Source organism: Bos mutus, chromosome 7 (genome assembly GCF_027580195.1).
Source record: "Bos mutus isolate GX-2022 chromosome 7, NWIPB_WYAK_1.1, whole genome shotgun sequence".
Lineage (NCBI taxonomy): Eukaryota > Metazoa > Chordata > Mammalia > Artiodactyla > Bovidae > Bos > Bos mutus.
Window position 1 is genome coordinate 102,219,627 of NC_091623.1, and position 144,179 is coordinate 102,363,805.

A 144,179-nucleotide genomic window follows, 5' to 3' on the forward strand; every position below is an offset into this window, starting at 1 on the left:
ACCACCATAGTAAATTACTACAGCTTCTCAAAGGGATCTGTGACCCCAGAAGATGAAGAAAAAACATCCCAGGATCCTGGAGTTCTATTTCTCTGCGGGACTGTGGGGAATGGGAAGAAGGGTGGAGGTGGAGGAGGAAGCCAGCCAGCCAGCCAGAGCAGGACAGCACCCACGCCAGCAAGGGCTGCTATTTAGAGCAGCCCCAGAGCCCCCAGAAAGGATGATAAGGGGCAGGGCAGGGAAGAGCAGTTGTAAGAGGAGCCCAGGGAGGGGGGGGCTCTCTCCTCCCCCGTCCCTGCTGCCTCCAGCTCACTCTGTCGCCTGATGTCTAAATAAGGCTTAGAGGCACATTCTAGGCAGCTAAAAATAAACTCCAGCTCCCCCTCCTGCCCTTGGGCTCTGGCGACCTCCCCCGTCCTGTCAGGGCTCCCCTGGTCAGGACCAGCTCTCGGAGCATGCCAGTCTCGTCTCCCTTAGGACCCCAGGGTTTTGGTGGGAATGCTTCCCAAGGCAAGATGACCTGGACCAGAAGTAGGACTCCGGGCACCAACTCTTGGCTCTGCCCTAACAAACCTGGGCAAGTCTCTCTTTTCTCTGATCCTCAGTCTCCCCACATGTCAAAAGCAAGCATTAAATGAATGATGTGAAGCCCTGGCATTTTTGAATGAATTTCAGGATCCCACGCTTTGGGGTCAACTTCAGAGTGTGCCCACTCGGGTTATTTAGGGATATCTGTCTTAAAGACTTATTTTTAACTTATACAGTTTTTTATTACGATCTGAATTCTCTGCCCATCCTTAACGATTTGAAACATTCACATAAAAATCTGGACTCCCAGCTTCTCTTGAAAAACTAGGTCTGTCCACACTGGGCCACTGTGTCAGGTAACAAGGAGCCCAAATTGGGTGGCGGTCACCCCCTGCTGGCGGCATGAATGTACTACAGGTAGTTGCTGACAGCTACTCATTTCTGACCAACCCTGCAGGGTGTGCAGAGAAGGCAATGGCACCCCACTCCAGTAGTTTTGCCTGGCAAATCCCATGGATGGAGGAGCCTGGTAGGTTGCAGTCCATGGGGTCGCGAAGAGTCGGACACGATTGAGCGACTTCCCTTTCACTTTTCACTTTCATGCATTGGAGAAGGAAATGGCAACCCACTCCAGTGTTCTTGCCTGGAGAATCCCAGGGATGGTGGAGCCTGGTGGGCTGCCGTCTCTGGGGTCACACAGAGTCGGACACGACTGACGTGACTTAGCAGCAGCAGTAGCTTCAGGGTGTGATGTGCCTGAAGCAATAGAAGTGAGCACACTGAGTGCCGGCAGATTGCATCCCAGAGTTGGGACACTGGCATTGCTCTGCCCAGCAAATGCTTGCTGAATGAATGAATGAATTAGATAGCTGATAGAAATCTTTGGAAACTGTCATTAATATTACCAAACCAACTCGGATCTGCTCCTCCAATGCGCAGGAAAGCCAATGTACTGACACAGAGTGGTAGTGAAGAAAAGAACAGCACTTACTGCAGGGTGCCACAGTAGGGAACTGGGAGACGAGCCTCAGAGATCCACTCCAGTGCAGTCACTGATTAGGGGTTTCTGTAAGGGGAGGAACAAAGAGGTTGGGAATAATTATCCTTGTGACATTTCTTAATCGTCATTTCAGGAGGTCAGGATATCTCTGGTTTATGATTCTCGAGCCAGGTGATCCATGGCTCAGGGGTCTATTAGCTCATCTTGCCCCTCAAAAAACTATCTGAGTTTGTACATTAATAATGATATCTACAATAGTAATTTTGGTACATTAACATGTTATTGACAACAGCAATTTTAGTTATCTGACTCTAGTTGATTAGTTTTCAGTTAGTACAGGCTTGAGGTCAGAGAGGACAAGAAAGAGAATAAAGTTGTGGATAGAGAGGGAGTTAGTTTTAGGGGGACTCAATTTCAATTGTAAAGGCACACATGCAGGGATTTTGACCAAGGTGCCGCTCAACTGAAATTTGTTGCATTGTGACCCTGTCCCTGAGTTCATGTCCCAAGCCCTTAGAAGGGACAAAGTTCCTAATACTCTCCCCCTCAGTTAGGCATTGCCCTCCTTCCTCATAAGTCAGTGGGGTTGTCCTTGGTTGGAAGGTTACTGGCAAAAATAGCCAAGGTCTGTTTGATTCAAACTATTTTGAGAGCCACTTTGGAGGCTAGTGAAGGAGCAGGGAAGGAGTCGGGAGAAAGGGTAGGAAAGGTTGAGGAGAGCAGTTCAAAGAACAGGCTTTAGGCCAGACTGCCTGGATCCACCCAGCTCCCCTTGGGCAGCTCACTGGAGCCAGACACTTCACAGAACCAAAGGGCGCTACATCTGCATTGACCTTCAGACATCATGGAGTCCATCCTGCCTCAACATGTAGCAGGGCAATGAGGTGTAGAGTGAGAATCTGGCAACGGCTGAGGCTTTGTCCTTTCTGCTCTGTCTCAGTAAACAGAGGAGGGGGAAGTAAGTTCACCAGACGCCTTTCTTGAGAGGAAATAGAGATTCCATCTGTATCCCACTCCTACAGCTCAGGGCTGGAGAGAGTGTCTGGACCTGACATTGCTTCCCTGTGGTCTCCTGGATAACCCTGGCCTCATCAGCAACTTCTTAGAAGCACAGATTCTTGGGCTCTACCCAGACCTGCTGAAGCATAATCTGCATTTTAATGAGATCCCAGGTATTGTGCATGTTTATTACTGTTAGAGAAAAGCTGCTTTTGTCCAGTAGTTCTCCAAATTGGCTGCACCTAGGAATCATCTGGGGGTTACTTAAAAAAAATGTTGCTGCCTGGGTCCTACCCTGGGGTGCAGCCTGGGCCTGGGCTCCTAGGTGGTTTCCTTAAGGCTCTCCTGGTGATTCCAGTGTATAGCCAGCATTGAGAATCACAGCTCTAGGCAAAGGCTGTAATGAGATGAAAATTTGGGGGAATGAAAGCAATGCAAATTTGAATGGGGCGTCCCACCCCGGGTACTCCTGCGGCACCTTCCCCAGCCCTGCCGGGCCTGCCTGAGCAGTCCAGCCTCTGCTCCCCAAGGCCCTGGCAGGCCTCCATCTGCTTTCCTGGTTCAGAAGGATGAAGTGAGAAAGGGGCTGTGCTTTGGCAATGCCACCCAGAGGTGCGAGCCTGAGCGAGAGGCCAGAAACCTGGATTATCATCCCATTTCTGCTGGGTAGCCTTGGGCAAGGTCTGTCCCTCTCTGGGCTTCAATTTCTTGATCTCTAAAATGGGCTAGCCAAAGGGGATTGAAATGACTTCCAGAGCATTCCTACCAGTTTTCTACAGGTATGTATGTATGTGTTTTTAAAAATCTATTTATTTTTAATTGAAGGATAATTGCTTTACAGTATTGTGTTGGCTTCTACCAACCATCAACATGAATCAGCCACAGGTCCACTGATGTGTATGTGTGTTTAGGTGTTCAATCAAGTCCGACTCTTTGCGACCCTTTGGACTGGACTGTAGCCCGCCAGGCTTCTCTGTCCATGAGATTTTTCAGGCAAGAACACTGGAGTGGGCCACTATTTCCTCTTCCAGAGGATCTCCCCAACCCAGGGATCAAACCTGTGTCTCCTGTACTGCAGGCAGATTCTTTACCAGCTAAGCCATTAGGGAAGCTCAATCTACATGTATAAACAGACTCTCAAAGTTGAAAGGGACCTTGGGGATCATCTAGCTTGATCTTACTTTCTAACAAATGGGGAAACTGAGGCCCAATAAAGTTAAGGGCATCAGGAAGCTTGTTTAAGCCTCTAATCCTCATCCATCAGAGGGCAGACAGAATGAAAACCATAATCACAGAAAACTAATCAAAATGATTACATGGAACATAGCTTTGTGTAATTTAATGAAACTATAAGCCATACCGTGTAGGACCACCCAAGATTGTCAGGTCATGGTGGAGAGTTCTGACAAAACGTGGTCCACTGGAAAAGGGAATGGCAAACCACTTCAGCATTCCTGCCTTGGGAACACATGAACAATAAAAAAAGGCAAAAAGATATGACACTGAAAGATTAACCCCCCAGGTCAGTAGGTGTCCCATATCTACTGGAGAAGAGTGGAGACATAGCTCCAGATGGAATGAAGAGGCTGAGCCAAAGCGGAAACAATGCCTGGTTGTGGGTGTGTCTAGTGGCAAAAGTCAAGTCGGATGCTGTAAAGAACAACACTGCATGGGAACCTGAAATGTTAGGTCCATGGATCGAAGTAAATCGGAAGTGGTCAAACAGGGGATGACAAGAGTGAACACTGGCATTTTAGGAACCAGTGAACTAAAATGGATGCGAATGGGCAGATTTAATTCAGATGACCATTATATCTACCATTGTGGGCATGAATCCCTTAGATGAAATGGAGTAGCCATCATAGTCAACAAAAGAGTCCACAATACAGTACTTTGGTGAAATCTCAAAAATGACAGAATGATCTCTGTTCGTTTCCAAGGCAAACCATTCAATATCACAGTAATCCAAGGCTATGCACCGGCCACTAATGCCGAAGAGGAAGAAGTTGAACAGTTCTGTGAACACACACAAGACCTTCTAGAACTAACACCCAAAAAAGGCGTCCTTTTCATCACTGGGAACTGGAATGCAAAAATAGGAAGTCAAGAGATACGTGGAGTAATAGGCAAGTTTGGCCTTGGAGTACAAAATGAAGCAGGGCAAAGGCTAACAGAGTTTTTCCAAGAGAAGGCACCGGTCATAGCAAACATCCTCTTCCAACAACACAAGAGAAGACTCTACACATGGACATCACCAGATGGTCAACACTGAAATCAGATTGATTATATCCTTTGCAGCCAAAGATGGAGAAGCTCTATACAGTCAGCCAAACAAGACTGGGAGCTGACTGTGGCTCAGATCATGAACTCCTTAATGCAAAATTCAGACTTAAATCGAAGAACATAGAGAAAACCACTAGGCCGTTCAGGTATGACCTAAATCAAATCCCTTATGATGATACAGTGGAAGTGACAAATAGATTCACGGGATTAGATCTGATATAATGCCTGAAGAACTATGGATGGAGGTTTATAACATTTTATAAGAGGCAGTGATCAAAACCATCCCCAAGAAAAAGAAATGCAAAAAGGCAAAGTGGTTGTCTGAGGAAGCCTTACAAATAGCTGAGAAAAGAGAAATGAAAGGCAAAGGAGAAAAGGAAAGATATCCCCATCTGAATGCAGAGTTCCAAAGAACAGCAAGGAGAGAGAAGAAAGCCTTCCTAAGTGAATAATGCAAAGAAATAGAGGAAAACAATAGAATGGGAAAGACTAGAGATCGTTTCAAGAAAATTAGAGATACCAAGGGAACATTTCACGCAAAGATGGGCTCAATAAAGGACAGAAATAGTATGGATCTAACAGAAGCAGAACATATTAAGAAGAGGTGGCAAGAATACACAGAAAAACTGTACAAAAAAGGTCTTAATGACCCAGATAACCACGATGGTGTGATCACTCACCTAGAGCCAAACATCCTGGAGTGTAAAGTCAAGTGGTCCTTAGGAAGCATCACTACAAACAGAGCTAGTGGAGGTGATGGAATTCCAGCTGTATTATTTCAAATCCTAAAGGATGATGCTGTTAAAGTGCTGCATTCAATATGCCAGCAAATTTGGAAAACTCAGCAGTGGCCACAGGACTGGAAAAGGTCAGTTTTCATTCCAATCCCAAAAAAGGGCAATGCCGAAGAAAGTTCAAAGTACCACACAAGTGCACTCATTTCACATGCTAGCAAAGTAATATTCAAAATTCTCCTAGCTAGGCTTCAACAGTACATGAACTGAGAACTTTCAGATGTACAAGCTGAATTTACGAAAGGCAGAGGAACCAGAGGTCAAATTGCCAACATTTGCTGGATCATAGAAAAAGCAAGAGAATTTCAAAAAAAATCTACTTCTTCTTCATTTATGCTAAAGCCTTTGACACTGTGGATCACAACAAGCTGTGGAAAATTCTTAAAGAGATGGGAATACCAGATCACCTTATCTGCCTTCTGAGAAACCTGTATTCAGGTCAAGAAGCAACAGTTAGAACTGGACATGGAACAACAGATTGGTTCCAGATAAGGAAAGGAGTATGTCAAGGCTGTATATTGTCACCCTGCTTATTTAACTTATATGCAGAGTACATCATGTGAAATGCCAGGGTAGGTAAAGCACAATCTGGAATCAAGATTGCTGGGAGAAATATTGATAACCTCAGATGTGCAGATGACACCACCTTTATGGCAAAAAGCAAAGAAGAATTAAAGAGCCTCTTGATGAAAGTGAAAGAGGAGAGTGAAAAAGATGGCTTAAAACTCAACATTCAAAAAATTATGATCATGGCATCTGGTCCCATCACTTCATGGCAAATAGATGGGGAAACAATGGAAACGGTGACAGACTATTTTGAGCGGGGGGGGCTCCAAAATCACTGTGGATGGTGATGGCAACCATGAAATTAAAAGACACTTGCTCCTTGGAAGAAAAACTATGACAAACTTGGACAGTGTATTAAAAAGCAGAAGCATCACTTTGCTGACAAAGGTCCATATAGTCAAATCTCTGGTTTTTCCAGTAGTCATGTATGGATGTGAGAGTTGGACCATATGGAAGGCTGAGCTCTGAAGAATTGATGCTTTCAAACGGTGGTGCTGAAGAAGACTCTTGAGAGTCCCTTGGACAGCAAGGAGATCAAAACAGTTAATCCTAAAGAAAATCAACCCTGAATATTCATTGGAAGGACTGATGCTGAAGCTGAAGCTCCAATACTTTGGCCACCTGAAGTGAAGAGCTGACTGAACATGTAGATAACCCAGAGCAATGGAAAATAATCTTCGCCTATAGACAGTCATTTTTGTCCTGTGACTTGTTAAATTGACTTCTCTCCCCCACTGTGGAAGAGACTAATTTTGCCTCCATATGTACTTTTATCTCAATTCGTGATCCATACTTATGTTTGTTCTTTGGACTCTCCTTTACACTGGCTATAACATCTCACAGGTTCGTACATTTAAGGAGTTAAAAATAAATCACTACAGCAAGCTCATTTCACATCTGTATGAGAGTTATGATTTTACCTTTTAAAAAGTTTGAAAAGAATTTAATAATAAGAATAGTCAAGATTTAAAACCAGTTCAGCTCAGTTCAGTCGCTCAGTCGTGTCTGACTCTTTGAGACCCCATGGACTGCAGCACGCCAGGTCTCCCTGTCCATCACCAACTCCAGGAGTTTACTCAAACTCATGTCCATTGAGTCGGTGATGCCATCCAACCGTCTTATCCTCTGTCGTCCCCTTCTCCTCCCACCTTCAATCTTTCCCAGCATCAGGTGGCCAAAGTATTGCAGTTTTGGCTTCAGCATCAGTCCTTCCAATGAATATTCAGAACTGATTTCCTTCAGGATAGACTGGTTGGATCTCCTTGCAGTCCAAGGGACTCTCAAGAGTCTTCTCCAACACCACAGTTCAAAAGCATCAATTCTTCAGTGCTCAGTTTCTTTATAGTCTGACTCTCACATCCATACATGACTACTGGAAAAACCACAGCTTTGACTAGATGGACCTTTGTTGGCAAAGTAATGTCTCTTCTTTTTAATATGCTTTCTAGGTTGGTCATAACTTTTCTTCCAAGGAGCAAGAATCTTTTAATTTCATGGCTGTAGTCAACCATCCGCAGTGAATTTGGAGCCCAAGAAAATAAAGTCTGACACTGTTTTCACTGTTTTCCCATCTATTTGCCATGAAGTGATGGGACCGGATGCCATGATCTTAGTTTTCTGAATGTTGAGCTTTAAGCCAACTTTTTACTCTCCTCTTTCACTTTCATCAAGAGGCTCTTGAGTTCTTCTTCACTTTCTGCCATAAGGGTGCTGTCATCTGCATATCTGAGGTTATTGATATTTCTCCCCCCAATCTTGAGTCCAGCTTGTGCTTCATCCAGTCCAGCATTTCTCATGATATATTCTGCATATAAGTTAAACAAGCAGGATGACAATATACAGCCTGACATATTCCTTTCCTGATGTGGAACCAGTCAGTTGTTCCATGTCCAGTTCTAACTGGTTTCAAACCAGAGGTCCAGGCTAAATTTGGGGTTGAAACTCACAGAGACTGAAACCATTAGGGTGTCATTTCAGGGGCTCCAAAGAGCTCCAAGAGCTCCTTTATGTCCTAGAGCAGAAAAGAGGCCCATCGAGAGGCGCAATGATAAATAAGAAGTGACTCATTAGAATAGGACCGCTGGGAGGCTTTCAAGTGCGTGGTTGTGGGGGTGCCATGCCCCAAAAGCTTATTGGGCTACAGTTTTATAATCAAAGGAAAGGTGGGGAGGGGAGAAGAATTTTGTTTTTCTTGAGTAGATATCACGTTTCCATCATCAGATCCTCCTCCAGATTGGGCGGGAGAGTTTTTTTGTCCCTACATGTCAAGCTAGGTCCACAAATTATTGTTATTTTATCTGTGCAGAGAGCATGTCCTAGGGATCATTAACTTGCTGAGTTCACCAGGAGGTATATGGGTCTCATGTCACCACTGATTTGTTGTTTGGGGGCATGTATCATGCATCTACTGTATGGCTTTGTTGCTAAGCAAGCCTGCTTGGTTTTGTGGTTAAGCAAATCTGCTTTCTTGAGTAATCATTAACTTCCAGGGGTCTCCCATATTTTTTCTACTTAAAATCCCCTAGTGCAAATAACTATTTAATCACCTACTTTGTCCCTTCACTCTGTCCCTGTCATAACCGGGTGGTAACAAAAGTGAGTCACATGGCCTGTAGGGGCTGTGGGGACTGCAGAACCCCATCAAGGACAACTCCGTTTCAGTGGACTATTACCCTGTGGGAATGCACAGGAGTGTTTTCAAATTCTGAGTCTTTCAGGAAAGCTGGAAATACATAATTTAATGAGAAACCACTGGCTTTTATTATACACTGGCAACCAAGTATACACATTACTATACCTAAAATAGGTAAATAACAAGGTCCTACTGTGTATATAGCACAGGGAACTCTATTCAGTATCTTGTAATAAATGATAAAAGAAAAGAATGGAAAATAATACAAACATGTATATGTATACACACATATGTGTGAGTGTGCATCTGAATCACTTTGCTACACACCAGAAACTAATACAACTGTTGTAGCCACGCGTTCCGGGAAACAAACTCACTCAAAAGGACAATGCAGAGAGTGGAGTGCACACTGGTGGGCCCAAGGCAGAGTCTCCTCTTAGCCAAGGACCCTGACCAGTTTTTGTGAAAACTTTATATACCCTAAGTGTACTTGCTCAAATCCACCTCCCCAAATTCCTTGAAACTAGTCTGGACAAGGTAAAAGAGAGATACGATCAAAGTTAACCCATGATTCATGTGTCGCAAGACCAGATAAGCAGTGGATATTTATCAATAGGCCTGTGGTCATATCCCGATAAACATAACGGAATTTACCACTTTGTTCTGTTACAGAGATAATTAGCATATTCTTTTAGGCAATGAAGAGTCCAAGTACAAGTCCTGAGGCTATTTTGTCCTGGGGGTCTGGTTTTCCATTGTTATGCCATTTCTATAGACACCTGGCACAAAGTTCAGAGTCCATTGGGAGAGTGACGGTGCGTGTAGCCTAATGTTTGCAGCCTGGCCCAAGATGGAGTCCAGCTCTGTCCGTTTCCTCCTGAAGGAAGCGACCTCATGGACTGTAGCCTACCAGGCTCCTCCATCCATGGGATTTTCCAGGCAAGAGTAGTGGAGTAGGGTGCCATTGCCTTCTCCAAAACCAACTATACTTCAGTTAAAAAAAAAAAAGCAAAAATTCTAAGAAACACAACATAGACAAATGATGCTTGAGGCTTGTGTTGCTGTCTGTGACCTCTTCACACTACTATGAATTTGAGGAGGTAAGCATTCCTCACTCGGAGAACGCAATGGCAACCCACTCCAGTACTTTTGCCTGGAGAATCCCATGGATGGAGGAGCCTGGTGGGCTGCAGTCCATGGGATCTCGAAGAGTCGGACACGACTGAGTGACTTCATTTTCACTTTTCACTTTCATGCATTGGAGAAGGAAATGGCAACCCACTCCAGTGTTCTTGCCTGGAGAATCCCAGGGACGGGGGAGCCTGGTGGGCTGCCGTCTATGGGGTCGCACAGAGTCGGACATGACTGCCGCGACTTAGCAGCAGCAGCAGCAGCATTCCTCGCTAAATCTGAAAATGAGCAGGACCCTCCTAGATATAAAAACCTTTCCATGTTTACCATTTCTTGTCTATAGCGAAACGTTGTTAGTGTTCTAGACCTTCCCTGAGTTCCAAAGGGCAGATTTAATCAGTTACTAATCAGGAAAGAGAGGGAATGCAACAACAAAGGAAAAACAAAGAAAAACAACAGTTCAATAAGGAAACAGAGTCCTAGCTCCGCAGGGTATGTGCACAGCAAGGTCATACATACCTTTATCAACTATAAATTGGTACTGGCCATCTACCTCAACAAGAATTAAATCATATGCCTCTGACCTTCAACACACTCTGAAAGGAGTTTAGAATGGCGATCAGGAATGAGGTGGGGTGGTGAGGGGAGGGAGAGACTGGGAGGACAGGTCGTCAGAGAGTTAAATATTTTCAGAAGCTGATTTTATGAGCCCAGTTCTTTGTTGCTGTTCAGTCACTAAGTCGTGTCTGACTCTTTGTGACCCCGATGGACTGCAGTATGCCAGGCCTCTCTGCCCCTCACTATCTCCTGGAGTGTGCCCAAATTCAAGTCCATTGAATCGGTGATGCCATCCAATCATCACATCCTCTGTCGCCCTCTTCTTCTGCCTTCAATCTTTCCCAGCATCAGAGTCTTTTCTAATGAGTCAGCTCTTTGCATCAGGTAGTCAAAGTACTGGAGCTTCAGCTTCAACATCAGTCCTTCCAATGAATATTCAGGGTTGATTTCCTTTAGTTTAACTGGTTTGATCTCCTTGCTATCCAAGGAACTCTCAAGAGTCTTCTACAGCAGCACAGTTACAAAGCATCAATTCTTCGGGTCTCTGCTTTCTTTATGGTCCAACTCTCACATCCATACATGACTACTGGAAAGACAATAATAGCTTTGACTAGACAGACCTTTGCTTTTTAATACACTGTCTAGGTTTGTCATAGCTTTCTTTCCAAGAAGCAAATGTCTTCTAATTTCATGGCTGCAGTCACCATCTGCCGTGATTTTAGAGCCCAAGAGGAGAAAATCTGTCACTGCTTCCACTTTTTCCCCTTCTATTAGCCATGACATGATGGGACCAAATGCCACAGTCTTTGTTTTTTTCAACACTGAGTTTTAAGCCAGCTTTTTCACACTCCTCTTCTTGTATCTCCTCACATCTAGAAAAGCACTAAAATCCTTCACGGCGACGACTGTTCCTTACGACTAGCAAAAAAAGCTTCAGGAGACTAGCAGAAATCTTCTGGAAAGATATGTGCATGACTGCATGTATTCCCTCTTCACCAAAATCTCATATATACTGACCTTCCCTGCTGCTTCTTTGGAGCAGTTTCTCAGAGCTGTCCTAGGTTCTGTAGCATGGGCTGCAGTCCTCATTTTGCCCCCAGTAAAGCTTCACTTGAAACGCTCACATTGTGCACATTTTCTTTTAAGTAGACACCTTGGAATTGTTCTTCAGGAAGCAAGTTTTGCTTTGTTTCCAGTCACTGTCTCTAGCCTTCCACAATTGCATCCAAAGCCCTTCAGGTGGAGATGTCAGTTACTCTAATCCCCAAGGAATGTGCCTGTTTGTTCATTGAGAGGTTCTCCTAGGTGGCCAGGAGATTTGGCCTTTAATTGCCCAAGACCCCATTGACATCTAACAAACTGTGGAAAATTCTTAAAGAGATGGAAATACCAGACCATCTTATCTGCCTCCTGAGAAATCTGTATGCAGGTCAAGAAGCAACAGTTAGAACAGGAAATGAAATAACAGACTCGTTCCAAATTGGGAAAGGAGTAAGTCAAAGCTGTATATCATCACCCAGCTTATTTAACTTATATGTGGAGTACATCATGTGAAATGCTGAGCTGGATGAAGCACAAGCTGGAATCAAGTTTGCCGGGAGAAATATCAATAACTTCAGATATGCAGGTGACACAACCCTTATGGCAGAAATCGAAGAGGAACTAAAGAGTCTCTTGAACAAAGTGAAAGAGAAGAGTGAAAAAGCTGGCTTAAAACTCAACATTCAAAAAGTTAAGATCATGGCATCTGGTCCCATCACTTCATGGCAAATAGATGGGGAAGCAATGGAAACAGTGACAGACTTTATTTCCTTGGGCTTCAAAATCACTGCAGATGGTGACTGCAGCCATGAAATGAAAAGACATTTGCACCGTGGAAGAGAAGCTATGACCAAACTAGACAGCATGTTAAAAAGCAGAGACATTACTTTGCCAAAAGAGGTCTGTCTAGTCAAAGCTATGGTTTTTCCAGTAATCATGTGTGGATGTAGGAGTTGGCCTATAAAGAAAGCTAAGCACCAAAGATTTGATGCTTTTGAACTGTGGTGGTGGAGAACACTCTTGAGAGTCCCTTGAATTGCAAGGAGATCAAACCAGTTAATCCTAAAGGACATCAGTCCTGAATATTCATTGGAAGGACTGATGCTGAAGCTGAAACTCCAGTACTTTGGCCACCCGATGTGAAGAACTGACTCACTGGAAAAGACCTTGATGCTGGGAAAGATTGAAGGTGGGAGAAGAAGGAGATGACAGAGGATGAGATGGTTGGATGGCATCCTGACTCGATGGACATGAGTTTGAGCAAGCTCCGGGAGTTGGTGATGAACAGGGAGGTCTGGCGTGCTGCAGTCCATGGGGTCGCAAAGAGTCAGACATGACTGACTGACTGAACAGAACTGATTGACATCTTGCGTGAAGGAGTGTGCCTGAGGCTGAGGGAATGGAGTCTTTAGGAGCTGGAAGGAAATGGTGTAGGGCTGCACTCTGCAGTCCTGCAATCTTTGCCATCACCTAGCTCTGATACTGAAGAAGGAACCCCGAAGGAGTCAGAGACACAGACATCAACTATTGGACAGGGAATCTTACAAATCAGAGGCAAAGGACCTGGAACGATCCCCCACAGAGTACCAATGGCAGAAGGCATGACACAGCTGCAATCTCCACTACACAGGGGAGGAGGAGGTTACTAGTTGCAGTGGGCATGACATCAAAAGGGCTCCTTGGATGCCAGGGGGACTTGTAACTCACTTCTCCCACAGCTCTTTTGGTACACAATCCTTGCAGGCAGTCACTGTTTCCCATGAATGATTGAACATGCTGGAGTTGTTCTGGTTAGAGGACTAAAAACATTATTATCTTGATCACACAGGCTTCCTAGGTGGCTCATTGGTAAAGAATCCGCCTGCCAATGCAGGAGAGGAAGGAGACATGGGTTTGAATCCACTCCAGTATCCTTGCCTGGAAAATCCCATGGACAGAGAAGCCTGGTGGGCTTCAGTCCATGGGGTTGCAAAGAGTCGGACACAACTGAGCATGAACATGCATACCAGCTGATCATGCAGGTAACTGTTGATTAAACTTTCACCTTATATATATATATATATATATATATATATATATAAGGGAATATTACTTAGCTATTAAAAAACAACCATTTGCAGCAACATAAATGAACCTAGAGATTGTCATACTGAGTGAAGTAAGTCAGACAGAAAAAGAGAAATATCTCATGATATCCATTATATGCAAAATCTAAAAAAAAATGATACAAATGAACGTATTTACCAAACAGAAACAAACTCATGACTTAGAGAAAGAACTTATTGTTACAGGGACTGGTGTGGATAGTTTGGAACTTACATGTACACATTGCTATATTTAAAATGGATAATCAACAAGGACCTACTGTACAGTACAGGGGAACTCTGCTTAATACTCTGTTATAATCTAAATGGGAAAAAAATTTGAAAAGGAGCAGATACAATATATGTAAAACTGAATTACTCTGCTTTACTCCTGAAGCTATCATAATATTGCTAATCAACTTTACTCCAAAATAAAATTAAAAACTTTTAAAATAAAATAATTTTCACTTTAGGAAGGGGAGATAATCATGCAGATAATATAAGGGTGAGGCAGGGCCAGATCGGGCAGGGGATATACAGAAGCAAGAGAGGAGCCATCGTATGGGGCCTGACCATACAAGTGGATAATAGGGTAGTGGGGCCTTGACAAGTGCAAAGAGGAAGCAGGAACGCTGCTGGAAGAGAGTTGTACAGCCCCCTTGTGGCTTCCCAGTGAGGCTCCAGGTCATCCACCACCTACATGTCCACCAAGGAGCACAGTCCCAAGGACACGTCTTATACCTCTTTGAGAACAGCTTCAGGAGAAGGGTGTTCTAGTTTTGTTCCTGCTATGTGACATTGGGAGCTTCCCCAGTGGCCCAGTGGTTAAGAATCTGCCTGCAATGCAGGAATTGCAGGAGACTCGGGTTTGATCCTTGGGTTGGGAAGATCCCCTGGAGGAGGCATGGCATGGCATGACATACCATACCTTGGCATGGCAACACACTCCAGTATTCTTGCCTGGAAAATCCCAGGGACAGAGGAGCCTGGCGGGCTACATACAGTCCACAGGGTCGCAAAAAGTCGGACGCAACTGAAGTGGCTTAGAATACATGCATGTGACATTAGACAAGGCCTCTAACTCAGGGGGCCTGAAATTGCACTTATGTATAATGAAGAGGTTGTGCTAGATGAGAGAGGGAAGGGGTTATCAGAATGGGAGGAAGATGTGCAATCACAAAAACATATTAAAAGATTAGGTGAAATCTGGAGCTTAGTTAATACATCAATGCGAGTTCTTGGTTTTTATAAAAAATACCCTTATATCTTAATGTTAACAATGGGGAAAACTAGGAGAGAGTTTTGTGGTATTTTGGCAACTTTTCTGTAACATAAATTAATTCCAAAATAAAATATTTCTTTTAAAAGATGATTGCTGCTGCTGCTGCTAAGTCACTTCAGTCGTGTCCGACTCTGTGTGACCCCACAGACAGCAGCCCACCAGGCTCCCCCATCCCTGGGATTCTCCAGGCAAGAACACTGGAGTGGGTTGCCATTTCCTTCTCCAAAAGATGATTAGGTTGTTTTAAATTCTATTCATGAGTTCATTTATTCAATAAAGATTGATTGCCTATTATGTGTCAGGCACTGGGTACACATTACTGGTGACCATAAGCCACGGTTTTACCCCCTGTGGGGTTTACAATCTAGTAGTAATTTGGCAGGAATAGTATACCCACTGCTTTTTAAAAATATCGAACCTGAACTACAAAGTGTACTAGCTTAAGGAAATCTTGGCTGATGAGACATACATAAGCAGAATCCTTGCTCTATCAGTTCTTAGTCATGTGAGCTTGGCAAAGCTAACTTACCATATCGTGTATGTTTCTTCAGTGGTAAAATGGAGCAAAAAAATAGAGTCCCTATTTTACAGTGCTTGGCATGCATTAAAGCACTTAATAAATTGTTAGTTATTATAATAATTATTAAAAAGACAGTGATTTGTAACGCGGCTATGGGGAAGCGTAGTATAGACAGGGAACAAGACATTTTTGTCAAGAAAGACTTGGATGTGAAAATATGATGGTGCTTCCAGCAGTGAGTGACGGTAACAGCGGTGAGTTCAGAAGCAACAACCCCGCCCCTCCCTCGCACTCTGGTCCATCCCAGTCAAGTTTCGTCCCTCCCTCGAGTTCCCTCCCCGGTCGCGCACTCATTCCCCGCCCCCGCCCCCGCCCCCGCCCCTTCCCTTTCTTCTTCAGGCACCGCCTTCATCCTCCGAAGGCGAGGCCTGACGCCCACGCGTGAAGCGAGGGTCTAAACGAGGAACCTCTAGGGGGTGGGGCCGGGAGAGCTCTGTCCAATCCCCGGCCCCGAAATCGCAGATCCGGAGGGGGCGGGGCACATTGGGAAGTGGCCTCATTCAGCTTTGCATAGCAATGCACAGCTTTGCATAGCAATGCACAGCTTTACATAACAAACACGGGCAGGTATTTAACAGAGTCGTCGCCTCCACGAAACTGCAGTTAACCAGGCGAGGACCCACCCTTTACGATGAGCCCCCTGTTGCAGGCTCCCTTCTTGGTCTCCCTGGGCTTGCTTCTTGCCGGCCCAGCGCTTCCTGCACGCATTCTCCAGAACCGGGTGAGTGCTCTCTCCTTTAGGAGGCTGCTGCTAGCATCCCTGCCGAGCTCGGGCTGTGCGGCTTAGGGTGGGATAAGGAGGTAGCCTCTCCGGTCTCTAGAATTACTTTTTTGCAGTAGAACTTCCCAAAGTCACTAATCGTGGGACTCTGAGTGGGTTCTTTTCTCTCGCGCGTTTCAGTTGGATTTTGGTTTCCCTATCTGGACAGAGGGCTGGCTGTAAGGCCTTGCTCTGCACCAAATTGTTTTGGAAGGATTAATCTCACTCTCTCCTGTACTCTCCTGTCCTCTTTCCAAATGTCTGAGTGAAGTTTTGTAGAATTGCAAGACCAGTTCTCTACTCCCAGGCCCAGAGACTTAGCCCCATTTACTTGTCCCCTCTTTTACCCCGTGAGAAGGCCTGGCACCCAACTGCTCCCCTCTGTACTTCTCTGAGGCGCTGCCTGTTCTGGTGGGTGGCTGGTTCTGAGAGGCTCTTCAGGCCAGAAGGTCCAGACTTGCTCCTCTGGCAACAAAGCTGCGGCCCCACTCCTGGGTGTGAGTCATGGAGAGGGTCCAACCTACAAATTTCCCCCTTGTCATCTCAGTCACTGTGCTCCAGATCCTTGGGAAAGGGAAGTTCTGTCATTCTGAGAAGTAGAGAAGCCTAATTCCCTGGCCTCTGCTGCACAGCTAGGGGTCAGACACTTGTAGATCCTTGGGAAAGGGAAGTTCTGTCATTCTGAGTAGAGAAGCCTAATTCCATGGCCTCTGCTGCACAGCTAAGGGTCAGATACTTGATACCTTTGGCAGCAAAGAGAGAGTCCTACCCTAGGTACCCTCCCGCCAACCAGCTTGCAAATGTTTGTCAGAGCCAGGAATAGGGAGGTATAGGGGAAAGAGGAATAGGACTAGGAGACTTGGCTTCTGATCCCTCCTCTGTCTCTAATCCATGGGCGTGGCGTTTGGGCTCCTTAAGCCTTGGTCTGCTCATCTGTAAAATGGGCTTGATAACACCAGCCTGCCTTTATCAGTGGTTGTGGATGAAGGGAAATGCTTCCCTGGATGGAAAAGCTCTTAAATCTTAAACTTAGGAAGTGATAGAAGCCAGTATGCTCAGTCTCACCCTCCCTAAGGGCAAAGAGTCTATTTTGCCAATTGAATGGAGGAGCAAAGAGCTCTTGGCTTTATTGTCCCAGAGAATTCACAGTTAGTCCCTGAGTGTAGGTTGCGAATGTTTCTCTGGGCTCCAGATCTGACTACTATGGGGTGGAATCTAGCTAAGGCTGGAACTTTCCCTGTGTTCCTGCTCTCCTGCATATCTTGGGTGTGGATGCCATCCCAGACCAGAGTGTCTTAGGTTGGCAGTTTTGGAGAGGCCATGAGACATCAGGGAGTTAACCCACCTTACTCAGCCCCAGGGAGAATGGTGCTCATCTGAGATTCCACAGTAATGGGTACTTCTTTCCATCCTTATCTTCTATTGTCTGGGTTTTCTCCGGGCTCATGTGATTTGGAACCCTGACCCTGAGACCCTGGGCCACAGGAAGGCTTGAGGTGACAGTGAGCAGTGAGCATGAGGAAACTAGACTGAGTTCCAGTTCCTCTTCTAGCATTAAGTGGGTCTCATGGCCCTAGGCTGTGGTGAGCCTTAGATAACAGGGGAGAATGTCTTGCCCCAGATTGGGCATACAATAGGTGCTTAATAGACACTCTGATACTGTTGATATCATTTACTGTGCACACACTATGTGCTGTGTGTTGAGCCATGTGCTTTTTTTCCCCTGATAAGCTTACTTTAGGGGAATAATTATAGACATACAGAAAAGTTGCAAAGAAAGTATAGAATTCCCACATACCCCTCACTTGGTTTACCCTGTTAGCATCTTTTTACCACCATGGGGCTTCCCCAGTGGCTCAGTGGTAAAGAAACCACCTGTCAATGCAGGAGACTCAGGTTTGATCCCTGGGTCAGGAAGGTCCTCTGGAGGAGGGCATGGCAACCCACTCCAGTATTCTTGCCTGGAGAATCCCATGGACAGAGGAGCCCGGCAGGCTACAGTCCATGGGGTCGCAGAGTCGGACACAACTGAAGCGATTTAGCACGCACGTACACATCCATTGGAATTCCCTGGTGGCTCAGACGGTAAAGAGTCTGCCTACAGTGCAGGAGACCTGGGTTCAATCCCTGGGTCGGGAAGATCCCCTGGAGAAGGAAATGGCAACCCACTCCAGTATTTTTGCCTGGAAAACCCCATGGACGGAGAAGCCTGGTAGGCTACAGTCCATGGGGTCGAAAAGAGTCAGACACGACTGCGCGACTTCACTTTCACACAAGCATTACCATGGTACATTTGTCAAGACGAGAAACCAACAGAGGTACGTTCACACTAGCTCAACTTTCAGACTTCCATTTGGATTTTACCAGTTTTCCCACTGATGTCCTCTTCCGGTTCTGGGATCCAGTCTGGGGCACCACGTTGCATGTTGTCCTGTCGCTCCAGCTTCCTCTGGTCTGTGACAGTTTCTCAGTCGTGTGTTTTCACGGCTGTGACAGTGTTGAGGAGTTGGGACCTTGAGAATCTGTATTCTTTCTGTCTACAAATGTCTCACCGTAGTAGCCCTGTGAGAAGATGTAATTATGCCCACTTATTAGATGAAAAAATAGAGCCTCAAGAAGGGTCACTGACTCCTGTTCCCAGCGGGTGTGGTTTTAATCCAGGTCTGTGACTTGCATCCATATTTCCGCATCCACAGCTGTACCTTTGCCCTCTTCCAGATGCTGCTTCTTCCCATATGTTAGCCTGGGCTGGGATGACAGATTTCTGGTGCCAGGTCTGCCCTTAGTGGGCACTGCTAAGACATCATACCTCCTTTTCCTGATGAGCCTGGACTTGGCTGCAGAATTTATTATGACAGAAGCCTCTAGTCAGTCATTGAGAAATCAGTTTGTTAAGTCTCTCCAGGGACTGGGGGAAGGAGAAGCAAGACACTTTAGACACTTCAACGTGGAATCAATCCTCACGGTGAGTCAGGCTGCCTTGGCATCTGTGAAAGCGGCTCTAGGAAATGGCCAGTCCGGCTACCCACCCTCCAGGCCAACTCTTAGTCCCAGGCACTCTTTCATTTGATATTGGCCTCCTAATTGGTCTCCCCTTACCAAACAGGACCCTCTGCAATCCATTCTCAACCATAAACCAGAGCAGGGCACTCTCCTGCAATGGCATTCCATTGCATTTATAGGAAATCCAGCCTCCTGATGATGACCTACGAGGTCTTGCATTTATTGAATGACCCTGCTACCACTCTACCCTTAACTAGGCGCCTCGTCCATTCTATCTAGCCCACTGGCCTTGTAGGGCCCAGAGCAGTTGAGTGTCTTCCCAATGCAGGGTGCATGTTCCTTTGCTCATGTTCCCTCTGCCTGAACCTTCTTTCAGTACATACATGGCTGGCTCCTCATCTTGCAGGATTATCTCTTCTCAGGACCCTATTTAAGTAAGTCCTTTGTTACTCTTAACATGACCCTCTGTTTGTTTCATTTATGGTACCCAGAGATCATAGTGGGTAATATTTATTTACATTAGACTGTAAGCTCCTCACTGCAGGGCAGGCACATCTCCAATTGTTTACCTCTATGAATAGCACTTGGCCCCAGGCCTGTGATCATTGCTCCATAAATACCTGTGGATTGAACACTGAAGGAAACATTTGTTGGTACCTACCCCCAAGGGGCTGTGGGGAACACAGGGATGAATCAGGCCTTTCTTAGTCATGGTCTGATGCTTCATTCCAAGGAACTGAAGCCCATTCCAAGAAGCTCAGGTAAAGGGAAGTTTATTTCAGGTATACAAGGAATCGCATGGAACTAATGGCAGGAAGCAGGGGCTGGGGTGTCTAATGGCTATCATTTAGGGAGCCAGCTCATGCTTTGTGTCTGGCATTGGGTTATGAGCTTTATGTATTACATGCTGTCACCCTCGCGGCGCTGTCACAGGTCTGAGAGGAAAGCAGAAATGACTCCGCTTAAAAGATGAGGAAACTGCAGCTCCAAAGGGGAAACTGGCTTACAGAATCACATGATATGGTGGTCAAGCTAGGGTTTCAAGCCATGTCTACTGACTAAAGCCTTGATATACCCCATGTCTCACTCTAAAAACATGCTCTTGGCTACTCTCCTGCACTGCCTATTTAGATAGGGGGCAGGGGAAGGGGTGACTCTATCTGTTCTCTTTTCTACAGACCAGCAGAGCCCTTAGTTCTTGACCCTTTGACTTGGTCACGAGTCTGTGTTCTGGTTCCATCTTAAAGTTTATGACCCATGACCGCTCAAAGCCCAAAATCCTCTGAGTGAATTTGCCTCTGTTTCACTTCCCAAATTGGAGGCAGAGAGACTCTGTCAGCCTAGTCTGTGTTAGGTATGGTCTTCTGGTCCACCTACCTGTGGCTGTGTTGATGATGGAGGTTGACTTGGGGATGTGGGGATTGGCAGGTTTTCCTTCTAAGATGGGATGTGCCTGGGGGAATACTGAAAGTCTCTTGTAGATGGCCTTCAGATGGGATGTGCGTGGGGGCAATACTGAAAGTCTCTCGTAGATGGCCTTCAGGGGGCTGGGAAAAGTGCGAGTGGGTGGGCAGAGCCTGCAGGGTGTGGGGAGTGTGGTCACAGACAAAGTTCCGTGGGAGTGGGGAGTCAGTGGTCATTTGTAGTTAGACATGATGGTGGAGTCAGGAATCAGGAGACTTCTTGGGAGATGTGGAGGAGGAGGAAGAGGATATGCTCAGCAGAGGGGAGGGGGATGACTTGGGGTGTGGGACCAGGCAGGGCATGAGCAGTGGGATGAGAGTAAAAATGCACTGGTTAGGGTTGGGAAGTTTGTTCACTGGGGATTGTTCATTAACAAGTGGCCCCCTGGGGATCTTTTCATGTGTGTCCTAGTCCCTTCCTGACTTAACTGTCCCTCCTTGAGGGTGCAGTGTTCCATGCTGTTATGTTCCCCATTGTTTTGTGTTCCTTATTGTTCCTGGTCCTGGACTGGGCCCGAGGTGTGACGTGAATCAGGTTCTGGGCATGGGCTGTAAAGGTGAATCCTCCAAAAACTTCCCTCTGAGAAGATGCCAAGACTAGCAGAGGAGAGGTGGGTGGAACAGGGAGGTGAGGGATCACAGAAGGTGGATATGGCTAGTCACCTAGCTAGTCACCTATTCTGAAGTTCAGGGTCTGTGATACTGTCCTCTATAGTTCATGGCACACACTTGGGAGACGGTCTTTTAAGTCTTTTAGTTGAGTCCTGCCTACAAAATGGGTAGGACCAGAGTTATCCCAGGTTTACAGATGTGGAGTTGCAGATGAAGCTCAGAGCCAGCAGGTACCTCATCCATAGGCACACGGTCAGTAACCGCTCTGTTAATTCTTCTAACCTTTTGTCAACTCTTTTCTTTCCTTGCTGCTATATGTCCTTGGCTCTCCCAGCTGGGTAGCTTTTCCTGGGATAACTGCGATGCAGGGAAGGACCCCGCGGTGATCAACAGCCTGACTGTGGAACCTGACCCCATTGCCATTCCGGGGAACTTGACCATCACTGCTGAGGCCAAGACCAGTGCTATCCTCAGTGATCCTCTGAAGGTGAGCCCAGGGTCAGGGAGGCACTGGAAGGAAGGTGCTGTGGGCCAAGGGCAGGGCCCTGAGGCATGTACACTCAGGAAACTTAATATTTTTGGAATCCTGGAATCCCAGAGCAGCAAAAACAACATAGATTTGTTTAAATGTCATTTCATAGGTTTGCCTTTGTATTTTTGTTTCAGAGTAACCAGTTCATTCCTGCCTGCTGCCTGTTTTGGGGGTGGATATTTGTTTTCATACAAAACAACAAAGGCTTTCTGTGTATCCATGGCAATTATATATATCATAGTCCTTTCCTCATTGCTACCTTTATACCATATGCTTATACGCCTTCAGCCTGTTCTGGTGCAGATCTATTCTGGCACCAGTTCCACTGGGCTCTTTAAAAAGTTTTCTGATTTGGAATCTGTGTCCCTGAAACTGCCCTTTGACTTGGTTAATCACAGCCCCTACCTCATATGTTTCTGAGCTATTATTGAATTAGTAACATGGAGAGTGCTTTGCACATGGCCTGACACTCATGACCAGCTCAGTACACATTCAGTCAGTTCAGTTTAGTCGTTCAGTCGTGTCTGACTCTGTGCAACTCCATGGACTACAGCACCTGGACAGCACGTGGACAGGTCTCCCTGTCCATCACCAACTCCCAGAGTTTACTCAAACTCATGTCCATTGAGTCAGTGATGCCATCCTACCATCTCATCCACTGTTGTCCTCTTCTCCTCCTGTCTTCAATCTTTCCCAGCATCAGGGTCTTTTCCAGTGAATCAGTACTTCACATCAGGTGGCCAAAGTATTAGAGCTTCAGTTTCAGCATCAGTCCTTCCAATGAATATTTAGGACTGATTTCCTTTAGGATGGACTGGTTGGATCTCTTTGCAGTCCAAGGGACTCTCAAGAATCTTCTCCAACACCACAGTTCAAAAGCATCAATTCTTTGCCTTTCAGCTTTCTTTATAGTCCAACTCTCACATCCATACATGATTACTGGAAAAACCATAGACTTGACTAGACGGACCTTTGTTGGCAAAGTAATGTCTTTGCTTTTTAATATGCTTTCTAGGTTGGTCATAACTTTTCTTTCAAGGAGTAAGCGTCTTTTAATTTCATGGCTGCAGTCAACCATCTGCAGTGATTTTGGAGCCCCCCAAAATAAAGTCTGCCACTGTTTCCACTGTTTCTCCATCTATTTGCCATGAAGTAATGGGACTGGATGCCATAATCTTAGTTTTCTGAATGTTGAGCTTTAAGCCAACTTTTTCACTCTCCTCTTTCACTTTCATCAAGAGGCTCTTTAGTTCTTCTTCACTTTCTGCCATAAGGGTGGTGTCATCTGCATATCTGAGGTTATTGATATTTCTCCCAGCAATCTTCATTCCAGCTTGTGCTTCTTCCAGCCCAGCGTTTCTCATGATGTACTCTGCATATAAGTTAAATAAGCAGGGTGACAATATACAGCCTTGACATACTCCTTTTCCTATTTGGAACCAGTCAGTTGTTCCATGTCCAGTTCTACCTGTTGCTTCCTGACCTGCCTACAGATTTCTCAAGAGGCAGGTCAGGTGGTCTGGTATTCCCATCTCATTAAGAATTTTCCACAGTTTATTGTGATCCACACAGTCAAAGGCTTTGGTGTAGTCCATAAAGCAGAAGTAGATGTTTTTCTGAAACTCTCTTGCTTTTTCGAAGATCTGACGTGTGTTGGCAATTTGATCTCTGGTTCCTCTGGCTTTTCTAAATCCAGCTTGAACATCTGGAAGTTCATACTTCATGTACTGTTGAAGCCTGGCTTGGAGAATTTTGAGTATTACTTTGCTAGAGTGCGAGATGAATGCAATTGTGTGGTAGTTTCAACATTCTTTGGCATCGCCTTTCTTTGGGACTGGAATGAAAACTGACTTTTTCCAGTCCTGTGCCATCGTGGTTATCTGGGTCAATAAAATCTTTTTTGTATAGTTCTTCTTTGTATTCTTGCCACCTCTTCTGAATATCTTCTGGTTTTGTTAGGTCCATTCCATTTCTGTCGTTTATTGAGCCCATCTTTGCATGAAATGGTCCCTTGGTATCTCTGATTTTCTTGAAGAGATCTCTAGTCTTTCCCATTCTATTGTTTTCCTATTTCTTTGCATTGATCACTGAGGAGGCTTTCTTATCTCTCTTTGCTATTCTTCGGAACTCTGCAATCAGATGGGTATATATTTCCTTTCTCCTTTGCCTTTCACTTCTCTTTTCTGAACTATGTGTAAGGCCTCCTCAGACAACCATTTTGCCTTTTTCATTTCCTTTTTTTGAGGATGGTTTTGATTACTGCCTCCTGTACAATGTTACTAACCTCCATCCATAGTTCTTCAGGCACTGTTAAGTCTAATCCCTTGAATCTATTTGTCACTTCCACTGTATAATCATAAGGGATTTGATGGGCCTAGTGATTTTCTCTGTGTTCTTCAATTTAAGTCTGACTTTGTAATAAGGAGTTCATGGTCTGAACCACAGTCAGCTCCTGGTCTTGTTTTTGCTGACTGTAATAGAGCAGTCCAGTGGTCATGTACGGATGTGAGAGTTGGACTGTGAAGAAAGCTGAGTGCCAAAGAATTGATGCTTTTGAACTTTGGTGTTGGAGAAGACTCTTGAGAGTCCCTTGGACTGCAAGGAGATCCAACCAGTCCATCTTCAAGAAATCAGTCCTGAATATTCATTGAAAGGACTGATGTTGAAGTTGAAACTCCAATACTTTGGCCACCTGATGCGAAGAACTGACTCACTAGAAAAGACCCTGATGCTGGGAAAGATTGAAGGCGGGAGGAGAAGGGGACGGCAGAGGATGAGATTGTTGGATGGCATCACCGACTTGATGGACATGAGTTTGAGTAAGCTCCAGGAGTTGGTGATGGACAGGGAAACCCGGCGCGCTGCAGTCCATGGGGTCGCAAAGAGTCGGACACAACTAAGCGACTGAACTAACTGACTGCAATTTTTAGAAGTTGGATGACCCAGATTCTGTGAGCCATGGGCAAGACTGGAGTCTGTCCAGGAATGCCTTTTCTTTTGATGTGTTCCATAGGGTTTGGCATAATTTAGAACTCCCTTTTTTGAGCTCTCAAGTTCCAGTGTCCGAGACCTTGGTTTCCCCATCCTCAGGAGTGGTAAATTGCCACCATGTTTGGCATGTACTTATTTCAGGCTTTTAGACACATGGTGTTTAGGCCTGATGGGTTAGCTTTCTTCTCTCTCTCAAGTACTGTACCCGCAGTGCCTCTGCCCGAGCCCTGTGTTTGAGGTATAAGTGCCTCTCCCTAGTCTCATCAAATGGCCCCCCTTCAAGTCAGTGCGTCTCTACCTACAACTACTATCCCTGAGCTAGAAGAGACCAAGAGAAAAGTCATTGTTTTCAACTTGCAAGACACTGTACTCTTAGGATGTCATATCTGGTAGGTCTCTTCAAGATTATGACATCCAAATATTCCATGGTCAAAATGGAGGAGCAGAGGCCTGAGAGGGGAAGGGACTTGCCTAAGCACCCTGGTGGGTACGGAGATCCTGATTCCATTACCTGCCAGTGGCTCTGTCTGTCCTGTGTTGCCAGGTCCTGTGATACAGGGGTTTATTTAGGTTGAGCTGTGGAAGTGCTAAGGAAGTCCTGGACTAGAGGGATTGATGGTTCCCTTGTTACTCAGCCTTGCTTGCTCTTTTTTTTTTTTGGCCACGCTGGGTGTCTTGCAAGATCTTACTTCCCCAAGCAGGGACTGAACCTGGTGCATGGCTGGAAAGCACCAAGTCCTAACCACTGGACCGTCAGGGAACTCTCCTTGCATTTTCTTCTGAGCCATATGAGCAGGTGGACTGAGAGCAAGACTGGAAAGTCAGTCATGGTTTGTAATCCCCCAGTAGCAGTAGCAGGCTTGGGCTATTGCTTAAGTTCCAGGCGCCCCTACCAAGTACCTCCTGTGCTATCTTGTCCTGGCTGGGGGACACCTAGCACCTGGTAGATGCAGCCCACAGGCTTCCACTCCTGTAGGAGCAGCCCAGGCAGGACTTGGTCTCTGGTGGTCCCCTTATCTGGGTGTTCTTGTTCAGGGCAGAACTGGCTTAACCATTTTCATTGGGATGTTGGCAAAACCAAGAGTGGTACTGGCTAAGAGGAGAGAAGTCCAATAGGAAGAATTTTTAGATTTCAGGCAGTGTGCTAGCTATTTGACAGGCCTTGTGTCACTCAGTGGGACCCTGCGAGAGTCTGACACTCTATAAAGATCTCATTTTGGAGATGAGGGAATGGAGACAGAAGAAATTCTCCAAGGGTACCATACTAGGGCTTCCCTGGTGGCTCAAATGGGAAAGAATCCACCTGCAATACGGAAGACCTGGGTTTGATCCCTGGGTTGGGAAGATCCCTTGGAGGAGGGCATGGCAACCCACCCCAGTATTCTTGCCTGGAGAATCCCATGGACAGAGAATCCCATGGACCGAGAATCCCATGGACCAAGGAGCCTGGTGGACTACAGTCCATAGGGTCGCATAGAGTCAGACACAACTGAGCGACTAAGCACACACCATACTAGGAAGTGGCTGAAGTAGCATTCACTTTCAAGCCCTCGGCTCTTCTAGGCAAAGGGTTCACTGAAGCAGGCTTGGCAGAGAGGAGAGAGTTGGGCTGAGAGGGGGCTATGTGTGACTGGGGGTGGGGGTAATATGTGGGGCAGCAGAGTGGGAGGAGGCACATTTGAGTCTGTCCACTCAGGATACACGGTGCGTGGACTGCTCTGTCCTCGACCTGGGCCCTGACATGTGGGTAGTTGGAATGCTGAATCCAGAGCCTGCAGAGCCAGCCTGAGCCCTGCAGGCTCAAGGGGAATAAATGCCTGTTCAGGACTTGCCTCTTCGAAATGGAAATACTAGATCAAGTGAGCCTGGAGGCTGGGATTCATGGAATGCTGTGATGTTACAACTGCAAGTGATTTCTTACCATAACACCCACAGAGAATCAGACTTCTGCTCTTTGCCGACAGTTTGCTCTGATACCCCGGGGGGATGCGAGAACATGGTCCCTAAGGGACAACTCATTTGGTTCTTAGGCAGCTAATACTTCGTGAATGCTTAGCCCATGCCAGGCACAACTGGTCAGCCCCAGCCTCCAGAAGGGGAGCAGAATCATGGCTGTGTGGAGGTGTGTAGCACTCAGAGGTCTCCTCACCCAGCTTCTCTCTGGGTGCAGGAAGTCCTCCAGCTTCCTCAACTGGGTCTAGGACCCCACCTCTTCCTGAAGAAGTTCCATCCCTTGTGACCTAAGATTGTTAAGATCTTCCTCATACCAACCCCCAAAGTGATCTCCCTGTAAATTCTTATTGTTTTCAGTTCTGTCTTTTATGGCTGCATGGAGGAAATAGGATCCAGGAATAGCAAATAGGTTTCATCTTGGTAAGCAACTCCAGTCAGCTGGTGGTAGCTGCCTGAGGTCCTAGGAAGGAAAAGGTTCTGAAGCCAAGACTGGGCTCGGAAGGGAAGTCTAGAAGCAATGCCATAGTTAGCCAATTAGCAGTTACATGACAAGTGCATTTCACCTTCAACCAATGGATAGTAAATACCTAAAGAATGCTAAGACAGTGTGTTCAGTGCAGGGGGGAAACGAAGTCACATTTGATTATTAATGGTCTGCTGTGGGCACAGGAAAGGCTAATATTGGGGCATGTACCACAATATTGTCATTTCTGGATCAGAGTATTGCCAAGATCCCATCCAATTAAAAACTCTGTGTTAAAAGAAACTGCTGACCTTTGAAAGAGGAATTGGAATTGTACATTTTCTGCAACTCTCTCACCAGGTGGAATTAACTGTGGAGAAGCACATAGCCGGCTTCTGGGTCAAAATCCCATGTGTGGACAACATTGGTAGCTGTACCTATGACAACTTCTGTAATTTACTTGAAATGTTAATTCCCATTGAGGAACCCTGCCCGGAACCACTGCACACCTATGGGCTTCCCTGTCACTGTCCCTTCAAAGAAGTAAGTACAGGGAGGGGAGAGCATTTCCCTGTGACTGGGGTAGAGATGTGACATTGGGAGACATTCTCTTGCAGACCTGGACATCTGTGGGTGTAAATGACCCGATCTATCTTGAATCACTTAACTTTTGGGGGCCTCGGTTTAGCCATCTGTAAAATGGGAAACTTGATGCTTGATCTGACCTCCAGTGCCCTTCTGCTATTACATTCCATGCTCTACATGACTCTTAGGAGAGTGGGAAGAGGGGCAGTTCGAAGCTGCAAACTTAGAGGTCACTCCAGGAGAGAGTCACGTCTGTAGGCTCCCACTGACACTGGCTTTCCCACAGGGCGCCTACTCACTGCCCAAGTCCGACTTCATGCTGCCCGACCTGGAGTTGCCCAGCTGGCTCAGCACGGGGAACTACCGCCTGCAGACCATCCTGAGCAACAGTGCGAAGCGGCTGGCTTGTGTCAATATCTCCGCCTCCCTTAAAGGCAAATAAGGTGGCACTTGCCACTGCAGAATGAAGAGGGTGTGAGGAAGGCATCCTCTTCCTCTGTCTTACGTTGGCCAAGGCCAGATTCTACTCTCTGTCCTTTCTCAAGCCCTTTTCTACAATGATGATGTTCCCCTGCTGAAAGTCATCTTATGCCACTTACAGAGGTTTTAACTGTGGGCCAGCAGCCCTGACCTAAGGGAGGATGAGCCTGGTGGTTTTTGACAGCCCAGGACACCTACTGGGGTGGCTGTTGCACTTGCAGCCTCACCTCCATGGCTTTCTCTCTAAAATCTTAACTCATTTTCTAAGGAGGCTAACATGTTTTATGACCCCCACTTTCAGAATGACCCAATCTTGGTCTCCTGAAGTACCTTTATGATTTTTCTCATTGACTGTTTTATCTGTGTCACTGACCTAAAAGCAGAGTGAAAGTACTAACAGTTTTCATTTACTCCCACTCCCTCTTACAAGGAAGGGTCTGAAGGAATTGATCTAAATCTATTCCTCTATTAACTTCGATCATTTAGTGTTCTTTTTCTAGACTTGCCCAGTTAACAGTGGGGCGTAGCGTATCCTGGAGAGGCAGGGCATGTGGGAGAACAATGGAGAATGTGTATTTAAGGTAGTCTGCAAATTCAGGTGCTTTCAGGGCAAAGCGCGGGGCATCCGTGAGTGATGAGGGCCACAAGAAGCATGTTGTTTCCAGGCGTATCTTGCCTTTGTACAACAGCACTGATCTAAGGCAGCTGCTGCCCCATCTCGAGCTGGGGCTCTAATCAGGGATGTGAAATCTGGGCTGAGTTAGAAAGGGTACTTGCAGTCTATAGGGGCAGTTGCTGTCCAGCTATTGCCAGTGAGTTCCACAGGAGATTGTGGGCCCAGCATTATGAAATATTCTCAACATTTTTCCCCTCAAGAGGCCAGAAATCCAGACTTTTATATGAAATCCATTTTTAAATATTGAGAGTGAATTTTTTTTTTTTTTTAACACTGCACAGGCAGAAGGGGCCAAACAGAGTTGTCAGTAGGGAAATCTGGCTCATGGGAGGCCAGTTCGTGGCCTTGGATGTAAGAACACGCATGCCTTGTCCTTTTAACCTCGGGACAACTCCAGCACTGTTTCGCCTTCTGTGGGGCCGAATCCATAGTGCCTGACCCCGTAGGCTCCTCCGATGCTGGGGGAGTGAGGTGGCCGCAGAGCTAAAAGCTCAGGGCCTCCTGCCCTGGCCCAGAGTGCTGTCAGGGTGAGGGAGGCAGCTGAAGAGGTGGCCCCACCAGCAGCCATTCTGTGGAGCAGGGATCCATGATGAGAGGTGGATTTTTATCAGGTGCCTGGGTTTATTCATCATCCTGTCCTCCTGTGACCAGCCTCAGGTTCGGGGCTCACGCGAAGCCTGGAATGGTAATAAATCTTTTTGACTTTCTGAGAATTCCTCCTTTCTTGTGGCTGCATATTTTTTCCACTGATCACATCTCAGGGTTTCCAGAGCTCGTTTGCTGGGTTGTTCCTGCTGGAAGAGTTTATAGCAGCCGGACAAGAGCTGAAGCAATGCCAGGGACTGACTCTTCTGTTTCTGGCTTGTGTGCTGCTTAGCATCTCTGCTTCATTCTGTCCCAGCACCATCCAGCTTCCGTGTGTGTTTGTTTGTTTTTGACCTTCTCCCTCACAGTATGGCCTCTCCAGCCTTTATTTCCTCTCCTGGCTCTTTGGGCATTATTCTCACAGACGTATTTTAGTTCCCATCTTTGCAGGGAAGGACGTTCAGTAGTTTGGTTAGTCTTTGTGTATGCTGTGCTTTCGGCTCAGATGCTCCTCCAAGTCTTGTTGAGAGGTGGCGAATGGTGAGAATCTCAAATCCCAGAGCAAAGTGGACTTTTTAACAAATGGTGCTGGGCCAAATGGAAAGCCATTTGGAAAAAAGTTGAAATTGGATCCATACTTAATGCCATAGGAAAGAATAAACTTCAAATGAGTCCAGGGTCTAAGTATTAAACATGAAACCATACAAAAAAGAAACATGGGTGAAATGTCCAGAGAAAATAAACACTGATAAAGTTGACTGCATAAGAAATAATGTGCTTTGCCGAGGACCAGCCCTGGCTGATCCAGGGTATTCGAAGGGGGAGACGGCGTCGGCGGCCTATTCAAATGGTAATTAGAGATATAAAGAGTAATAGCATGAGGATAGCTCAGTAGGAAAATTCAGTGGAGAAAAGAGGCTGAGTAGCTTGGTTTACGCAGAAAATCAATATAACCCGTGACACCAGGTTAGCTCTGACCACGGAGGCCGCAGGCGCCCTCTCGAATAGCGGAAGGGGCCCCACCTTAGACACCTTCTCGAGTGGGTCTTAGAAGCCCAGGCAAATAAGTGGTCGCAGAGGATATCCACGCTCCAGATGGAGACTTCAGCCGGAAGTTAAAGGAAAGAATGACATGGGGAGACCAAGCATTGGTGAGCAAGGCCTGTAGCTGTATTTTTAACAGGGGTTTATATACCCTAAGTTACACATAGAGGATAATAGGGGATGCAAAGTCAGCAGTTTTTGATCCTTATCAAAAATCAGGGTTTCTTTCCTGCAAATTTATCGTATACAAATGGTTTAGGTGATTTACATCATCTTCTGGCCAGAAGGCCTACTAACATTTTATGACTCTTGACAAGGACTTATCAACAAAGACTTATTTTCTCTAAAAGTAATTATTTTAAGGTTTGGCGCCATCTTCCAAAGATAAAATTGCATTCCTATAGGGTGGATGTGTAATGGGTTTACAACAAAGGAAAGAATTTATTACCTTAAGGGTCTAAAGTTACTAACACCAAGGCCACTACTTATTTTTTCTACATACCAACTATATTAATTAATACACATCCAAGGATACAATTCAGGGGATGTGAAAACTTGGCAACAAACATTGACTCATCAATGAAATCCTTTACTAGTTTTATTCTGACAGTTTCTAATTCTCTGAGAGGCTCTAAGCTATTTGAATATCTTAAGCTTCCCGTGCCTCTTGAGGCTGGGAGACTGTAAACAATCGTATGCATAGCTGTAGGAGTCCGGGTAAACTTGTCAGGCGAGTTAGAGAGCCATCTGAGGGGTTTGGATTTAAACACTCCTAATTGCCCAGGAACTTTATTAATTGGAGCTGTAAGTTAACTCTTTGACAGAGAGAGCGAGATGGTGGTAGGGGACAGCCCCCAGTAAAGTCAGAGGTGAGAGCACAAAGCAATAAAGTAGGCAGACTCTGGTTTTTTGGGGGGAAAATGCTCGAGAATATCCCGGCGGACTCCTGAGGCTCGATCCCGCCTTTGCGTATGCCGAGCCTCCTTCCTCATGACCTTTGTCACAAGCGGAATGCCTCACCGGCTCCCAGCAGTGCTTGGCAAGAGACACAGTCAAAAGACTGGAAGAAAATATTTATAGCACATATCATAGACAAAAGGTTAATAATATTCCTACTGTAAAGAATGAAGTATCAAGGGATCAAAAACCTGATAGGAAAGTTGGAAAAATAAATGAACAGATAAACTCTCACATAAAGATATAAAAATGACTCTTAAACATAATAAGATATGGAAACTCACTTCAAAATCAGAAAAATGTAAATTGAAACAATATTAACATAACATTTGTCAATTTCTTGGGTTGGTAAGAAAATAAGCACACTACCACAAACCACTGGGCCAGGCTGTGTGGGAAAAGGTCCCCTCAAACATAGCGGGTAGGAATACAGACTGGTCCAGTCCTGCATGAGGGGAATTTGTCAGTGTTTCTGTTCATGGAGGTTTCCCTGGTGGCTCAGAAGGTAAAGAACCCGCCTGCAATGCAGGAAAACCAGGTTCAATCGCTGGTCAGGAAAATCCCCTGGAGAAGGCAATGGTAACCCACTCCAGTATCCTTGCCTGGAGAATCCCATGAACAGAGGAGCTTGACGGGCTACAGTCCTAGGATTGCAAAGAGTTGGACATGACTGAGTGGCTAAACACACACACACTGTTCATGTAAGAAAAATACACATGTGTCTGCTCATATGTACATAAGGAAAAATAAGCTGGAAACTAATGAACTGGTTATTCACAGAGAGTGGAAAGAAGAGGGAAATGATAACAGGGTATAAAGGATGAAGAGGATGGGATGCTTCTGAGTATATCTTGATATATATCTGACTCTTAGAACCATAATAATGTTTCTGAATCCCAAATCATAAATCAAGCAGGAGATAAGGGAAATTCAACATGGAATATAAACAGTAACAAAATATATTTCAATAAATAATACAACAACACTGAAGTGGGTGGGAAAACAAAGTTACAGTATTTTGATGGAGTACTGTAAAGCAACAGAAAAAAGGAGCTGCACACAAATGCTGTATATGCTATAGTTTGTTTTTTCACAGGAATAGCGTTAGCAATCTAAAAGTATTTCCTGTGTATATTAGGACTGAGAAAATAAATGTGGATAATGAGAGCGTGGGGGCCTACTGAAAGGACACAGGAACCAACTGGAGGGAGCTCTCAGTGGCCAAGTCTTGGACAACTTGAGCAAGAAAATAAACAATGACAGTAATAGGTTATAATCCTTTGAATGAAAACAAACATCCATGAGTCTGTACACAACAGAATCTCAACTAAATGTAAAAGGAATGGTATTAATAGGAAAAAAAATCATTAGGTAAATGCTACTGTCAGAACTGTTGCAGATAAGGAACATCTATGGATGCTAAAATTATTGGATAAACATATGATGAGAAACAGGATTTTGCACAGTCTCAAGATACCTCCTCACAGGATACAATTACAAAGGGGGAAATGTAATGGTGGAGAAAACTGGCAGACAACACTTCCAAGTGATCCAAGTTAACATCACCAGTAAGTAATAAGACAAACTGACATCATGCACCTCCCAGTACGGTGTACTGATAAAGGACACTGACACTTCTCTGCTTTGCTCAAAATGTGTAATCTCAACTTTATCACAAGAAAGATCACACAAACCTATATTGAGAAACACTACAAAAGAACTGGCCAGTCCTCTTCAAAAATGTCAGGGCCACGAACAGTAAGGAAAGACTGAGGAACAGACAGATCAGAAGAGAATAGGAATTGTGAGATCTCAGATTAGATGCTGGATTAAAAAAAAGAATCAGAAATAGGATTTCACCAGGGTTAACTATTTAGGTTTAATAATTGTGTTATGTTTGGGTACGATGTTAACATTAGTGAAAGTTAGGTGATTTAAAGGCTTTCAAAATAAAAAAGCTATGACAAACCTAGACAGCATATTAAAAATCAGAGACATCACTTTGCTGACAAAGGTCCATATAGTCAAAGCTATGGTTTTTCTAGTAGTCATGTATGAATGTGAGAGTTGGATCATAAAGAAGTCTGAGGGCCGAAGAACTGATGCTTTCAAACTGTGATGCTGAAGAAGACTTTTGAGAGTCCCTGGAACAGGAAGGAGATCAAACCAGTCAATCCTATTAGAAATCAACCCTGAATATTTATTGGAAGGATTGACGCTGAAGCTGAAGCTCCAGTACTTCGGCCACCTGATGCAAAGAGCCGACTAATTGGAAAAGACCCTGATGCTGGGAAAGATTGAGGGCAAGAGAAGAGGGTGACAGAGGATGAGGTGGTGTGATGGCATCATTGACTCAGTGGACACAAGTTTGAGCAAACTCTGGGAGATAGTGAAGGACAGGGAAGCCTGGTGTGCTGCAGTTCATGGGGTCACAAAGAGACACAACTTAGTGACTGAACAACAACAACAACAATAAGAAAAAAGGTTGTAAAAGTATATTGCAGAAGTTTCTCCATGACAACGGAGAAGTGTTACAAAATAGAAGCTTATCAGGGCTTGCAGAGTCTGGGTCAGTGGGTGAAATCAGGGAGGGTTTTCCTGAGGAAGTGATAACAGATCTGACAAATGAGTAGGAGTTAAGCAGGTAGTTCAGTTCAGTTCAGTCGCTCAGTCGTGTCCGACTCTTTGCGACCCCATGAATCGCAGCACGCCAGGCCTCCCTGTCCATCACCAACTCCCGGAGTTCACTCAGACTCACGTCCATCAAGTCAGTGATGCCATCCAGCCATCTCATCTTCTGTCGTCCCCTTCTCCTCCTGCCCCCAATCCCTCCCAGCATCAGAGTCTTTTCCAATGAGTCAACTCTTCGCATGAGATGGCCAAAGTACTGGAGTTTCAGCTTTAGCATCATTCCTTCCAAAGAAATCCCAGGGCTGATCTCCTTCAGAATGGACTGGTTGGATCTCCTTGCAGTCCAAGGGACTCTCCAGAGTCTTCTCCAACACCACAGTTCAAAAGCATCAATTCTTCGGTGCTCAGCCTTCTTCACAGTCCAACCCTCACATCCATACATGACCACAGGAAAAACCAAAGCCTTGACTAGACGGACCTTTGTTGGCAAAGTAATGTCTCTGCCTTTGAGTATGCTATCTAGGTTGGACATAACTTTCCTTCCAAGGAGTAAGCGTCTTTTAATTTCATGGCTGCAGTCAGCATCTGCAGTGATCACCATAAGCAGGTAGAGATGGGAGGAAAGAGTTCCAAGTGGAGGAATCAGTATATGTGTAGGCTCTGCAGCAAGATGAAGCTGCTTTTTGGAAACTGGACAAAGGCAGGTGTGGCTGGAGGGGAAAGGTGCCAGAAGAAGTGAGAGAGGAAGGGGAAGAGCAGATCACAGGGCCTGTGGTTCACGTGTGAGTCTCCCTGACCAGCAAGTCCAACTTTCTAAGTTATGGTCCCCTTGAACATTTCTCCTTAAGAGGCTCATATCACTGTAATTTCACTTCCAAGAGGTGTCAGCATGCCAAGCAGAGGTTCTGCTCTCCCCACCGCCCCAGGTTTTTTTTAGCCTTTAATCTTAGATCAGGGAATTGCTTGAGGGGCTCCTGTGTGGGTTTGAGTTTGGCACTGTGTCTGGATGCTGTTTGCTAGTAACAAATCTCATGACTCCTTAGAGTGTTGCCTGTCAGTTTCATTCCCAGGGTCACAGTGGCTTATAAATCACTCATGTCACTTGCGTTGACTTGGGAGCCAACTCTTGATGCTCCAGTTTCTGATGGACAGCTTCCACTGCCACCCCCATGCAGGGCTCGTGTTGCTTAGCAATCTCAATCTGTGTTCTATAGCCATCTCAACCCTCTCATTCCTCTTTCTTTCAGTGGGCTTGTTGAAGATCCAAATTCAGCTTCTCCTTAAAATGGTTCTGTGTAACATTCCCCCCAAAGCCCCATCACAGTCCATCTCAGTCATGTTAAGATGAATCACATTCTTGGAGACAAGAAATGCAGTGGGAAATGATTCTGAAGGTTCTGGGGGTCAGGAATCCTCCTAGAGCCTCTGTATCCTCCCAGATATCTCTATTCCAATGACCAGGTCCCAGTTTTTGCCAAGGAAGCACATGGGAGCAGAAAATTCACTACACATTGCTGAAATTGGAAAGGCCAATTTGGGTCCTAACAGTGATCTCAGAGTGCTGGCTGCAACCAGAAACTGTTCTGTACCAGTCATATGGTGGCCTGAGTCTCGTTATCTGGTAACTTACTTCCCTAATCTGAGTTTGCATATCATTCTATTCTGCACTCAAACCTTAGTGCCAGGGTTGGCTACCCACCATCTGCAGACTGTTCAGTGCTACAAGGAGCAGAAATTCTTGCATTCATTTTTTCAGAGGTTCTTTTGCAACTTAGAGTCTATTAGTTTCATGGGGTTTGCGACGGCTCTTAAAGTTGCATGCAAAATTTAATATGTATATATGAGAGTTGTATGGAAGGGGGATCCATGGCTTTCATTAGCTTCAACAAGGTGTATGACCCCTCCAAAAGTTATAAACCACTGTCCTATTTGCATTTTATTGTTCTATATTCTATAGTAAGGCTTCTATATGTACCATAAAGCCTCACCTGCTCTAGGCTTATGGTCTGGGTCCCCAAAGAGCAAAGATTTTATTATTGGCATATATTAATAGCTTTCTTACATCTTGATAGGATGGTCCTCCCTACCTCCTCTTCCCTCATGATGCCATAGCTACTTCACATCTCCAAGAGGTTGTTCCTTGACATCTGACCATTGCTAAATGAATGAAGGCGCATTGCAGGGTGAGAACTCTGCCAACTCCAGCTGGGATTCCTGTTATTTAAGCCGTAGACCCAATCATCAAATGGAAGGCAAGGCTGAAAAGTGATGTTACCTAGAAATACTCATTATTCTGTAGATTTATGCTTTGCATACTTTTCCATATAATAATATAGTTCGCTGTAAAATGTTTTTAAGAAGTGGTGCTTCCATTAGAGTGAAACAGATCATTAAAAGTTTCCCTCACATGAAGTTTCTTTAGTTATAAAATCAACACATTATTATTAAAAATGTAACAACACAGGTAATAAAAAGGAAAAACATAGGACTCCCCTGGTGGTCCAGTGGTTAAGAATCCAACTTGCAATGCAGGGAACATGGGTTCGATCCCTGGTCCAGGAACTGAGATCCCATGTGCCACAGGGCAACGAACCCCGTGTGCCACAACTACTGAAGCCCATGTGCCCGTGCTCTGCAACGAGAAGCCACCACAGTGAGAAGCCTGCACACAGCAACTAGAGAGTGGCTCCCACTCGCCACAACTAGAGAAAGCCCATGGGCGCAGCAACGAAGACGCAGAGCAGCCAAAAATAAATACATAAAATTACACCCCCAAAACCCACCCAAAAGCAAAACCACCACCACCAACAAAAACGTATAAAACTTCACTCATAACTGAACCCACTTGGAGAAAATTCCTGTAATATTTTACTGGGTTGGCCACAAAGTTTGTTCAGGTTTTTCTATAACATCTTCAGAAAAATGGGAATGAATTATTTTGCAAACCCAATATATTGCACATATCCTTCAAAACTATTTGACTATATGCATACATGCATTTTAAAAAAGAACCAAAATGGCATCAGGTTTCACATTCTAGTTTTAACAGATATATAATGAAACTTACATATTGTACAACTGAATAAAATTTGACATATATACACACCTGGGAAACCATCCTCACAGTCAAAATAGTGAACATATTATCCATCACTTCTGCAAGTTTCCTCATGCCCATGCTCACCTCTCTCACCTTCAAGGAACCTGATTTTCTTTCTGTCGCTACAGGTTAGGTTGCTTTTTTTTTTTTTTTTTTATGAATAGAATGATACAATTTGCCACCAGCCAATGCAGGGAATACAGGTTTGATCCCTGGTCCCGTAAGATCCCACATACTGTGGACCAGCTAAGCCGTGCTCCACAACTACTGAAGCCCGTGCACTCTAGAGCCTGTGCTACACAACAAGTCACAAAAATGAGAAGCCCAAGTGCACTACAAAAAAGAGCAGCCCCTGCTCACCACAGCTAGAGAAAGCCTGCGAAGTGTGTATGAAAAAAGATTCATCCATGTTATTGTGTGAATTGATAGTTTGTTCCTATTTATCACGGAATTGTACTCCACGGCTTGGATACCCCACAGTTTATCCATTCACTTGTTGATGGACATTTGGGTTGTTTCCTTTTTGCTACTGTACATACAGTTACCACAAACATGTGGGTACGAGTCTTCTTTTTTTTTCTTGGCTGTGCCGTACAGCTTGCAGGATCCTACTCCCCAGCCAGGGATTGAACCTGTGCCTTTGGCAGTGAAAGCATGGAGTCCTAACCACTAGACTGCCATGAAATTCCTTTTATAGGTCTTTTTATAGGTAGAAAATCCCTTTCCTTTCAGGTAAATACCTTGAGGTAGAATAGTTGGATTATATGGTAGGTGTGTCGAACTTTTTAAGAAACTACCAAACTGTTTGCCAAAGTGGTTGCACCATGTCTGTCCACAATAGCGGTATATGGGAGTTCCAGTTCCTCTATATCCTTGATGAGCATGCTCAGCCTTAAAAATTTTAGTCATTCTAATGGGTATATAGTAGTACCATGTATGGTTTTAATTTGAATTTCCCTAATTATTAATGATATTGGGACATCTCTTCAATGCTTATTTACCATCCATGTATATTTTTTTGGTGAAGAATGCGTTCATATTCTTTGCCCATTAAAAAAAAAGTTGTTTCCTAATTGTTCAGCTTTAAGAGTTCTTTATGTATTCTGAATGTGAGTATCTCATTAAACACAAGCTTCTCAAAGACCTTCTCCCAGATGGTGACTTTTCCTCCTATCCTCTTAACAGCACCTTTTAAAGAAGAAAGATTTCAATTTTGATGGAGTTCACTTTAGTAATTTCTTCTTTTATGGATTGTGCTTTTGGTGTTATATCTAAGGAAGATCTTAGCCCAAGGATCATAACATTTTTCTCTCCTATATTTTCTTCTAACAATTTTTAGGTTTTACATTTACATTTAGACCTAAGGTACGTTTTAAGTTGATTTTTTTATATGTAATGTAAAGTATGGATCCAAGGTTTTTTTTTTTTGGTGGAGGGGATCATAAAGATTTCCAATTCTTGCACACAACTTTCTTGAAAAGGTGATCCTTTTTCTACTACCTTGCCTTTTCTTCTGAACCTTTGTCAAAAATAAGTTGCCCACATATGTGTAGAGTTCTGAACTCTCTATTCTTTCCACTGAACTATTTGTCAATTTTGGTGCCAACACCATGCAGTTGTTTTTTTGGTTTGTTTTTGTCCACACTGCATGGCATGTGGGAATCTCAGTTCCTTGACCAAGAATTGAACGTACGCCCCCTGCGCTGGAAGCACAGAGTCATAACCACTGGATCACCAGGGAGGTCCCAACACCATGCACTTTGGATTACAGTAGCTCTGCTATAATTTTTGAAATCAAACAGTGTTAGCTCTTCAACCTTGCTCTTTTTCAAGAAATATTTTGGCAATTCTAAATGTCTTTGCATTTCCATGTGAACTTCAGAATCAGCTGGCTAATTTATAAAAAATTAACATACCTTGCTGAATTTGATGAGAGTTGACATCTTAACTGTAACGTGTCTTCTGAGCTATGAATGAGGTGTATCTCTCCATTTTTTTGCTGTTCAGTCACTAAGTCATGTCTGACTCTTTGAGACCCCATGGAGCATGCCAAGACGCCCTGTCCTTCATCATCTCCCTGAGTTTGCTCAAACTCATCTGCATTGAGTCAATGGTGCCATCCAACCATCTCATCCTCTGTTGCCCTCTTGCCCTCAATCTTTCCCAGCATAGGGGTCTTTTGCAAGGAGTCAGCTCTTCTTGTCAGGTGGCTGAAGTACTGGAGCTTCAGCCTCAGCATCAGTCCTTCCAACAAATATTCAGGACTGATTTCCTTTAGGATTGACTGGTTGGATCTCCTTGCAGTCCAAGGGACCCTTCAAGAGTCTTCTCCAGCACCACAGTTTGAAAGCATCAATTCTTCAGCACTCAGCCTTCTTTATGGTCCAACTCTCACATCCACACATGACTACTGGAAAAACCATAGCTTTGACTATATGTATTTTTGTTGGCAAAGTGACATCTCTGCTTTTGAATATGCTGTCTAGGTTTGTCATAGCTTTTCTTCCAAGGAGCAAGCGTCTTTTAATTTTGTGGCTGCAGTCACCATCTGCAATGATTTTGGAGCCCAAGAAAATAGTCTGTCACTGTTTCCACTTTTTTCCCATCTATTTGCCATGAAGTAATGGGACTGAATGGTCTTAATTTCTTTTAGAAGTATTTTATAGATTTTAGTGTACATGTGTTTCATATCTTTCATCGGAATTAACCCAGACTATTGCATGTTTTTGGTGCTTTTGTAAGTGCAGTTTCTAATTGTTCCCAGTCACAAATTTTCAAATAATAAACCAACCCTCTATTCCTGGGATAAACCCCACTTGGTCATGATGTATTATTCTTTTAATATATTGCTGAATTTGATTTGCTAAAATTTTGTTTAGCATTTTTACATCTATGTTCATGAAGAATTTTGTTCTGTAGCTTTATCTTCTTGCAATGTCTTTGCCTAGGTTTGGTTCACATAGTGTTTTAAACCAGCTTTTAAAAACTAATAAATCACAAATATATCATATGCATTTTAATGTTGTATTTTGCAATGTTTGGGGGGCATCACAGCATTTTATTTTGGATGAATCATAGTTTAACCTAATGTTGGATATTTGTTTCCAACTCTTTACTGTTATAAACAACGCATCCAGGGACTTCCCTGGTGGTCCAGTGGTTAAGAGTAAGCCTGCTAATGCAGGGGATATGGGTTCAACCCCTGGTTCAGGAAGATTCCACATGCCATGGGGCAACTAGAGCCATGTGCCACAAATACTGAGCCTGAACTCTGGAAAACGTGAGCTGCAGCTGAGTCTGCATGCCACAACTACAGGAGCCCATGTATCTTCAGAGCCTGTGCTCTGCAATGAGAGAAGCCACTACGATCAGAAGCCTGCACACCACAACTAGAGAAAGCCCGTGTACAACAACAAAGACTCAGTGCAATTAAAAATAAAATAATAAAATTAATATAAAAAATTTTTTAATGCGTACATTTTTGAAGACATAAAAGATTCTTAAGATAAAGCCCTGGAAGTGAAATTAGTGGGTCAGAGGGCTATGCATTTTAAGATATATACTGTAAAACTTCCCTCCAGAAAAGTCATAAAAATGTGTTCTGCCATCTTCAGAATACAAGATTGTCTGTTTTTCCAAACCCTTACCAAAAGTAAGTATTATTTTTAAAAGGTCAGTAGTCCTTGCACATGATGAAATCCTTTCCGTCACACAAACTGCTCAGTCTCTTTAGCCTAAATCAGCTCTAAGTGGTCTTAAGGTATCTGAGAAGGTAGGATGGGGGCGGGAGGGAGAGGGGTGCAGAGAGAGAGAGGAAGAGGGAGAGAAAGAGCTGATATCCTTCTAAGTAGGAAAGTCATTTGTAATGAAAGATTGCTAAGAAATGTTTTTATCCCTTAAATTACTTCTGGGATCCCATATCTCCAGGGCAATAGGGTAACTTGCTGATGGAAAGCCCTTCAATTTTCACACATGTGGTTAAAGGATAAACCCATTTCTTTTCTTTTTTTTTTCTCTTTCAGAATGTCAGAGCTGGAAGAGCCCTTAATAGCCAATCAGTCCAATCCTTCATTTCAAAGAATGTGAAAATGAGATAGAGAGGGGGAGAAACTTGCTTAAGATCCCACAGGAAATCAGTGGCAGAGCCAATGGCTAGACAAAATTACTACTAAGTTCTATTTTTGTTCTGTGACTCTTCACTTAGAACCATATCTGAAACCATAGAAACTCATCTTCACCCAACATACTTTTCTAAACCTGATACTTCAAGGGCAGAATAGAGAGAATAACTGCTTTTGCATTTATATTTGTGCTTGGTCTGTTTCAAGGACATGGGCAAATGGCATCCTTTTCCCCATTAAATGAGGCAGATAATATGAGTGGTTGAATGTGGTTTTGGTTCACAGGTACAAAAGGCCTCCAGAGAAATCCACAAACCAGAAAAGACATAGCCTGAGAGGTACCAGTACTGACTAGTATCATCTACATTTCTCTTGGAAAGATAAAGAAGCCACTAATTAATATAGAGATGCTGGGGTTTGATGAATGTATATAACATCCACAACAGAAGTCAAACTGGGAATGGGAATATGGGAGAACTATCAGAATAAAAATAGATAATTATGCATAGACACCTGTGGAGTTGGCTACAGAATGGTTGATGGGTTGGGTCAACTCATAGAGGGCTTGGTATGTTCCAAATACACACCCCAAAAGGCCCAGAATGCTGATCATGATGTCCTTCACAATGGTGATACAGTTCATGTCTTCAGGGTAAAAGGTGATGAGCTCCAGGAAGGGAGGGATGATGAGGGCTAGGGCACTGCTGCTCACGGAGCCCACCAGGGAGATGACCAGGTCCAGGCGGGGGATGAGGATGGCTGAGACACCTGTGGGGGGAGAAGAGGCTTAGAATCATGGAATGTTCCTTCAGGAAGGGAGCCCAGAAACAAACCATTTGTTTGGAGCCTTATAATTCCCAGACGCCTGAGACACCATCTGGAGAGGTGGGAAAGCAGCTCATTGTGAACTTGAGCAGCAGATCAAGCACTGTGGCTCTGGACTTCCACATTTGTTTTAACACCAATTTACATGCTCTCCTTTCATGCTTTATCTATTGAGTTTTTCCACATATAATATTTATTGATAAGGATTCTCTATCACCCATCCGTAATGGTCTTCTCATTGCAGAGTTGGGGAAGTCTAGAACTCTAGAGGGAATGGGTCATGCCCAAGGTCACATAGAGCTGAGACGAGAATCCAATGAGATGGGATTCCCTCAACTGTAACAGAGTCTTGGAGACTTTAAGATGAAATTTACTCTCTCTCTTGCACAACAATCCTACAGTTGTTTGAGATACAGATACAGAGTTTACCCAAGCCTTTGTTTCTCCAGGCAAAACCTCCCTAGTTCTTTCCTTCATTCCTCACAGGCCACCATTTTAAATTTTCTTAGAGAAAGCATTTCCCAGCCCTATTCACAATGTTTCCCAAACATCTACAATGGCACCTGATATCAAATGAACTAGGAAATGAATGAATAGAAGGAAGAAAGGGAGGGATGGGGGAAGGGAGGAGAAAATGACTTCCAAGAATTTAACAAAGCAGCCCTTTGAGGTTCTTCCTATAGTTAAACACCGCCTTAAGAGGACTTCACATTAATTTTTGATAGGAAGGAATACGGCACAGTGGAAAACACAGGCTTTGGCGCCACACAACCTGCATCAAATCTCAACTGTGTCACTTGGCAGCTACATGATGTGAGCATGTTACTTCATTTTCTGGGTCACAGTTCCTTCAGCTGGTAATATTACATAGTTAGGCTGTCCTGAGTATTACATAATCTCAGTGTTGTGCCTGACATATAGGAGGCATATAGGAATGAATAAATGACACTTCTTTCTCCCACAAACCAGCCAATGTATTCTATGTGTAGATAGTAGAGATTACTGTAACATTTACTCTGTGACAGTTCTGTTAACCCATTTTTCAGCTGGAAACTTGAGGCTCAGGGAGGTAAAACATGTTGCTTGGCTGGTGGCCGAGCCAGCGATAGTGGGGTAGCTGTCAGTGTGGCTGTGAGCCACAGCACTGGGCAAAGAGAGCCCTTTCGTCCTACTCACAGGTCAGACAGACCAAGGCTGTGCGGACAGACAGGTCTGCAAACAGCGCCCAGCTCTCTGACACCTGGGAGATGATGACGGGGATGATGATCTCAGCTGGGACGTGGAACTGGAGGGCATAGGTGAAGAAGATGCCGATGGAGTACATCAGCTTGACTGACTGGTACAACCTGTAGAGAGAGAGGGACAGCACATGAAATTTGATGTGGCTCCAGGGCAGGGCCATGCAGGATTTGCTCACTGCTTGGAAGCTGGGATTGTTAAGTTATATCACTACCTAACTTCCACTGACTCAGCCTGACGTCATTAGAGACACTTGGGAAGTTTATTAAAAGTGCACATTCTTGGAGATTCTCATTTAATAGGCTTGTAGCTCAGGAATCTGTGCCTTCTTTTTCCTTCTGTTTGTTTTTTTTTAAAAGGTATATCTGCATAGAGTAAAGTTCACAGTACAAAGATTATATTCCCTCCCACCTTTGATTTCCAGTCTCCAGTGCCTCCTTCCACAAGCAACTCCTCTAACTTTTCTTGAAGGCCCTCCAGAAATACTGTAGACACAAATTTGTACAGACTGTAGGTACACATCCGGAAGCACCCTTTACGTACCACTGATTTTTGTTCATTAAATATTTCTTAGATATTGTTCCCCATCAGTACACATAGATCTGGCTCTTCTATTTAATAGCTGCTGATATTCCAATTGCATGGATATACTATGATTTGTTTAATTTTAAAGATATTTTTATTGGAGTGTAGTTGATTTACAATGTTGTTTTAGTTTCAGGTATATAGCAAAGTGGATCAGGTGTGTGTGTATATATATATATATATATATATACACACACACACATCCTCTTTTTTTAAGATTCTTTTCCCATATAGGCCATTACAGAGTACTGAATTGCGTTCTCTGTGCGATAAAGCAAGTTCTTGCTAGTTATCTATTTTTATAATCTTTAGCTGCTCCCCAATTAATAGACATTTAGATTATTCCTAGTCTTCTGTCAGTAAACAATGCAGCAAAGAATATGCTTGTACATATACCTATGCACATATAGTATACAACCCCAGATGTAAAAATGCTGAGTAAAAGTATATGTGATTTCACATTTTGATAACTCTCATTAAAGGGAACCCTCACACACTGTTGTAAATTGGTGCGGCTACTGTGGAAAACAGTATACCGGTTCCTCAAAAAACTAAAAACAGAACTACCATATGACTCAGTAATTCCACTCCTGGGTATGTAACTGAAAAAAATTAAAACTCTGATTCAAAAAGATACATGCACTCCCATGTTTGTGTGAAAGTTGCTCAGTCGTGTCCAACTCTCTGCAACCCCATGGACTATACAGGCCAGGATACTGGAGTGGGTAGCCTTTCCCTTCCCAAACCAGGGATCAAACCCAGGTCTCTTGCATTGCTGGAAGATTCTTTACCAGCTGAGCCACAAGGGAAACCCCTATGTTCATCACAGCATTATTTACAATTGCCAAGATATGGAAGCACCAGATGAAAAGATAAAGAAGACATGGTTTATGTATACAATGGAATGCTGTGCTGTGCTTAGCTGCTCAGTCGTGTCTGACTCTTTGTGACCCCATGGACTGTAGCCTGTCAGGCACCTCTGTACATGGGATTCTCCAGACAAGAATACTGGAGTGGGTTGCCATGCTCTCCTACAGTGGATCTTCCCAAACCAAGGATTGAATCCAGGTCTCTTGCACTGCAGGTGGATCTGAGGCACCAGGAAAGCCCAAAAATACTGGAGTGGGTATCTTATATGTTCTCCAGGGGATCTTCTGACCCAGGAATCCATCCAGGGCCTCCTGCATTGCAGGTGGATTCTTTACCAGCTGAGCTACCAGGGAAGCCCATAATGGAATGCTACTCAGCCATAAAGAAGAATGAAATTTTGCCATTTGCAACGGTGTGGATGAACTTGGAGGGTATTACGCTAAAGTGAAGTAAGTTAGACAAAGACAAATACTGTATAGCATCACTTATATGTGGAATAAAAAAAATAACTAGTGAATATAACAAAGAAGAAGCACATTCACAGATAGAGAGAACCAACTAGTGGTTACCAGTGAGGAGAGGGGTGGAGGGAAGGGCGAGATAGTTGTAGGGAACTAACAGGTACAAACTACTGTGTATAAAATAAGTGAGCTGCAGAATATATGGTACAACACAGGGAATATAGCCAATATTATATAATAACTATAAATGGAACATACCATTTATTAATAAAAATTGACTCACTGTGTTATACACTGGAAACCTATGTAACATTGTACATCAACTATACCTCAATAAAAAGAAATAAAAAATACAATTTTGATAGCTCTTGACATATTGCTCATTTGTTGTCCGAGTACAGTGGAGTGCTCCATCCTTGGAAAAACACAGTGTGTGACCACATGCTGGTTTGTGCCATTGTGTTTTGTAAAACTGACATTTCTATTATTAGGAGCGAGACAGAGCAATTTTTCAAATATATAAATTGTCATTTTTGTTTTAATTTGCCTGCGAACTATTTGTTCACACCCATTTCTTCTTGGTCTTTTGCTTATTCCTTCTTTAAGGCTCTTCTGGAGAATTTCATCACCAGCCAGGCTCAGAGAAGGTGTGAGGTCCTTATGGCACCTGATGCCCATTTTTTCCAGCTGATATCGCAGAAGGAAAGTGCCCTGCCCAAGGTAGTGGCAACCCGAATTCCCCAGAATAAGAACAGCATATTATGTTGATATCTTACTGGTATAAAATAAGTCACAATTTCAAGGAAATTCCACATTAATTATCTCATCTGGTCATTACAACAACACAGTGAAATGGGTAGGACTGGTGATATTTTTCTCATGGTATAGCTGTGGCTTCAAGGGAAATGAACACCCTCCTCCCCGACCTCCCCACCCTCCCTCCCCTCCAACCCGCCCCCATCCCCGCCCTCCACTGCCTCCCGCATTCTACTGACTTCCAAAAGACCAAGGCTGTGGGGGAGACTAACAACGATAATAGCTAGTACTCAGTGAGCACTTACTGCATACCAGACACTTTTCTAAGCGTTTTATGTATTTGAAGCCAATTTGCCCTCACAGTCACTCCCTAAGAGACAGTGTGGCAGTCATTTGTGCTGCTCAGCTGCTCAGCAAATACCTCCGAGTCTTCCAGACATGTGGCAGAATTTTACTTCCGTGTCCTCTGCAGTGAGCCATGGTCACTTGCTTTGATTGATGAAGTGTGAACAGAAGAGACAGGTTACTTCCTAGAGAAATTTTAGGGCCTTCATGGTGATGGGTGTGATTCAATGTGCTCTTTGCCATGGCAACCAACGAAGTTTCAGGGGTGGCTGGCTGATCAGTCTGGGTCTTGGAAGTTGGTATGGTGCAGAGCTGAGCCCCAGCCATCCCATAATGGACATGTAGCATGAGCATACAATTAAACATTTGTGTGTGTTCAGCCACTGAGATTCTGGAGTGGCTTATTTTGTTTATTACCAGAGCATAACCAATCATGACTGATACAAATAGGCAAGAGTATTATCCTTATTTTACTGAGGATGGAAATGAGGTCTGCAAGACTAGGTAGCTTGTCCAAGGTCACATGAGAACCAGGGTCAAATCCCATTGCTCAGATGCAGAATCTGTGCTCTTGGTTCTACTGGCAGCTTAGTCATTCTGCACGTACTACTGCCAGAATAAGGGCAATGGCTAATACTCGATGAACGCTATATGGCAGTGCCCCAGATGTTTCCTGGATGAATGAATGAATGAGTAAATGAATAAATGATTAATGCAAGGACTTCAGTCAAAGTTCCAGGTGGGGCACAGCGATGGCAGTCTAGGCCCATTTCTGGAACTGGGGACCTGAGTAGCTGTCCATACGCAGGACCCTCAGTCACTACTTCAGAGTTATACTTTTTGTTGTTGCTGTTTCTGTTCCCTAAGCTCTCCCAGATCATTGCTGTTTGAAAGCCTTTGAACCACAGAGTCAGACAGAATTCAGTTTCAACTTTTCATGAACAACATGAAATGGGAAAGTTACTTACAGCCTTTTCACATATCAACTTCCTCATCTAATTCAATGGAGTTGATAATAATAATGCTAACCCATAGGGCTGTTGAGAGAATTAAATGAGATGATACACAATGCCTGGATTATTAAATGTACTTGTTATTATAACACAGATACTAGCAGTCAATATTTTGTTGTTGATAATGAATCAAGGATGCCCCATTTTGCTGCTAAGGCTCAGACTCTGTGACTCCCCTCCTCTTCCCCCGAGTCCCAGATGGGCAGGGACATACCAGCAATTGGGCAAGTTGAGGGTGATGCTGGCCTGGGTGTTCGACCCAAACTTCATGTAGCCCAGTGTCCCCAGGCAGATGTAGAGGACGATGACAAGGGACATCCCCCAGTACAGAACAAAGGAAAACTGCTGTGGATGCTTCATCTGGTTTTTGAGAGGTAGAACCTGGAGGTGAAAGGAGGTTAAGAAAGAAAAGGTAGAAGGAGAGAAAGCAGGTTTCCTCTCAAGGTTGGACCTCCTTCTCCAGGTGGCCCAGAGTCAGGAAGGGTCCACATGCCCTTTCATCTCCTCCCACATTTTCTATAGCCAAGAGGGCCTCATCTTCAAGGCTTGGTGTGGTGTGCAGAGCAGGCGGCATCCTGCAAATGCGGACTGACTTTCCCTTCTTCCACGAGATCATATTCTGCACTTTTCATAAGTACTACTATTTAGATACCTGGAACAAAGACTGGCTTCCATAGAGAGAACTGAGGACTCTCAAACTCCACACCCATCTTACCATGCCGACACCTTCAAATGTGAAGATGGCTGTACCGAAGAACAATAAGAAGGTCTTCCAGCTTGCCATCAAGGGTAGGTTCCTGGGATCTGGAATCTCCTAAAAGGAAGAAGAAGGGCATTGGTTTTTTCCAAGGCATATAAGTCACCCCAAATCTGGTAGAGAGGTAGGCTTGCCTGACGTCAGCAGGGACAGTATTAGAAGCACCCATTAGACATCTAAAGCTGAGTCAGCCTTCTCAACTTTTAAAAAAGTTACTTCTTTTACACATAGCATACAATTTACCATTTTAAACATCTTGAGTGTACAATTCAGTGGCATTAAGAACATTCACATTGTTGTACAATCATCACCAATTTCATCTCCAGAACATTATCATCATTCCCAGCTGAAGCTGTGCACCCAGTAAATAATAACTCCCTGTTACCCAGCCCCCCTGGAAATGCCTATTTGACTTTCTGTCTCTATAAATTTGATTGTTCTAGGTACCTCATATAAGTGAACTCATATAATACTTCTCTTTTTGTGGTTGACTTATTTCACTAAGCATAGTGTCCTCAAGGTTCATCCATGTTGTAACATGGATCAGAATTTTATTCCTTTCCAAGGAATACATTATATATGTTTAATTTTGATTTACCACATCTTTACATGGAAAAAGGAACCCAGGGAGGAGAAGGAATTGCCCAAGGCCACTCTACTAGTCAGTGGCACAGTCCAGATATGAATTCAGGTCTTGTGTTTTCCAGTTCTCTAATACCTCTTTCCCATCACTTCTCTCAGAGCTGTGAAGTATTGGCACAGCAGCTACCACTGATCTAGAAGGAATGATTATTTTAATAAGATTCCTGTGGGCAGAATAATGTCCACATCATAATCCCTGGAACCTTGAGTATGTTACATTACTTGGCATGGGAGAATTAAGTTTCTAGACTGAATTAAGGTAGCTAATCAACTAAATTTAGTAGGAGATTACCCTGGATTATCTGGGTGGGTTTGGTGTAATCACAAGGGTCTTTTAAAGTGGAAGAGGGAATCAGGAGAGAGAACCAGAGAGATGGAAGCATGAGAAAGACACGGCCTGACACTGCTGGCTTTGAAGAGGGAAGTGGGCCATGAGCCAAGGCCTGAGGGCGGCTTCTAGAAGCTGGAAAGGGCAAAGAAACAGATTCTCCCCACAAGCTTCCAGAAAGAAATGCAGCCCTGCCCAGTGAGACCCCAAGAGTTCTGAGATAATTCTGTGTTAAGTTACTAGATTTGTGATCATTTGTCACAGCAGCAGCAGAGAACTAATACAACCCCAGAGACTTTCAAAGAAATGAAACCGTAATAGGGAATTTCAGGGCCTATAATGATAGCAAAGCATGAGGCAAAATGACTGCATTTAGGGGAAAAACTGTTTATCAGTTTCCTTGTCTGTGAACGGGGGATAAAGTAGCACTACTTCCATAACAACATCATTGTGAAGATTTAGTGAGTTAATCAACATAAAGAAATTGGCACAAAGTAAATTGAATTCCTTTATCATCCATATATCTCTTGTCAACCTATCACTATTACAATTTTCGTTGGTTACTTGGTTGAGGTTTATCTCCCCAAGTGATTGTAGCCTCCATGAGAGCAGACAGCTTGTCAGTTTTACTTATCACTGAATCCCCTGTCCCCTGTACATTGCTTGGATCACAGAAAGTGAAAGTGAAGTCACTCAGTCATGTTCAACTCTTTGCGACCCCATGGACTGCAACCTACCAGGCTCCTCTGTCCATGGGATTTTCCAGGCAATAGTACTGGAGTGGATCACAGAAGGTATCAATAACTATTTGTTAAAAGACCCATTGCTATCTAATGTGATGACGACAATGATGATGATGGTGAGTAGCTTTTATAGCCTGTGGGGCAAAAGAGTTCACAGACATCACTTGAGCAGGAGGTCACCTTTCTCGCTCTCATCTGCCCATAATGACAGTGTCTCAGAAGCCCTGGACCTTGACCCTTCTGCAGTGGTTTTGGGCACAGACCTGCATGATATACTGAAAGATCAGAGCCATGCTGCCCAGGGTGGTGATGTTGGCCAGCGTGGAGAAGATGGACAGCACCCTGAGGTTCTGGATAAACACCAGCAGGATCAGGAAGGGAAGGATCGTCAGCATGTAGAACCGAATGTCCACGTTGGGGGTCAGCACCAGGATCTTCCTGGGTTCGCAGGTTTTGGAGGTCACGTGGACTTCTTCCACCATCTGATGTGAAGCACAATGAAAGGCAGTATAATTACAGTTGCTACATTAACAAAGGAAACCCAGAGTAAGTTTCAATTTCAGATAATTAACAGATAACTTTTTAGTAAAAGTATGTCCCAAATATTATACAAAGATACACTTGTAGTATCTAAAAACAAATTGCTGCTTATCTGAAATTGAAAATTAATTGGGTTTCCTATACTTTTATTTGTTACATTTGGTAATCCTAAATTGTAGTACCCATGATTGTGACAACCGGAAACCCTTAGAATCATCAAATCTCAAGGCTGAAGCATCATTCTGTCATCTAGCCCAACCTCTTCTTATGTATCAAATAGTTCTCTTTCATATATCCAGAGAACAGGAAATGATTACACAGGAGTACCTTCTTCAACTTTAGATAGTCCTAAAAGTTAGAAAGCTAGAATTTGAGCAAAATCTGTCTGCTTGAATATTCTATCCATAACGCTTGTCATAGTTTTGACTATTTGAACGCACAAAAACAAGTATACTACTTCTGTTTCATGAAGCCAAGAAAGAATGCTATGATTGACTTGTAATGCCTGTTAGGAATGCAATGAGGGCAAGATTGCAACTTGTTTGCTTTAGTTATCTTCTACATGACAACCTTGAGATACCTAAAGAAAATCTCATCAACAATTTCAGGCTAAAAATTCTCAATTATTTCTAATTGGACATGACTGTAAGCCATCCTGGCTGCATTCCTCAGATGTTGCTTTGGCTTCCCTATGATCTGTTTAAAGAGTGATTTCCAGGACAGAAAGAACTCCCAACCAAAGCCTGATTAGGGAGTAGAAATAAAGCCTCTCCTACCATGATCCAAAAGCTTTACTTTTGCTAATGCGACCCTAGCAGCAAGAGGTCTGCTTTCCCCAACTCTGCCCAGAAGAGACCTCTTTACCTGTTGTAAATTGTCTGCCATAAACATAAAATAAACACTGCAGAAGCCCAGTTGGGTGGTGATTAATAAGAAGCTGACAGTGTACCTGAGAAAGAAAAGAAGAGGCAGACAGAGGAGAAATGAATTATTTTTAATGCATTTATTTTTATTTTTGAGACAATTATTTCTTTTGTTATTATTTTTACTATTTCCCCATTTTTTAACTTTCAAGTTTAAATTTCAAGTCCACAGTAGAAGTTGAAAGACAAGTATAATTAGCATCATATATCCTTTCACTAGAAATACTAATTCTTAACTTTTAGGTCTAACTGCATTATGTATAGATGGAAGAATGTGTTCATCCATACACACATACACACACACACGTGTGTGTGTGTGCATTTTTTCAGAACTACTTTAAAATTAACTGCACATGTTATAACATGTCAACAAAGACTGTAATACCTTCTTTAGTACTATGATATCCAACTTCAATATCCTCAAATATATAGTCTATGTTTTACTTTATTATTATTTATTTTTACTTCTTTTTTTTTTTTGCTGTGCTGCTGGGCTTGTGGGATCTTAGTTCCCTGACTAGGGACTGAACCTGGGTCCTCAGGAGTGAAAGCTCTGAATCCTAACCACCAGACTGCCAGGGAATTCCCAAATATTTCTCTCCAAAGTATCTTTTATAGCTGTTTTTAAACTTTCTTTGATTCAGGATCTAATTACATTTCATATGTTGCATTTGCCTATGTTTCTCTAGTCTTTCTTTTCAGGTAGAGCAGCCCTATACATATCTACCCTTTTTGTTTCCCGTGACATTGGCTTTTTGGGAAGAGTCTAGGCCATCTGTCTTGTAGAATGTCCCACCGTGTGGACTTACATGACTGTTTCCTCGTGATTCAGAAAAGCAAGCCTACCACACAGGTGACACTTTGTACTTATATTTCATCATATTGGGAGGCACAGGATGTCCTGTGGTTCTACTGTGATGTGAATTCTAGGCCTCTCCATTATAAGTACACATTTCCTGCTTTGCAACCTGTAGGTAAAACAATGAGACGGCATGAAGAGCCTGTCTTCCTCAAGCCAAAGGTTTTAACATTCATTGATAATCTTTGCTGAATCAGTTATTTCATTGGTTGGTTGCAAGGTGTTCTGTCATTTTATCTAAGTTGATTAGCTAGCAACTAAGAAAAATGCATTCTCTTCCTCTTTTTTATCACAATAAATTCACATTAACTATTCTTTATTTATTATATTCTGCTATTGTCATTATTCTTCTGGATTCTTAAATTGTCCTGAATTTGGAGATGTATTTATTTACTTTTTTGTGAGAACATTTTGAGAGTTCTACATTTAAAAAACTTTTTAATTGGAGGATAATTGCTTAACAATGCTGTGTTGGTTTCCGATGTGTAACATCATAAATCAACTGTAAGTATACACATATCTCCTCCCTCTTAAGCCTCCCTCCCACCAGCCTCTCTATCCCACCATTCATTTTTTTCAAAAGAACAAAAATATGTTCCTCTACTTAGGTGCTAATGTTTAGATCCGTTTTTCAAGACTGGGTTGTAGTAACCAATGCATCAGAATCATCTGAGGTTGGTGATTCCTGGCTCTCATATCAGCCCATTGAGTCAGAAGCTTGGCAGTGTCATGTGAGACTTCAGAAGGGAGATTTTTTTTTTTCTCTTTATAATGAAGATTTTTAAGCATACAAGAAAGCAATGATAATCATTCAATGACTCCTCATGAGCTCATCCCAGCCTCAACAATTAACTTTTAGGCAATCTTCTTCCATCTATTCTTCACCCTCACTGCACACAAGCTTCTTCTGTTGGAGTATTTGAAGTTAAGGGAAAAAAATAAGTAAGGTGAGGGGAATATAGCAAATTAAAGTATTTGAAGTATTCCACCTGTAAATAATTCAGTACGCAGTTCTAATGGTCAAGAATTTAAATAAAATATAACCATCATGCCCTTAATCACCCCTTACAAAATTAACAATAATTTCTTTCTTTTTAAAAATATTTACTCATTTATTTGGCTGCACCTGGTCTTAGCTGCAGCATAAGGGATCTTCGATCTTAGTCGTGGCATGTGGGAACTAGATCCCACATCTGATCTAGGGATGGAACTGACCAGGGATGGAACCTGGATCCTCTGAATGGGGAGTGTGGAGCCTAAGCTACTGGACCACCAGTGAAGTCCCACAATAATTTCTTATATCATTTAATATTCCACCATAGTCAAATTTTTCCAATTTTTTTCAAAAACATTTCAGAGTTGGTTTCTAAACAAGTCTCTACGTTGCATTGTGTTATTATGTCTCAAGTTTTTTAATCTGCTATATTCCCCTTGCCTTGTTTATTTTTTTCTCTTGGAATTTTAATTTTTTTGATTGGTGTTGAAGATGCCAGAAAATTTCCTTGTAGTATGTTTAACTTTCTAGATTCAGTGGATGAATTCATAATGTCATTTACCTTGTTCTTCTATCCCCTGTATTTCCTATAAGCTGATATTAGATCTAGTGGTTTGATAAGATTGAGGTTCTTCCTTTCTGTTTTGGGCAAGGGTATTTCAGAGGTGGCTCTCTGTACTCCCTGTTGAATCCTATTATAAGACACACTGTGTCTGGTTGTCCAGTGTCCAAACATGAGATGACTAGAAGGGGTCAGGTGATGCCTGTGTATTCTTTCTTTATCATTTTCCAATGATCTTTCACAATGAGGATAGTTGCTTACATGGAATAGATAATTTTTAATCAAACTCCCCAGGTATCTCTTAGCACACTAAAGATGACAAATTATTGATTTAAATAAAACAGTTTCCTAATTCTTTCTCAGTTACTGGCATTCTTTCTCATTGCCCCAGAGAAATGGCGTAGTGTAGTGGGTGAAAGCTGAATGTTCTAGATTTCAGTCTGTGCTCTGCCATTAGATTCCTGGGTAACTTAAACCAAACTTATGACTCTATCTGGTCTTAATTTTCTTCCATTTGAATAGATATAGATATACTGATCTTCAAGGAGCCTTCTTGCTTGAAAGTTTTATTCAGGGTGTCATCAGAAGCTGATAACTTGGTGAGAAAGGATGGACAGTTGTGAGATCTCTGTTATTACTGCCCCGTGCCTCTCCCGTCTGACAATCAGAGTGATTCCTGACATTCTCGAGAGAGGAGTTGCAGGAGGGATCTTGGCAGATGAGGGACTGACAACTCCTTGAGGGCTCTGTTGGGAAAGGCTAACATGTTAGGTGCTTGCTTGAAACTCTGCTTCTCCACTATCTGTGTCTTTGATCCTAGACATGTTATTCTATCTCTGTGAGCCTTGGTCACTGTATTTCTTCCCAATAAAGATGCACCACCTACCTCACAAGGTCATTGAAATGATCAGAGGTGATGAGATACAGGAAAGCATTTTTTATACCATAGAGTTTTTATCCAATCAGTGAACAAGCTAAATTGTAATGTTCACTATTAGGAGGAGGATTAAATAAAACCACAGGATCCATCTATATGGATGGGGAACATTGTGAGACTTACAAAACAATGAAGTTAATTTGTATGTCCCAATGTGGAAAGAAATTAGAGACATAATGTTAGATGAAAGAACAAATTTCCAATAAATACTCCAATTAATATACAAGAAAATACAAAATATATATTTCCACTTACACACATATATCCTGTTCATGCAGAGAGAAAGTCTAGAGGAATATTTATTAACTATATATCAGTGACTTCATTTTATTTATTTATTTTTGGCCACACTGCACAGCTTGTGGGATCTTACTTCCCTGACCAGGGATTGAACCTGGGCCCTTGGCAGTGAGAGCTCAGAGTCCTAACCACTGAACCTCCAGGGAAGTCCCAGAGATTACTTCTTGAATGAAGAGTAGGATGGGGGATGGAGCTATCAGAGGAGATTCTCTATATTGGTCAATAGTTTTCAATAAAAACATGTTCACTTAAAACTTTTGTTACTCAGGTGGTGTGGTGGTAAAGACTCCATCTGACAATGCAGGAGATGAAAGAGACATAGGTTTAATCCCTGGGTTGGGAAGATCCCCTGGAGAAGGGTATGGCAACACATTCCAGTATTCTTGCTGGGGAAATCCCATAGACAGAGGAGCCTGGTGGGCTACAGTCCATGGGGTCAAAAAGAAGCTGGACACAACTGAGCATGCCCATGCAATGTACTAGCAGTAAAGGAAGAACAGGTGAGCATTTTTATCACTGCTGTTGTTATTATTACTATTACTCCTGTGATATCTGGGCTTCCCTTGTGGCTCAGCTGGTAAAGAATCCGCCTGCAATGCCAGAGACCTGGGTTCGATCCCTGGGTTGGGAAGATCCCCTGGAGGAGGGAAAGTTTACCCACTCTAGTATTCTGGCCTGGAGAATTCCATGGATTGTACAGTCTATGGGGTTGCAAAGAGTCAAACGACTGAGCGACTCGCATTCATTCATTCATTTGTGATGTCTAGGACTACTACCTTCCCCACACTGAGTGTGTCCTCAGCCAGGCATTTGGGCAGGTTTCGAGACTGTACATCATGGCTTCTCCATAGTTCACAAAAGTCTTCTGCAGCCTAAAGAACGGACAAACAATGCATACCTTAATTTTTTTAAAGTACAATTTATTCCCAAAGGGAGTAATTACTATATGTTCATGTATTACTATGGAACATTTTGGTAATTTTCCAGCAATGGTATCATTGAGTTATTTTATAATGGTACACTTTTAAAAGTTTTAGAATTCTGCCTCTTATTTTTTGTAGTCGTCTTTATTAACACTAATTTTTAAGTGGATAGTATTATTATGTAGGTGGACAGTAGCTTGGAATTGATTAGGTCAGCAAACAAGGACAGTGAGGACGTGGGAGCTGTGAGGTGTGCAGACCTAGTCAGGGGGAGGGGAGAGAGGGCAATGAGGTGTAAGTGTGGCCAAGAGAGTGGGTCTACCTTTTCTGAACTGACATTCCCTTCTTCACTTCTGAGGGTGCTGGAACATTTAAGATGCTTTCCCTGGACCAGATTCCATGCAAAGGTGATTTTTAGCCTCCTGCCCAGCACCCCTGTCAGATGTGACACCCCAGTTCTAGCCCATCCCTCTTCCCCCATCCCTCCTTCTCCAGGCAGCCTTTCCAAAGGGAGGCGGAGGCCCTCTGGAGCGCTGCTGACAAAGCAAGTGGAAGCAAGTTGCCTGCGTCCCTGGAGTTAATTGCATGACTGAGGGGAGTAACTTGGAGAGAGAAAGAGACCCGGACTTGTCAGGAAACCAGAGTTTAAGTATCAACGCGTCCCTCTCAGATGGCCAGGAGACCTTGAGCAAGTCTTTTTATACTTTGGGGCTTCAGTTTTTTTTCTTCACATACAGTCTGGGTTTTGGGGAGAAGACAGTGAGAGATGGATATGGTGATGCACTGGGAACATGGCACGATGCTTCTGTTTTTATTATTATTCAATGTGTCTGGCATTTGAAATACAGATGAGGTTACATTGCATAGGACTGGCAAGTATATTAGTCTGAAGATCGCAAATTCAAAAGCAATGGGGACCAGAAAGCTATCAGTATCGTGGTGAGAATGACTGGGTGTAAGACAAAACAGGGAATCGTGGAGACAGAGTTCAAGGCTCTGGTACATGTCCTGTTCCAAAAGGGGTTGGTCAGGATGTGGCTCTAGCTGAATGATGCAGGAATAAAGTCACAGAGGTAGCAGAATGTCTAACTGGCAAGAAGGTGTAGATTTTTTTTTTAATGTGAAATCTCCAGGTTTTTAAACGTTGGCTAAAAACAAAAAGCCAAAAAAACTGTAGAAGTCCTCCATAATATATCTAAAAACTACTATGAGTCTGTAACCCTATATTAGAAAAAGAAAAGAAAAAAACAAATCAACAAAAACAAAAGTCAGGGAAAGGCTATAATAAATGACATATATTAAAAGGCTGTATGGTGGTAAAATGGTCCCAGCAGGCTTGAGGGAAGAAAAAGATTTGCAGATACGTTAAGGGGTAGAGTCAGACAGGTCTTGGAATACCAGCTCTGCCACTTCCTGGCTGTGTGACATTCAGCAAGGCATTTAACTCTCCCAAGCCTCAGTTTACTCATGTGTAAAATGGGAATAATGGTGCCTACCATAAAATTTTACTGTAAGGAATAAATAAAAGAAGGCTTGCAAAACTCTTGCTATGTACCTGGAACAATGTAAGTGTGCAATAAATTTAATTGCTAAATGCATAAATGCTCTTAACAGTGTTTCATGAGCTGGAAAGTACTACACAAGTTAGGTGTGACTGATACATACTCCAAATGCACCAATTTAGGTTATGATGATTTGACTTTATGAGGAGCTTCATTTAACAACTCTGCTTTGACTCACAAGGCCTTTCTGCACAATGAGGAGGACATACTTAGATTTGCCTGCCTTGAGAGTAGCTGAGTCCTGTGGAGAGAAAATCTCCAGGCTGTGGCTGTAAGGAATTGCTAATTACTGTGAGTTGCTAGTTTATATATACACGAAATTCTCAGCATTGTTTGCCTTCCACTGCATTTGCTTTTTTTTCTGGAATTTTGTTTTACATTAAAAGTTTTAACTATACAAACACTGTGTTGTATATATGCTTTATTAGAGATTGAAATCACTGTGAATTATTCATCTCATTGCTAACTATGTTTTTTTTTTCACTATTACTAAATTGTCCCAAAAAGGACTTACTTGGAATAAATTTCCCTTCCAAGGTGTGTGTATTGGAGCTGGGGGAGGACCAGGAGATAAGAGGTGGAGAGATTAAGAGGAAGTATCTTGAATACACATAGGTGTGTATAGAGCAAATTTGCATTTCTTATTACTTCTGATCTTTCTAGGAATGGATACTTGGGCTCATAGGAGCTTGGCAAAGTGCTCCAACTAGTCAGCAGCAGAGCTGTGCCTGGAACTTGGAGTTTCCAGTAGGATTTTAATCACTCCCTTCACTGCCTCAGAGCAGCAGGGTGGTGGCCTGGAGAAGTGGCCAGCTAATTGGGAATTGGGTCAGTGATCCCGGGAAACTTAGCACACCCTCAGTTGGAACCTGGTGCCATTTGGTGAGAGAGATGATAGAGACAGAGAAGCAGAACTCTCACCTCTGACTTAGGTGATGAGCACAATTCAACAGGATGACCATGCAATGCACGGTGAGGATCCCGATGGCCAGCAGGCTGAAAGGACCGACCTGGAGGGGAATGGAGAGGTGGGCACAGTGAATTACAAATGGATGCTCCCACACCTGGCCCTCTCCCTGCTTAGGTGCTGGGGTCCCTCTTATAATAGAGATTTTTGGATGAGAACCCTAGGATGATAGCCCCTGCCTGAATGTCCTTGTACCCCTAGATGCTCTGGCTTGAATGCTTTTCTTAGCATCACTGCAAAGTGGCTGTCCAACCTGTGCTAGAATACTTCTGATAACAAAGAGCTCATTACCTCCCAGACAGCCCATGCCTTTCCTTATCTGCCTTTAGTTCCACTTGAGAACCCTCATTCCTTTTCATATCCCAGCCCTTACCTCCTCCAAGATGCTTGAAGACCAACGTTCTTCTAAAGGATTAGTTTTCTTCTTCTAGTACGGGGTTATCAAAAGAGGCACTATTGACATTTGGGGCCAGCTGATGTTTCTGTTGCAGGGCGCTGTCCTGTACATTGTGGGTTATTTAGCAACATCTCTGGCCTCTACTCACTGGATTTCAGAAGCATTCCCCCTCTCTCTATCCCAATTTGTGACAACCAAGAGTGGCTCTAGACATTGTAAATGTCTTAGGGTATATTAGTCACTCAGTTGTGTTGAGCTCTGTGCAACCTCATGAACTGTAGCTTGCCAGGGTCCTCTGTCCATGGGATTCTCCAGGCAAGAACACTAGAGTGGGTTGCCATTTCCTTCTCCAGGAGATCTTCCTGACCCAGGGATCGAACCTGTGTCTCTTGCATATTTTTAAAGTATTTATATTTATTTGTTTATTTGGCTGCTCCGGGTCCTAGTTGTGGCATACAAACTCTCAGTTGCTGCACGTGGGATCTGGTTTCCCAAACAGGACTGAACCTGGGCCCCTGCATTGGGAGTGCAGAGTCTTAGCCAATGGACCACCAGGGAAGTCTTTCCGTTTTATTTTTTTTTTTAACTAAAAATTGTATGTACTTAAAGTGAACAACATGATTTGATATATATGTATAGCTATACACACAGAAATGATTACTAGAATCAAGCTAATGAACAAGTCTTCTCCTCACATGGTCTCCATTTTTTAAATATGTGATGAAATTATAAAGTAGGGCTTCCCTGGTGGCCCAGACACACAAGATTAAAAAGTAGGGCTCATTATTATTACATTTTGGCCATGCTGCGTGTGGGATCTTAGTTCCCTGACCAGGGATCAAACCTGTGCCCCCTACAGTGTAGAAGCATAGAGTCTTAACCACTGGATCACCAGGGAAGTCCAAGCAGGCCTCCTTATTAATCCTTATCTCCCAAGTGTGATCACAGGGCCGAGAGCAAAGAGGGACTCTCTCACCCTCTTTGTGTTGGACACCTGTGACTTTATAGATGTGACCTATACTAACAGTATCATGAGGAAACAAATGAGAGATGAAGAGCACCGCTAGAGTTCACCGGAATGTAGCCTCCATATAGCAGAAGACTGTTTTTTGGTCTTGCATACATCTATATTGCCAGAGCTTAAGAATAATAGATGCTCAATATATATTTCTCAAATGAATCATGATTAGAGGTTCTGATGGGACTTGGAGGATAAAGAAATCACCTAATAACTCTTAGGAAGCAAAAATCAAAGGATAAAGGAGTTGTCTTAAAATGCAAAGACTGCACCGGCAAAGAGAGCCTGGCTGAAGGCCATGTGCTAATAATGTTCTTCAGAAGTTCTAGAACCCTGAGAATTCTAAAGGGGGAAAGGTCCCATCTCTGTTGGAACTGATACAGATTGGAAGTCATGTCAGAAGCCAGGGTCTCAATGTGACTTTTTTAGACACGAGGGCCATTTACAGGCTTGGAGAGAAGGAGAAATTTGCTTCAACTAAATTGAAATCATCTATCTATTCAACTTTGTAGAACAAACTGGAACCTTCAGCGTGCCAGTATCTACAAGCAGGTACTGTGTAAAGGAGGGTGTAAAGATGAATCAGAGAGTTCCTGCCCTCAGAGATTTCAGGTAAGTGAGGAAGCTGGGAATGTAAAAAAATGAGCACGTTCCATCTTTGTAAGTGCTGTAAGAATTCCAGGTTATATAGCTATAAGTTCTAGAAAAACACAAGGTGAAGGAATTTTAATAGGAGACAGAGGAAGGGGATTTCAGAGGACTTCAGAAAGGGAAACAAAGAATCAGGATTTTTAAAATTTTACAGAGGAGGGGGATTTCAAAAGACAGAAATAAGGGAGATGGGAACAGCATAAGATAGAGGACGGAGGAGGGAGGGCACAGGAGGTGGCATGGGATTGGTGGAGCCTTGTTCACCCTCATCTTCCAAAATTACCTTCTCACAGTCAAATGGATGGAAACAGGAGTTACACACTGAAATGCCTGGAGGTGCCAGGCTACTGATATCAATGAACGAAATGGCAAGGATATAATCCTAGGAAGTTGGGAGAACTGTGGCAAAGTAGATTCTGAATTAGTATGTGAGTTATGGTGAGTCCTTAAGAACAGTGGTGGGGAGGGGGAACTGGATGAAGGTGGTCAAAAGTAACAAACTTCCAAATATGAGATAAATAGGTACTGGGGACTTAATGTACAACATGACAACTGCAGTAAACACTGTTATGTGGTATATTTGAAAGGTGCAAAGAGAGGAGATCCTAAAAGTTCTCATCACAAGGAAAAACAATACCTATTTCTATAATCATATGAGGAGATAGACATTAACTAAACTTATTATGGTAATCATTTTACAGTATACGCAGTATGTGTGGTAAGTCACTTTGGTTGTGTCAGACTCTGTGTGACCCTGTGGACAACCATAGAGCCAGCCAGGCTCCTCTGTCCATGGGATTTCCCAGGCAAGAATACTGTAGTGGCTTGCCATGCCCTCCTCCAGGATATGCAGTATACCTTAAATTAATATAGAGGTGGTTGTCAATTATATTTCAATAAAATTGGGGGAAATATGGCCTGTCCCCTCCAGGCACGTTCCATTTAGCTCCAGGTTGGCTCCAGAGGATTGATGCCAATAGGTTCATTTCCCATTGCAAAGAGTGCTCCCAAATTGCCAATTGATAAACAATGCTAAGGCTGTAGGAGCCTGCCAACCCTTTCCCTGAAATGGGGAGACGTGGTTCCCATTCCACAGGTCCATCTTACCAACAAGCCGGCATTTTTCATGGCCAGAGGAAGTCCCAGGAGCCCTGTGCCAATGTTGCATTTCAGTAAGTGAATCAAGGTTTGCATCATCCTGTAGGGGGAGCACAGGGCAACAAAAGGGTATGTTAGTGGAAGAAAATGTGACCCAGCGCTCTGGCTTCTTTCGTCTCTCCAGCACCCTCTGGTGGGAAGATGGACAAAATCAGATGAAATGGACTCTCCATTTTACTCTGTTCCCAGGATCTGTTCTGCAACCTCTGATCCAGAGCTGGTGCTAGTTCAGGTGACTCAACAAATATGTACCACACACTGTGCTGTGCTCTGCTTAGCTGCTCAGTTGTGTTCGACTCTTTGTGACCCCGTGGACTGCAGCCCGCCAGGCTCCTCTGTCCATGGGATTTCCCAGGCAAGAATACTGGAGTGGCTGCCATTCCCTTCTCCAGGGGATCTTCCCAACCCAGGGACTGAACCCAAGTCTCCCGCATTGCAGGTGGATTCTTTACCATATGAGCCACCAGGGAAGCCTACCACACACTAGGCTCTAAATAAAAAGTTAATAACCATTGCTATCATCCTGGATAACTCCCTGCTGCTGCTACTGCTGTGCTGTGCTCAGTTGTGTTTTACTCTTTGCGAAACCCCCTGGACTGTAGCCTGTCAGGCTCCTCTATGGAATTTCCCAGGCAAGAATACTGAGTGGGTATTTCCTCCTTCAAGGGATCTTCCTGACCCAGGAATTGAACTCAACATCTCTTGTGTCTCTTGCACTAACAGGCAGATTCTTTACCACTTGAGTCACCTGGGAATCCTGGATAACTCTGGGCTTCTGAAAAACTGTAACCTGCCAGGCTCCTCTGTCCATGTAATTTTCCAGGCAAGAATACTGGAGTGGGTTGCCATTCCCTACTCCAGGGGATCTTCCTGACCCAAGGATTGAACCTGCGTCTCTTGGGTCTCCTGTATTGGCAGGTGTATTCTTTACCACTAGCGCCACCTGGAAGGCCCCTCCAAACCCTTATGTCATCATACTTTATTTAAATAATCACTCATTGTGTCTGAACTATCAATAATGTCACAGCCAGATCTGAAGTCAAGATCTGGCTTCAATAAAATTATCATGCATACCTGTGTTATTTCATTAGGAAAAATTCCTGGAATGGTATTATTGATCAAAGGACTTTTATTTATAGTTACTTAAAAAACCCTAAGTAACACAGTATGAAGTTTAAAAGGTAAAACAAACAAAAGAAGAACCAAAAAAACCTTATATACTGAACATAAACGTCTCTTCTATCTGCCTCTCAGTCTCCCAATTCTCTTAGCCAGAAGCAACCACTAAGGCCAGTTGTGTGTGTGTGTGTGTACTTAAAAAAAAGCATACGTCAAATACTTGTATGTTTTATATAAATATGTGTTAGGACTTGACATACATCACAGCATTGCCATCTAGAAAGCTACCAGTTTAATTCTTTCCAAAATAACATGAAAGTGGGCATTTCCTGACATCCTTATCCAACACTGGGTATTGTCATTTACAATCTCTTCATGCAATGGATATTATCTGATCTGATTACTAAATAATAGTTTAATTGGCAATAAAGCCTTAAGGAAAAGAACCATGTGTCTGAGTTTAGGGCAGTAAAAGTAGGGACATAGGGCTAGGAGGTGAACTTTTATTTTCCGGATGGGTTTGTATGAGGAAGGGAGGGGGCAGTGGGGAGAGAGAGAAGAAGGGAGAGAGAATATGAATACTAGCAGTTGTTGAAGGAGTGGAAAGCAGCCAGCCTGGGGTAGAAACTGCTGAAGAAAGAGCCGTCAGCATGATATAGAAAATTGTTCCTGGAATCAACAAGTTCATGTAGGGGATGACTACCTGTTTTTTGCAAAACCTGTGAAAAAGTTTGACGTGGGTATAACTTTTCAGAGTCTAAAGGTTTCATCTTTAGTCCATGCGTGTCCTGTTCAGTGGGGTTAAATGTGGCCCAGCGCCGTGAAGGCAGCAGTGCCTGACCTCAGATGGGGAAGGGCAGTGTGGCCACTTACGACAATCCATTGGCTTCCTCTGCAGGATGGATCCTCTCTGAAGTGATACTACTACTACTCTCTGAGAGTGACTTGGACCCGTCATCCAAGGACTTGGGCTTGCTGGTGTTGTCCCTTGCAAGCAATGAGATCTTCAACATGGTGGGTGGGTGGTGACGGCTGAGGGTTAAGGCCTGTAACAGCCTTGAACCAGTCTCCCATGGGTTTTTCTCCAGAGAAACCAAGGCTGCAGGCCTGAGAAGCTGGCTCCCAATTCCTGAGCTGGTCCTGGCGCTGGTGACAGGGGGAAGCTGATGTTGACGACAGGCCTCGCCTGGCTTTGGGGACTTAAGAGAGTCTCATCTCAGGATGGTCCTCAGTGCCCCTTTCGACTGCCCGGCCACACAGGACCTGCCTGGACTTTCAGCTGCTTCCAGTTCAGCCCTCAGTGCTTTAGGGCAAAGTGAACCGTGTGGCTGGGAGGAAGAAGACACCATTGGACTGGAGGTCCTGGTGCCTGGATGTGGGGCCAGGCTCAGAACTTGTCTCTCTTTGGTAAGGGGGAAATCAGAGCTACCTCACAATGGAGGCTGCCCAGCCAACAAGGTGCTGCTTGATTGCAGGATGCAGGTGTGGCTCTACAGAGGGTCCCATCACCTTCCCAATGTGGGGATGGAGCGGCTTTGTGTTTAAATTGATGTATAGTTGATTTGCAATATTACATTAGTTTTAGGTGTACAACATAGTGATACAAAAGTTCTATAGATTATCCTCTAACTAAAGTTACTATAAAGTACTGGCTATATTCCCAGTGCTGTACAGTATGTCCTTGTAGCTTATTTATTTTCTACGTAGTAGTTTGTACCTCTTAGTCCCCTACCCCTATCTTGTCCTTCCTCCTCCCGCCATTGATATCCATTAGTTTGTTCTCTATATCTTTCTTTCCTCGGAGCTTGTTATATTCATTCCTTTGTTTCATCTTTTAGATTTCACATATAAGTGATAACGTACAGTATTTGTCTTTCTTTGTCTGACATTGCACCTTATAAGCATAATAACCTACAGGTTCATCCATGCTGCTGCAAATTTTTATCCTTTTTTATAACTAATAATTCATTGTATGTATATATATATACACACACACACATTTTCTTTATCCATTCATCTGTTGATGTACACTTAAGTTGCTTCCATATCTTGGTAATTGTAAATAATGCTGCTGTGAATATTGGGGTGCATGTATCTTTTCAAATTAGTGTTTTGTTTTCTTTGGATATATACTCAGGATTGGAACTTCTGAATCATTTGGTAGTTTTTTTTAGTTTTCTGAGGAACCTCCATACTGTCTTCCATAGCGCCTGCAACAGTTTAACATTCCCATCAACAGTGTACAAGGCTTCCCTTTCCTCCACATTGTCCCAACATTTGTTATTGGCAGTCTCTTTGATGATAGCCATTCTGACAGGTGTGAGGTGATAGATCTCATTGTGGTTTTGATCTGCATTTGTCTGCTGATTAGTGATGTTGAACATATTTTCATGTGCCTGTTGGCCGTCTGTATGTCTTCTTTGGAAAAGAAATGCATTTTTAATGGTTATTAATTTTTGCCTTTAAATATTTAATTTTTAACTCTTAATAGAATCCTGGCTTTGTCACTGACTAGCTGTGTAGCTTGGCCAAGTCACTTAACCTTTCTGTATCTTATTTTCCTCATCTATAAAGTGAGTAGACTAGTACTACCAATGTCAGAGGATTTTTAGAAAGATTAAATGAGTCAATATGTGTACAGCATTTAGAACAGTGCTTAATATTTGGTCAGCACCAAAAATTTATTACTGTTAATATTTTCAGAATGACTAGCTAGTTTTTCCAACACCATATATTGAATAATCTTTTCCCTATGTAAAAGGTTTCTCTTATCATATTAATCAAATTTCTCTGTAGTCTGATCTGTTTTTGTATTTTCATTGGTTAGTCTTTTCTAATGCTAGTACCAAATTGTTTTAATTATGTAATATATTTAACACTTGATAGAAAGGGCCACTCATTTTACCTTTTTCGTATTTTAATTCCCCACCTCTGCATTAATTCTTCTAGATAACTTTAAGAATCTTCTAACTCCCCACCCCGATGTTGAAATGCAGCTGGGCATTTTACTGAGATTAAGTTAGATTGATAGATTATATTGGGCAAAATGGTCATATTTACAATCTGAGTTTTCCAATCTAAAGCATGCATTATAACTGTCTATGCAAGTCTTAATTTATGCTTCTTAGCAGACTTTATTTTTCTTCACAGGTATAGTACATTTAAAAAGCTTGTTTCTAGGTGCTTTTGTTTCCTATTGCTGTATATAGGATTTCTAATAACCCCTTTTATTTATTATTATTATTTTTAGATTGAGGTGACATGATTTAAAACATTATATAAGTTTCATGTGTACAAGAGTGTTTCTCCTTCTCTACATACTCCAGCACGCTTACCACCAAAAGTCAGTTTTCTTCCTAACACAGTTGTAGCCGTTGATCCGTTTGGCCCTCCCCCATCCCCCACCCTGCGATTGGAAGCTACTAATCTTTTCCCTGTATCTATGCATTTGTATTTTTTGTCCATTTTGGTTTGTTCGTTTTTGTTTATTAGTTTTTTATATTCCACATATTAAGTGAAATCATAGGATATTTGTCTTTCTCTGTCTTATTTCACATAGTATAATATCCTCAAGGTCCATCTCACAAATAGCAAAATTTCATATTTTTTGGTGGGTTAGTAGTATTCCATTGTATATGCATATGTGTGTGCTAAGTTGCTTCAGTTATGTCTGATTTTTGCGACCCTATGGACTGTAGCCTGCCAGGCTCCTCTATCTGGGGGATTCTTCAGGCAAGAATACTGGAGAGGGTAGCCATTCCCTTCTCCAGGGCATCTTCCTGACCAAGGGATGTAACCACATCTCTTATATCTCCTGCACAGACAGGCAAGTTTCTTTACCACTCGCACCACCCGGGAAGCCCTCTACTGTGTATGCTGCTGCTGCTAAGTCGCTTCAGTCGTGTCCAACTCTGTGCGACTCCATGGACTGCAGCCTACCAATGTTGGGGGCCGGCGTGAGGCACTCCGCCCATGACAAAGGTCATGAGGAAGGAGGCTCGACATACGCAAAGGCGGGATCGAGCCTCAGGAGTCCCCCTGGAAATCCTCGAGCATCTACCCCCATAATCAGAGCCTGCCTACTTTACTACTTTGTGCTCTCCCCTACACCTCTGACTTTACGGGAGGCTGTCCCCCACCACCTCTTTTGGAGAAGGAGTTAACTTAGAGCTCCAGTTAATAATAATTCCTGGGCATGATAGGAGTGTTTCAACCTACAAACTCCTCTGAAGGTTCTCTAGCCTGTCTGACAGGCTTGTCCGGCCACATGTGATTGCTCACAGCCTCCCAACTGTGAGAGGCACGAGATGCTTTAAACCTTCTAAAAACAGGTCCCTTAGAAAAGTTAGAAAACCATTAGTATAAGTATAGTGGGCTGATTAGAAATTGTATTGGTGAAGGGTTTTTCATTTGTTGAGCCAATGTTTGTTGCTAAGACTCCACATCCCCTGCCCTTACACACATTAATGAATATATAGAAGAAATAAGTATTAACCTTTGATATTAATCATATTAGACCTTAGGCTAAGTAAATTCTTTCCTTACCTAAAACCCACTACACCCTCACCCTATAGGAATGTAACTTTATTTGGGTGGCGTCTGTTTTAAGTGTAATCACCCTTGGAGAAAAAAGTGTTCTGGTTGACTGACCACTGTCACAAGGAGAGGGTCATAAATTGTCAGCAGGCCCCCCTGGCCAGAAGATGATGTAACACCCCTAAGACCTCTGTATACATTTGTATGAAGCGCCTGACTTTAATAAAAGTCAGGACTGCTGTCCCCATGTGACTTTTGTATAACATCTCAGTGTATAAAAACAGACTCTGAAAAATAAAGAATTGGGATCAGTTCCTTGAAATACTGGTCTCCCCATGTCGCTCTCTCTCTCACTCTGGCTGAGTCTCCATCTGGAGCGTGGAACCCACCATGCTTACTTATTATGCCTGGGCTTCTAAGATCTGACCGGGGAGGCCTCAGTGTCTCCTCTCCTTTGGGAGAACGGAAGGACGCCTGCGGCCTACGTAAGTGGTGCAAACTTCTTGTCTTGAAGTTTTATTGGTCTCCCGCGTAAACCAAGCTACTCAGCCTCTTTTCTCCACTGAATTTTCCTACTGAGCTATCCTCATTCTATTACTCTTTATATCTTTGATGAATATTTAAATAGTCGCCGAAGCCGTCTCCCCTTCGAATACCCTGGATCAGCCAGGGCTGGACCCCAGCATACCAGGCTTCTCCGTCCATGGGATTCTCCAGGCAAGAACACTGAAGTGGGTTGCCATTTCCTTCTCCAATGCATGAAAGTGGAAAGTGAAAGTGAAATCGCTCAGTCGTGACTGACTCTTAGAGACCCCATTGACTGCAGCCTACCAGGCTCCTCCATCCATGGGATTTTCCGGGCAACAGTACTGGAGTGGTGTGCCATTGCCTTCTCCCCAGAAGACTCTGCTGCTACTGCTGCTAAGTCGTTTCAGTCGTGTCCGACTCTGTGTGACCCCATAGACAGCAGCCCACCAGGCTCCCCCATCCCTGGGATTCTCCAGGCAAGAACACTGGAGTGGGTTGCCATTTCCTTCTTCTCTACTGTGTATATATACCACTTATTCTTCATCCCAAAGGGGCTGTACCAATTTAATTCCCACCAATAGTGTACAAAGATTTCCTTTGTTCTACTTCCTTGCCAACAAGTGTTATTTCTTGTGTTTTTTTTTTAATAATATTCTTTTTTAAATCATTTTTATTTATTTATTTATTTTTGGCTATGTTGGATCTTCGTTGCTGCATGGGCTTTATTCTAGTTGCAGAGAGTGGGGGCTACTCTTGGTTGCAGTGTGGGGGCCTCTCATTGTGGTGGCTTCTCCTGCTGCAGAACATAGGCTCTAGGGCACGTGGGCTCAGTAGTTGTGGTTCTTGGGTCCTAGAACATTGGCTCAGTAGTTGTGGCCCACAGGCTTAGCTGCTCCGGGGCATGTGGGATCTTCCTGGACCAGGGATTGAACCTACGTCCCCTGCTTCGGCAGGCAGATTCTTTACCACTTAGCTACCAGAGAAACCCCTATAATAGTCATTCTGACCAGTGTGGGGATATCTCATTGTGGTTTTGATTTGCACTTTCCTAATAATTAGTGATGATGAGCATCTTTTCTTGTACCTATTGGTCACCTGTATATCTTTTTTGGAAAATATCTATCTAGCTCTTTTGGGTTGTTTGTGTTTTGTTGTTGTAGTTTCAGTCGTATGAGTTCTTTATATATTTTGGATATTAACCTCTACTGGATATATCATTTGCAAATATTTTCTCCCATTCAATTGGTTGTCTTTTCTTTTTGCTGACAGTTTCCTTTGTTGTGCACAAGTTTTTTAATATTTGCCATACCAATTATTTTTGCTTTTGTTTTCCTTGCCTGAAGTGACATATATAGAAAGATGTTGCTAAGACTGATGTCAAGAAATGTACTGCCTATGTTTTATTTTAGGAATTTTGTGGTTTCAGGTCTTATATTCAAGTCTTTAATCCACTTTGAGTTGATTTTTGTGTAAGACAAAGGTCTAGTTTTATTTCTTTGCACGCAACTGTTTATGGAACACTATTGAATGGACTATCTTTTCTCTATTGTATGTTTTTTGTTCTTTGCTATAAGTTAATTGCCTATGTATGTGTGCTGGGAGCCAGCATGGGAGTCCCCACCCATGACAAGGTCATGCGGGAGAGCTCTGATGGGCAAGGCGAGTCAGAGCTCGAGGGGCACCCCTCCCCCAGACCTGCTTGAGTGTCTACCCCTAAACTAGAATCTGTCTGTTTTACTATTTTATGACTTTCACCAACTCCTTTGACATTCACGGGGGGCTACCCCCGACCACTTTTCTCTGTAAGAAAATCAACTTAGAGCTCTAGTTAATAAGTCTTCAGGGTATAATAAGGTGTGTTCCAATTCAAATCCCTCAGAAAGCTTTCTAACCCTCTTGGCAGGTTTCCAGACTCTTACAGCTACACATGTGATACAGGAGGCTTAAGATATTCTAACAATGCAGAGCCTCTCGGGGAATTAGAAATTGTTAAAATAGAACTAATAGAGGAATTCTTTGTTGAGCTAATGCTTGCTGCCAAGTTTCCATATGCCTTACACACTGTGTCCCTGGGAGTGTATTGATTAATATAGTTGGTATACAGAAATATAAGTAGAAACCTTAATGTTAACAATAACCCTAGACCCTTGAGCTAATAAATTCTTTCCTTGATTATCCCCACTGCACCTTTGCCCTATAGGAATGCAACTCTATCTAGTGCTTTCAGGGAGTGGCACCAAACTTTAAGAAAAATCACCTCTGGAGAAAATAAGTTTTTCTGGTTGACTAACCCTTATCAGAAGAAAAATGTTAGCAGGTCTCCTGACCAGAAGATGATGTAAATCACCTAAAGCCTTTGTACCTGATAAGTTTGCAGGAAAAAAAAGCCTGGTTTCAATAAGGGTCAAGGACTGCTGACCTTGCATGACTTTGCACCCCCTATTACCTTCTATGTACAGCTTAGGGTATAAAACCTCCCTTTGAAAATAAAGCTACGGGCCTTGCTCACCAAAGCTTGGTCTCCCTGTGTCCTTCTTTCTCTTTCCTTTTCCTTTTCAGGCTGATTCCCTGGAGCACAGGGGCCCTCTGCATTCACTTTCCTGCCTGGGCTTCTAAGACCCACTCAAGAAGGTGCTTAAGGTGGAGCACCTTCAGCGATTCAAGAGGGCGCCTGCAGCCTACATGAACAGAGCAAGTCCCATGCTAGGGCTTTATTGGCTTTCTGCGTAAACCAAGGAATATCAGCCTCTTTTCTCTCCTCTATTTTCTTAACTGCAAAATTCTTTCCTTATCTCTTTCTCTCTCTCTCTCAGTCGCCAACGCCGTGCTCCCGAGGGAATCCCTGGATCCAACCGGGGCTGGACCCCAGTATATGTGTGAGTTTACTTCTGGACTCTCAATTCTGTTTCATCACTATATGTATCTGCTTTTCTGCCAATACCATACTGTTTAGATTACTATAAGTTTGACACAACATGTGAAATCAGGGAGTGTAGTATCTCTAGCTTTATTCTTTTTTTCTCAGGATTGTTTTGGCTATTCAGTGTTTTCTGGTTCCATATAAATTTTAGAATTTTTTTCTTTTTCTGTGAAAAATGTTGAAAATTTGATAGAGATTACATTGAATCTGTAGATTGCTTTAGGTAATATGGATATTTTAACAATGTTAATTCTTCCAATCCATGAGTATGGGATATTTTTCCACTTATTTGTGTTTTCAATTTAATAATGTATGATAGTTTTCAATGCACAGGTCTTTCACCTCCTTGTTTAAATTTATCCCCAGGCATTTTTTTTTTCATTTTTGTTGAGATTGTAAATGGGATTGTTTTCTTAATTTTTCTGTTAGCTTTTTTTTTAGTGTATAGAAATGCAACAGGCTTTTGTATATTGGTTTTGTATCCTTCAACTTTATTGTATTTGTTATTTCTAATAGTTTCTGGTGGAGCCTTTAGGGTTTTGTCATCTGCAAATATTGACAATTTTACTTCTTCCTTTTCAATTTGGTTGCTTTTTTTTCAATTTGATTGCTTTTTTTCTTGCCTAATTGCTCTGGCTAGGACTTCTAATTCTCTGCCGAATAAGAATGGTGCATCTAGGAATCCTTGTTTTGTTCCTGGTCTTAGAGGGGTGGTTTTCAGGTTTTTAATCATTGCGTTTTGTGTTAGCTGTGGGCTTGTCATTTATGGCTTTTGCTATATCTAGGTACATCCCTTCTCACTTTATTAAGAGGTTTTTTTTTTTTTTTCTGCATCTATTGAGATGATCATATGGTTTTTAATCCTCCATTTTGTTAATGTGATGTAGCATGCTGATTGATTTGCAGGCAATGAATCTTCCTTGCATTCCTGGAATAAATCCCACTTGATTATCGTGTATAATCCTTTTGATATATTGTTATTATGTGTCTTGGAAAAGGTCTTTTTGCATTAAAGTAAGTAGGTTTTCTCTTTACCTCATGGACTTATATATCCACCTCCTTCCCCACGTTTGGCATTGGCATTTTTTGGCATTGCCTTGCCAAAGAATGCTCAAACTACCACACAGTTGCACTCATCTCACATGCTAGCAAAGTAATGTTCAAAATTCTCCAGGCTAGGCTTCAACAATACATGAACTGTGAACTACCAGATGTTCAAGCTGGTTTTAGAAAAGGCAGAGGAACCAGAAATCAAGTCGCCAACGTCTGCTGGATCATCAGAAAAGCAACAGAGTTCCAGAAAAATATCTATTTCTGCTTTATTGACTATGCCAAAGCCTTTGACTGTGTGGATCACAATAAACTGTGGAAAGAGTTGGGAATACCAGACCACCTGACCTGCCTCTTGAGAAATCTGTATGCAGGTCAGCAAGCAACAGTTAAAACTGGACATGGAACAACAGACTGGTTCCAAATAGGAAAAGGAGTACGTCAAGGCTGAATATCGTCACCATGCTTATTTAACTTATATGCAGAGTACATCATGAGAAACGCTGGACTGGATGAACAATAAGCTGGAATCAAGGTTGCAGGGAGAAATATCAATAACCTCAGATATGCAGATGACACCAGCCTTATGGCAGAAAGTGAAGAAGAACTAAAGAGCCTCTTGATGAAAGTGAAAGAAGAGAGTGAAAAAGTTGGCTTAAAGCTCAGCATTCAGAAAATTAAGATCATGGCATTTGGCCCCATCACTTCATGGCAAGTAGATGGGGGAACAGTGGAAACAGTGTCAGACTTAATTTTTTTGGGCTCCAAAATCACTGCAGATGGTGACTGCAGCCATGAAATTAAAAGACGCTTACTCCTTGGAAGAAAAAGCTGTGATCAACCTAGACAGCATATTAAAAAGCAGAGGCGTTACTTTGCCAACAAAGATCCATCTAGTCAAGGCTATGGTTTTTCCAGTAGTCATGTATCGATGTGAGAGTTGGACTATAAAGAAATCTGAGTGCAGAAGAATTGATGCTTTTGAACTGTGGTGTTGGAGAAGACTCTTGAGAGTCCCTTGGACTGCAAGGAGATCCAACTAGTCCATCCTAAAGGAAATTAGCCCTGAATATTCATTGGAAGGACTGATGTTGAAGCTGAAACTCCAATACTTTGGGCACCTGATGCGAAGAACTAACTTATTTGAAAATACCCTGATGCTGGGAAAGATTGAAGGTGGGAGGAGAAGGGGACGACAGAGGTTGAGATGGTTGGATGGCATCACTGACTCATTGGACATGAATTTGAGTAAGCTCCGGGAGTTGGTGATGGACAGGGAGGCCTGGCATGCTGCAGTCCATGGGGTAGCAAAGAGTCAGACATGACTGAGCAACTGAACTGAACTCCCCACATTTGGGAAGTTTTCAGCTATCATTTGCTTAATAAACTCTGCTCCCTTCTCCTCCCTGGATATCTATTATCCTAATATCAACCTTCCTGAAAAGCACTGGACAGTTCTTATAGAATTGTGACTGAATTGAACTTAACTGAAATATCTTATTTCCTTTTCATCTTCTACAGATATCATTTCTAGATTTCTATCTTCAAGCTAACTTTCTCTTCTATAAGGTCTGCTCTATTACCAGTGCTTTTTAACGCATTTTCCATTTCATTTACTATGTTCTTCAGCTCCAGAATTTCTATGTGGTTCTTTTTTAGAGTTCCAATCTCTTTGGTAAAGTACTCCTTCTAAGTTCATTAAACTACCTTTTATGTGTTTTCTTGTAGCTTGTTTCTTCATGACAGCTATTTATCAACTAGATTGCAATATCCCATCACTTGTCCATGGAGAAATATCTTTCTCTTTTTTTGGTGGTATAATATTATTGTGGTTCTTCATGGTTCTTGATGAACTGTCTCTCTACCTGCACACTGAAGCTAACGTTAGAAGTTAACAGTCCTTTCTTTTGTTTTCAGGTAGGTGGCACCATAACGCAAGGTTTTGGTCTCTCTTAACAAGCTGCCCCTGGTTATATTTGAGAGTTGGTACTTTCCAGTCTTTGCTGAGAGGTGTGGCTCTCTGACTTTGTTATTATTCTTGTGGCTCTGGAGTCCTTACTGCCTTGCTTCTGTCAGAGCCACTGTTGTCACTAGGATGGTGGGCATCTTCCCTAGCATCTGTGATCCCGAGTTGCAGGTTTTGCTGCCATGGTGGCGGGCGTGGAGGAGAGCACAGTGAGCTGGGGTCTTGCAGGTGCCTCTACTGTATCTGGTGTTGTAAGGTTTGAGGGCTCCACCATTGCAGACGAAGTGGAGGGCAGGCCTCCTGACCACAGCTGTACCAGCAGCCATAGGTAACTGGGTAACAGTTACAATGGGGCCTGGGACCCTATCCTTCAAGCTACTGAGGCATGCATGACTCCAGCTCATCGCCTTCATCTGCAGATACACCTTCCCTTCTCCTACTGGGTTATCTGAAGATGTGGACTTAGCTGCCATGGTCAAAAGACTGGGATTACAGGCACCAACTCTGCTGTTCCCTTGGTTCTGCCTCTTCTTTGTGTTTCTGTCTACCCACCTTTAGGTATAAAGGTGTAGAATGTGTAGAATGTGCAGATGTGTAGAATTCTCCCTTGTCTTGTGTGTTGGGCAGAGGCACCTTTATTAAGTTGTGGGTGTTTGGTTGTTGAGAGGGTAGCTCCCCACTCATCCATGTTGCTGATATCACTCTACTCATTTCATTTTTTGATGACAATCAGTATTCAGGAAAGGTAATGATTTTGCAGATTTTGTTTCATTACTTCTATTTTACTGATTCCTTTTGTGTCTAGCAGCATTCTGTTAATTTTTCTGAGTGTTCCAGTTAATTGTACTGCAAATATTTCTTTCTTTCCAAAACTTATACCTTATATTACTTTTTTGGTGTTAATAACATAATGACATCAAACATCCTTTTCTAATTTCACTTTGCTGAAACTGCTTTTAGTGCTTCATTGGTAATTATGATGCTGCCTCAGAAATCACCTTCTTCCTCCTTCTCAGATCATGTTGTTTCTTATCTTTTTATAATATTGAGTTTTCTTTGAAAGTCAGAATTACATCATGAAATTCTATTATTTTCTCTTCCCTTATCTCTAGAGCTACCTACTGTAATAGATTTATTAATGTCAAATCATTTTTGCATTCATAGGAAAAGCTCCATGGTATACTGTTCTTTTAATATGCTGCTAGATCCTATCTGCTATTTTTAAAAGATGCTTGTATTTATGTTTATATTTGGTCATGTTTTTTTATGTGTGTTTTTTCAGATTTTGATATCAGAATCAGGGTATTTTTGTATAAAAAGCAGAGAAGACTTTCTTCTCTCTCTAGGCCCGAAAAGAGTTTAAATAGCATCAGGAAGGATTGAAGGGTGGCTGGGAAACCCTGCTTTGCTCCTGATTCACCATACTGTCTCCAGAAACCCCTCCTTAGTTCATAGCTGATTTATACTTATAAGGAGAAGCTGTGGGGTTTCTAATTTTTCAAAATGTATAGTCCACTGGACACATTTTTTCAATTTTTACTTTAACCACCATCATTCAAAGGTCTCTCCTGGGGTCTACAAAGCAGTGAGGAATATGGCGGTGCAAAGGTTTCAGGCCTGACCCATTTGTTACTACATGTTTGATCATCAGCAAGTTACTCAGTATTTCAAAATCTATTTTCATAACTAGGAAATAAGAACAATGACACTACACATCTCAGAGTTTCACTGTGAGGATTACATGAGATAATCACATGCAAAACACTTAAGACATGTTCACTGAGGGATGGAAGAATTTTCTCTGATCCTTGATTCAAAAGCAAGCTCCAAAAATTAAAGAATCAGTAGGGTGGTAGGACAGAGAAGGCAATGGCAACCCACTCCAGTACTCTTGCCTGGAAAATCCCATGGATGGAGGAGCCTGGTAGGCTGCAGTCCATGAGGTCGCTAAGAGTTGGACACGACTGAGCGACTTCACTTTGACTTTTCACTTTCATGCATTGGAGAAGGAAATGGCAACCCACTCCAGTGTTCTTGCCTGGAGAATCCCAGGGACGGCGGAGCCTGGTGGGCTGCTGTCTATGGGGTCGCACAGAGTCGGACACGACTGATGTGACTTAGCATAGCATAGGGTGGTAGGGAGGCGGAAGGCTGTGTGTATTGAACAATTTAAAACATTTAATACCCTCAACACTCACAATTCTAATAGTTGGTATCATCAGTGTTGCTGACAACTACTAAGTTTAAACAGATTGCTTTTATTGCTTATATCAGTGTCTCTAAATTTATTTTTTCTTTCCAAGATTTAATTTTAGCCAGATTTTTCTATGACAAGATTAACCTGATTCTCTTATACAGTAGGGGCTTGTCCTTGGAGAATAGGAATGACCATTTTTTAACAACAGAGAAAATAATCTTTAACCTAGCAAGGTTGGGTAGGGTAATAGTTGAGCAGAGTGGAAGAGACAAGTTCAGAGAGAAGACCACTTTGCAAAGGCTTTGAACCAATCAGTGGTAGTACTCTGGGTCTTCTACATTTCTGATGTAGATACGACACCCAGCTCTCTGGCCAGGTGGGCTGTGGACCACTGCATAGACTATGAGTGTCCATCTCCCAGCAGGTACTCTGCAGACTGTGGGATCTGGATGGGATCTTGTGTTCACGAAGCATTTTTCTGGAATTTAGCAGGTAGAAAGTAACACACAAAAAGAGGAGACCAGGACTTGGGAACTGGGGTAGACACTCCCCTCAGCCCTCCATACCTTCCCTAGACTGCAAAGGTAGGATGATGGATAAAAATAAATAGGAAAGGGCTTTTGAAAATGTTCTCTTAAATCTGAGGCTGAAATAAGCATGGGCCACTTTCCCAAACCACAGAGACTGTAATGGGAAACATTCTTACTCCTCACTGAATTACAAATCTGCCTACAACATGTCATTTATCTAGATGCCTTTCCTCAATTTTAGATTTTAGGGGGAGGGAGGGAGCAGTCACCAACAGGAAGGTTGAAGTGATGTGTTGGATTGATGGGCCCTTGGTTGCCAGCCAATGTCAGACATGAGAAAAGGCACGGGTATGTTGAGGCAGCAGGACTGAGTGGAGGAAGGGTCAGATTCAGTGCTGGGAGACTCAAGTTCTACTCAAAATCCAGCTCCAATGGTATCATTGATGGAAAGTTATGCTCAGTACTCCAGAGCAGTTAGTGTCCCCCTGCCCTTATAAGGACCTATATAGTACTAACTCACTTGATGATCTGTCATTATTCCCCAGTGTAGCGAACACTAGCTTGAGGATGCAGATTCTTCTCTCATTTATTAGTGTCTCCCCTTTAGAGTAATGTATCAGTTAGCTTTAGCTCATAAAACCTTCCACATCTTATGGCTTAAAACTAAAAACATTTATTATTTCTCATAACTCTGTGGCTCATCTGAGTAATACTTATGGTCTGGGCCAATGTGATTGGGGCTAGATATAGTCTAGGATACTTCACTCGTGTCTAGGATGTTGGCGGTCTGGCTGTTCTGGGAGATGGGGCTCAACTGGGATGATTAATTTCTGCTCCACACAGTCTCTCATCCTTCAGTAGGCTAGCCCTGGCTTCTACACCTGGTGCTCTTGGCTCCACAGAGCATGATGATGAATGTTCCAATGCATGAGCCATCACCATTCCTCTGCTTGCATCACATTCTCTAATGTCCCATTGGCCAAAGCAAGTTACAAGGCCATAACAGGATTCAAAGGGCAGAGATACAGATTTACTTCTTGATGGGAGGAGCTGCAACATGACATTGTCAAGAGGAATTTGAGGCCATTTTTGCAATCTATTAAGAACCTTGAACTTTGCTTGGTGTGTGGTGGGTAAGCAAGAATGCTTGTTGCAAGAATTAAGAGGTTAAAAATAACAAGAATCAAGAGGTAAATAATGAAATAGTGTCATTGTTTAGCTCCTGCCTACCCCCACAACCCTGCCCCCACCATTGGCACATCTACTTTCATGAGGACTGCTTTGTTGAGATCTTTGAACTGGGCCAAAACTTTATCCAGCTGTCGAGAAAGTTTATTGCCCTTGATTTAAACATGATGGCTCTTTTCTGTCTGACAGCTGCAGTTTGCACTGGACCTCTGGATCCTACCGCTTTGATGCTGGAGCTATTCACACTTTGCTGGATTATGGATTATGTCCACTGGAAAAAAGGACACCCTTTACCAAATCACCGTAGCCTTAGCAGGCTGCCCCTCCTTCTGTCAGTCGCTGCCTCTTGGATCCCCCCTGTTGGCTTCCTCTTGCATAGCCCCACTCAAGGTAAGAAATTCATCATGTGAACTGCCAAAAAGTTGGATGGAATCAAGAGCCTTCAGAGGGAGAGCTCTCAGTGTAGGGGAAAGCTAGAGATGGAAAGAAAAGAAGTAAACACACAAAAATTTTTAAATTACCACCTAGACCTTATCTTGGTAAGTCCGTGCTTGTTTCACTGTGACTTAGCCCAGAGAAAGGTAAAGCCCCAAAATACAGATAATGCACATAAAAGAGATTTGTGTCATTAAATGTCAAGGTGCTGGTGGAAAGAAGCAGTGCCATATTCACTGAATAAAAATAGTGGAGTTGGAAAAGGTGGGAGAGTCTCCTGACTGGATCAGCTCATCTAGGGCCTGGTAGGTCCCCATCACAAAGCCCACGAAGCCCAGGATGCTGATCAGGGTGTCCTTGATGATGGTGATGGGGCTCAGGCCCTCTGAGTAGTAGGTGCTGATCTCCAGGAGGGGTGGGATGATGAAGGCCAGGGCACTGCCACTCAGGGAGCCCACCAGGGAGAGGACCAGGTCCAGGCGGGGGATGAGGATAGCCAAGATGCCTGCAGGAGATGATACAGGATAGATGGAACTTTCTGGGCTTAGCCAAAGTCTTAAATTTTGCTTTAAAAATCCTCTAATTAAAACATATACCAATTGTTTCTTACACATACAGCTACATAAAGAAAAGCTGAAACTCCTATAATACCACCAACCACATTCACTAAAGGTTACACATTAAAATTATAGTGTGTCTCCTTTCAATCATCTTTCAAATACAGACATTAATATTATTGAAAAGAAAAACTTTCCCTCTTCTCATTTAGGTTCAGTGTTTGGGGGTCTTTGAATTTAACTGACAACAGGCAGATTAACAGAAGGAAAGACAAGGTTGATTTAGGGTTAGGAAGCCTTCATATGGGGTTTCCTAGGCCACGCAGTGGTAAAGAATCTTCCTGCCAATGCAGGGGATGCAAGAGATATTTGATCCCTGGGTCAGGAAGATCCCCTGGAGGAGGAAATGGCAACCCACTCCAGTATTCTTGCTTGGAAAATTCCATGGACAGAGGAGTCTGGTGGGCTGCAGTTCATGGGGTCACAAAGGGTCAGACATGACTGAGCAACTGAGCACAAACACACACAGCCTTCATATGAACTGGGTCCCTAAACAAAGATAGGGATTTACATACTCACTTCAAAAGAGGAATTAAAGTGGGGGAGAGCTTCCATGTTATTTAATTAAATTACTTAGACTGTGATGATGGTTAGTCTCTCTGACTGAAAATCTCCCAGAAAGGGGATTTATGGTGCCTGTATTTTTCAGAATATTCTGCTTAATTCACAAAGGACATTTAGATAAGGGTTTTCCCCCGAGGCTACTTGTACTAATGTTTTTAGTTTAAGATAATTTTCATGCCACAGAGGTACATTTCAAATCTCTACATGTTTAATGATTAAGCTTTTACTTAATAAATAACACTAAACAACAGTGCTGGGAACTGTCCCAGCTGTTTGGAATATATCAATGTACAAAACAGACGAAGAAACCCCTTGCCTTTGTGGAACTAACATTAATAATTAACAGGACTACAAACACCTCTTACTTGCAAACAATTAGAATGAGTAATTACTCACAGGAGAAAGGGGGTCTTCAGTGGGAATAAGATTACAGGGTTCCTTTAAAGGAGTATCTTCTCCAAGATTTACATACATGTCATAAAATGTCTAACAAAGAAACACTTAAAGCTAAAGATCCTGAAATTATATGATTTATAATATATATGTGTTTTGTATGATGTTTTATAGGCCTGGGCTTTTACATTTTTTATTTCACTTGATGGACAATTATCCTGATTACAAGCAAAACACAGAAGCTTCCCCCAGGTCTGCTACAATGGAGTGTGGTATAACAGCACAAATCAGGACTGGAAGGCAGGATTCTCCCTGTGTGGCCTTGAGTTAAGTCTCCAACTCTTTCTCAGCTTTTTCCCTCATCTGCCAAATGGGGATGGTGTCTATCCTGTTAGGTATTATTGTTCATACTGCAAATGGTTTTAAAGTCTTAAAGAAGTTAATTCATGCAAAGCACTCAGAAAAGTTATTTTTATTATTACTTCACTATTACTTTATTATTTGTTTTTCTTTTGTCTTTTGGCCATACCGTGTGGCATGCAGCATCTTAGTTCCCTGATCAGGGATCAAAATGGGCAAACTCTGGGAGGTGGTGAGGGACAGGGAGGCCTGAAGTACTGCAGTCCACGGGGTCACAGAGTCGGATACAACTTGGCGACTGAACAACAACAGGGGTTAAACCTAGGGTGGAAGCATGGATTCTTAACCATTGGACTGCCAGGGAAGTTCCTACTTTATTATTTTTACTTGTTTGCATACGTACTGATTGAAAAGAAAGTGAAAGCATTAGTCACTCAGTCGTATCGGAATCTTTGAGACCCCATGGACTGCAGCCTGCCAGGCTCCTGTGTCCATAGAATTCTCCAGACAGGAATACTGGAGTGGGTTGCCATGCCCTTCTCCAGGGGATCTTCCCAACCCAGGGATCAAACCTGGGTCTCCCACATTGCAGGCAGATTCTTTACTGTACTGATTGGGGCAAATGCAAAAGCTTAAGGAATTGTTATCTTCATATCTAAGGCAAATTCACTGATCTTTCTAGAGTCTCTAATATTCTGTATGGTGGTGTCCCTGCCTCCAAGGACAAACTGGGAATAAATGATTTCAAAGGAAGAAAATCCGTGTCCCGTGATTTATATGGGCTGGTCTAGCACAACAAGAATCACAATTAAAAGGAGCCTTAGGTACAGGGGGCCAGAGCACACACAATGCAGGAATCTCTATCATCTTCACCCCCACTAAAATACTAAAAGTGAGGGGAACCCTGGATCATAGGGCCTAGAGCACAAGGAGGGCTGCCACTGGCCACCATTTTCAACCTCTGTCCTGGAGGTAAACTGTGATGGGTCTGGACTGAGATGACTTGGGTTCAAATCCCACCTCTGGCACTTCCTGTCCAATTGCTTCTCACTCCCTCCTTCAGCTTTCTCATTTAATGTAGAGTTTATCATAGTCCTACATCATAAGAGTTCCTGCAAAGACTGAAGAAAATATTATGAAATATAGGAGAGAAAGAGCTTAGCTCAGAGGACAGCACACAGTAGGTGTTTAATGAAAGTCAATTCTTTTGTAATTATTACTTGATAAGTTGTTATTCCCTCAAGCTGGACACCAGTAAATCTATCTAATTAGGTAGATGTAAGAATGAAGTTATTCCTCAAGCTTAAATAAAATGAATTACTACTCTGAAAGCCTTAGAATGGCCCCAGAAATGCAGTTACAGTATGCAATTAATGCTGGTTATTGTGACTATCGTCTACCATCTGGCTGATTCCTGATAGCTCTCTGGAAAAACCAGGCGCTCTGCCTTCCACTCACATGTCAGGCTGACCATGGCGAGGCGAATGAACAAGTCCAGAGGCAGGGCCCAGCGCTTCGACACGCGGGAGGTGGCTAAGGGAATGATGATTTCCGCAGGGACGTAGAACTGCAGGGCGTAGGTGCACAGGATTCCAACAATGTAGAGGATCTTGACTGACTGGTACAGCCTGCAGGACAAACCAGAGCAGTGCTCTCAAGGCCAACGTGCTCTGACACCTGGAATCTTTGTACATTAACCTCTGACCTTGGAACAGTTTTGTGGGCAAATGTTTCCTTGTCTGAAAATGATGGGGAGGGACCACCTGCAAGAGGAAGTCACGGTAGAGCATGCAGTGGTAAGAGACAGAATCGTCACAGATTCAAATGGAAGCAGTTGAGAGGGTTACCTCTAAAAAGAATCTCGGGTATGGGTATAAATAACACCTTCACAAACCATTATCACTTGAGGCTGGATTTTAGATTTTAGGAAAGAGAAGTTCAGGCCAGGTACCTTGCTCAGGGAGATACAAGTGATAAGTAGTGAAGACCTGGGTCTAAAAGATCTGCTCCTTTGTAATCTCTGTGTGTTCTTAGGAATTCTCTGGATCCCTCAAAACTGTTGGCATATCAACAAATACTTCAAGTAGGCTGAAAGAACTGCAGAATCCCAAATCCTTGGGGGAAGAGGTAGTTTACAAAGAGGGATAAAAGAAGAGACAGGGTTACTTAGAGGTCTCAGGCTAGGGGCAGAGAGACCACATGATGGGGGGTGTTGAGTGTTATTGATGCCTTTTATGACCTACGGAGGTAAGGCTTTTCCCCTTTAGTTCAATAATGTGGTAGATGCATCTGGCCTGTTGAGTAAACCTGTCTGTGCATACTCAGTCCATTCCTTACAAAGGCTAACTTTCACATTTCTGGGTTTCTTGCTTACACTAGTTCTGTTGCCTGGAACACCCTCTCTACTCCCTCCATCTGTGCAGTCCCCACCTTTTTTTTGAAATTCCCAAGGAAGCACTACATGCCAGATGCCTTTAGACATATCCAACGTGATCCACATGATAACTCTGTTTTTTAGAAGAGGAAAATGAGAGTCAGAGAAGTTAAATAAACCACCCATGACCATAAGCTAAGGGTTGGTGTAACTGGGACCTGGATCCAGGGTGCTGCAGTTGTCCTTGTTTGGATGGAGCCATCTCATTGGACAGGATGATCCCCTGTACTCCCACTCCAATGTACTTTTTCTACTGGGGAGTCCTCCAGGCCTCTCCACTATTCTGGAGGGCTTCTTTTTTCATTAAGTTACATTTGTGTACATACACTATCCCTTCCCCATTTCCATTGGATCACAAGCTGAAAAGATCATGAAGCTCAAAATTATAGTCTGCTCACATCAATACCCTCCCATCACCATGTGTCTACACTTTCATCTGCATGTAATTGGGATACAATAATTGCTTGATGAATGATATTGATCAGCTTGGGAAAGGAGCACCACTTAGATAACTTAAGCCTCCAAGTGACCCTTCAAAAGACAGGTATCTTGTAATGAATGACATGCCTCAGTGTGGGAGAAAATGATGCACAATGTGATAGGGATCATCTATCTATTGAGATACTGCATTATTGAAGTCTGGGTCAGCTAACTGTTGTATGAATTGGGTCACTTAAATATAAACATTTTCCAGGTTCCAATGGTCCTCCCTCATTACTTCTTGTTTTACTACTTTTTCATCCTAGCTACTCTGCAAGACTTGGTAGTACAGCCTTAGTAAATGTAATTGGAGCTGCCCACTGGTTCCTCTCTCTGCCTCTTGGCCTCTGTGCCTCTTCCTTTCTCTCCTTAGGTGACCAAGGACTCTGACTTTCCCCCTATTTTCCTAAATCATGTCCTTCCTCGCACTAAGCTATCAAGGCCTCACTCAACATGGGAGACTGTTGTTGAAGAAGAGCTCCCTGGACAGAGAATCTAGAGCCCAGGGTTCCCGTGACAGCTCTGTTTCTCCTTGTGGATGCCCTCCAGACCTCAGTTTGCCTTCTGTGGAAGGGAGGAGAAAGTGACCTATATGTTCCTGTGCCCACTGGCTCTGAGTCCCCACCACTTGAGACCCATGGAGTTACCAGCAGTTGGGCAGGTTAAGGGTTATGCTGGCCTTGACATCATCTCCAAACCGCAGGTAGCCCAGAGACCCGACACTGACGTAGAGGGCAGTAACGATGGACATTCCCAAAGACAGGATGACTGGGAAGCGGCGGGCATCCTTCATCTTGTTCTCCAAGGGCAGAACCTAAAGAAATACCACAATGTAAGGAGAAGGCAATGGCACCCCACTCCAGTACTCTTGCCTGGAAAATCCCATGGACGGAGGGGCCTGGTGGGCTGCAGTCCGTGGGGTCGCTAGGAGTCGGGCACGACGGAGTGACTTCACTTTCACTTTTCACTTTCATGCATTGGAGAAGGAAATGCCAACCCACTCCAGTGTTCTTGCCTGGAGAATCCCAGGGATGGGGGAGCCTGGTGGGCTGCCATCTATGGGGTTGCACAGAGTCGGACATGACTGAAGCGACTTAGCAGCAGTAGCAGCAAGAAGAAAGGAGGAAAAAGAGGAACATGGGCATCAAGAGGAAGGCATGCCATTTCTGGAAGTATGTACACAAAATCAAAAGTAGGAACATGCACAGAAATTTGTACACCTACATTCACAGCAGCATTGTTCACAGTAGCCACAAGTTCGAGGCACCCCAAATGTCCACTGATGAAGGAATGGATAAACAAAGTGTGGTCCATACACACAATGGAATATTATTCAGCCTTTAAAGAAAGGAAATTCTGATATATGCCCAACATGCACAACTTTTGAAGACATAAGCTAAATGAACTAAGCCAGTCACAAAATGACAGACACTGTGTGATCCCACTCATTGAAGTAACCCAAGTAGTCAGACTCAGAGTCAGAAAGTAGACTGGTGATTCCCACAGGCCAGGGGAGGGATAAATGAGGAGTTATTGTTTAGTGGGTACACAGTTTTGGTTTTGCAAGATGAAAAGAGATGGATGGTGATGATGGTTGTACAATAATACGAATATACTTTATGTCATTGAACTGTACACTTACGGCTCAGGAAACTCAAGCAGGGGCTCTGTATCAACCTAGAGGGGTGGGATGGGGAGGGAGATGGGAGGGAGTTTCAAAAAGGATGGGATATATGTATACCTATGGCAGATTCATGTTGAGGTTTGACAGAAAACAGCAAAATTTTGTAAAGCAATTATTCTTCAATAAAAAATAAACTAATTTTAAAAAGTTAAGATGGTAAATTTTAGGTACATTTTACCACAATTAAAGGGAAAAAAGGAAAGGCAGGCCTGGAGTCACAAAATGATCCTTGGACCATTCAGAGCTGGAAGAGCTCTGCAGGTTGACCAGACCAAGGAGGTCAACTCCTGGGTGGCCCAACCTGGCCAGCAAGGGTGCTTTGTTTGGCCACTGTTTGCAGTTTCATTAAGATGCTGTAAGCATACTATGTCGTCTCTCTCTCACTGATTAAGACTAATAGCCCTGGACAGAATATATTAAGCAACTAGCCATGGACTCTGAAAAATATATAATAGAAGGTGAATTGCTCAAAACCAGTAAAAATGGCCTTTATGGCAATGAGTTTCCTGATTTTTTTTTTCTTCTTGTATCTCCTAGTTAAGGAGAGCCCAAATCCTAGAACTATGTTGTGGATGCAAATGGAAAAAAAAAATCAAGCAGAAACCCTCTTTCTGGCTGGAAGACCTAAAATAGGGGACCCTGTGGGACGGAGAGCATGGAGAGAATTCCTAGTATTCCTGCTTCCTTTTTACTCTCCAAGCCGTGCCCCCAAGGCAAGTCTCAGGCACAGAGCAACAGTCTGCTATACCAGTGATTGCAGTGGTTACAGAGGCACCTAAAAATCTGAGACACAATAATTCTCTTGGAGCAGAGGAACAGGGAAAAGGTGCTTTGAGAGTCCAAAGAGTAAGAGGGGAGTTGGATTGGCTACATAATTTGTGGGGCCCAGTGCAGAATGACAATGAAGAACCACTTGGTCAAAGGTCAAGAATTTCAGTATGATGAATGCAGGGCATTAAACCAAGAGTGGGATCCTTCTAAAAGGCAGGGCCCCATGTGACCACACAGGCTGCATGCCCATGGAAGGAATCCCTATTACCCTTTCCTCCTTTCTTTACTTTAGATACTCACCCTTGAGTGAGGTCCAGTCAAGAACTGGATAGATGGGTAGGGAGGCTGAAACCCTGACTTTCTAGCCAGAGGACCAGAAAAAGAAGCTGCTGAATGACTGTGCAGAACACTGGTGAGTGTGCAGGAAAACACAGAAAGGAGGGAGCCAGAGAAAGCGACCCTCTAAATCTGTGGATGAAATCTGGGCTCAGCCCTGAGCTGTACATGTGGAACTGATGTGAAGCATCAAAGGAAAGCTTTTGAGAACATCTGGTCTCTGGGTAGTATAAAGGCAAGGTGAAGCCAAGTATCACTTTAAAGTGATAGAAAACTAGTCTGATATTAAAACCATGGTCTAAGCTGTGATATGCTTATTGAACACTGAGGTTAATACATGGTCTGAACAAAACCAGTGTGTGAAGCAAACTGATCAAAGATTTATACTAAAGAAAGTACAGCTGAAGCTACCTCTGTTCTATACCTTGCATCCTTGTCAATCCTGCAAATAAAACTATGTATGAACAAATACATAAATAAAACCATGATCTCCTGAAGATGGATCAGGACTTGTGGTCTTAATCTAATCAGATTGATTGCTTGCTAAAATAAAAGATCAATATTCTTCAGAGGATTTTACCATGCTCCAGAGACTCATAAAATAATATTCAAAATGTATAGAATACAGTCTATAATTAATCAACATACAAAGAACCAGGAAAATCTCAGCACTTCTTAAGGGATAAGATAACAGATGTCAATCTTAATATGCTCAAATTGTGGAAATATCAAAGACTTTAAAGCAATTATTATTACCAAGTGCTCTGAAGTAAGGGAGAACACTATTGAAACAAATCAACAGACAAAAGTTCTCAGTAAAGAAGCTGAAAGAATAAGAACCAAAGAACCAAGCTGAAATTTTAGAACTGAGAACCCCTATTGAAGGGGCTTCTTTGATATATGTCCATTAAGGGGAAGAAAAAAAGATATATCACACAAATACTAATTAGGACAAAGCTGGAGCTCTAATATGACATGATTTTAAGATAAAGCTTGTGCTATCACGGTATTTTGGTATTCATGAGAGGATGGACACACTGATCAATGAATCAGTATAGAAAGTCCAGAAACTGACCCATACCCTTATACCAATTAGCTTTTTACAAAGATGCAAAGGTAATTCAAATGGAGAGCAGTCTATTCAACAAATGATGCAGGGATAATTGGGCATCCTTTAAAAACTGAACTTCAACATATAGACACTTTTAATGAAAATTAACTCAGAATGGATCATAGATCTAAATGTACAATGAAAACAAAATATTTACAAGAAATAATAGAAAAATCATTGTGACCTTGGATTAGACAAAGCATTTTAGAGAAAACATGAAAAGTAAGATCCATAAATGAAAATTTTTGATATGTTGAACTTTATCAAAGTTAAAACTTTTTCTCTAGAGAAGACACTGTTATGAGACTGAAAAGATAAGCTACAGACTAGAAAAAATATCTGCAAATTACATGTCTAATAAAGGATTTGCATTTAGAATATACAAAGATTTTTAAAGCTCAACAATAAAAGACAACAATTCAGTTTTTTAAAAATTCACAAACTATCTGAACAGGAACTATACTGAAGACAATATACAGCTATCAAATGAGACCATAAAAAAGAGACTCAGAATCACTGGTCATCAGTAAAATGCAAATGAAATTACAATAAAATACCACCACACACCTATTAGATTGGCTTAAATTTAGAAAAACATTACAAATACAGATAAGAATCAGCAAAGATACAAAGGAACTCTTAACTCTTGTACATCTGGTGGTAATGCAAAAATGGTACAGCCATTCTGGAAATCTGTTTGGCAATTTTCTATAAAGTTAAACATACATTAGCATGTGACCTAAAAAATCTATTCTTAGAGAAATGAAAACATATGTTTACACAAAACCCTATATACAAATGCTTACAGTAGCATTACTCATAATCATCAGAAACCAGAAACAACCTAAATGTCCTTCAACAGGCGATAGATAAGCAAATCATGGTACTGCTCATGCGTGGATGTTCAGGGGTAGAAAGCAATGAGGTCCTGATGCATGCAACGATGTGGATGACCTTACATGCAGCTAAGTGAAAGAAGCAAGGCTTAAAAAGTTACATACTATCTGATCCCATATGGATGACATTCTGGAAAAAAATAAAACAATAGAGACAGAACAGAAGGTAAATGCCAGGGGTTAACGGGAGTGGGGGTAAGTGGACTGCAAAAGGGGCAACACAAGGCAGCTTTTCATGGTGGGGCAATTGTTCTGCGTCCTGACTGTGGTACATCTATGACTCCGCATTTCTTGAAACTTACAGCAATGTACATCAAATAAAAGTGAATTGTACTGTATATAAATTAATAGTAAATGTAAAAAGCATAGAGGCACAAAGAGACACAGACTACTCATTGCAAAATAAATGAGTCACAGGTGAGAAATGTGTAGTACAGAGAATACAGTCAATAACTATGTAATAACTTTGAAGGGGAATATAGTCAGTAACTAAGTGATATCTTTGTATTGTGACATTATCATTACTAGATTTATCATGGTGATCATTTTGAAACCCACAGAAATACTAAATTTGTTGTAAGCAACAGGAATTAACATAGTGCTGTAGGTCAAATATAATTAACACTGTATATGAAGGTTAAAGTGAATCATAAGTTCTCATCACAAGGAAAAAATTTTTTCTACTTGATTAATTTTATATCTATATGAGATGATGCATGTTCACTAAACTTCCTATGATAATCATTTCATGATCTACATAAGTAAAATCATTATGCCATACACCTTTAAACTTTAACAGTGCTATATGTCAATTATATCTCAAAAAACTGGAAGAAAAAATTATACACAGCACTTTCCTTTTTCAAGTGTGGAAGTAGAGACTGTACAATATTCCACTGTAAATATACTATACTTTCCAAAAACACACTTTTTTATGTTTCATAAAAATCCTGTAACTTAAATTGTACACCTCCATTTATCTTGATTTTTAAAGATTAGGAAATGTATGTTGATATGAAGATAAATGTTTAATAAATGTATTGGGACAGGAATAAAACTATATCCTGACCATTCTAACCTCTCTGTCATGATAACCTGCTTTCTCCTGCTGGTGAAAACTGACCCAAGTGAAGTCAGACGTTAGTTTCTCTCTTGCACACAGAAATCCAGAGCTCCCAGCTCCTGTTCAGAAGGCCATCACCCACAGCACCTGGGAGAGTCTACCTCAATTCAAACCTTACCACACCAATGCTTTCAAATGAAAAAATGGCTGTTCCAAAGAAGAGCGAGTAGGTCTTCCAATTTGCTACCAGTGGCAACTGGCGGGGGTCTGGAATTTCCTATGAGAGAAATACGATAAGACATTTACTCTTAAAGCATGTTTGGGCTCCCTTAAGAGGGAGAGTATTCTGAGAATATAGCTGAATTATAAGAACAAAAAGTTGAATGTCAAGAAATTCATAAAACTTCAAAAGGAAGCAGGCAATAATCAAAGTTGATTTTAACACTGCCCAATACCAAAGAGCCAGAGGAAAGAAAGATTGAGGTATTATCAGAGTATTGAAGTATCAGGATCTCATGGAGGGTGTCTAATTTATCAGAATTCTCCAGAAGAAAATCTTATACAACACAGGTTAGTACTAGTCTAAAGTGCCCAAGAACATTTTGCATGTAGCAGTGGATACAGATGTTGGAAATCACTGTGACCACAGTTACAGTGACATTCTAGGGAGCCCAAAGTCTAGTAAGTTAGCTAAGTATTAAAGTTCCCTTTTCTTCTTCAGTGAGCTACAAATAGAAGGAAAGTGTGTGGAATAAATATTTTATTAAAGTACCTTGTGAACTACTATGACAGATCAAAATTACAGAACCATTTCTCTAATTGAGCAACCTCTGGCATAGTCCAATAATTAATCAGAAGTAGCTGTTTCATTGGGAAATTCAATTTTGTAGAATCTATCAATATTGCTTTAAGACTTATCTGAGTTTATCCTAAAATATTTGGCTAATCTGTTACCTTTACTAAATTCTATGGACAATAGAACTTTTTTTCTTGTGACCTCTGAAAGAAGGAAACATCTGAAAGGTATTATGCCTAATACCTTTCAGATGTTTTATAGATATACTACCTGGATCTTTTGGGTTTAAATTTCTATGTAGTCTTGTCTATTATGAAACAAAAATTGGAAAGGATAGAAAAGTAGGAAATTAATGGAAAATCAATACCCATAACTCAACTTCAAAGATGTGTGATTTACATCATGGTAGCTTCATTTGTGGTCTTTCAAGGCTCTCTATTTATACCTCTACAACTAAATATTAGTTGTCATTGTTTTCTCTTGAACTTCCTAGGGATAATTTTGGAATTACTTGGGCCTGCAGCTTAGAGGATGTAAGACTAGTTCAATAAAGTTTAGCTCTGGTAGAAAATCCTGCTTTTTATTTGCCTTCTGCTGCTCTCCAACCGTTATAGAAATGGTCTGTAATTCACCATTCAAGATATTTTTCTTGAAAAGTACAGTTTTTCTCCTAAAACCAGGATTTGCTATAAAATGAGTATTGGAGAAGCTACATGAAAGAAGAGACATCCTGAAGAATGAGAGTGCACAGAGACATCTTTGTGGAAGAAATCCTACAATAAAGTGAGTTCTAAGCTGCAGACTTAAGTGCATACATACCTACCCTTAGGGATGGCCCCAAGCGTCAGTCTATCACTGATAAAATGCTCTGCTCGTTGGAGGAGTCAGAGTGTGGTATGCTAACCTGGACGATGTACTGGACAATGATGATCAAGCTGGTCAGCATGGTGATGTTGGCCAACAGGGAGAAGACAGTCAGGACCCTGAGGTTCCGGATGAGAACTATCAGTACCAGGAAGGGCAGGAAGGTGAGCATGTAGAGTCGAGAGTCCATGGTGGGCGTCAGAATCTCTGTCTTGTAATAGCAGTTGTTGGTTGTGCTATTCACTGCTTCCACTACCTGGGAGAGGAATGGGAAGAGCAATATGGCCACAGGATTAGCTCAGTGCCTGGCCCATCATCAGACTCCCTCATGAACAGCTGGCCTGTCTCACATGCCCAGGTCTTACAGTGAGTTAGAGTGACTTTAGGACTTCTTATTGCAAATCTTTTGCATCATATTTCCTCAAAAGAAGCTGTAGAAATAACTTTAATAAGCATAAATGCCTAAACTTAGAGTGGCTCTTCATTGGCTTTTGGCAACCTGGAATCCATTCCTCTTGATTTTGATTTATTTTTGGTGCATTCTCTCTCACCTGAATACAGCCTTGGTGGATTGTAAATCACAATCATGTGGTAGAGCCAAAGGACTGGCCCTTGACTCAAGCAGGGGCACTCACATCTCTCCCTGGAATCTGAATCTATAGGAAAATGACAACAGGCAGAACTGGAAAGGGGCAAACAGTACTTCTGACAGGGAATCCCCAAGGAGAGTGCTCATCAGTTCTACTATCAACATCTCCCTTGATGGCCTGGTTCTTCTTCCTGTCCTTTTCTGAAACCCATTTTTTTAAAGTTTTCTCTGTCATTTGGATGTAAGCCAATCTTGTTCCATTAAACTTATTTTCTGCTTAAGTTCCACTGAATCCATTTCTTCTGCTTGTAACCGAAACAGCTCATTGTTGTTTCTTAATTAGACTAACACTGACATTTTGAGTGAGAGAACTCTTCCTTGTGAGCATTGGACCATTCCTTGCAGGACATTTAGCATCCTTGAATGCCACCCAACAGAAGCTATTAGCACCCCCCAGTCATTGTGGCAAACATGCAACAGCCCCTGTACACTCTACATACAGCCCCCTGGCAAAGTGGGGGTAGGTGGGAGGGTACCACCCTCCTTTGGAATCACCATGACTCAATAGATATGTGCAAGCAACACAATTCATTGTAGAACAATTAGAAACTGGAGTTAAGCAAGAAGAAAATGAAGAAGCAATGGTAATCTCAGTACCCATGGGTAGCACGGTAATGCTTTGCAATATCACAGATTACATATATTACACACATCCTTTTCATTTTACAAGACTGTAATCATAACATATACTCTTGTTTTGAAATCTCCTTTTCATTTAACAAATCATGAATACGTAAATCAATTGTCAAGTCTTGTTTTTTTTTTTGATTCCTTACTACAATAGGAAAAATGCTTGGAAAATTAGCCAGGTATTCAAAGCCTGGCATAAATGGACCCATTCAACTGTGAAGGCTCTTCCTCTCCTAAGGCCCACACCTTCTGTAACCACTTGTACTGCCTTTCCTGAGAAAGTCCCATACATTCCTGCCTCCGGGTGTTTATTCCTCCTCCTACCTTGATTGCCAGCTCTTATTCAACCTACCTTTCAATGCCCAGCTCAGATGCGTCTTCTCAAGGGAGCCTTCCCTTGCTCCAACAATTTCTCCTGCTCCCATACATTTCTGCACCTTAGTCCACAATTAAGCATGCCCAACTTCAGGGCATTAATGGAGTCCTGATCCAGCACCAAAATATTATATTGATATTTAGCTTTATTCATATGCCTCAGAGCACATCCCCACTTAGTCTGCAAAGTCCTTGAGACAACACTCACCTTGTCTCTAGGCAGATGACTGACAAAGTTCTGCTAGTGTCAGACTGATTTCTGAGCAGCAACGTGGCAATTAAGAGCCTTCATATCAAACTCCCTGATCCAGTGATTTTACTTAAAATATACATTTACTAAAGAAATAAACAGATATACAAAGATTTGTATAGATTATAGTAGAAAAACAAAGGGAAACAATATCAGATGATAAAAGATTAAGTATTCATTGTGATGGAAAATTATAAAACTATTAAAAATTATTTTAGAGACTTTCCTGGTGGTCCAGTGGCTAAGATTCCTCGTTCCTAATGCAGGGGGCTTGGGTTCCATTCCTGGCCAGGGAACTAGATCCCACATGCTGCAATAAAGATCAAAGATCCCATGTGCCACAACTAAGACTCTGTGCAGCCAAACAAATAAAAAATTTTTAATTATACAAAAATTTTTAAGAACATTGAGAAATGCTAATCAGTGAATGTTCATTTTACACAACAACAGGACTTCCCTGGTGGTACAGTGGATAAGAATCTGCCTGCCAACCCAGTGGACACGGGTTTGATGCCTGGTCCAGGAAAATCCCACTTGCCCTGGAGCGACTAAGCCCGTGTGCCACAACTACTCAGCCCGCATGCTGCACGCGCTGAGCCTGTGCTCCAGCACCTGAGCTCTGCACCAAGAAGACACCGCAGTAAGAAGCCTGTGCTCTGCAACAAAGATCAGCCCCTGCTTCCCACACCTAGAGAAAACCTGCATGCAGCAACAAAGACCTAGCACAACCAAAAAAAGAGAAGGAAGAAAAGTACAAACTTCCAATAAATATATGAAAAGATTCTCGAACTCCCTAGTAATAAATAAACACGATAAAGAGCAACCAAAGTGTCATTAAAAATAAAACAATACCAATGAGTGTTAGATTAAGAATACTTTTGTTTTACTTTGAGAAGCAGTACAGCATAGTGTTTAAAAAATAGAGCTGTGATGTTAAGAGGCCTATGTTTTTAACCTTTACTCTGTGACCCTATTTATATAAATTATAGAGTTCATAACATCACTTTTCTCACCTGCAAGATGGGAATAACTGCAGTACCTACTCTGATAAGACCATGTGTGCTGAGTCATTCAGTCGTGTCCAACTCTTTGTGACCCTGTGGACTGCAGCCCGCCAGGCTCCTTTGCCCATGGGGATTCTCCAGGCAAGAATACTGGAGTGGGTTGCCATGCCCTCCTCCAGGGTATCTTCCCAACCCAGGGATTAAACCCACGTCTCCCGTATTGCAGGCAGATTCTTTACCATCTGAGCCACCAGGGAAGCCCCTGATAAGACCATGGAGAGAACTAAATGAGGGAAAGCTTATAAAATGATCAGCATTATACCTGACATATAATAGAAGCTAACTTTGAATTCTTACTATTTTTTCCTTCTATTTAATTTTCTTTTTTTACATTTCCAAATTTCTGATACTACATTAAGGAAAAAAAAAAGCCCTAAAGAACAGTGTTCTTTGTTAAGCTTATTGATTAACTAAGGATGATCTCTGTTATGACCCATATTATTTTGTTCAAATTACTACGACATAACCTCTGGGTCAGATTGAAAGAATTTCTAGGGGACAAAAACTGTTAAACCATAAAGATGAAGCAATTAAAGGTAATAAAGATGACCCAAAGATTAGGCATCATTTGAAAAGACCTGTTATCAGTTTAAGAAGAGTTAAGGATGATTAAGACAACTCTTGGACAAAAGGTACTGTGGAAAAGTAACCACTTACAGAAATCTGCAGATACGTGAACTGGGGGAAGTCTGTGTTCACTGATAACATCTAGTTTACTTTCCTTTGTATGGTGAAAATATGCGTGTGCATGCATGCTCAGTCATATCTAACTCTGCAACCCCATGGACTATAGCCTTCATTGTATGATGAGAATACGTGTGTGCATGCATGCTCGGTCATATCTAACTCTGCGACCCCATGGACTATAGCCTACCAGGCTCCTCTGTCCATGGGATTTCCCAGGCAAGAATACTGGAGTGGGTTATCATTTCCTTCTCCAGGGATCTTACTGACGCAGGGATTGAACTCTCATTTCTTGTGTCTCCTGCATTGGCAGATGGATTCTTTACCACTGTGCCACCTGGGGCGCCCCATGATGAGGACACTAGGGCCCAAAGAGAAGAAGCCATTTGTTGAACAACTAAAAAGAGAGGATCCTCCTTTTGCAGATCTTTTTCCCTCTCACCTTCTCTAGAAGACTCTACCTGTTTTAAATTATCAGCCAGAAACACAATGTATACGCAGCAGAAGCCCATCTGGGTGACTATAAGAAAGAAGGTCACGATACGCCTGAAAGAGAGCAGAGAGAAAGAAAAAACTTGTTATAAAAGAAGAATTGACTTGTCATTTCCGCTTCTGTCCTCAGGGGTTGGTGACCCTTGACCAGCACCCTCGGTCCTGCCACCACAATCAACAATGCAGTAGTAAGAAGGGATGTAACAATAGTTCTTTTAAAAACATGTTTTTAAATCACCCCCACACTCTGAGCTCAGCAAGTGGTAAAATTCTTCATCATGAGAAACCTTGCCCCATACCCAGCTCTGTGCTGATACTAACCGATACAAGGCAGTAGGGTCAGCTTATTAGCGATCATTAAAACTTTTTCCTACCAGTGCCGGACACCATATTAGGCCCTAAGGATACACAGACAAATAACACACGGCCCCTTCCTCTACTGGTTGAGAGATTAGTGGATGAGATAGACAAAAAAATAAATAAATAAATAACATGGTCCTAAGGGCCATGGTAAAAAGGGCAATTTACCCAAATTAGGGAGCAAACAGCCTTTTTAGAAAAGCCAATACCTGAGCAGAGTCCCTTGGGAAGAGGAAGAAAGAGAAAGAAAAGGAATAAAGAGGAGGAGCAGATGATGAGGAGGAAGTGATGAAAAAGCATTTCAGCAGAGGGATTAGGCAGAGTTCTACAGCAGGCATGTGGAGAGTCCACTGAGGGGCCAAGACTGAGGGTGGGAAGACCTGATAACGGAGGTGAAAGATGGCAGCTACCTGGACAAAGCCATGGTCGTTAAAGTGAGAGAAAAGAAAACATTTTAAGAGACATTAGGTAACAAAAACTTACAGAACCTGGTGACCACCTACACCCAGGGAAAGGAAAAAGGAAATGACCTAAGGTAAGTGCCAAGTTGTTTGTCCTGGACAACAAAATGAACAGCGAAACTCAGAAGGAATAAGAGGCTTTAGGGAAGGGGAGGAATGGCACATTCAGTACTTGAATGGTTGAGCTTGGGTTCCTACAGGAGACATTCAGCCATACACTGGGATCTGAAAATGCTGATTTGTCCAGGAAATAGACAAATTATTTATCCAGGTAATGGATAAAGGACAAAATACCTTTATTCAGGTAGTGGATAAATCCTTGAGAAGGTGAATCAGTGTTGGAAAGTGTACAGAGAAGAAAAGGCAGTGTTCCAAACCCTAGAGAATACCAACATTTAAAAGGAGAATAGAAACAAAAAAGCCTGCAAAGTAATGGCCAGAGAGGTAGGTGGGAAAACTAGGGTGAAAGGGGGCTTAACAGAAGTCAAGTGTAGAGAAAACATTCAAAGAAGACAACAGTCAGTTGTCCCTACTGCCTCCGAGAGGTTCTCTGGGGCAAAGAAGGTGTATCAGAGATTTCTTTTAGGACACTAGTGGAAAGGACTTTGGTAGAAGTATATGACAGGAGAGCCAGGGGACCCACGAAGGAGGTGTGATGGGGTGTGTGGAAGTAAAGTCAGAGGGCGAGCTTTTCTTTCATGAAGTTAGGGTGTGAGTTCCAGTGTTGAAGGTACCCCATTTGTTTATCACTGTAAACCCACTGATTAAAGTACTTCTAATACAGTGGTGGCCCAGACGGTAAAGCGTCTGCCTGCAATGCAGGAGACCTGGGTTCCATTCCTGGGTCGGGAAGATCCTCTGGAGAAGGAAATGGCAATCCACTCCAGCACTCTTGCCTGGAAAATCCCACGGACAGAGGAGCTTGATAAGCTACAGTCCATGGGGTCGCAAAGAGTCGGACATGACTGAGTGACTTCACTTAATACACTGCAGATATTTAGTAGTGTATATCTGTTGAATAATCAGAAAATGAATATGAGATAGAGGGTGGTATATGGTCCAGGGGGCTTTATTAATTTATTTATTTTTAAGATGGAGATATAGGAACACATTTCAACATTGGGAGGAAGAATTCATAGTTCAAAAAGAAGTTCAGGTTATAGGAGAGGAGATAATTAATGGAGTGGTGTTCTTAAATAGAGCAGGAAAATCTACCTTATATGCTCAACAATGAGTCAAAGGATCTGAGGGGTTTCGACAGACAAAAGCCTCCTCTTGGGTTACACAGTTGGGAAAATCCTGATAATTATCCCATAACCTTTCTAGTCTGCTCATAGACTGAATTTATAATGCAATGTGTGAAGGGGCTTCGGGTCAAGAGAGGCACCAGACCCATGATGCTCATGGGCAAGGCACACCTCAGGTAGTGCAGTTTGGAATATCACAGTTCAAAAGAGACTTTGATAATCTAGAGATGTGCATAAAAGAGTAGAGAAGGTGGGGAGAGGTCTGGAAATGAAGACAAAAGAGTAGATTTACTCCTAAGTACCAGGGAACAGAGGCTTCCCAGGTGGCTCAGCGGTAAAGAATCCACCTGCAATGCAGGAGACATGGGGTTGATCCCAGGCAAGATCCCCTGGAGGAAGGCATGGCAACCCACTCCAGTATTCTTGCTTGGGAAATCCCATGGACAGAGGAGCCTGGTGGGCTACAGTCCATGGGGTTGCAAAGAATTTGACATGACTTAGTGACTAAACAAGAAAAACCAGGGGACAGAAGGCATTGATTTTCTACCATCTCTGAAAGCAAAAAAAGCGGCAGTTGCAGGAGGAAGACTTGAGCTCACCAAGGAATCAATGTCTTGGTTTTTTTGGTCTATTTTCTTCTCATTATATACTTTCTCCCTAAGAGACCTTTTCTGTCCCCTGGCTTCATAGCTAATGACTTCAATTCAGTGTCTCCTGCATGAAGATAGGTTCAACCCTATACATATAACTACCCACTTGATGCAACTGCTCGTATATCCAAAACAGAAGTCACCAGAAGTCTACCTTGGCACTTTCCTTTGCCCACAATGCGAATATCCAATTAATGACCAAATTCACTTTTCTGCATTCCCACTGCCACCAGCCTGGACCCAGCCTTCACTGTTACCTGCCACCAGGATGTTGTCAACAGCCCTTTCATGGGCCTAAGTATACTTTTGCTTCCTTACAATTTATTCTCCTTAAAGAAGCCAGATAGAGCTTCAGATAATGCAAATATGATTAAAACAGGAAAGCCTCTGATTAAAACCCTCCAAAGGTTTCTTGGTTGCTTTTAAGAAAAGAACAAGACCTTTAAGAGGGTCTAAAACGTAGACCTGGATAGGGCCCTGGATCTTCAGCATCATCTGCCATCAAGCCACCTGGTCTTTCTTTGCCCTGAAACTGTCATATTCTCCCTCTTGCTTTAGGACCTTCATATTTTGGTCCTTTTCCTGGGAGGCCCCTCAGACTCCTGCCCACTTTCCCCCAGGTAATTCCTTATTCCTAAGAATGCCTTCTATCAGACCTAATCTCAACTGTTACATCCTAGGAAGTCTACCTGAACCCACATACCTCTTCTTACCTGCTTGGGAACAACTAGTACTTCCTTCCTTCCTTCATGGTACTTATCCCAGTGACTATTAAGTAACTGTTTAAGGTCTGTGTTTCCCATTGGACTATGGATTTTGCAAGGGCAAAGCTTTGTTTGCCTGGTTTTCTACAGTATTTCTGGGGCCTGGTAGGCAGCTGCAACTAAATAAATGTGGTTTAATAAAAAGATGAATGAAATTAAAGTTGGACAGCAAAGGAATGAGCCCTCTGTATACATAAGGAAAAAGGCTGGATCAGGCAGATTGCCATTGAACTCCTTTCATGTGAAGTCCACTGTTCTGTATCACATGAGCCAACTTTGCAGGGAAGAGGGCAGCCCTGACAGTCACATGTTCTTCATACTTTGGGCAAAGGAAGAATAAGATACCTTCCCCAGTGTGCGTGGTTTCGGAGCCAGGCGCTGGGGTTGGCTTCTAGTCCATGCATCACTGTATCCCCATAATCCATAAAAGGCTTATTGAACCTGCAGAAGAGAGTGCATACAGTTAGCGGGAGGCAGTTTAACCTAAGATCACATACTGAAAAGTCAGGAGACACATAGCAAGGCAGAACCCAGCTGGAATGGAAAGAACACTGGGGCAGGCACCCAAGTTCTAGTTCAGACTTTTGACACCTGGTGGTATTTCCCTGATGGCTTGTTTTCCTTACCTGTCAATCGGGGCGGTGACTACATAACAAGGGTAATAACACACATATTGCATAGGTACAGGTGTTCTCATATCCATGATTCTATTGGATCCTCACGGCAATTCTCTGAGGCACGGTTAGGCATGGATTGTTTATGTCCAATTTACAGATGAGCCAGCTGGATAAGCACAATGGTCTGACTGAGATCAGCTAATGAGTCACGGAAGAGCCTCCTTAGGTCCCTGCCCCAAATGCTTTTCTGTTTTTCTGGGCCTTGTTGAAGGACATTAAGAAGTGAAATCTTATTACCTGGGATGTTTCTGGGATGTCTCTGAGAACCAAGTACTGAGGGAGTTGACAAGATGCTGTTTTCCTCACCTGTGGCAGAAGCGCCGGGCACACCTGATCAGGATGTGCATAGAGTGGCAGGAGATGAAGCCAATGGCCAGCAAACTGAGTGGGCCCATCTGGAGGACGGGCCAAGGGGCAAGGGAAGAGAGGAGAGAATGAGTTTGTGAATAACACGGAGAGGAGAGATTTGGTAGCACAGATATTACTCAGGAATCAGAGAACTTTCTAGCAAACTGGTTTGTGAGCCTTTTTTAGCAGTAACATTTATTCTTTCTTTTCTTTTTTCTTTCTTGAAGTATAGTTGGCTTACAATGTTATGTATTCTTTCAAATGTGATCTCAAGTAGTACTCCAATAAAGTGCAAAAAGCAATTACCATGAGGTGCTGTGGTGGGAGTAAGGGACTCAGAATTCTGATCCTTGTGGGTTCTGAGTGTCCCTGAGAGGTAGTGCTCTATAGAACATAGTTGGAATACCAGCTATGGTCCAACCCTAGCATTGCACAAGGGAGGAAACGACACCTGGACTGTGGACAACTGACCCGCTGCTGCTGCTGCTAAGTCACTTCAGTCGTGTCCAACTCTGTGCGACCCCATAGACAGCAGCCCACCGGGCTCCACTGTCCTTGGGATTCTCCAGGCAAGAACACTGGAGTGGGTTGCCATTTCCTTCTCCAATGCATGAAAGTGAAAAGTGAATATAAAGTCTCTCAGTCATGTCCAACTCTTCTTGACCCCATGGACTGCAGCCTACCAGGCTCCTCTGTCCACGGGATTTTCCAGGCAAGAGTACTGGAGTGGGTTGCCATTGCCTTCTCCAGACTGACTCGCTAAGGCCACTCAAAGTCTGTGGCACACCCAGAATTCAAACCCAGCTTAGATGTCTAGACTCCAAGTTGCATTTCAGAAAGATTGCTCACTGTAGGCCACCGTAAACCCTGTCCTCCTACTCCCAGCTACTATCCAGTTGTACTGAACCCACCTTCAGCAGCCCCTCTTACCAGGATGCCTGCATTCTTCATAGCCAGCGGGAGTCCCAGGACCCCTGTGCCCATGTTGCCTTTCACCAGGTGAACCAAGGTCTGGAATGCTCTAAAAGAGGAGAGGAAAAAGACATGAGCATGTGGGTGCACAGAGGTGAGGAGATCCAACAGGCATCCTATTCCAGCATGCCATGCCTGAGTTGAGCTGGTCCATAAGTAGACTCCTGTCTGTATCTCAGCCTCCATGGCCTTTTCAGGCACTCTGGATCTCATGTAGGGTGACCAAGCATCCCAATTTGCCCTGCACTATCCTGGTTTTAGGGGCTTCTCTGGTGGCTCAGACAGTAAAGTGTCTGCCTACAATGCGGGAGACCCGGGTTCAATCTCTGGGTTGGGAAGATCTCCTGGAGAAGGAAATGGCAACCCACTCCAGTATTCTTGCCTGGAAAATCCCATGGATGGAGGAACCTGGTAGGCTACAGTCCATGGGGTTGCAAAGAGTCAGACACAACTGAGCGACTTCACTTTCTTTCTTTTTGGTGGCTCAGTGGTAAAGAATCTGCCTGCAATGCAGGAGACGTGGGTTTGATCCCTGGGTTGGGAACATCCCCTGGAGGAGGGCATGGCAACCCACTCCAACATTGCTGCCTGGAGAATCCCATGGACACAGGAGCCTGGCAGGCTATAGTCCATGGGGTCGCAGAATCAGACATGACTGAAGTGACTTAGCATGCATGCATTAGTTTTAACAGCTCACACTTAACATATGCCATTAGAACACTTGCTAGAATATATAACAGACATTATGCTAAGGATTTCATGCATTATCTCATTTAATCTTCTTGTGATGATGAGAAAGTACGTTATTACCTTTTTTGCAGATGAAGAAACTGAGGAATAGAGATTTTTTTAAATAGACTTATCTAAGGATGTGTGTGTGCTAAGTTGTTTCAGTTGTGTCCAACTCTTTGCGACCCCATGGACTATCTAAGGATATTCTGGGTATATATACCCAGAAACTGTCTCAGAGTTTCTGTTCTTCACCTCACTTCTACTAGGCTGTCTCCAGGAAAGGAGTTCAGATAGATGAGTTAAAGAGACAGCCCCATTTCATAATAGAGGAAGCTAAGGCTCAGAGAGGGCCCATGGTCACGGTATCATTAGCAGATACAGAACTGAACTCAGAGGAAAGGGGAAAGGGGAGGCAGCAAACAGAAATCATGTGACTTCTGGTAAAGAAATCAAGTGACTTGGGCCCCCAGGTGGGTATCTGCTAGGACAGGGTAATTTCGGGTTTGGGCTCCAGAGAGATTTTTTTTTCCCCCTCAGGCCAGGACATCAAACTGGGGAATGGCAAGTCTCCTCCCACTTCCAACAAAAACAAAACCCAAATTTCAGAACTTTCTTTAAGACAGATGTGAAGGTGGTCCAGAAGACAAGGTCTAAACCATTAAGGAGAAACATATACTCTCTTTGATGGTGAATTAACAACCTATCTTCATATCTCTTTGAAAAAGAAAGTGAAAGTGAAGTCGCTCAGTTGTGTTCGACTCTTTGCAACCCCGTGGACTGTAGCCCACCAGGCTCCTCTGTCCATGGGATTCTCTAGGCAAGAATACTGGAGTGGGTTGCCATTTCCTTCTCCAGGGGATTTTTCCGACCCAGGGATCAAACCCAGGTCTCCCGCATAGGAGGCAGGTTCTTTAATCTCTGAGCCACCAGGGAAGCTAGACCAGGTTAAACTGAGTATTGGGCTTACAAGTTGAGAAACTTTACCAATTTCCCATGAGAGCCTTCCAGTGAGGAGACTTACTGCTCAAAACGGCAGAAGTACTCTGGAAAAAGCCTGGTCTCTGGGGTTGGACAATCAGGGATTAAAACCCAAGGCTGGACTTCTGTGGTAGTCCAGTGGTTAAGACTCCATGCTTCCACTGGAGGGGGCTTGGGTTCAATCCCTGGTTGAGGAACCAAGATCCCAACCAGATCTTGGTGTACACAGCCTGGCCAAAAGCAAGCAAACAAACAAAAAACCCAAGGCTACAATTTAACTAGCTGTGTTATAGTGGGCAGCATGTCTGTTTTGCTAGGCCTCTGTAAATATTAGGAGGAATGGTATTTTTGAAGGACCTGTCCCAAACACCTGTATCTTTATATTAATCCCTGAATCCTCTAGTTTCCTGAGGAACTGCCCATTGACTTGTTAAGGGTTAAAGAGGAAAACTGCGGGGGAAAGAAAGAGGGTAGGAGAGTCTTTGCATGCTTTTCTCTCACCCTGTGGGTGTCAACATCGCTGACAGAGCACTGCACCCCACGGTTCTCCAATGATGGGTTTGTTTGGCAACCACGGTCAATGGGTCACTTGGAAATTTCTATCTAAAGGACTTAGGAAATCAGAATTTAGACCACTCAGGCAACTTAATAATGTGGTGAACTGTGCAAAGCACTGGGCTGGGAGGCAGGAGACCTGGGTGCTAGTCCTAACTCCTTTAGTGACTCTGGAATGTCATTATAGTTGTGGCCATCAGCTTGCAGGCACTGCACTTGGGGGCTTCCTCCACGATGTCCTTTGCAGCCAACCTGGGAGGACCTGACTGTTATTTCACAGGGGAGAGTCTAGAGTACTGAGAAGTTCTATCACCTGCTCTGGCTGGTAAGTAGCTAAAGTGGGAATTCAAACCCAGGTGAATATACTCCACAGGTACCATACTTACTTGACCTGTTTATTACCTCCCTCCTAACTAGGAGCAAGTTCTGACTTGCTTTATACTTTTGATTCTTACATAGCTCAAATTACCATTTAACTATGTTTTAGCTCAGGAGATAAGAGCTAATTGGTTCCCTCAAGGTCTCTGATTGAGAAATACCCCACCTCAGGGACTTCCAACCAGTCCATCCTAAAGGAGATCAGTCCTGGGTGTTCACTGGAAGGACTGATATTGAATCTGAAACTCCCACACTTTGGCCACCTGATGGAAAGAGCTGACTCATTTGAAAAGACCCTGATGCTGGGAAAGATTGAGGGCAGGAGGAGAAGGGGATGACAGAGGATGAGATGGTTGGATGGCATCACTGACTCAATGGACATGGGTTTGGGTGGACTCCGGTAGTTGGTGGTGGACAGGGAGGCCTGGTGTGCTCGGTTCATGGGGTCGCAAAGAGTCGGACATGACAGAATGACTGAACTGAACTGAACTGAACAGGGACTTCCCTGGTGGTCCAGTGGTTAAGACTCTTTGCTTCCAATTAGAGGCTTGCAGGTTCAATCCCTGGTTGAGGAACTAAGGTCTCATATGTCCCATGGTGTGGAAAAAATTTTTTTAAATAATGAAAACTCTGAAATACCCCACCTCAGCAGTGGATGGTCCCAAGTCCTGAAGGGCTCACTCTCAGTATTGTGAATTCTTAGCAATTCCCAGGACTAGTCCTGGGGCAAGCGAACCATGTCATAATGTCAGTCACTGTGTCCATCCCCAAATCGTCCTGCGGGGTGGCATGGGAGCAGCTTTGCCTGCCCCTTTATCATAACTTCTTCCTCTTTGCTGTACACTGTCCCCCGACCCCTACAACATTCAATCTTTCAGATTTAATTTCCATAGCCACCCTCCTTAAATTCACATTGCCACCAATGTATCCCTGTTTTGCATATGGGGATAAACTGAGGCTTAGAAAAAGAAGGAGCAGACCTTCTTGGATGCATATGTCCTTTCTACTATACTGACAGGGTCAGTGTTTTCTTCATAAAGCTGCAGGATCTTTACCACCATGCCCGTCAGCCACTAGCCACGCTGCTTGAAGGGTGGAGAGGAAGGGAGCTGGAGCCTGTAGCTTGGTTTCCCTGCTTTGAGTACATCCCTCCTTGTCATGGTTTGAAAGCCTCGCCAGAGATCTCCCCTTCCCCCGACACAGACCCAGGAAGGGGGAAGAAACTAGACTGTTCTACATACTGTGCTTCTGATGTTGTCACTGCAGTTGTCAATTGAAATAGAGGCCAGGTAACTGCAGGGAGGAGGCAATGCTTTGTTGTCTGTGGTTTTAGCTCAAGCGTCACCTTCTATACCAAGAAGCTGGGGATTCTGCCTCCCTCCCAGACACTATCAGGGCCAGCCAGAAGCAAAACTGACTCTAGGGCTACACTTCAATAAAAATAAAATAAACTGACTTTAGGGCTGTACTTCAGTTAAAAACAAGCAAACAAACAAACAGACTCTAGGGCCAGTACTGGATTTCAGCCCCCATCCTACCAATGAGCCAGGGCGTGGCCTGGGGTAAGGTGCCTCAGTGTCCCCCATGTGCATGTGTTGGGGGCTAGATCACTGTATCTTGAGGGCTTTCTGACAGTCCCCCCTCCTGCCCCTTTAAGTTCTCAAGTTGACTCAGCCTCCGACTGCATTTCTTGAAGCCTTGGTCTCCCCATGTGCACAATGCTTTGGGGGTCAACACACCTCTCGGGGTTCTTGTCGCTGCAAGCTTCCAGGCTGGAAGGCAGAAATGGAGATGGCAGTAAAGAGCACTCACGTTATGCCCTTGGTCGTCTCCAAGCCGGGTGACTCGGAAGGGCTTCCATCCAAGAAACCGGAGTCCTTGTTCGGCAGCTTCTTGGCACTTTCAGGAGGGGACCTGAGGTCCAGATCGAGGTCAACAGCTTCCTGGGGACTCCTGGCACTCTTTGCCATGGACATGGCTGTTCAGAAAGAGAGGGCTCCCGGTGATGGAGGGGGTCTGCACTGAGCAGGAAGGTGTCCAGTCAGGTGCAAAACTCCAGCTGTGCGGCTTGTGCCTTTCTTCAGGCTCTGGCCAAGCGGGAAAGAGGCCCCGCCCACCTCCCCCGGAGGGTGCGCCTCCTGCCTGAAGAAACCCGGGGGAGAGGAACAATCCCCAGACTGAGGAGGAAAGGAGGGGAGGGGAGGGGTCTGGGAAGGGAGTCATCCCTGCTTACCTAACAACAGTAGTGGCAACAGCAACTACGATACTGATCATTTTGATGACTAATATTTATTAAGCATTTCTCTAAGGGATAGATGCTCTTCTAAGTGCTTTCCCTATATTTTCTCACTTAGTCCTATAAATTAAATAGTGAGGAAATCAGGCTCTGAAGTAAAAGGACCTGCCTAAGGTCACATAACTAAAAAAGTGACAGAGTAGGGATGAGAGTTCAACGCATCCATCCAGTTTTTTAGCCAATAACCCATGTCTACCTCCAAGAGAACGCCTACCCTCCTCCCCCTCCACAGGGGCAGGGGCCCCACTTCCCATTGGCTGCATATCTGCTGTGAGGCATCCTTCTAGGAGCTCCCCTTTATTAAGTTGGAAAAAGAAGGAACCTCACTTACTCACCTCTAACTGCTTCTTAGCTTTTGTGAGGCTTCAGGAAGAGAGGAGGATCCTTTCAGAAAGGGTCAGAGAGGCAGAGATAACTCAACCCAGCCCCATTTCACTGGGTAGGACGCTGGCCTCAGCCGAGGGAGTGAGTTGCCTAAAGTCACATGTGACTGTCAAAACAGAACTGTGTGGCTAAAGAAGCCTTTGGAGGTTTCTCTAGTGTTCTGTTCTCTGTCATCATCTCTGCTTCAGTGATAGATGAATAGGCCAAAATTTCCTCCTCCCTCAAAATTACAGCACTTTACTCAAGCCATACCATTCCCTACATAATTATCTCGTGTGCCACGAGTTTTATTTAGGTGATCTTACAGCCAACTGGTAGCATCTGAAACATATTTGTCTGGGTCCCTCCCTTACATGGGACCCTTTCCAAGGTCCTATATGCAATTCTGAATTTGTAATTTTGTGTTCTTTTTCTTAAAGAGGCTCTCTCCACTGGTAACTGCTACCCCAACCCCCCTCCCAGTGGTATAAACTTCAGACTCCACAAAGCCTATCTACTTCTCCGGGTAGCACTGTTATTTTGTTTTTACAGATGTGGAAACTGAGGCTCAGGGAAGTAAAGAATAGCTTGCCCACGGCCACGGCAAATCCTCAGCAGACCCCAAACTCTACCCCAGTCAGATCTTTCTACCTCTGAAGCCTGAAGCTTTGACCACTACACTGAACTTTTGGATTGAATCCCGGCCCCACCCCTTCAAGTTTCTTGCCCTGAATCAACAGAAACACTCACCATGGTTTGAGAAACATCCTCTAATCACTCATCTGGCACCATTAACGTGGCAGTGTTCCTGGCCTGCGTGCGGGCAGGATGCACCCTCTGGTCTGCTCATTGTTGTTGTTCAGTCACCCAGCCATGTCTGACTCTTCTCGACCCCATGGACTGCAGAGCATGCCAGGCCTTCCTGTCCCTCATCATCTCCTGGAGTTTGCCCAAGTTCATGTCCATTGCATTGGTGATGCCATCCAGCCGTCTCATCCTTCTGTCTTCAATCTTTCCCAGCATCAGGGTCTTTTCCAGTGAGTTGGCTGTTCGAATCAGGGGACCAAAGTATTGGAGCATCAGCATCAGTCCTTCCAATGAATATTCAGGGTTGATGTCCTTTAGGATCTCCTTGCTGTCCAAGGGACTCTCAAGTCTTCTCCAGCACCACAGTTTGAAAGCATCAATTCTAAGGCACTCTGCCTTAGAATTTATTGGTCCAGCTCTCACAACCATATGGAAAGACCATAGCCTTGACTATATGGACCTTTGTTGGCAAAGGAATGTCTTTGCTTTTTAACACATTGTCTAGGTTTGTCATAGATTTCCTGCCAAGAAGCAATCGTCCTTTAATTTCATGGCTGCAGTCACCATCCATAGTGATTTTATAGCCCAAGATAGCACTGAGATTCCATAATGCGATTCTAATCTCAGATCTCATCCACCGATAGACCTTTGTTTTTGCTCAGGCCACAGGATCAGTAAGACTATCAAGAACCTTGAGATGTTCAGATATAAGACTAGTTCCAGGGACTTCCCTGGTGGTCCAGTGATTAGGACTCCATGCTTTCACTGTGCTGGCCCCATGTTCAATTCCTGGTCTTGGGCGAAGTAAGATCCCACAAGTTGTGCTGAGGCAAAAAAAAAAAAAGACTAGTTCTTGCTTTCCTCTCCAAGTTGTGAGAAGAACCCTGAGTTAATCTTCAAACTATTGAGAACAGGGCTGACTGAATAATCAGAATTTGGCTAGGTCCCTTCCCAGATATTACTGCCTAAAAGAAAACTTGCAGGGCACTGCCTACTAGCCATCAGCAGGCAAGAGGGACTCTTCCAGGATGAGAGCCTCCAAAATACACCTTTCTAACACTGGCCCAGGCATGTGTAGCTCTGGCCTCCACTACAGCTCTACCATAAAGTTGCTGCCATCCTGGGAAAGGTACTGCTCCTCTTCCCCCCTTGGAGAAATAGGTACTAGATTAGAGAGGACCTCCGAGGAACTGAGGACCCCAGGGTCTAGGCTTTTCATTCCCACTGGATGCTGAGATGCAAGCCCAGCTTCCCTTGCGTTGGGACCCACACAACTTAAGTGAGGACAGTCTAAACTGCTTGATGTCTCCATAGAGGGTGGAACAAATGGGATTTAAATAGTGAAAATCTTTTATGACCCTTTAGAGTAAACAGAGAACCTTTTTTTTCAGTTTTTTATGGCAGCTTGGAAACTTGGAGTGTTATCAGAATCATTTGGGGAGATAATAAAGCACACAGAGACCCAGACTTATTGAAGTAGGGAGAATTTGGGCCTTTGTATTTTTACCAAGTTCCCCAGGTGGTTCTTATACTGGCCAGAGTTTGAGTTGCATTCAGGTGGTGCAGTGGTAAAGAATCTGCCTACTAATAATGCAGGAGATGCAAGAGATATGGGTTCAATTCCTGGATTGGGAAGATCGCCTGTAGTAGGAAATGGTAACCCATTCCAGGAGTCATGGAAAATCCCATAGACAGAGGAGCCTGTTGGGAACTAACCTCATAGTTCATGAGGTTACAAAAGAGTCACACATGACTTGGTGACTAAACAACAGTGCATGGTAGAAACTCCAAAATTAAACAAACAAACAAAAAATACTCTTCCACTTACATAGTTTACGTGTTTCAAGACTTTGGAGTTTCTTACATCAATCAAATTTCCAAATGAATTTTCAGGCCTGCCATTCCAGTTCTACAAGGATTAGGCCATTAGCCAGTGCAGTCGCCCACTGACAGTGCAGCCTGAAGGAAATTCAGGAAGCATTCTGTGCTTTGACTTGGGTCTAGATCCTTAAGATGCATATCTAAAGAATAATTTCAATGAACTCAGGTTCTTATATCTTCCAATCCAAAGAAAAACACTAAAAATTTTAACTTGGAATGTGTATTTTTTGTGATTAGCAGTAGTCTTTTGATGTTTGTGTATGTTTTTTTCCAGCAGGAAAAACTCACATATCCTGGCTCCTCCTCCCTTATCTCTTTGGATCAGTTCCTCAGAAGTATCTGATAGGCTATCTCCTGGGCTATAGTCCTCAGTAAGGTCCCAGAATCAAACTTAACTCACAGCTTTGACATTGTGCATTTTTCTCTCAGTCATCAGTTTTGGTGACCATGAAAGGATTCAGAGAAGGTTTTTCTCCTTGGACTGAACTCTATGAGGGTCCAGAGTCTTGGTACTAGCAGAGGCCCCGCATGCCTGTCTGCCTCCTTTGGTGTGTCCAGACAATTTGGGTAAAACTCTCCTGGATCTTGGATCTCCCATTATTGGCTGGTGATCCTGTTTTATTTGGGTGGATAAATTCCTCGCTGTGGGGAGTAAGTTTTGCTTAATCTTAGTTTTGAAAGAGAACCTGGATTGCCTCAGTTGAAAAACGCTGAGTAGGTTTAGACTGAGTGATTAGGTAGGAGATTGGCCTGTTGATTTCCTGTTGAATTTGCTACTTTAATTGAGTCTGTCAGAATAAAAGTGGAAATGTTACACAAGAGTTTTCAGCTCTGAAGAAGAAAAGGGACATCTTTTCCTGGCCAGCAATGACTTTCTCAGGCAGTGAGAAACTTGCAGGATGGTGGAGGCAAGTCCTCATACCATGTAGCAGTCCTATAGGGAAACCCAGTTATTTAGTTTTAAAAAAAGAACTTGTTCCTCTGGGGAACCACATTTAACAGCTGGCCACTGAATGATCTGAGCACCCACCGTGGTTTTAGACTGCCAGAGGGAAAAATCAAGACAGGTAAAAGAGCTGCAAGAACTCTACAGTGACACCTAGAGGAGTTAAGCTCACAGACAGCACATTGGCCCATCACATAATTAGTACATAGTTAGTAGCAGGTTTATCCTGACAAATCAACAAATAGGAAACAAAGCTTTCAAAAAAAAAAAAAAAAAAAGGAGCAACAGATTGCTAGTTTCCAACTATCCATCCAACTAACACCCCAGCCCAGTTCACGTAAGTTACCTATGGAAATTATCCTTTCAAATACTTAATTCAGACAATTATTATTCAGTCGCTCAGTTGTATCCAACTCTGCGATCTCATGGACTGCAGCATGCCAGGCTTCCTTGTCCTTCACTGTCTCCTGGGGTTCGCTCAAACTCATGTCCATTGAGTCAGTGATGCCATTCAACCATCTCATCCTCTGTAGGCCTCTTATCATCCTGCCCTCAATCTTTCCCAGCATCAGGGTCTTTTCCAATGAGTCAGTTCTTCACACCAGGTGGCCAAAGTATTGGAACTTCAGTTTCAGCATCAGTCCTTCCAATGAATATTCAGGACTGATTTCCTTTAGGATTGACTGGTTTGATCTCCTTGTTGTCCAAGGGACTTTCAAGGGTCTTCTCCAGCACCACAGTGTGAAAGCATCAATTCTTTGGTGCTCAGCCTTCTTTATGGTCCAACTCTCTTCACTTGTTAAAGACACTGAAATATATCTGTATATGCTAACATGGAGGCATGTTCAGGAAATATTATTGTGAAATGTGAAATTCTCAATAAATTAAATATATCATTTTTTCTAAAAATAAGAAAGAAAGCACATATACACAGAATCACAGACTAACATGGAAACATAGAAAATACACATACAAACATACACACTGCTATGGTCTGAATGTTTGTATCCCTCTGAAATTCATATATTAAAATCCTAATGCCCAATGTGATGATACTAGCATATATGGCCTTTAGGAGATGATTAGGTTATGAGGGTGGAGGCTTCATGAATGAGATTAATACTTTTGGAAAAGTAACCCAAGACAAAATGAGAAATCACAATCCACAAGAAGGTCCTCACCTGACCAAACTACTACTCTGATCTTGGTCTTCCAGCCTCTAAAATTATGAGAAATAAAATTCTGTTATTATAAGCCACCTCATCTGTGGCATTTCATGGAGCAGAGTGAATGGACAAAGACATACACATTATATCCATGTTCGTATATGCTCAAAAAAGGTCTGAAAGAATTTATAATAGTTCCTCCTATACTGTAAAAGTATAGGTGGAGACCTATGGGTGGAAACAGGGGTTGGAATTTTGTTTTAATTTTAAATGTTTTGATTTTCAAAGACATACATGCTATTTCTGCAGCAAAAATCAAATATTTTGAAAGAATATGTTAAGAATGAAAGTGAAAGTGTTAGTGGCTCAGTCCTGTCCAACTCTTTGTGACTCCATGGACTGTATGTAGCCCACCAGGCTCTTCTGTCTGCGGAATTCTCCAGGCAAGAAGAGTGGGTAGCCATTCCCTTCTCCAGAGGATCTTCCCAACCTAGGGATCGAACTTGGGTCTCTCGCATTGCAGGCAGATTTTTTTACCATATGAGCCAGGGTGTTATAGCCAATATCTTTGATGAATATAGATGCAAAATGTCTCAATAAAATATTAGCAAACTCAGTCCAATAACACATAAAAAATATCATGCACCTGACCAAGTTGGAGTCATCCCAGGGTCACAAGGATGATTCAATATACACAAATCAATTGTGATGTACCACATTAAAAAAAATAAAAGATGACAAGAACCACATGATAATCTCAATAGATACAGAAAAAGCATTTGCTAAAAATTCAACATCCATTCATGATAAAAACTCTTACCAAAGTGGGTAGAGAGGAACATATCTCAACATAATAAAAGCTATTTATGACAAACCCACAACAAATAGAATACTCAATAGTGAAAAACTGAAAACCTTCCTACTAAAATCTGGAGCCAGACAAAGATGCCAACTCTTATCACTTTTATTCAACATAGTATCTGAAGTCCTAGCCACAGCAATCAGGCAAGAAAAAGAAATAAAATGTATCAAATAGGAAGAGAAGAGGTAAAATTGTTGTTATATGCAGATGACATGATATCACATACGGAAAACCCTAAAGACTCCACACAAAAGTTACTAGAACTGATAAATAAATTCAGCAAAGTTGTAGGATACAAAATTAATGTACAGAAATCTGTTGTATTTCTTTACACTAACAATAAAATATCAAAAAGGAATGTAAAAAAGAAAACAAACCCTTTTAAAACTGCATAAAAAACACTTAGGAATAAACCTGACCAAGGAGATGAAAGGCTTATATGCCAAGAACTATAGAACATTAATAAAGGAAATCAAAGATGATTCAAGGAAATGGATGGAAAGATATCCCATGTTCTTGGATTGGAAGAATTAATATTGTTAAAATGGACATACTACTTAAAGCAATCTGAAGATTTAATGTGATCCCTATCAAATTACCCATGACATTTTTCACAGAACTAGAAGAAATAATCCTAAAATTTACATGGAACCATAAAAGACCCAAAATTGCCAAAGCAATCCTGAAGAAAAAGAACAAAGCAGGAGGCATAATCCCCCCAAACTTTAGATAATACCCAAAGCTATAGTAATCAAAACAACATGATACTGCTACAAAAAACAGATCTATGGATCAATGGGACAGAACAAAGTCCAGAAATAAACCCACATATCTTGAGTCATTTAATTTTTGACAGAGGAGGCAAGAATATATAATGGAGAAAAGACAGTCTCTTTAGCAAGTGATGTTGGGAAAGCTGGACAGCCACATGTAAATTAATAAAGTTAGAACACACCCTCATACCACACACAAAAACAAACTCAAAATGGCTTAAAGACTTAAATATAAGACATTATGCCGCAAAACTCTAGAACATAAGCAAAATATTCTCTGACATAAATTATGTCAATGTTTTCTTAAGCCTCTCTCCCAAGGCAATAGAGATTAAAGGCAAAAATAAACAAATGGGACCTAAGCAAACTTACAAGCTTTTTCACAGCAAAGAAAAACATAAACAAATAAAAAGATAACCTAGGAGAAAATATTTGGGAGAAAATATTTGCAAATGATGTGACTGACAAAGGCTTAATTTACAAATTTCCAAACAGCTCATACAATTCACTAACAAAAAGACCAAGTGACCTAATAAAAAAAATGGGCAGAATATCTAAATAGACATTTCTCCAAAGAAGACATACAGATGGCCAACTGCATATCTGGAACAATGTCTGACACTTGGTAAGTAAGTGTTGAATGAATAAGTCTGGAGGACTCCAGTTACTCATAAGCTTTGAGGAACTCTCTTCTGTCATGTCATCAATTCATTGTCTTCTGGAATTGTAATACTAAATAGAGACTGAGCCATCATGCCTTGCAAACCGCTTCAGCAGAAAACGTGTAGGAAAGCACAATGCCTGGCCCTCAGCAAAGGTTTGCTGTATAAATGAAGGAAGCAACAGAAGTTCTCTACATTTATGAAGACTTCTCCCAGCTTTTGTCTCCTCCTCTCAGATGTCAAATACTCACAAGTATGTAAATACAAATCAGGCACAGACAGACAATAAGTATTTAGGAGTCTAAATAGCCAATAAACATATGAAGAGGTGATCAACTGTATGGAAACAATGAAATGAATTTTCTTTTTCTTAAAAGTCAGATTGGTAAGCATAAAATGTAAAACACAAAAGAGCTTTAACAATAACACGTGCTGGCAAAGGTGTGAGGAAAGAAGTCCTTTCATACTCTGTTCAGTTCAGTTCAGTTCAGTCACTCAGTCATCTCTGACTCTTTGCAACCCCATGAACCATAGCACGTCAGGCCTCCCTGTCCAATACCAACTCCTCGAGCCTACCCAAACTCATGTCCATTGAGTTGGTGATGCCATCCAACCACCTCATCCTTTGTCGTCCCCTTCTCCTCCTGCCTTCAATCATTCCCAGCATCATGGTCTTTTCAAATGAGTCAGCTCTTCGCATCAGGTGCCCAAAGTATTGGAGTTTCAGCTTCAACATCACTCCTTCCAATGAACACCCAGGACGGATCTCCTTTAGGATGGACTGGTTGGATCTCCTTGCAGTCCAAAGAACTCTCACAAATCTTCTCCAACACCACAGTTCAAAATCATCAATTCTTCGGCACTCAGCTTTCTTTATAGTCCAACTTTCACATCCATACATGACTACTGGAAAAACCATAGCCTTGACTAGACGGACCCTTGTTGGCAAAGTAATGTCGCTGCTTTTCAATATGCTGTCTAGGTTGGTCATAACTTTCCTTCCAAGGAGTAAGCGTCTTTCAATTTCATGGCTGCAATCACCATCTGCAGTGATTTTGGAGCCCCCCAAAATAAAGTCTCTCATGCTTTCCACTGTTTCCCCATCTATTTGTCATGAAGTGATAGGACCACATGCCATGATCTTAGTTTTCTGAATGTTGAGCTTTAAGCCAACTTTTTCACTCTCCTCTTTCACTTACATCAAGAGGCTCTTTAGTTCTTCTTCGCTTCCTGCCATAAAAGTGGTGTCATCTGCATATCTGAGGTTATTGATATTTCTCCCTGCAATCTTGATTCCAGCTTGTGCTTCTTCCAGCCCAGCGTTTCTCATGATGTACTCTGCATATAAGTTGAATAAGCAGGGTGACAATATACAGCCTTGACATACTCCTTTTCCTATTTGGAACCAGTCTTTTGTTCCATGTCCAGTTCTAACTGTTGCTTCCTGAAATGCATACAGGTTTCTCAAGAGGCAGGTCAGGTGGTCTGGTATTCCCATCTCTTTCAGAATTTTCCAGTTTATTGTGATCCACACAGTCAAAGGCTTTGGCATAGTCAGTAAAACAGATGTTTTTCTGGAACTCCCTTGCTTTTTCGATGATCCAGTGGATGTTGGCAATTTGATCTCTGGTTCCTCTGCCTTTTCTAAAACCAGCTTGAATATCTGGAAGTTCACGGCTCACGTATTATTGATCCTGGCTTGGAGAATTTTGAGCATTACTTTGCTAGCTTGTGAGATGTGTGCAATTGTGTGGTAGTTTGAGCATTCTTTGGCATTGCTTTTCTTTGGGACTGGGGTGAAAACTGACCTTTTCCAGTCCTGGGGCCACTGCTGACTTTTCCAAGTTTGCTGGCATATTGAGTGCAGCACTTTCACAGCATCATCTTTTATGATTTGAAATAGCTCAACTGGAATTCCATCCCCTCCACTAGCTTTCTTCGTAGTGGTGCTTCCTAAGGCCCACTTGACTTTGCATTCCAGGATGTCTGGCTCTAGGTGAGTGATGACACCATCGTGGTTATCCTGGTCATGAAGATCTTTTTTGCGTAGTTCTTCTCTGTATTCTTGCCACCTCTTTTTAATACCTTCTGCTTCTGTTAGGTCCATACCATTTCTGTCCTTTATTGAGCCCATCTTTGCATGAAATGTTCCCTTGGTATATCTAATTTTCTTGAAGAGATCGCTAGTCTTTCCCATTCTATTGTTTTCCTTCATTTCTTTGCATTGATCACTGAGGAAGGCTTTCTTATCTCTCCTTGCTATTCTTTGGAACTCTGCATTCAAATGGGTATATCTTTCCTTTTCTCCTTTTCTTTTGGCTTCTCTTCTTTTCATAGCTGCTTGTAAGGTCTCCTCAGAGAACCATTCTGCCTTTTTGCATTTCTTTTTCTTAGGGATGGTCTTGATCACTGTCTCCTGTACAATGTCACAAATCTCTGTCCATAATTCTTCAGTCACTCTGTCTGTCAGATCTAATCCCTTGAATCTATTTCTCACTTCCACTGTATAATCATAAGGGATTTGATTTAAGTCATACCTGAATGGTCTGGTGGTTTCCCCTACTTTCTTCAATGTGAGACTGACTTTTGCAATAAGGAGTTCATCATCTGAGCTACAGTCAGCTCCTGATCTTATTTTTACCGAGTGTAAGAGCTTTTCCATCTTTTGCTGCAAAGAATATATACTCAATCTGATTTCGATATTGACCGTATGGTGATGTCCACGTGTAGAGTCTTCTCTTGTGTTGTTGGAAGAGGTGTTTGCTATGACCAGTGAGTTCTCTTGGCAAACTCTATTAGCCTTTGCCCTGCTTCATTTTGTACTCCAAGGCCAAATTTGCCTATTACTCCAGGTGTTTCTTGACGACCTACTTTTGCATTCCAGTCCCCTATAATGAAAAGGACATCTTTTTTTGGGTGTTAGTTCTAAAAGGTCTTGTAGGTCTTCATAGAACCGTTCAACTTCAGCTTCTTCAGCATTACTGGTCAGGGCATAGACTTGGATTACTGTGATATTGAATGGTTTACCTTGGAAACAAACGGAGATCATTCTGTCATTTTTGAGATTGCACTCAAGTACTGCATTTCAGACTCTTTTGTTGACTATGATGGCTACTCCATTTCGTCTAAGGGATTCTTGCCCACAGTAACAGATATAATGGTCATCTGAGTTAAACTCAGCCTCTACCACTATCTAGATGACTACTTTCCTGAACTTCATTTGCCTCATCTTAAAATCAGGATATACTCTGTATGTGCTAAAATGTAGGTGCTGGAAATGATGGTCATTGAAAGCCTATGATTATGAAGTGCTCACCACATGGAACTCATCTTTTTTAAGAGTAGAAAAATACATTGCTTCTTAGTGGACACAAATCAGAGAAAAGATCAGTGACTATGTTATTGTAATGCTCAAAAAGCCTTTAAGGTATCTCATTGCCTACAGTAAAAAGTTCCAAACTTGAGTCTGAGATTCAAAGCCCACTGTGTTTCAAGCTTAATTTCCCACTCTCTCAGCTCAAAATAGTCCCTCTCTGTTTCCACGCCATGTTCTCTACACCGCAACCGGACTCGTCAATTAGAGGCATTCCCTGAGAATGACATACACTTCCACTCCTTTCCCTCCATCTGAACCTGTCACACTTCTGTTTGTTGAAGAGATCTCTAGTCTTTCCCATTCTATTGTTTTCCTCTATTTCTTTGCATTGATCACTGAGGAAGGCTTTCTTATCTCTCCTTGCTATTCTTTGGAACTCTGCATTCAAATGAGTATATCTTTCCTTTTCTCTTTTGCCTTTTGCTTCTCTTCTTTTCACAGTAAGCCTCCTCAGACAGCCATTTGGCCTTTTTGCATTTCTTTTTCTTGGTGATGGTCTTGATTCCTGCTTCCTGTACAATGTCATGAACCTCCATCCATAGTTCTTCAGGCTCTCTGTCCACCAGATCTAATCCCTTGAATCTATTTCTCACTTCCACTGTATTATCATAAGGGATTTGATTTAGGTCATACCTGAAAGGTCTAGTGGTTTTTCCCTACTTTCTTCAATTTAAGTCTGAATTTGGCAATAAGGAGTTCATGCTCTGAACTCCGGTTATCAGATCCTGGTCTTGTTTTTGCTGACTGTACAGAGCTTCTCTATCTTTGGACGCAAAGAATATACTCAATCTGATTTCGGAATTGACCATATGGTGATGTCTATGTGTAGAGTCTTCTCTTGTGTTGTTGGAAGAGGTTGTTTGCTATGACCAATGTGTTCTCTTGGCAAAACTCTATTAGCCTTTGCCCTGCTCCATTTTGTACTCCAAGGCCAAATTTTCCTGTTACTCCATGTATTTCTTGACTTCTTACTTTTGCATTCCAGTACCCTGTAATGAAAAGGACATCTTTTTTGGTATCAGTTCTAGAAGGTCTTGTAGGTCTTCATAGAACCATTCAACTTCAGCTTCTTCAGCATTACTGATTAGGGCATAGACTTGGATTACTGTAATATTGAATGGTTTATCTTGGAAATGAACAGAGATCATTCTGTCATTTTGGGGATCACATCCAAGTACTGCATTTCAGACTCTTTTGTTGACTATAATGGCTACTCCATTTCTTCTAAGGGATTCTTACCCACAGTAGTAGATATAATGGTCATCTGAGTAAAATTCTCCCATTCCAGTCCATTTTAGTTTACTGATTCCTAAAATGTCGATGTTCACTCTTGCCATCTCCTGTTTGACCACTTCCAATTTGCCTTGATTCATGGACCTAACATTCTAGGTTCCTATGCAATATTGCTGTTTGCAGCATCGGACTTTACATACAACACCATTCACAACCACAACTGGGTATTGTTTTTCCTTTGGCTCCGTCTCTTCATTCTTTCTGGAATTATTTTTCCACTGATCTCCAGTAGCATATTGGGCACCTACCAACCTGGGGAGTTCATCTTTCAGTGTCTGATCTTTTTGCCTTTTCATACTGTTCATGGGGTTCTCAAGGCAAGAATATTGAAGTGGTTTGCCATTTCCTTCTCTGGTGGACCACATTTTGTCAGAACTCTCCACCATGACCAGTCCGTCTTGGGTGGCCTTACAAGGCATGGCTCATAGTCTCATTAAGTTAGACAAGGCTATGGTCCATGTGATCAGATTGGTTAGTTTTCTGTGATTATGGTTTTTGTGGTTTCCATTTGAATGCAGAGTTCCAAAGAATAGCAAGGAGAGATAAGAAAGCCTTCCTCAGTGATCAATGCAAAGAAATGAAGGAAAACAATAGAATGGGAAAGACTAGCGATCTCTTCAAGAAAATTAGATATACCAAGGGAACATTTCATGCAAAGATGGGCTCAATAAAGGACAGAAATGGTATGGACCTAACAGAAGCAGAAGGTATTAAAAAGAGGTGGCAAGAATACAGAGAAGAACTATGCAAAAAAGATCTTCATGACCAGGATAACCACGATGGTGTAATCACTCACCTAGAGCCAGACATCCTGGAATGCAAAGTCAAGTGGGCCTTAGGAAGCACCACTACGAAGAAAGCTAGTGGAGGGGATGGAATTCCAGTTGAGCTATTTCAAATCATAAAAGATGATGCTGTGAACGTGCTGCCAGCAAACTTGGAAAAGTCAGCAGTGGCCCCAGGACTGGAAAAGGTCAGTTTTCACCCCAGTCCCAAAGAAAAGCAATGCCAAAGAATGCTCAAACTACCACACAATTGCACACATCTCACACGCTAGCAAAGTGATGTTCAAAATTCTCCAAGCCAGGCTTCAATAATATGTGAACCGTGAACTTCCAGATATTCAAGCTGGTTTTAGAAAAGGCAGAGGAGCCAGAGATCAAATTGCCAACATCCACTGGATCATCAAAAAAGCAAGGGAGTTCCAGAAAAACATCTACTTCTGTTTTATTGACTATGCCAAAACCTTTGACTGTGTGGATCACAACAAACTGTGGCATATTCTTCAAGAGATGGGAATACCAGACCACCTGACCTGCCTCTTGATAAAACTGTATGCATGTCAGGAAGCAACAGTTAGAACTGGACATGGAACAAAAGGCTGGTTCCAAATAGGAAAAGGAGTATGTCAAGGCTGTATATTGTCACCCTGCTTATTTCACTTTTATGCAGAGTACATCATGAAAAACACTGGGCTGGATGAAGCGCAAGCTGAAATAAGATTGCAGGGAGAAATATCAATAACCTCAGATATGCAGATGACACCACTTTTATGGCAGGAAGCGAAGAAGAACTAAAGAGCCTCTTGATGTAAGTGAAAGAGGAGAGTGAAAAAGTTGGCTTAAAACTCAACATTCAGAAAACTAAGATCATGGCATCTAGTTCCATTACTTTGTGGCAAATAGATGGGGAAACAATGACAGATTTTATTTTGGGGGGCTCCAAAATCACTGCAGATGTTGACTGCAGCCATAAAATTAAGAGACCAACCTAGACAGCATATTAAAAAGCAGAGACATTACTTTGTCAACAAAGGTCCATCTAATCAAGGCTATGGTTTTTCCAGTAGTCATGTATGGATGTGAGAGTTGGACTATAAAGAAAGCTGAGTACTGAAGAATTGATGCTTTTGAACTGTGGTGTTGGAGAAGACTCTTGAGAGTCTCTTGGACTGCAAGAAGATCCAACTAGTCTATCCTAAAGGAAATCAGTGCTGAATATTCATTGGAAGGACTGATGCTGAAGCTGAAGTTCCAATACTTCGGCCACCTGATGGGAAGAAGTGACTCATTTGAAAAGACCCTGATGCTGGAAAAGATTGAAGGTGGGAGAAGAAGGGGACGACAGAGGTTCAGATGGTTGGATGGCATCATTGACTCAGTGGACATGAGCTTGAATAAACTCCTGGAGTTGGTAATGGACAGGGAGGCCTGGCATGCGGCAGTCCATGGGGTCACAGAGTTGGATATGACTGAGTGACTGAACTGAACTGAACTGAACAGTCCTGTTTATGGTTCAAGTCTCAGGGGCTTTGGTGATGCCTCTCTCTTTCCTGGTCAGAATTCATTCTCCTTCTTTTGAGTTCCTTTTTGAGGACTTATCTAAGGACCAATTCAAGAGAAGAGTATTTATTTAATGCTGTTCTTTCTTCTCTTTCTTATAAATGATGAGTATGGATTACTGAGAAAATTAAGTCTCAGCGATCAGATTATATTTTTCTAAACATAGATGACTCAGCTGGTAAAGAATCTGCTGCCTGCAATGTGAATGACCTGCGTTCGATCCCTGGGTTGGGAAGATCCCCTGGAGAAGGGAACAGCTACCCACTCCAGTATTTTGGCCTGGAGAATTCAAAGGACTATGTATAGTCCATGGGGTTGCAAAGGGTCAGGCACGACTGAATGACTTTCACAAACAGTATTTATATATTAGATTAAGAATGTGAATTTCTGTTCTTTAGGGCCATACTTACAGTAGCCAAAAATCAATTAGGGGGCTTCCCTGGTAGCTCAGATGGTAAAGAATCCACCTGCAATGCAGAAGACCCCGGTTCGATTCCTGGGTTGGGAAGATTCCCTGGAGAAGGGAAAGTCTACCCATTCCAGTATTGTGGCCTGGAGAATTCCATGGGGTCATATTGAGTTGGACAAGACTGAGCAACTCACATTCACACAAGAAAAAAAGATCTGTCTTGGTTTAGATTTTCTTTTTTTTAAGAAAGAGGGATGCCATGTACGGGGTTGCATTTTCAGGGGTCCAGTTCTTTCCATGGTGCAGCTTGCTGGCATCTCTTCTTTATGCAGAAGAAACTCTCAGTCATGCTGTTGCTAATCTCCTATGTTGAGGGGAAGCCAGCCACACCCTGTACATCATCATTCTGTCTCTGGGGACTGAAATAACTCACTAGCAGTTGGGGAAGTTGAGGATGATGCTTACCTGGGTGGTGGCCCCAAATTTGTGGTAGCTTGAGGCCCAGAGCCTTCTGTATGCTCTAGTGATTGCCAACATCCCTCCATATAGGATGAGTGGATGAGTGGCCTTGGCATGTCCCATATTTTGTTTTCCAAAAGCAAAATCTGTGAATGGAAAGGCCATAATTACTCAGCGGTCCCCATTTATGTTGAGATCCCATTTACCCACTGTTTATCATTCTATATTCATTCATTTCAGCCAACAAAAAGCTCAGTGCAGAAAAACAAACAAGATAAAACAGGTTCCATGGTTGCCTAGTGGTTAGGATTCCAGGCTTTCACTGCTATGGTCCAGGTTCAATCCCTGGTCAAGGAACTGAGATCCTGAAAGCCTTGAGGTACAGCCAAAAAAAAAAGAAAAAACAGAAAAAAAAAAAAAAAAAGCCAGACTCCAATACATGACACCACTAGGTTCAAGAAACTATTGAACTATAACAGTAACAATTACTAAAAAGGCCTTAAGGGGCTTCTACTCCAGCCACGGTGTAGACTGAACTGGCACCAGGACTGAAGAAACCTTTTTCCTTATTTGTGGTATGAGTTAGTTGTCTAGAAAACTCTCTACGTGTTCATCCTTTATTCCAGCTGAGTATCCTTCTATGCTCAGTGAAGGCTGAGCAGTTCTGTGGCCCATGGATTATGATAATGATGATAGCTGTTAGAGAAAATCACTGTTCAACTGTATTAATCTAAGCTGGTGTCTTTGTAGGAGTTGTGCTTCTAGGCTCACACCACCTGAGGGAGCACCATCCCTAATTTTAGGTCTGGAAAGTGACCTAGCAGCACAGATTTGCAGTCCAAAGTATAATTTTGGATTCCTTTTCCATGGGGAGAGAGGCAAGAGGCTCTTACATACCAGAATATGCAGTGGATCTTGTCCAAAGGATGAAAAAGGAATGCAGATTGCACTGGAACCAGGACTGAAGAAACCTTTTTCCTTATTGTGGTATGAGTTAGTTGTCTAGAAAACTCTCTTATGTGTTCATCCTTTATTCCAGTTCCAGCTCTCTGAGACCTATAATTCTGTGTCTCAGAGTAGGAATGTGGGAACATCAGCTCTGAATAATGGTTCAGGCAGCCTTGCTCGTGTGTGTGTGTGTGTGTGTGTGTTTGGAGAGAGAGAGAGGGAGCAGTGGGGGAGCTGGTGGTGAGGAGATCCAGAGATAGTCCTGTCAAAGGAGAACTAAAAAGGAAATTGAAGATAAAAGAAGGAGACCAGAAGGAGAAGTTGAGAAGGAAACTTTGGTCTGAGAGCTGGGAGACAGGAGCTTAAGCCTTGGCTTTAGAATTTAACAGCCCTTTGCTCTCTGACAAGCTACATGGCTTCTAGCCTTTGTTTTCATTATCTGTGAGTGGATGTGAGCACATACATTTAGTGCTGATTTTTTTCCAGTAATTTTTCTCTTGCTGGATTAGCTCTAGCACTCAAATGTGTCAATTAAGAGCATACCAAAGTAAATAGATTTTTAACATGATGTTTGATAGGTTGTTGAAATAGGCTGACCTGTTGGCAGGAATTGTCACAGAAGTCTTTATTTCTCCCATTTTATAGATGGATAACATGAGGCATACTGAAAAGAGAAGATTTAACATTTCATATCTTTCTGTCAGATATTTCTCTTTGGCATGTTAGAGGATGAGGGAGCTGGATGGCCAGAGATGCTTAGTCTTCTCATCTGATGCCTTCACTTGGGCATCAGATGGGGAGCATGAGGCTCAGAGAGACTATCAATGATCATATTATAAGGTTTCTCATTTAATACTGATAATGTGAGCAGCTAGCATTTCTTAGGTATATATGATGGGCCAGGCAATGTACAAAGTGCTGTAAATGAACTGTTTAGTTCTGACCACAATCCTACCAAGTAGGGATAATTATCTTTATTTTAAAGATAAGAAAATCGAGACCCAGGGCCTCTCTTGCTTTAGTTTCTCCATCCATAAAACAAGGAAACTGAACTGAAACAGCATGTCTGGAACTTAAGTCATTTATCACATATGTGTTCTACTTATATTATTTTTCTCATCAAGTCAATAATTTAAAATTAAATTTTATTTTATTTTTTTGAATTTCAGGGTAGTTTATTGTGTAGCATTATTATCACAGTAGCTAACTGATATAAGTAGGCTGTAATAAAATTAAATTTTAAAAAGAAGTAGTATAACACAATTCTAAGCCACCATGGATTGGACATATTAACACAAATGCATTATTATGAAAAGTAAATAGGGGCTAAATCACATCAGTGATTAAGAATCTCCTTTGCAATTCAGAGGATACTGGTTTGATCCCTGATCCAGGAAGATCCCACATGCCATGGGGCAACTAAGCCTGTGGGCCACAATTACCAAGACTAAGTGGCAAAGCTACTGAAGCCTGCACACCTAGAGTCCATGCTCTGCAACAAGAGAAGCCACTGCAATAAGAAGCCTGCACACATCAATTAGAGAGTAGCCCCTGCTCGCCATGACTAGAGAAAGCCCATGTGAAGGAACAAAGACCCAGCGTAGCCATATATATATATATATATATATATATAAAAAGAAAATAAATAAACATTACCCATCTCCCCACTAAGTTCATCACACGCATGTGTCAGAGACACCCTGAAAAACCACTGAATTAGAGAGCTTCCAGATACAGTCCTATCTCTGACTGTCTGTGAACACAGACTCCTGGAGGCTGGTGGGGCCTGACATTGAAGAACAATACTCTTTAAGAGACATCAGCCATGAAAAGGAACAAATTGATTTCCAGGTCAATTCTACTGTAAACAAAATGACTTCCAGGTAATTTACAACAAATGGGACTCCAGAAGCCTCCAAAGGTTCTTTATTCTTTCTGGCTAAGGGGATATACTTTTGCAGCCAGGCAAGTAGTAAGCAGACGACCTTCTCCTGGGGGGTTTCCATTGCAGCTCAGGCGGGGTCGGGGGGGTCCCCAGGAGACAAAGGCTATCTGAAGCATTTCCACACAGCTTCCTTTCCTTACCTTGTTTTTAGCTCTTGAGAAGAAACTGTGGCAGCTATTCCAGCTCAACCTTGTGGCACTCAATAGGCTTTGGGGTCCAGCAGCATTATTGGGGGTGTGGAATCCATAACATGCAGCTATAAAGTACTTTGGAGTGTTGGGACTCAGAGTACTGTCGGAGGACCAGCAGTGTTGGCTTCACTTGGAGGTTTGTTAGGAAAGCAGAATCTCAGGAGGCACCCAGACTGCTGAACCAAAACCTGACTTGTAACAAGGCCCCCAAGTGATTTGTGTGCACATCGGAGTTTGCTCTGAGTTGCTGCTGGTCTGAAAACCACACTCTGCATAGCAAGGCTTCACCCCCATACTTGGCTGATCATTCAAATCAACTGGGGAACTCTAAACTCCCCATATTCCTGGATTTCAAATTCCAAAGATTCAGATCCAGTACAACTAGGGAAGGTTCCTGGGAGTCTATTATTAGACAAGCTCTCAAAGTGATTCTGAAGCTTAGCCAAGTTTGGAGGAAGTAACAGCTTACATTTAGGGAGAACTATGTACCAGGCAGGGGCACAAGCTCTTTACATATATTAATCCATTTGGTCCTCACAATAGGCTTAGGAGATAGTTTGTAGTATTAGTCCCACTTTCCAGATGGGAAAACTGAGGTATAGAAAAGCAAGGTAATTTACCAAATTTTGAAGTGATGGCAATATAAATAGAATCAGATAACTTGGCTCTAGAGCATGGTTTCTCAGCTTGAGCACTCTTGACATCTGAGGCTGTCCTGTGCATCACAGGATGTTTAACTGCACCCCTGGCTTCTATCCAGTAGTTGTACCCCCTTCTACTTGTGACAACCAGAAATAAATCCACACATTGCCAAATGACTCCTGGGGGCAAACTCACTCCTGACTGAGGACACTGCTCTAGAGTTTCTACTTGTATTCACTGAACTCACTCCACTGCCTCTCTAAGAACCACTGGTTTCTCACCAGTAGTTTTTTGCAACAGCCTAGAAAAAGACAAATTATTAGCCCCATTCTAAAAGCCTGACTTATCCAGGGTAGCATAGCTTGTGAGCTGCAAAGCTAGGACTCATAGCCACATAGAGATCCAGACACGGTGGATATACTGGTTAAGTTTTTGTGACTCTTTAATGAGCAAAACTGAAGGCTAGGGATGGAATCTGTCCGATTTTTATTCCTGTTTTATTTTTTCTTTCTTCAAACCTTGTCATGGATGTCTATGGGGTTATCTGCTCAGAAACCCTCCCCTCTTACCTGAAGTGACCTAACCCCACTTCTGAATTAGCTGTGGTTTCTACCAGCACTTTCCTAACTACAGCTGATTTGTTCAGGGGTGGTACTTGACCCAAGCTGAACCACTAAAGCAATTCCTTCCCTGGATTACTGGAACCAGACAGATCATCAGATTAGTCTCCTTCTGGTGCCTAAAATGGTAAAAGGTAAAACTCAAGAGCTGTGGACAGAGCTTGTTCACATCAAAAGTAAGGAATGAAGCCAATAGTCAGAGCTAACCTGAGCAGGGGTGCTGGAAGCCCTAATGTGACTTGACTCCTGGGTGAGTCTGCTCCCATGCCTGACTTCCTCAGGATACTAATTGGGGCCTGACTGCTCCAAGAAAGTTCCCAAGACCTTTCTCATACAGTCTCCTTTTGTTTCCCAGTTACTTTAGGTTGAGTTGAATGAGAGTCCTTATTACAGTTTTTTCCCTAAAACCAAAATAACTACTTGTTGTGGGGCGGGGTGGGGGTGGGGGGAGCCCTTCTTAATATCAGTAATCTCCTAAAATTTTGATCTGTGCAAGCATGCCTGATAATCTAGTTCCTGTTATTTTGAATTGGAAAGATTATGTCACATGACACATCAACCCTAAACACACAGCCAATTTTTGTTGTTTTTTTAAAAATTTATTTATTGAAGTTGTATTTTGAATAAGTAAAATAATTTTGGGAATCTGAATCAACACAGTAGATGGAAGGGTGATAACTATGGACCCAGTCCCCATATTGTATAGAGAATGATCTTTGCTGATGAATACCATTCAAATTTGCCTCCTATGCAAGGATGGTTAGATATGATTTCAGAATAAATCTCATTGCAGGAGTGAAAACTTTATTATCAACTGAAAAACATCCCAGACCTGTATCTCAGGAAAAGAAAATATAACTTTAATGCCCTTGTCACCTAATTTTTAAGAAATGTGCAACTCTCATTTAAACATATCATTACCCTGTTTAACACTTGAATTGTCTTCTTTTTTAATTTATTTTGAAAATGTTTATCTTTTAGAAAATATTTATTTTTTTAATTAGCCAGGTATTAGTTGCAATTTTTGAAAACATACCTAAGATAATAACATGGCTATATGTAAGTAATGAACTGATGTTAGCTTATAAATGCCTGCAATGTGATACTGAACACAAATTAACGTGCTTGTTTCAAAAAGTTGCTTGTCTACAGTAACATCTTCCATATCCTCTTTGTGGACATTTGTTCTAAACTGTCTGTGTGGGATTCTAACATTTGGGTGTGTCTGGAATGTAAGATAATGTAAGAAATACCTCAAGATATTTCTTGCACATTGTTTTGTTAAACCTGCCGTAGTGAGTCTGGGGACATAAATATAAATGCTTCCTAAACAAATATTGTACAGAAAAATTATAATGGGATAGATACATTTATTCTATGAAGTTTGGGCATTAAAAAATAGAGAAGTGTTCTATTAGGAACACAGTGGAAGAAATTTTCTGTATGGCAATCCTGTACATATGTCAATACTACTACTACTACTAAGTCACGTCAGTCGTGTTCGACTCTGTGCGACCCCATAGACAGCAGCCCACCAGGCTCCGCCATCCCTGAGATTCTCCAGGCAAGAACACTGGAGTGGGTTGCCATTTCCTTCTCCAATGCATGAAAGTGAAAAGTGAAAGTGAAGTCGCTCAGTCGTGCCCGACTCTTAGCGACCCCATGGACTGCAGCCTATGTCAATACAGATGTATATAAAAAAGCATATGAAAGTGTTAGTTGCTCAGTCATGGCAGGTGATGGCCTGGGGTGAGGTGCTTGCCTGCAGGAGGTGCTGGAAGATGAGGAGGACCTTGGCCAGCACTGAGCATTGTCAACACGGCTCAGAAGTTCAAGATGAATACAGCAGCACCAGGAAGGGAAGTGCCCACACTGCGTAGATGCTGGGGACTCACATCCAGAGGTGTGAGTCCTGATCCATCTGTCCTGGCAATCCCATTGGCTGTTTCAGTCACCTACAGATAAGAAAGGATGACACGAACATCAGCTGCCATCCACCAGTCCCTGACCCCATGCCCTCCAGCCTGTTCTGCCAAGCATCAGCCCTCACAAGCACCAGGCCACTAGAGGTTCCTCTGCACAATATTTCCCTTCTCTCCTAACCTTCTCTTAGTTGTTGACTGTTCAGTCTCAGTAGATCAGGCCCCGTAAACTAGATCAGAGCACCCAGCCCATTTCCTCAATAGGGTTTGTTATGGATTATAATTGTATGCTGGCATGATTATGGCTAATGTTCATCTTTCCGATTGGAATATAAATTTCCCAAGGGTAAGGACTTTATACCGTTTGTTCACTATTGTATTGCCAACACAGTGACCAGCACATGGTTGATAATCAATATGTATTTGTTGAATGAACTCATTTATTGAAAGAGTTAACTTGGTAAATCATATACAATAAATCGATGATTTATTATTGAGCAAGAAAAAAGTAAGTGGCAGATTAATATCATAGTTTGAAAATGATTATTAGGTATGAATATTCAAATATGCATTAAAAAACCTGAAAAATTATTCACATAACTTTTACTGGTGTGTTTTTGTGGGAGGAGAGATTTACAGGGACTTTTAATTTGGTAATTTTTATATTACTGATTGATTTTAAGAAATAACTGCATTATTTTTGTGTTCTGAAAAGAAAAAATTAACCATAAAGATTTTTAAATGAAGACAAACAATATATCTGTGTATAGAGAAGAGACTGTGACTGCCAAGAAGGCAGGGGGGCAGGGGAGGAAAGGACTAGATGTTTGGGCTTAGCAGATGAAAACTATTATCTATTGGATGGATAAATGACAAAGTCCTACTGTATAACACAGGGAACTATATTCAATATCCTGTGATAAGCCATAATGGAAAAGAATATCAGTTCAGTTCAGTTCAGTCGCTCAGTCGTGTCTGACTCTTTGCGACCGCATGAATCGCAGCACGCCAGGCCTCCCTGTCCATCACCAACTCCCGGAGTTCACTTGGACTCACGTCCATCGAGTCAGTAATGCCATCCAGCCATCTCATCCTCTGTCGTCCCCTTCTCCTCCTGCCCCCAATCCTTCCCAGCATCAGAGTCTTTTCCAATGAGTCAACTCTTCTCATGAGGTGGCCAAAGTACTGGAGTTTCAGCTTTAGCATCATTCCTTCCAAAGAAATCCCAGGGCTGATCTCCTTCAGAATGGACTGGTTGGATCTCCTTGCAGTCCAAGGGACTCTCAAGAGTCTTCTCCAACACCACAGTTCAAAAGCATCAATTCTTCGGCGCTCAGCCTTCTTCACATTCCAACTCTCACATCCATACATGACCACAAGAATATGTATATATATATATATGTATAACTGAGTCACTTTGCTACACAGCAGAAATTAAATACAGCATTCAAAATTTTTAAAAAAGATACATTTATAGATTCATTTCAGAGAGGTAACTGCTGTTAATACTTCAGAGTACATATTATATACATTTATACATATGCATATGTGCTGTTGTTTGGTTGATGAGTCATGTTCGACCCTTTTGCAACCACATGGACTGTAGCTCGCCAGGCTCCTTTGTCCATGAGATTTCCCATGCACATATGTATACACACACATGCAAACATATATATCTATAAAAGTGAGACCTAAATGTACTTGGTGCTTTGTAGCCTGCCTTTTTATGGCCTGCACTGCTTGAGTTTCTTCCAGCACAAGGGTTTGAAGACCTATTTGCTGAAAATACACACCTAACAAATATTTGTCGAGCAGCTATTTTAATAGTTCAAGAGGAACTTTTCTAGTCTCAATGAGTTCATAGGCTACTTAAAGAGAAGAAATATAGACATGTCTATATTCAAGAGAAACTATACATTAAAGAAAATAGGATTGAGTTATCAACAGCTATTCACCAACAACTTGGACAATCAAGAAGAAATGGATAGGGAATTCACTGGCTGTTTGGTGGTTAGGACTCTGCACTTCTACTGCCGGAGGTGTGGGTCCGATGGTTGGGAAACTAAGATCCTGGATGTTGCGTGGCATGGCCAACCAACCAAACAAAAATCTCACCTATGTAAATCAGCTATAATGGTTAGTCTCTAGTCATGTTCAACTTTTTGCAACCTCATGAACTGTAGCCCACCAGGCTCTATCCATGGAACTCTCCAGGCAAAATTACTGGAGTGGGTAGCCATTCCCTTCTCCAGGGGATCTTCTTGACCCAGGGATTGAACCCAGGTCTCCTGCACTGCATGCAACAGTTTTTTTTTGTAATCCGGGAGCACTAGAGAACCCAGATGTTTTAGAGTATAGCACACATACAAAAGACAAGCTATATGATAGGTGGGAGTTGGGTGAGCTGGATGGTAGATGGGGACCACATTATCCAGGGTCTTATGAGCCAGATTAGAATATATCCTGTTCAACAAGGAGAACTTGAAGATTCTAAAGTAGTACTGCTTTGAGATAAGAACTGAATTTTTTAGGCTTTCAAAAGCAAAGGCTCATAGTTTAGGCTTTCACTAACTTGAAGTTTATTCAAACTGGTTGATTGGGAAAGAATTGCTCAAAGCTCATGGTGGGCTTCCCTCGTGGCTCAGATGGTAAAGAATCTGCCTGCCAATGCAGGAGACCCAGGTTTGATCCCTGGGTCAGGAAGATCCCCTGGAGAAGGGAATGGCAACCCACTCCAGTATTCTTGCCTGGAGAATTCCAAGGACAGAGAAACCTGGAGGGTTACAGTGCATGGGGTCACAAAGAGTCGGACATGACTGAGCGACTCATACTCTCACTTTCACAGTGGGATAACTCCTGCCACCTTGCGTTTCTGCTCCAGGGCTTTGCCTATCTGTTTACAGAGATCTAGCACAACTCCGGGAGTTGGTGATGGACAGGGAGGCCTGGCATGCTGCGATTCATGGGGTCACAAGGAGTCGGACACGACTGAGCGACTGATCTGATCTGAGCACAAAGGTAAGGAACATACAGAAGAATCCCAGCTGGTCCACAAACAGGAGGAAAAACATGATTGTACCTGAGTGTTGGGAGGAGAAGATTATTTGTTATGAAAAGAGGGAATATGGGGCCACCCACTGTGCTGGAGTTATTAACCTCTGCCTCACCTGTCTTGCCTGGGTCCCCCTGCTACTCACACCCACAGGTAGGAAGCCTTGGGGAAGCCTCAGACCTCCTGCTGCTCAGGGAGAGGCAGGAATGCCCTGCAGGCTCTTTTCACCTGTGTCCAGGTATGTTCCCAGGTAGAGCCTCTGTGTCCAGGTAGTTATGGAGCCAATGGCCTGCCTTGGCCTCCCTACCCCATTATCTGTTGCCCAATCTCACCCACTTGGAGAAGGAAGGCTCTGACCCCTGTAAATTCTGATTTGACTTGGACACTGAAATCTCTGCTTGGTCTTGGTCATCCCTTCCTCCACAGAATGACTCTGTTTCTTCTCTTGGCGCTCCAATCAATGATCCATGCAGCAGCTGAGTGATCTTTTAAAATTTATTGATTATATTATGACCTTTCTCTGCTTACAGCCCTTATGGGGCCTTCCTCTACTCCTAGAATAACATTCTAGCACATGGCTGGTTCCTGCCTACCTTTCCCTTCTCTCTTTCTGTATCTCTTACCCCTCACTCAGCATGCTTTACCAGCTTCTGGAGGACTCTGAGCCCATCCCACTCCATGGCCTTTGACTGATAGTATTCCCACACCTCTTCCATCAGTTGACTCTTGTTCTTCAGATCTTGACTTAAACTTCATGTCCTCAGACAGGTTTTCCCCACCCTCCCTGAAACTCTTATCTTAGTTCAGAATTATACATTTGCTTCTTTTCTTATTTACTCTGTCTCTACTGCTAGGTCATGAAACTCCATCAAGGTAGGGGCCATGCCTACGTCACTTACCCTTATCACCCTAACACCTAGAAAGCCTGGTCTATAGTCAATATTCAGTGACATTTGTTCAATAAGTGGATGGATGAACTGATAACTGAATGAGATGCTGGTTTCTCAGTGAGTCAACTGATCTTTTAGGAAGTATACACAGGATCCTCCTGACTCTTAGTTACTACATGCCGCTTTAGGTCATGAATCATCTTGAACTGCCCTGGGGCCTCCTTAGCCTGGGTCCTCTTCTCTTTATGCTTAACTGAACCTTCTAGTTTCTTGGCCCAGGCTGCTGAAGTCAGTGGAGTTGAAGGGCCTCCATCATCTACATTTTGGACTCAGCATGCCTCGGCCCTAGGCTCTTTCTGTTTAGGCTGGTCCACAATTAACAGAGTTAATAAGGGTGAGTAAAGATGCTTGCAGAGTACCTCAGATCACATGACTGATTCAAGACCGGACCTCAGGTCTCCTGGCTCCACAACAGTGATTTTCCTATCACACCCTGAGCTTCCCAGACACCACACAAATTGCTGGTCTTTGTGCTAGTGATGAGATTATCACACACACTATCCCTTGGTACAGTGGTTTTTACCAGCAGTGCAGGAGTTCGCACTTCTAAGGGCACATCAGAATTTCAAGGAAATGAGAAGTCATGTGACTTTTTTTCCATTTAGTTAAAAAAATATAGCAGTGATGAATGCTTGTTATAAAATGATTGAATGGTACAGAAGTATATATGTAAAAAGGGAAAATCTCTATCTATACCCTCTTCCCACCTCATCCCAATCTAATTCTCCTTCCCACTTCTTTCTTCAAAGTATGTACTTTTAACAGTGTAGTGTAATTAAGTCCAGACACTCTAAATATATTTATAAACATTATGTATAATAATTTATATACAAATATAAATAGTTTTTTTAATCCTGAAGTTTTAAAAACATATTAAATATTATTTTTTTAAAATTGCATATGTTGAAAGTGAAAAAAGGACACCAACTTTGTGATGGAACATACCCTTGGCTGAGGAGCACAATAGAAGGGCCTTGTTCTAGTATGCGTATAAGGAGAAATAGCAGGAGACATGGCAAAATTTGGCAGGAGAACTAATGCAAAGGAAGTCTTATTCGTGAGATGGCTCAAAGACTCTCACCAGCAGTGGAAGTGGTGGGCATGGCTCACTAGGACACCTGTGTGGGGCACAGCCACAGACTACCATCTACAGGCTGCCAGGACCCAGCTGGATATGTGGATGTGGACAGAAGGAAAGGAGCTTAGTAGGTATGTTAGATTGAAAAACATAGGACAAAAATGGATTTGTGAAGACAAGTCATAGACTAAGAGAAAATATTTGCAAATGACATATCTGAAAAAGGATGATCAACAATAAGAAAATGAACAATCCAATTTAAAAAATAGGCAAAAGACAGGAACAGAACTCTCATCAAGGAAGTATGGTGGTGGTGGTGGTTTAGTCACTAAGTCATGTCCTACTCTTGTGACCCCATGGACAGTAGCCCACCAGGATCCTCTGTCCATGTAATTTCCCAGCCAAGAATATGGAGTGGATTGTGATTTCCTTCTCCAGGGGATCTTCCCAACCCAGGGATCAAAGCCAGGTCTCCTGCATTGTAGGCAGTCTCCATTGGAGGCAGATTCTTTACCGACTGAGCCACCAGGGAAGCCACCAAAGGAAATATACAGAAAGCAAAAAAAACACATGAAAAGATGCTTCATATCATATGTCATCAATTCAGGTCAGTTCAGTCGCTCAGTCATGTCTGACTCTTTGCGACCCCACGAATCACAGCATGCCAGGCCTCCCTGTCCATCACCAACTCCCGGAGTTCACTCAGACTCACGTCCATCGAGTCAGTGATGCCATCCAGCCATCTCATCCTCTGTCGTCCCCTTCTCTTCCTGCCCCCAATCCCTCCCAACATCAGAGTCTTTTCCAATGCGTCTACTCTTCGCATGAGGTGGCCAAAGTATTGGAGTTTCAGCTTTAGCATCATTCCTTCCAAAGAACACCCAGGACTGATCTCCTTTAGAATGGACTGGTTGGATTTCCTTGCAGTCCAAGGGACTCTCAAGAGTCTTCTCCAACACCACAGTTCAAAAGCATCAATTCTTCGGCGGCTCAGCTTTCTTCACAGTCCAACTCTCACATCCATACATGACCACTGGAAAAACCATAGCCTTGACTAGACAGACCTTTGTTGGCAAAGTCATCAGGGAAATGCAAATTAAAATAATGTGGAGATGGGACTTCGCTGGTGGTCCAGTGGCTAAGACCCGTGCTCCTAATGCAGGGGGTCCGAGTTTGATCCCTGATCAGTGAACTAGATTCCGCATGCCACACTAAAAGATCCTGCATGTTGCAACAGAGATTGAAGATCCTTAGTGCTGCAACTAAGACCTGATGCAGGCAAAAAAATAATAATAATAAAAACCCCCAAAACAAACAAAAAACCATGGATGGGCTTCTTTGGTGGCTCAGTGGTAAAGAATCTGCCTGTCAATACAGAAGACATGGGTTCAATCCCTGATCCAGGAAGATCCCACAAGTTGTGGAGCAATTGAGCCCGTGTACCACAACTATGTACTCTAGAGTCTGGGAGCCTCAACTACTAAGCCCATGTGCTGCAACTATGGAAGCCTGTGCACCCTAGAGCCTGTACCCCACAGCAAGAGAAGCCGCTGCAATGAGACACCTGCACATCACAACTAGAGAGAAGCCTCCTCTCACCACAACTAGAGAATAGCCTGTGCAGCAATGAAGACCCAGCACAGCCAAAAAGAAAAAAACCCACGGAGATATCACTACACGTATATTAGAAAGGCCAAAATGAACACGGACAACATCAAATGCTAGTGACAATGTGGAGCAACAGAAACACTCACATTGCCGGTGGGAATACACAATAGTATGCAACAGTCACTTTGGAAGACAGTTTGGTGGTTTCTCACAAAACTAAGTGGATTCTTAGCATACAATTCAGCAATTGCATTCCTTAGTATTTTCTCAAGTGAGTTGAAAACTTTTGGCAACACAAGACCATACATGAATATTTATAGCAGCTTTGTTCATAAAGGCAAAAACTTGGTAGCAACCAAGATATCCTTCAGTAGGTGGACAAATAGCAAAAGAAAAAAATGAGCGGTCAAGCTATAAAAAGACACTAGGGGAAAATTAAATGCATATAACTAAGTGAAAGAAGCCATCTGAAAAGGCTACATACTGTATGATTTCAACTCTATGACATTCTGGAAAAGGCAAAACTATGGAGACAGTAAAAAGATCAGTAGCAGCCCAGGGTGAGGGGAGGAAAGTTCAGAGAGCACAGAGGATTTCTAAGGCAATGAAATTATTCTGCATGATAAATGATGGTGGATATCTGTCATACCACACAGTTGCACTCATCTCACACACTAGCAAAGTAATGCTCAAAATTCTTCAAGCCAGACTTCAACAGTATGTGAACTGAGAACTTCCAGATGTTCAAGCTGGATTTAGAAAAGGCAGAGGAACCAGAGATCAAATTGCAACATCCGCTGGATCATCGAAAAAGCAAGAGAGGTCCAGAAAAACATCTACTTCTGCTTTATTGACTATGCCAAAGCCTTTGTGTGGATCACAACAAACTGTGGCAAATTCTTCAAGAGATGGGAATACCAGACCACCTGACCCGCCTCCTTAGAAATCTGTATGCAGGTCAGGAAGCAACTGTTAGAACTGGACATGGAACAACAGACTGGTTCTGAATTGGGAAAGGAGTACGTCAAGGCTATATATTGTTATCCTGCTTCTTTAACTTATATGCAGAGTACATCATGTGAAATGCTGGGCTGGATGAAGCACAAACTGGAATCAAGATTGCTGGGAGAAATATCAATAACCTCAGATATGCAGATGACACCACCTTTATGGCAGAAAGAGGAGAGTGAAAAAGCTGGCTAAAACTCAACATTCCAAAAATGAAGATCACGGCATCCAGTCCTATCACTTTATGGCAAATAGATGGGGAAACATTGGAAACAGTGACATTATTTTCCTGTGCTCCAAAATCACTGCAGATGGTGACTGCAGCCATAAAATTAAAAGACACTTGCTCCTTGGAAGAAAAGCTATGACCAACCTAGACAGCATATTAAAAAGCAGAGACATTACTTTGCCGACAAAGGTCCATCTAGCCAAAGCTATGGTTTTTCCAGTAGTTATGTATGGATATGAGAGTTGGACTATAAAGAAAGCTGAACAGCGAAGAATCGATGCTTTTGAACTGTAGTGTTGCAGAATATTCTTGAGAGTCCCTTGGACTGCAAGGAGATCCAACCAGTCCATCCTAAAGGAAATCAGTCCTGAATATTCACTGGAACGACTAATGCTGAAGCTGAAACTCCAATACTTTGGGCACCTGATGGGAAGAACTGACTCATTGGAAAAGATCATGATGCTGGGAAAGATGGAGGCAGGAGGAGAAGGGGAAGACAGAGGATGAGATGGTTGGATGGCATCATCGACTTGATGGACATGAGTTTGAGCAAGCTCTGGGAGTTGGTGATGGACAGGGAGGCCTGGTGTGCTGCAGTCCGTGGGGTTGCAAAGAGTTGGACATGACTGAGCAACTGAACTGAGCTGATTTGTCATACATGTGTTTAAATCCATAGAACCCAAGACAGAACCCTAATGTAAGGTATGGATTCTGGATGGTAATGATGAGTCAATGAAGGATCATCACTTGTAACAAATGGGGCTTGTGAGGCAGTGGAACAAGCCCTGCTCTGGGAGCTCCAGCCCAGTTTTTACCTTGGCATTGCCTCTGGTTTGCTGTGCAACCTGGAACAAGTCTCCTCCCCTCTCTAGGCTAATTTTCTCTTTGTGTGAAGTGGGCTTGTAGTTCTCAAGGGTCTCTTATTTCTTAAGGTTTTAAGCATTATTTCCTGGCAGCAGAACTTTTGAACACTTCCTAAGATAAGGGTAATTAGAGTAACCATTGAGGGTGTTTGCTAAGTGCTACGGTCTCATTTAATCTAGAGAACAGCTCTCTACTATTAGACCCATTTTACATATGGAGTGGCTGAGGCTTAGGGAAATTGACCAATGCCACAGAGCTGGTCAGCGGTGGCACCAGTATTCAAAGAAGGTAGACTCCTTTGCCCTCCCTCTCCAACACGCTGAACGAAGAGCCTCTAGGCTCTGCTGCCTGCAAGAGAACAGAGAATATAAAATAAAAGCACTTTATGTTAGACAGGAAATGGGTCTGACCATGAACACTCTCCCAGTCACCTCTACAGCATCACAGAGAGCCAAGAAAGAACCCCAAGGGCAAGGCAAACTTCAGAGGATGGAGGGTATGCAGATTTCACCATCACTGGAAAAGGAAAGATAGAGGACAGGCTCTTGAGGCTAATCTCTGGAGATATGAATGCTTTTAGGGGAAGATAAAATGGACTTCTAAATTAAAGGAAAAATTCTGGGGTTATCACTCCATTACTATTCAGAAAATCAGAAATTTTTCTTCTTTTTTTGAATCACAAATTTCTTTTTCTATGAGATGAAGAATTGATCCTCTCAGAGAAAAAGCAAACAGTAATTATTAAATTTTACCTACAATTTCATGAGGTTTATGGAATTCCTATGAAGACCCTGGCCTAGATAGACTCATAGGATGAGGATGAGAGTAATCATTAATCAGTAATTATGCTAAAAATAATAGTGGAAGTATTATTAAGTGTCAAGTACTCTAACATTTACAAAACAACTGCATACACTACTTAAGCTTTCCAATCAGCAGGCTGTCAACCTCCTCCCCCTTTCTCGGCTGCACCGCGCAGCATAAGGGATCTTAGTTCCCCGACTGATAGGGATAGAGAGGATAGTTACACAGGTAGTTGTAGTAGTCTCAGTAGGGCCTTATAGGTAGAGATGGAAACCAAGGGAACTTCGGGGGACCACTGTAAGTTAATGATCACTCAAGAAACCCATCAGAAAGTCGTGGAATGAAGCAAGCTTGCTTAACTATAAAACCATAAATAAAAGCAAGAGATACAGCCCAGGTCATTAAGTGAAAGAAAAAAAAAAATGAGGCTTGCATTCTGCTGGCCATGGTCAGCAAGACAGTGATCCTTAGGACCAAGGACAGGAATTTAAGGGAAAGGTGGCATTCCAAAGTTGGAGACCCTCATTATACAGACACCTGAGACGATTCAACACATTTTAGTAACATGTGTTACCGTCTTTCTCCTGATTTAAGTGCCATGACAGTCCCAGTTTGATCTCATAAGGTCAAATACTCTCCTATCTAATATGAAGGAGGAGCTGGTGATGTAAGCCTAATGTCTACTCAAAGAATGAGGAAGAGGGTGGTCTTTTCCCTCTTCCTCACTTTACTTTGATTATAAAAATGTAGTCTGCTTAACCCTCGGGGCAGAGCTCCGTCGCCTGCCTGCCTGCATCCCTCACAAAGCATCCTATATTAACAAATCGACTTCTCACCTATCGCTTTGCTTCTCACTGAATCTGTGCTTAGACACAGAACCTGAGCCTCAGCAAATCCAGACACCAGGTGAGTGACTCTAATTGAAAGATCGTGGATTCAAGTCCCAATCAGATGTGCACGGTTTCACAACCAGGGATCAAACGCATGCCCACTGCAGTGGACGTGCAGAGTCTTAACCACTGGACCATCAGGGAAGTCCTTCAATACCCATTTCTATAGGTGAGAAAACTGAGGTTCAAAAGAGCCAGGGAAGGGAGTGACTGTACTTGGGCAGGTTTCTTCTAGGAGGGCCACGGGATACACACACACCTACACACCTTTATACAGTATTATATATAAATATACCACGGCATACCACGGCACCTCTTGTGGGCTTAATACTGTATAAAGAAGAAGACTGTGCCTATCCGTGCATAATAGATATGGCTCATACTTCATTCATTTTCCAACTGTGTACTATTTTGTGAAAGGCTATATTATGGTTTATTTAACCAGTTTGGTTGTTTCTCCCGGGTGGGGAGAAGGTCAACAGAAGTGGACAGTACCATGCAGCATCTTTCAATGCATCTAAGAAACCCCTCAAGGACACTAAAACTAGACTGGTGGTTGCCAAGAGGTGTGGGTGGGGTTGGGAGAAAGTTGGATTGGGAGCTTGGGATCAGCAGATGTAAACTGGTATATAGAGAATGGATAAACCACAAGGTCCTACTGTACAGCTCAGGGAACCATATTCAATACCCTGTGATAAACCATAATGGAAAAGAACAGGAAAACATATATATATATATATATATATATATATATATATAAAAAAAACTGAGTCAGTTATTAACACAACACTGTAATTCATCTAGTTGTGTCTGACTGTGCAGTCCTGTGGACTGCAGCCTGCCAGGCTCCTCTGTCCATGGGATTCTCCAGGCAAGAATACTGGAGTGGGTTGCTGTGCCCTCCTCCAGGGGATCTTCCTGGGATAGAACCCGTGTCTCTTACATCTATCTGCATTGGCAGATGGGTTCTTTACTGATACTGCCACCTAGTCTTCACTTAAGAAAAAAAAAACCCTCAGATCTCTCCAACATCATCCTTAGAAGACTTCTGGAGGGTAGTAAGCTCCTTGTCAGTAAGGGTATTCAAGCAGAGATCAAGATATGCAGGAGAGGGTTAACTGGTAGTTTCTATTCCCACATCTTTTTGCTGTCTTCCTCTACTGCAGAGGGAAAGGGAAGTTAGTTACATCTCCTACACTCTTGGAAGTCTGTTCTTTCCTTTCTGGCCAAAAACCCTGATGGAGTACCCCTGTGGTGGCCCCTTAGCTGGGTGCTAGGGACCCACTGCTACCAGGATGCAGAACGAGCCTTCCATGACCTTAGTTGGAAGTCATGAATATCAATCAGGGTTTCCCATACAGAAGTAAAAAAGTTTTTCAACTGTGATAAGTGCTCTGAAGGAAAATTTCAAAAGGCTGAGTGTGTGTAATAAACAGGAAGGCTTCCTGAAAAAGAGGTTAAGTCTCCCGCACAGCAATGTTCTTTTCACCTCCTTGCCCTAACTAAATTCAGCATCCCCCTAAGGTCACTGCTTCCTCTGCAGGCCTCTGAGAGAGGCTCCCCTCTCCTCATATCACATGGCCAGGAGCCAGGGAGGATCCTTGTTCCTGTTTCTTTCCTCCTTCCTCTCTAAGACAGTTGGCTCCTCGGGAACACGGGCCAGCATACCACGGCACTTCTACTTGCTTCGGCATGCACAACCCTCAGGCCGGCCCCCTCTTCCACCTAGCATCTTCTCTCTCTCTCTCTCACTGTTTTTATCTCTCTCTTGCCCTATCTCTCTTCCTCCACCATTTCCCTATTATCATACTTTTATTTATTTATTTATTCAGCTGTGCTCAGACTTAGTTGCAGCATGTGGGATATAGTTCCTTGACCAGGGATCAAACCTGGGGCCCCTGCAATGGAAGTATGGATTCTTAGCCGCTGAACCACCAAGGAAGTCCCTTGTTGTGATCATTCTTGATACGTTTATCCATATAAAAGAGTCATCTGTGCTCCAGTCTCTTAAATTCTTGACCCCTTTTGCTTCCAAATAGCTTGTTCTCCACCCTACCCCACACATTCCCTTCTACCATCACACCCTAGACCTTGTCATTATCAAAACCTGTACCACTCTTCTTTTTTTTAAGTTTTACTGGAGTATAGTTGATTTATAGTGTTGTGTTGCTGCGCCACCTTCAAAGCCTCTGTTTCAAGCACCCTATTTTCTGGGTGCCACACCAACTCCGGCTGGTCTGTTTCACATCCACTAGTGTGCAGACCCTACCAGACTGTGACCACATCGGGATCTCTCGTCTAATGCTAAAAAGTCTGTGACCCAGCCACCGCTCTTCATCCCCACATAGCTTCACTCCCTTTTCCACCCAGTGACTGGTCAACCGTGCAGGCTCCCTGCTACACACTCCCATCCTCTTGTCCCTCTCCTTGTTCTGCAGCCATCCTTCAAAGCCACAACACTGTCCCGATGCACCTTTGCCTCTGCTTTAAGACTACACCCAAGCCACTGAATGTGGCTAGAGAGCAAAAGGCAGGTTTGCCAACCAGTCACACTTTCAACTTATCAAAACCTCAGGTGGTACATATATACAATGGAATGTTACTCAGCCATAAAAAGGGATTAAATTGGGTCACTTGTAGTGATCTGGGTGAACCTAGAGTCTGTCAGACAGTGAAGTAAGTCAAAAAGAGAAAAACAAATATCATATATTAACACATATATAGGGAATCTAGAAAAAATTGTACTGATGAACCTATTTGCAGGGCAGGAATAGAGACACGGACATAGAGAACGAACTTGTGGACACAGTGGGGGAAGGATAGGGTGGGACAAATTGAGAGACTAGAATTGACATATATACACTACATGTGTAAAATAGATAGCATGTGTAAAATAGATAGCCCCATGCTCGGTGATGACCTAGACAGGTGGGAAGGAGGGGGTGGGAGGGTGGCACAGGAGGGAGGGTTTATATGTATCAGTTCAGTTCAGTTCGGAGAAGGCAATGGCACCCCACTCCAGTACTCTTGCCTGGAAAATCCCATGGACGGAGGAGCCTGGTAGGCTGCAGTCCATGGGGTCGCTAAGAGTCGGACACGACTGAGTGACTTCACTTTCACTTTTCTCTTTCATGCACTGGAGAAGGAAATGGCAACCCACTCCAGTATTCTTGCCTGGAGAATCCCAGGGACGGCGGAGCCTGGTGGGCTACGGTCTATGGGGTCGCACAGAGTTGGACACGACTGAAGCGATTTAGTATAGCATAGCATCAGTTCAGTTCAGTCGCTCAGTCGTGTCCGACTCTTTGCGACCCCATGAATCACAGCACGCCAGGCCTCCCTGTCCATCACCAACTCCTGGAGTTCACTCAGACTCACATCCATCGAGTCAGTGATGCCATCCAGCCATCTCATCCTCTGTCATCCCCTTCTCCTCCTGCCCCCAATCCCTCCCAGCATCAGAGTCTTTTCCAATGAGTCAACTCTTCGCATGAGGTGGCCAAAGTACTGGAGTTTCAGCTTTAGCATCATTCCTTCCAAAGAAATCCCACGACTGATCTCCTTCAGAATGGACTGGTTGGATATCCTTGCAGTCCAAGGGACTCTCAAGAGTCTTCTCCAACACCACAGTTCAAAAGCATCAATTCATCAGCGCTCAGCCTTCTTTACAGTCCAACTCTCACATCCATACATGACCACAGGAAAAACCATAGGCTTGACTAGACGGACCTTTGTTGGCAAAGTAATGTCTCTGCTTTTCAATATGCTATCTAGTTGGTCATAACTTTCCTTCCACGGAGTAAGCATCTTTTAATTTCATGGCTGCAGTCACCATCTGCAGTGATTTTGGAGCCCCCCAAAATAAAGTCTGACACTGTTTCCACTGTTTCCCCACCTATTTGCCATGAAGTGATGGGATCGGATGCCATGATCTTAGTTTTCTGAATGTTGAGCTTTAAGCTAACTTTTTCACTCTCCACTTTCACTTTCATATATGGCTAATTCACATTGTTGTACAGCAGAAACTAACACATTGTAAAGTAATTATCCTCCAATTCAAAAAACAAAAACGAAACCTCAGGTGAGTCCTAGCACTGTGGGGCAAACCTATTTGTCTTACTTATGTTTCTCTTCCACTCTTTAAGAGGCTATTTCCTGAATTCAAACCTCCATTACTCTCCCTCTTTTCACTGTCAGCTGATGACATTGTTCTTATTTCACTGAGAAAACAGAAGCAATCATAAGAGAACTTCCTTATCCTCCAGCCACTAAATCTACACACTGACATGTGTCCGAACGCACAGACTAACTAGGCTTTTTCTGCCGTGAGAATAGGCGAGTCATCCTCATCCTGCCCTAAGTCCCTTTATCTTGTGCACTGGATCTCATCCCCTTTCCTTCACCTATTCCAGAGCCTTCCTCCTGCAAAGATCCTTCCCTCTCTCTTGCATCATCAAACCTTTACTTTTCATTTCATCATTCCCATGAACATATAAACATACCACAGGACCTTTCATCTCTCATCTCTCTGTTCCCTTTCACAGTAAAACTCCTTAAAAGAGTCATCTCTACTTACTCTCTCCAATTTCTCACTTTCCATTCTGTTGGATTTACTTCAGCTGACTTCATCCTTATTACTTCACTGAAACTGCTCTTGCCAATGGCAATGATGCCTCCCACTGCCAAATCCAAAGGCTAAACCTTAGCCCTCTTCTCACTTGTCTTGACAGTAGAAATTTTGGTCCTTTCTATACACACAATTTTTACTGCTGTGGTGATAGACTCTAACATGCTGCCTCCTTTGTTACGTATGGCATTCATGCCCTTGTTTATCTCCTCCTCTTGAGTGTGAGTGGGACCTGTTCTTGCTTCTAATTAATAGAATGTGGCAAAGATGATGTAATGTCACTTTCATGATTACATCACGTTATATGAGATTTTGTTTTACTGACAAACTCTAGAGACTTTAAAGTCAACAGCTTATTTCTTGAGTGGTGGGCATACAGATATTTATTCTAATATTCTTTAAACTAGACATATATATTTCATAAACCTTTCTTTATACATGTCATATTTCACAAGACAAAATTTAAGACCTGCAACAAGGAGATATTCAACAAGCAAACAAAAAGTCCAGCTGACTTTAAAGAAGTAAGTGGTCATGTTAGGAAGCCCACATGGTTAGGAGCTGAGAGTCAGCGAAGAGCTGAGGGTCAGCAAGAAGCTGGGGCCCTCAGTCCTACAATAGCAAAGGAATTAATTGTGCCAAAAACCTGAGCTTGGAGGGCTATTATTTTCCATTTGTGCCTCCAGATGAGACTAGAGCTCAGCCAACAACCTGGTTGCACCCAGTGAGCCCCTATAAGCACAGGACCCAGCTAAGCCATGCCTGAACTCCTGACCCACAGAAACTGAGAGACTATAAATGTAAGTCATTTTAAGCCACAAAGTTTATGTAATTTATTAGATAGCAATTCGCTGAGTCAGACACAACTGAGCAACTAACACAATAGGAAACTAATATAGCCACTCATCTTTTTTATACGGTTGTTTTGTCCCTAATAGCATCTTACATGTATTTTTAAAAAAACACAGTCACAATGTATTTTCATATTAAACAGGTACCATTCAATACCGTCACATGGCAAATTGTGACCACAAAACCCCAGGGTCTAACTGAGGATTCAGAGGAGAACCCAGACGCTCTCATACCTCTTATAAAGCGTGACCCTGACCAAATACCTTTGTCTCTCTGAGGTCCAGTTCCCCATATAAAAAATGAATTGGGGGGAGGTGGCTTCCCTGGTGTTCCAGTGGTTAGGACTCAGTGCTTCCACTGCAGGGAGATGGGTTCAATCCCTGGTTGGGGATTTAAGATCCCGAAAGCCACGAGGGGTACCCCCCCAAAAAAAAACTAAGAATGAATGGATTGTAGCAGACCATCTCAAAGGAACTCTAAAGTGTGATATATAATGATTCTGTGGCTGACTGACTGAGGGCCCATCCAGTCATCTTTGGAGGAAGGGTGTTTCTAAAGTACGAAAAAGAAGGACTCACAGAGCTGAAAGATGTGGGAGATGAATTTCCTCCCCTATTAATTTCATTGGTGAGAAACTGAAGCCCGGATGAAACGGACTTGCTAAGACACGGCAGAGTCAGCCTCAGCCCTTCTCTTTGGGCTCCTACATCAGTGTTTTCTTCAGTGGCAACCAGGAGGCTCTTCTCTCTTCTAAGGTCTGCCAGGTTCTTTGTTACCATTGTGAGGTAATCCCAAGGTCTGCCCGCCCACTCTACAGACAGGACCTAGTGGGTTTGCTCCAGATCTTTTAAGAGTTTGGGCCCAGGCCTAGGAATATTCCTCATCCAGTCTGGCCTTTTCCTGCCTCATTTCAGGAGGACCTACCAGTTGGTGTTGTCCTGTGTGAGACTGAGATCAAGGAAGCTCTTGGCTGAGTCAGAGGTAGGGGAGTGTGTATGGGTGAGATGGAAGCTGTATACTGTTTTCAGGTAGATTGGAAGCTAGAGTTTTGGAGAACCTGAGAAGAGTAAGCTCTTGGAGGCTCCCCAACACACACTCTAAAAAGTAATATTCATATTCTAAGAAAGATGTCCATAGATAAATCCTTAATTTTTTTTAACCAAGAGATTTTTAATTAAAAGCTAGAGTCTCCTTATCTGACCATCTCCATTCCTCTTACTGGAGCAATTCTCTCTCTCTTTTTTAAATTGTTTTTGTTTGTTAGTTTTAGTTCTTTAGTTCTCCATTTCTTTGTATAATATACTTCAATGACATTTTTCAACTAATCAACATGATGTTAGATGAAAATTTACACCTGTCAACCTCCCCTACCCCTCCTCTCAATATAATTATTTCATTTTAGTTCCTTTTAACATATCTT

The 144,179-nt window shown here is 42.8% G+C and overlaps 3 protein-coding genes across 3 annotated transcripts; 1 reads left to right on the top strand and 2 right to left on the bottom strand.

Moving 5' to 3' along the window:
* The first annotated feature begins 15,940 nt into the window (after positions 1-15,940).
* Positions 15,941-29,710, top strand: GM2A (ganglioside GM2 activator). The gene is made up of 4 exons (XM_005897321.3): positions 15,941-16,200; positions 21,652-21,804; positions 27,617-27,799; positions 28,128-29,710. The coding sequence occupies exons 1-4, from the start codon at positions 16,111-16,113 to the stop codon at positions 28,281-28,283; spliced, it is 582 nt and encodes a 193-aa protein (XP_005897383.1). The 5' UTR covers positions 15,941-16,110; the 3' UTR covers positions 28,284-29,710.
* A 12,224-nt stretch (positions 29,711-41,934) lies between these two features.
* SLC36A3 (solute carrier family 36 member 3) lies at positions 41,935-63,922 on the bottom strand. The gene is made up of 10 exons (XM_005897320.2): positions 63,783-63,922; positions 61,740-61,830; positions 58,521-58,609; positions 55,891-55,986; positions 51,404-51,488; positions 50,263-50,481; positions 48,245-48,343; positions 47,744-47,910; positions 43,437-43,606; positions 41,935-42,203 (listed from the first exon to the last, which is right to left on the bottom strand). The coding sequence occupies exons 1-10, from the start codon at positions 63,920-63,922 to the stop codon at positions 41,935-41,937; spliced, it is 1,425 nt and encodes a 474-aa protein (XP_005897382.1).
* A 14,570-nt stretch (positions 63,923-78,492) lies between these two features.
* Positions 78,493-104,870, bottom strand: SLC36A2 (solute carrier family 36 member 2). Its single transcript, XM_005897319.2, has 10 exons — positions 104,707-104,870; positions 100,210-100,300; positions 99,238-99,326; positions 98,600-98,695; positions 94,742-94,826; positions 90,669-90,884; positions 89,147-89,245; positions 83,755-83,921; positions 81,652-81,821; positions 78,493-78,764 (listed from the first exon to the last, which is right to left on the bottom strand). The coding sequence occupies exons 1-10, from the start codon at positions 104,868-104,870 to the stop codon at positions 78,493-78,495; spliced, it is 1,449 nt and encodes a 482-aa protein (XP_005897381.1).
* Positions 104,871-144,179: the final 39,309 nt, after the last annotated feature.

Bases quoted from the DNA above. Each gene is read 5' to 3' on its own strand.
- GM2A (XM_005897321.3), top strand. From the start codon at position 16,111: ATGAGCCCCCTGTTGCAGGCTCCCTTCTTGGTCTCCCTGGGCTTGCTT. The intron at 16,201-21,651 runs GTGAGTGCTCTC...TGGCTCTCCCAG, and splicing joins CACGCATTCTCCAGAACCGG to CTGGGTAGCTTTTCCTGGGA. The intron at 21,805-27,616 runs GTGAGCCCAGGG...CTCTCTCACCAG, and splicing joins TCCTCAGTGATCCTCTGAAG to GTGGAATTAACTGTGGAGAA.
- SLC36A3 (XM_005897320.2), bottom strand. From the start codon at position 63,922: ATGTTGAAGATCTCATTGCTTGCAAGGGACAACACCAGCAAGCCCAAG. The intron at 58,610-61,739 runs GTAAGATGGACC...ATTCCCCTCCAG, and splicing joins TGAAAAATGCCGGCTTGTTG to GTCGGTCCTTTCAGCCTGCT. The intron at 48,344-50,262 runs GTCTGTGCCCAA...TCTTCCTTTTAG, and splicing joins TCTTTCAGTATATCATGCAG to GAGATTCCAGATCCCAGGAA.
- SLC36A2 (XM_005897319.2), bottom strand. From the start codon at position 104,870: ATGTCCATGGCAAAGAGTGCCAGGAGTCCCCAGGAAGCTGTTGACCTC. The intron at 99,327-100,209 runs GTAAGAGGGGCT...CCCGTCCTCCAG, and splicing joins TGAAGAATGCAGGCATCCTG to ATGGGCCCACTCAGTTTGCT. The intron at 98,696-99,237 runs GTGAGGAAAACA...TCTCTTCTGCAG, and splicing joins GCCCGGCGCTTCTGCCACAG to GTTCAATAAGCCTTTTATGG.